Source organism: Cnephaeus nilssonii (assembly GCF_951640355.1).
Source record: "Cnephaeus nilssonii genome assembly, chromosome: 9".
Lineage (NCBI taxonomy): Eukaryota > Metazoa > Chordata > Mammalia > Chiroptera > Vespertilionidae > Cnephaeus > Cnephaeus nilssonii.
The window spans coordinates 41,155,166-41,299,344 of NC_137080.1; positions in this window are offsets into that span (position 1 = coordinate 41,155,166).

Sequence of the window (144,179 nt, forward strand, 5' to 3'; positions counted from 1 at the left end):
CACTAGGTGTTGCTCTAAGACAGCGTCCTATAGACAAACCAGCCAACTGCTTTATGGCCTTGAGATTTCATGGGTCATTATAATTTTCCTTAAAAATGCTAAGATTAAATCTGAGGCTTAGAAAATTAGCTTTAAATAGTATCAAGATCATCTATTTAAATCTGTACTGCTTACACACATATTCCCCTCACCTCTGAAATGCCTTGTAAATGAAAATCAAATGTAAAATCCTATGTAATATCAATGGTTGTGTTCATTTAATACCGAAATAAACAGTTTAAGTGTGACAAACACAGCTACCCTTTTTGCACACTTAAGTAGTCCCCAGAAGTTGATTTGGTTGTTAATTACTGACATTTCTGAACTGAGGAATTGTTCAGGGGAATGGAACCTTTGTTTTAGCCGAGGCTTTTCACCTTACCAAGCAGCTTCCTCAAAGGAACTTTTGGATCTGGGTAGTGTGAGATCTCTCTCTCTCTCTCTCTCTCTCTCTCTCTCTCTCTCTCTCTCTCTCTCTCTCTCTCTCTCTCTCTCAATCTCTCAGTGAATAATCCAGTAGCCTGTCTGGTATGCTGTGACATTTGGCGCACACATGAAATGAGATTTTTTTTTGGTTTATTGATGTTTCTCCATAGTTGAAAACTACTCTATACTCTAGCTTAGCAAATTTAGACTGAACATTACAAAAGCCAGGACTAGAATATTAAAAATGTTGCAATACGATAGGGGGGTGAACTAGAAGAACTCCAGGGAAGATACTGAATAGCATGTGGTATCTGCACAGGAGTTTCCGTGGCCTGCATTTTACAGGCCTCTGTTTTTGTGAAGGAGAAAAGGACAGAAACATTATCTGGTGAACAGAACATGGATGTAGCATACAAAATGAACTGTAGCTGTCTCTTTCAGCCCAAATCATTCATGGTTTCTTATCTTTTAATTAATTAGAAGGAATAGAAACAATTAAACTATAGTAAATTATAATTTTCTTTCCATTCCATTTTTTAAAAATAAAGACCATGGTTGGCTGCTTTGTAAAGGACATAGTAAAAATTCTCCTGATAGAATTTTTGATTCTGCATCTTTGCCTGAGATCAACCATTGAATCAATGCATCAAAGACTTAACTTTGTTCTTGCCAAAGAAATAGGCCTATTGATTTAATATCTCATCAATGATTCTGATATATTATCTATTAATACAGTTTTCCCAAAGAATTATAAAAAATAGAAAGTTTGCAACTTCAAAAATATCAAAGCTGAAAACAATGTCATATTTTTTTGTCATTTTGAATATACAGTTACCTCTAATAAAATATTTAGATTGAATTTGTGTATACCAACCTTATTAATATATTTGGGATGAAAACATTAACAGAAAATGTACAAGTTCTTATTTATCTTAGAATTTGCCTATGATGGACACTTTTAATTTTTATCTATCATCTATCTATCTATCTATCTATCATCTATCTATCATCTAATTTATTTTTTATGATGGATACTTAAGTACCAGGAAGATTTTCATAGTAATGTAATGATTAAGGAAACAGCTTTTAAAACAAGGGGGCTTTGGTTTGAATCCTGACTTTGCCATTTTCAAGCAGATTAACTCCTTTAGAGCTTCCATTTCTCAACCATTAAATTGGGAAAACTACAGTACTCATGATGCTGTCGTAAGAATTACAAAAAATATGTTAGCTATTAAGGATCAGGCTGAGTGCCTGTGTGATGGAAAAATGTTCAATAAACATTGTATTGCACTTTTTCTTTCTGTCTTATCTTTGTATTTTGTCTCAAAGAGAATCACGGTGTTCCCCAATCCTTTAAAATGCCAAACACTTTTTCTGTTTTACTCTTTAATGTGGAAACCTTTTAAAATATAGTGCATACTTTCAAGATTTGCTGACCTGAGTGCACTCAGCATGGTTTAGCCATTTCTAGATAGCTTAGAACCAACAAGTTATAATAATCTTGCTATAGTAATATTATCTTTCAGACATTACTGTTCAATAAGGGATCTTTGCCTTTTTATTAGACCATACCATGTTGGTATACTTTTTGGGTTCCTATATTTGCTTTGCAATATTTTTCTCTCTTTTCTCTTATGTGAATGGTAATTGGAAATCATACTGAGGAGAAAAGTGAGACAATGTTTATAGCACATACTATAGAAGGGGAAATCATTCCTTTGTTTAGAAGAAGGAGCTGAGATCTGGTGAAGGGGATGAGGTTGGTGCATAAATTCTCATGTATTTTCACTGCTGCTCATAGACATTTTTGCTCACCTTCTGGATGTTGGCTGAATTCCAGGTGATGGAGGCTTGATAGGTGCTACCTCTGAGTCAATGAAGTGTCACATCTTCTTTTCTTGCTGGACCAAGTGTGAGATTTGACACGCCACTAAATGAGAGGGTATTGCCATTGCCTAGAAATGCTACCCCTCCACTTTAAACTCCAGTATTCCATTCTTTGAACCCGACTTTCATCATTCAACCATCTCACGTCAGTTCCTCCTCTCTGCCTCTTCTCAAACTTCTTTGAACTCCAGGGCCTCAATCCTTCAATTTTCCTTCATCAGCAGCTTCTTTTGTTTTTACTATCTTCCCTAGCCAGAGCAGATGACATGATCCCATTGCTATAATTGCATTATTAAAAAAAAAAAAACAACACAAAAAACTTTACTCTCTTATTTATTCCCTCCGTACTTTTATTTCCCTCACCTAAATTATTAGAACTGTGTATCAGTGCGATTGTTGTACAACTTGGCTGTGGGAGGCAGAGGTACGGGAGACAGATTTAACAGAGCTGCCAAACTCTACAGCTTGGGGGCAGTAAGATCTCTACAAGGACCATCACTCTCTGTGTTGCTATTCCTCAGCACTGTCACTACTTTTATTTGGCATCACATTCTCCCACAACCTCTTGTCTCCTAGCAAACCATTTCACCTGCTACCTCACAGAGAATATAGAAATGATCACAAACTTCTCAATTTCCCAATCACCCATCCATTTTTTTTTGTTCTTTCCTTTCTGTGAGCCCAGTGGATCAGCTCTCTCTTTTCCTGCCTGAAACTGTTCTTCATACCATTTCCTTTTGCTCTCTTAAGCTCCTCAGCTCATCAGTATTGTACTCTCTCACCTCTTTTCAGCCTTCATACTGGATCCCTTAGAAAACACTTATTTCTCTTGGCTCCCACTGGCCAAATGTGGATATATTTGAGCATCAAAATAAGTAACGAGGGTAGCCTGTAGAATAAGAGATCAATGAGTCCAAACTGATCTAAATAAATACTTGAAAAAATGAATAAATGGTGGAGAAAAAGCTATTTCTTACATACCAACAAATAGGAGACAAAGTTGAATTAGAAAATCACAATTTGGTAGTCACATTATTAATTGTTTCAGGTAAGGATCATCTATGGGTGCAAAAAGTAGTGAGTGAATGTTTTAGGAGTAACAGGATATTTACATAGTCTTAAAGAGTTTTCCCACAAGATACTAATTAATTACAAAGAGATAATTAGTAACTTTACAAAGGAGAAAACTGGCAGACACTGCCTTAATTAAATGATCACAATTAACAGGTTCAGCAATGGGATAGATAGATATCTGTGCTTCCTATTATGATGCAGTGAGGACACAACCTCATTTTTGTGCTCTTTATGTAAAAAATGCATAAAATGAACCTTATCATGAAGCAACCCTAGACAAACCTAAATTAAAGGACAGTCTACAAAAATAATTGTCTCTAGTTTTCAAAACTGTCAAGGTCATGAAAGAAAAATAATACGAAGTTTTTAGAGTAAAGGAGAAGAATAAGGGAATATGGCAACTAAGTAAAATTGCCATGTGATTCCAGATTGGAGCATGGAATAATTTTTTTTTCTTCTAAAAGATCATTAGTAGGACAACTGGGAGAAAATTTGCTTGAGGCCTGTTGATTAGATAATACTACTGTATTGGTGGGTTTATTTCTCCAGCTTTATTGAGATACTATTGACATATAACATACATAAGTTTGGGGTGTAAAGTATGATTATTTGTTACAAATTGTGAAATGATTAGCACAATAAGATTAATTAACATTTCCATACCCTCATTTAATTTCCTTTTTTTTAACTCTATTAACAGTTTTAATTATATAATATAGAATTGTTAATTATAATCACTATGCTACACATTATATCCCCAGAATTTGTTCATCTTATGTCTGGAAGTCTATACTCTTTCCCCAACTTCTCTTCCTTTTCTCCATCCCCCAGCCACTGGCAACTACCATTCTATACTCTGTTTCCATGACTTCAGCTTCATGAAATTCTACATATAAGTGAAAATATAGTGTTTGTCTTTCTCTGTCTGACTTTATTTAGCATAATGCTCTCCAAGTTCAAAGTTCATCCATGTGGTCACAATGGCAGGATTTCCTTCTTTTAAAGGTGGAATAATTTGCACTTGTGTATGCATATGTATGTTACCACATATATATACATCACTTTTTTTATATCCATTCATCTGTCAGTGGATATTTAAGTCTTGGCTGTTGTGAATAGTGCTGCAATGAACATGGCATACAGATAACTCATCAAGATAGTGATTTCATTTTCTTTGGATATACAGGGTGTTCCAAAAAATGTATACACACTAACAGCTGATAGCTCAATTTTGAAAATGAAATTTGTTTTAATAAGCACTGCATTTATAATAATTCAAAGCGTGTGTATACATTGTTTGGTACACCCTATACCTACAGAAGTGGGACTGCTGGACCATATGGTAGTTTTATTTTTAATTTTTGAGGCCTCTCCAAACCGTTTTCCACAGTTTAGATTCCCGCCAACAGTGCACAAAGGTTTCCTTTTTTCCACTTCCTTGTCAACACTTGTCATCTCTTGATTTTTGATGATGGCCATTCTAACAGGTGTGAGGTTATATATCCTTGTGGTTTTGGTTTATAATTTCCTGCTTAGTAATGTTGAGTATATTTTCATGTACCTGTTGGCAATTTTAGTTTTCTTTGGAGAAATATATATTCAGGTCCTTTGCCCATTTATAAAATGGATTATTATTACTTTTGCTATTGAGTTGATGAGTTATTATATATTTAGGATATTAACCTCCTATTATATATATGGTTTGCAACCATAGCTTTCATTTCATAGGTTGCCTTTTCATTTTATTGAGGGTTTCCTTTGCTGTGAAGAAGCTTTTAAGTTGGATGTAGTCCCATTTCCTTACTTTTGCTCTTTTTACTTGTGCTTTAGGAGTAATGTCCAAAAAAAAAACTCACTGCCAAGACCCATTATAGAAGCTTTTCCCCTGTTTACTTCTAGTAGTTTTATAGTGCTGGGTCTTACGTTTAAGCCTTTAACCCATCTTGAGTTAATTATTGTGTGGTATAAGAAAATTTTATTCATTTGCATGTGAAAATTCGGTTTCCCCAGCACCATATTTTGAACAGACTATCCTTTTCTCATTGAGTATTCTTCACTCCCTTGTCAGCTATTAGTTGACTGCATATGTGTTGGTTTATTTCTGGACTCTCTATTCTGTTCTATTGTTTTAAGTGTCTGTTTTTATTTTTGTGACTACTGTTTTGACTACTGAGGCTTTGTACTGTATTTCGAAATCAGGAACTTGGATGCCTCCAGCTTTGTTGTTCTTTTTCAAGACTGCTTTGATGATGTGGGGTCTTTTGTAATTCCATATGAACAACTCTAGAGGTTTTTTTTCTGTTTCTGTAAAAAATAGCATTGGAATTTTGGAAGGGGTTACACTGAATCTATAGATAGCTTTGGGTAGTGTGAACATTTTAACAATACTAATTTTTCTGATCCATGAACTATAGATATCTTTCCATTTATGTATGTCCTCTTTGGTTTTTTGGTTGTGTATATTTTATAATTATATTCTCTTGATGATTTGACCACTTTAGCATTGTATAATGACTTTCTTTGTCATTAGCTTTTGACTTAAAATCTATTTTTTATGATATACTTACAGTTATCTCTGCTTTTCTTTTGGTTTTCATTTGCCTGGAATACCCTTTCCATCCCTTCACTTTGAGTGTATATGTCTTTAAATCTGGAGTGAGTTTCTTCTAGATAGCATATAGTTGAGTCTTGCTTTATAATCCATTCAGCCACCATATGCATTTTGATTGGGGAATGTAACCCATTTGCATTTAAAATAATTATTGCTAGATAAACTAATGTCATCTTACTGTTTTCTGGCTGGTTTGTAGTTCCCTTGTTACTTTCTTCATCTTTTACTCTCTTTCTTTGTGAATTGAGACTTTCTATAATAGTATGCTTTGATTCCTTTCTTGTTATCTTTAGTCTATCTACTGTAGGTTTTTGCTTTTTGGGTATTATGAGGCTTACATAAAATATCTTATAGATATAACAGTATATTAGAAGCATGATTGCATATGATTGCATGCACAAACTCTACCCTTTTACTCCTCCTCCTTATAATTTATGTTTTTGGTGTCACATTTACTTCTTTTTATTGTGTATCCACTAACAAATTATTGTAGGTATAGTTATTTTAAATCCTTTTGTCCTTTAAAACTTTTATACTAGAGTTAAGTGATTAACACACCACTATGTTATATTATTAGGGTATTCTGAATTTGACTATTACCTGTATCAGTATGTTTTATATTTTATTGTTTTCATGTTACTAATTAGCATTTTGTTTTTTCATTTCAGCTTGTAGAGCTTTTTTAAAAGCATTTTTTGCAAAGTAGGTCCAGTGGTGATGAATTCCCTCAGCTTTTGTTTATTTGGACAGTTTTTATCTCTCATTCATTCCTAAAAGACAACTTTGCTGTGCACAGTGTCTTGTTTGGAAGTTTGGGTTTTTGTTTGTTTGTTTTACTTTTAGCACCTTGAATATATCACCTGACTCTCTCCTGGTCTGCAAGGTTTCTGCAAGTCTGGCTGGTGCTGGGGTGGATTGGCTCTGAGGTCCGAGGTGAGGTCAGATGCTCACTATCTCCTTCTCCCACAGAGGGCGTTTCTCTCTTTGCACTGGGTGCCTGAGTTGGGGAGAGAAGTTATGAGATATTGTGGATCTGTTTCCTAACCTCTTCAGTTCATCTTTTCCTATTTCTGTGCTTTACCCAGGTGCTGTAATTTCTCACCAGGAATCCTTGTCTATTTTGAAGGTATTTTTGTGCATGGGTAATTGTCCAAATTGATGTTTCTGGAGGAGTATTAGTGCCACCATTTTGTTGATGTCGTTCTCGTCATCAGAGCTGTGTTGGTGTTAATGTCCTAATTTTGATAATTGTGCTGTTATGTCCTGCAGTGTTACTGTTTTTTTTTGTAAACACGTATTGGAATATTGAGAATGTTAGTATTAAAGGGCATCATGTCTGCAACTTAATCTCATATGGTTCAAAAACTTAAATACACACATAAAAGCAAATATAATGTTAACATTTGCAGAATCTAGGTGATTTTTACAGCTTTTTTGGATGTCTTTGTTTTGAAATAATAATTAAAAAAACAACCATTATTTTAACCCTACAGTTCTTTCTTGATATTACATATTCAGTATGTTTTCTCTTTATAGACAAAATTGCTGGAAAATTAATCTGCCATCCTGGTACCCACCTCTTCATTTTGCTACAATCTGGATTGTACCTCTAAATTAGTGACATTGTTTTCTTCAAGGTAACCAGTTATCTTCTAGTTGCAACAATGAAAACCTTTTAATTAAAATTTTACTTCACTAGTTGACAGCAATTTAAATTGTTGACCTTCTTCTTGATAACTTTTGTGTGAGCTAGACTGCTATATGTAAATCTGTTCACACGTATCACATAGCAGGAGCATCCTGTATCCAACTGTTCCAATCTAAATGTGCCACTTTCTCCCTCCCTTCCTCCCTCCTTCCTTCCTCCCTTCCCCCTCCCCCTCTCTCCTCCCTGCCTGTTTAAGTGTGCCCTTTCTTCCTCTCTATTCTGGAACATTACATTGCAGTCTGTCTGTATACCTGGGTCAGAAAACACTCTCCCTTACTCTACCTTAAATTCCTACATTCTAAAAATCCCTCTCAACAGCATCCCTTTATCTTTATTTTCATTTCTATGTCTATTGTTTTAGTGCAGGCCTGTTGACTTTCTTGTGTGGGCTACTTAACTATATTACAGATTTGGGCCTCAGAGTGTTGACTTGGGCTTCCTGGCTGTGTAATATCAAGCGGGTTATCACTCCTTGAGACAAATTCCTCATTTGAAAAATAGGTCTAATAATGTGGACATAAGGATTGTTTTTGCTAGCGTCAGATGAGGTAACGTATCAGGCAGCTTTTGTTAGCTGTGGAGGTTTATACCAATGCTAGTTGCTTTATTCCCTAAGCTCATCTAATTTTCTAGAAGTACACTTACTATTCTGGCTTTGCTTTCACAAAGTGCATGCTGCCAGTGTGGTCAGGAGAGAGTGAGAGCACGTACAGAAGGGAGGGAGGGGTGAGAAGAGCCTGCTGGGTCAGATAAAATGCCTTTTTCTGAGCACAGAGATCCACAAAAATGCTCATGTCTGTCTCTTGGCATTAACAGTCAATATCCATGTCAACTATACTTTTATTTACAATGATATGTAGCATAAAACAGGACTTCCACAACCCCTTTCTTGTATTTTACAAAAGTAGCTCCTTTGTTTTTTTCATTAGCTTACTAAGGAACAAATGTGCCTTGGTAGAGATTCAATAAAATCAATTAATTAGGCAACCCTTTTAAGCAAAAGTAGAAATAGGAGTCAGGAGTTGTGTTAATGTCTTGTCTTGGGCAGACAATGCTCAGCACTTGCTCATGTACTAAAAGCACAGTCACACAGGTCAGTATTATGTGCTGAAAGACTGAATGGTTATTTTACTGAATGGATGCTGCAGCTCTTGTGTTGGCTTTATATAGCTAATTTAACTGTTGCCAGTGGCAACAGAGGGTTCATGTCAGCTACTGATGTCATTTATGCTGCTGAAGCAAGGTCTGCGCCAGCATTTCCATTAGAAATCTCTGTGTTTAAAAGAATACTGATTGATTAAAGAAACAGATGGAAAGAGGGATGCTTCAAGAATTTTGAAGAGATGTAAAGTGGGCCCCTCCTGGCCAAAAACATGGAAGACTATACAGTAATTTGTTCATTTATTTATTCAACAATTATCTACTGGACAGCTACTATGCCCTAGCCAGTATACATGCTATAAAAAGTTGACAAATTATAGTCATAGGTCCTCTGGAACTCACAGTGTATAGTGGAAGATAAATGATCCTATATAATAAAAGCCTAATATGCTAAGTGTCCAGTTGTCCAGTCGTCCGTTCAACCAATCAAATATTAATATGCTAATGATATGCTAAGGCCACTCAACCACTTGCTAGGATGTGCACTGACCACCAGAGAGCAGATGCTCTGACTGATAGGTTAGCTTCTGCTAGGGTCCTGCTGATTGGGACTGAGTGAGACGGGCCAGACACATCCTGAGCCCTCCTGCGGTCCCTCCCCAGCCTGATCATACACCAGTGGGGTCCCTCGGCCTGGCCTGCACCCTCTCACAATCTGGGACCCCTTGGGGGATGCTGGAGAGCCAGTTTCAGCCCGATTCCCCAAGCCAGGCCGAGGGACCCCACTGGTGCACGAATTCGTACATTGGGCCTCTAGTAAGTGGATAACAAATAACTAAATATATAATTACTAATTGTGATTAAGTATGAGGCATATAAACAGATGTTATTAAAGATTTTAACTGAACAGGGAGTGGAGGGTATATACATATGGTCAGAGAAACCCTCTTTCTGGTGGTGTTATTCAAACTGAAACTTGAAAGGTGAAAAGAAGTTGTGAATGGTGGGTGAGTCCTAAGCAGAGAGAAGTGCATATCTCAATTTCCTGATACTAGAGGTGGGTTTGGAGTGTTCAGAGAAGCAGCAGGCTGGTTGGCTTGGCAGGGTTGATTATTTATTTTGGTCATCATAAATTTATAGTAAAGCTAACATGTTCTTTTTTTTCTTTCTCTCACATTGTCCAGCTGCACAGGTATAGGACAAATAAGACAGCTGGGTTCATTCAAAGTTGGTGTTTTAATTTTTTAATTTTTATATTTTTTTAGTGTGATGATGAGATATATGAAGAGCTGAGAGAAGTGCAGAGGGTATAGTCCTTTTTAAATTAATCTTAAGATCTAATGTGAAGAAGAATGGAAGCATAGACAGGAGGGATTGCATGGAAATGCAGGGTAAATGAATGAACTGACTGTAGCTGGAGAGGCAAAAACAACACCCAATGGGATGGCTGTGAGAATGGCTGTCTGAGGCAGAGGAAGAAATATTTTGGCAATGAAAAGTTATCTATTTGTTTTTAAAATAAAGACTTTCCACATAGAGGGATTAAAGGATGTAGTGACTTCAGCAAAAGTCTGCTTATATTAGTAGTTTTATTTTCTCTAGATTTGACTTCATCATCCCATGTGCCCGTCCATATATTTTACTGTTGAGGATATTGGCCACTCCTCTCTCCTTCATACATAGCTTCTTCTGAGTCTGTTCTTCCAAACCTTAAAACCCTTTTGGAAAGAAATTCATTAAAAACTTGTTTCCTTACCCAGTTTTTTGGATCCTTACCAGCTGATATGTTAATTAACAAGATAAACAAATTTAGTTAAATATTAATTTGGGATGATAGTTTAATTTGTTATTCCAGATAGCACATTTGCATTTTAGCAGAAGCTTTTAATAATAAGTAGAAAAAAGAATTTCAAGCCAGAGTGACACAGATTTTGGTGCACATTTTTTTTTTTTTTGCCTCTATGTCAAATCCTGGGATAGTTATTTATAATTTAATCCTATCTAATAAAGAGGGAATATGGTAATTGACACGCTGTCGCAAAGATGGCGGCACCCACAGCCAATAAGGAGGGACTATGCTAATTGACTACCCCACCCTCAAAGATGGTGATGCCCACAGCCAATAAGGAGGGAATATGCTAATTGACTGTCCCACCCTCAAAGATGGTGGCGCCCACAGCCACAAGATGGCGGCACCCAGTCCCCTCAGCCCCACCGGAGTGGCAGGTGTGTGGCAAGGCTGTGCGCCTGTCTCCAGAGTCCCCCAGTTCCCTCAGCCCCCCCGCCGCCCAGGGCCAGCCCAAGGCACAGGCAAGCCACAGATGGTGGCTGCCCAGCCACTCAGGGCCGCCTGAGGCTCAGGTAACCAGGGCCGGCCGAGGCTTGTGCTGCCGGCAGTGGCAGCAGCAGAGGTGTGATGGGGCATCACTTTCCCCTGATTGCGGGGTCGCCTGCCGCACCTGAGGGCTCCCGGGCTGTGATAGGGGGCAGGCCGAGCTGAGGGACCCCCTCCAGTGCATGAATTTTCATGCACTGGGCCTATAGTTTACTTATAAGTAAGGTCAGTCCTGAAGATGACAAGATATGAGAGTCATTGTTTTAAAGCTGTAACAGAATTGGAGACATATTACTTGCTATAGTTTAAAGTGAGCTTAAAACTTAGTCTTATTTCCAACTTTTTGTAGTAAGAAAGCTAGGCCTAGAAAAAAAAATTAGTTGCCTCATCTTATTAATTACTCCACTAGACAGCTACTAAAATCCTGGTCTATACCACACCACATGCACTGTACTTCTTACCTACAGATAAGAAAGTAAAATTAAACCTCCTCAAATAGGTGAAAAAAATGTCCTATTAAGATCCTACAGCCTTCCAAAGTACTCTGTTCAATGTTTAGTAACTTTAACTCCAGAAAATTATCTATGACAGTTCAGCACAGGGTAGTGAAAAGAACAGGTTTAAAATGAAACCTGTAGGCAGCCTCTAAGGTGGCCTCAACAATCCTCACTTCCTCACATTCATGCCTTTGTGCAATCCCGTCCCCTTGAGTGTGGGCTGGACGTAGTGACTTGCTTCTCCTGAAGAGAATACAGCAAATGTGGAGAAATATCACTTTTAATATTAGGTTATAGAAAGACTGTGTCTCGCATCTTGGGAACTCCATTTTCTCTCTCTTGGATCTCTTCCTCTGGGTGAGGCAGCATGTAGACAGCCATGAATGACAAGGAATCAAAGCCTGCCAGCAACTAACTGAGTGAATTTGGAAGTGAATTGCTCTCTCTCTACTCATCCCCCTCCCCAACTTCCTGCCCAATTGAGTCTTCAATGAGATTGCAGCCCTGGCTAACAGCCTAGCTAGGACTGCAATTCTATCTAATTCTAAGCCAATTCTATTTTCAACAGTGATGAAGAACAGCATAATTCTTCTAAAAATAACCCTTAAATATGAACACAATAAGAAAGCCTGTTGCCTTCCTTCTGATCCAAATATGTGAAAATAATATAAAATCTTAGATATTCAAGGATTTGGCTTTCTCTTCTTATTCTCTAATGCTAATTTTACTTATTTTTTTAAATAATAGAAATACAGTGTTAAATCCTATATTATCTAAATATTATTCTTTATAAAATCCTGCAAGAAAAGATGCATAGGTACATTTTTGTCAATGTAATTTGACAATGACTTTATAAAGCTTTAATTTCAAAGAAGTAAATACTGGTTCTTATTTGACAAAACACTCACAAGGACTCAAACTAGTAACCCTAGGTAAATTGAGAATCATGAAGATTATATCAGAAATATGTTTCATTATCTATTTGAACATGTCATTTTTGACATGGGGATGACCACGTAGTCAGAAAACATTTCTCTAAACATGCAGCAGATGTCTTTCTGCTGGGCACCCGTTAGTCAGTATGTTCTTATTGATACAAGGACCTAGGTAGATCCCAGCATATGTTTTCCAAACAGAACGGAAAGGACTCTGTTGGCATGCTGGAGGAATGAAGCCAATTAGCCTTCAGGGAATCCCGGGCTCCAGTGAGTTGTGGTGGTGCTATACAGCAACTCATTAAAAATAATACAAGTGCTATGCAAAGCCTTCTCCGGGTATTGATTTCTGCTTCTCAATATGTTTGTTTGAATCAGAGCCCTGATTTTCTCCACATTGTGGTTGTGGGCTATTACCTCTCCTGTGAAGCCAAAGAAATGCATTTGTTTGGTTTGCTTTGGTGTGCGTGTGCGTTGTGTGTGTGTGTGTGTGTGTATCATGTGTCATGCTGGCTAATTTCCAAAGGAATATTTGTGCCGTCTCGTATTAACTTTGCTACTTCTTTGTGTTATTAAGCTACAGAAGTTAGTCGGGGATTGAACCCACATTGTAAACAAATGTTCATAATCTTTAACACCAAAATGGTCTAAAAACAGATTTTTAGAAGCCAAAAGTACAAAAGCAGTCTGTTTCAAAGTAGCATATACACTCACTGTTCTTTATTTTCTGTCTCGTGAGTTGTCCTCATTTTCTTTTTTTCTGAAATTTTGGTAAAGATGCTGGATCTTAGCCAGTAAGGTCCCAAACCTCTTCAGTTTTCAAGAATGTGATGCAGACTAATCAGTGAGGGGGATGCTGGCAGGGGCTGCCAGCCACTCCCACTCCAATGCCTCTTTCGTCCTTGACAGAGGCCATATAACTAGACCACTCACTGCGTGCTGTGATAGCCGGGCCAGTGATGAGATGACCTGTGGCTCAAGGCTCAGGGAAGACCACCAACTGCTTTCCGCTAGGTCAGTGACCATCTGTCAGATGGGAAGAGTCTCCTGTCAGTGTCAGCCTGGGGGAGACTCAAAGTGCTGACCTGTAGGGGAAAGAGCGGAGCTTTTCAAGAACTCACCCTATTTGCATTGTAAAGACAGAGAATGAGGTGACTAGGCAGGTGGCCTGGTCCCAGACCCCCCACAGAGAAGCAGATGCATTTAAAGGGGTAGGAGCAGAGGGCAAGACAGGATTCTTCTCTTGATTCACTGATTTTCCTACTGCTTTAAATGCAGCAGCTTTCTTTATGAGGAAACATGCTTTAGACTTGCTTTGATTTTATTTTTATTTGGTCTCATGAATCCTTCAACCTGATGTTAGGTAATTTGAAATAAGAAACTAAATAACTTAGGTTTCTTTGCAGAGATAGAAAGTGCCTTTTAATCCCATAATGTTTTCCTCAGTCATCACCAAGCTTAGTGAAGAGAACAGCCTTGAAAACAGAAAGCTTTGCAAGGATTTGGAGCAGGCAGAGTGTGTGCTGGGGAGAGAGTGTGCAGGAGAGCATCATGGAAACAGGGCGAGGTGTGGGTCGTTATTTATTACAAAATAAATTATGTATTGACATGAGAAATTACACCATAATTTTCTGTTTGAGATGGTACCAAAGTAAATCAGTTTGTATCTAAAAGGTCACAGGGAATGTTGGCTTTGTGTTCCTGTCATGACATTTGCCTTATTGGCATTCAAGAGCATTCCCTCTGCTTCATGCAATCACTGTCTCCTTTCACTGTGTTTACAGATAATCCAGCAACTTTGCAGGCCAAATGGCTTTCTGAATGTGAGCCCACAAAGCAATGAATCAGACAGCCTCCTGCTTAGAGAGTTTGCAGCACAGTTCAGCGATAAGGCAAACATCAATAATTGCTTTAGAAGAGGAAGTGACAGGAAATTGTTCATAATTTGCCATCACAATAATTAAGAGTGGCCAGGACTATTGAAACCACTATTTAATTTCCCCTTCTTTAAAATTAGCTCTGTTATTGTCACCAACTGCTCTGCGGTGATACCGATTAACACTGTTTGTCTGAGGGCTTCTATTTGGAGGAACAAATCACTTGCTCATCTCCATGTGAAACTACCCATGCATTTTGATCCAAGGTATTTTACATTAACAGTGAGGACAGGCATGAGCCTTTAAAAAAGTAGCCCAGTTGCTAAGCTGTTGATGAGCTGTGCTCCACAGGCCTCTCCTGAAGCATGTTGTACTGCATATGGTTTGGAACCAATAATCAAATGCCTTAAAGTTGGGGAAAATAAAAATTGACTTAGCAATTGTTTAGTTGTTTTCATGCCTGATTTGGTAGGTAAAGGTTATCAGCAAAGTCAGTTCAAGTGTGTTTAGTAAGCTCAATTTTCCTTGCTGGGCATTTCATGAAGGGAAGCAGGTTATTAGAGGCCAAAATTAGAAACCCCATCTTTGGTAAATGAAATGATTAGTGTCATTCAGTGTCTGAGGTGCCCAAGGCTAGAAAGGCTATAGTTTCTGTCCTGGGTGTCATATTTCACAAACCTTCAAAGGACTCCAAAGTCTCCCTGCTGTCTGCACTCTTCTTCTGGTTCAGTACATCTTGCCTCTTATTGCGCTAATTTGTGTGTTGACCTCATCTCTTTTATCATGAGTTAAGCCTTTTGAGGTCAGAATTTTGATGCTCACAGTCCCTAGCATGTAGCATAAAATAGTTGCTGAAGAACTATTTGGTGACCAATGGACTGAATGATGGATGATTAACTTCATAGAAGTTGAAGAAAAAAGTCTGTCCACTGTAGGTCCAGGGGGCAATTATTAACGGTCCCAATCTAGAATCACACTGGCTACAGAATAACAACTTAGATTCTATTAAAAGACAAAGGAAGCCAACTACTCTCAGGTGAGTTTTGCAAAACTCCTCATTTATTAGTTCAACATAATGTGCTCAGTGCCCAGCATATGCCAGACACTGTTTCAGGAATTTGAGATTTATCGATGGGAAAAACAATCTGTGCAGTTGTGGAGTTTATATTCAGGTGCAGGAAGTCAGAAATAATAAGCAAAATAAGTAAGTCATGTATTATGCTAGAATGTGACACATGCAATGAAAAGAATGAAGCAGGGTAAATGGGTTGGAGCACTAGGGTTGGGGGTTAGGAGTGTGTGGGTCTCAATTTTAAATAGGATCAGCAAGGTAGGCCTCAATAAAATGAAGAATTTGGGAAAATATTTCAAGTCAATTAGGAGCATATTCAAAGCATAGGAATTGCCTGAGCAAAGGCCCTAAGTTGGGAGCGAGCCTGAAGTGTTCTGGTAACACTGAGGACAGTGAGGTGGGATTGGAATAAACGATGAGGTCAGAGAGGTAATGGAGCACCTGACCAAGGGCTTGGAAGACCATTGTAAGGCCTTTGGCTTTTATTCTGAATGACAGCTAATTTAATTCACTCCTTCCTTTGTACTTAGAACTCCCATTTCACATTGGTACTTAATATCTATTTCAGCAAGTAACACGTCATGTTAAACTGTGTCTTTTTTACCTTTCTAGACTTTCAGGCTCTGAATTCTATTTTTTAATCTTATTCTTCTCTATATATGGACCAGAAGAATGAATGCACATTAATTATAAACACCTTATTATTGTTTGTTGAATTGAATTAGGACAACAAACAAATGTCAGGATCAGGGATGGTACAATATTGTAAAAGGAACACAGATCACAGATAGTTTCTGGGGCAAAGGAGTTGAATGAACTGTACACTTCTTAGCTGTAGGCTAGTATTTTTTTGCTAAAGTCCACTGTTCTTTCCCTTTTGTGCAGTTTCCTGATCACCCTCTGATGGCTGCTCCCAAAAAATCTGCTGTAATGCTAAAGCTGACACTATCCTCTCTAGAGAACCTCTGTGGTTAAGCTACTAGTCTCACAGCCTAGGGCTCTGGATTTCAACAATGATGCACATTGGAGCCACAGGGGAGCTTTTATAAACTATATGTGCCTCAACTTCATCACAGAGCTGTTGTACCAGAGGTTCTGTAGACGGGCTTAGGCATGGGTATATTTTCAAATATACCCAGGTGGCCCTAATATCCAGGTGGTTCAAGATTTCCATGAACATTTGAGCTACAACAAAGGAAATATGGAAAGTTTCTACCCATTAATTCTTGGCAATGACATGGCTTTTGCATTATGGTGGCAGCTCAGCGGTATCTTGTTACCTCTGCATCTTTGTATGGGTACATGTGTGGTGGTGAGAGAGGAGAGAGTTGAGGAAGGTTGCCTGTTCCTTAGGATAGCTGACCTGTTTGTAAATCAACCCATATGAGATAGTCACAGAAGCTAAGTCAGGAGTTAGTCCCTGGGTCTTCTCTCAGAAGAACACATGTCTAGTCCCATCAAGGTGAACTTCTATTCTAAGAAGCAGTGGTACCAGCCATGTATCCCAATGAACTAATGAAACACCTTGCACCCCAAATTGGTGCCTACCATAGCTTGAGTACTCATCCCTAGTGGCTTAGCACATACTACTCTAAGGGTTGGAAAAGCATGCCTGTGACCCCGATTTAGGCAACCTGTACATCATCTGATCACCTTGGGCTTGGTTGTCAAATGCCAGCCACCCAGGGTAGCTTGTCCTCAGTAGCCCTGTGGGCCCACTTTTCTTTAACTCAGATATGACCACTGGTGGTGTTCACTGCCAACCATGGTCATGAGTATATTTCCTCCTCAAAAACTGTTAAAGCAGGTCTTTGACAAACTTGGGAAGAGACCTTGCCTTCTTAATATACTCATTGGTCAGACATTCTTAGTGCCAGAGTAGAGCAGTGTGCTGTCGGGCTGTATGAATATGTGATGAATTTAATTCTTTTATATCATCTTGTTTTTCTTTACTTACATGTCATTAAGTACTTTTAGAGTATCTACTATGTACTGTGCTACATCCTGGGAGCACAAGGTGAGTATGACACTCTTCCTTCGGCTAAAGTTCTAGACAAGAAAATGGACATAGAAACAGAAAATCAGAATATAATACTGGAGCTCACCAGGCATGGAGGGAGACAGGAGGTAGAGGTTGGGACCTCCAGGCTATGGGCACTATAAATCAAAAGGCAAGGAGTGAGAAAAGGAGTCAGGATTTGCAGAGTAAGAATATTCCCTGAAATAGAGATAGTGGTGTGGTGGTGGTGATGGAGGGAGGCTTCAGTCAGATATTGGGATCTGATTATAAAGTGATTTCATGCTAAGTTAGAGAATTTGGACTTTACTTTTAAAAGGCAAAATGGTGCAAATGAAAAAAGGGAAAAATATCCTTAAATGCTGTAGTCAGAAAAAAAACAAAACACTACTCCTGATTAAATTCTGGTTCTGCCATTTATTAGTTATACTAGAGGCCCTGTGCATGAAATTTGTGCACTGACAGGGAGGTGTACCTCAGCCCAGCCTGAACCCTCTCCAATCTGGGACCCCTCGGGGGATGTCCAACTGATGGTTTAGGCCCAATTCCTAAACCGGCAGTGGGACATCCCTCTCACAATCCGGGACTGCTGGCTCTTAACCACTTGCCTGCCTGCCAGCCTGATTGCCCCCTAACTGCTCCCCTGCTGGCTTGATTGATGCCTAACTGCTCCCCTTCTGGCCCAGTTGCCCCCAACTGCCCTCCCTTGCCGGCCCGATGGCCCCCAACTTCCCTCCCCTGCTGGCCATCTTGTGGTGGCCATCTTGTGATGGACTTCTTGTGGTGGCCATCTTGTGATGACGTGGGGGCGGCCATCTTGTGACGATGTGGGGGCATTGCGCGAGGGCGCGAGGGTTACGTAGGCTTTTATTAGTATAGATAATATTGCGCTGATGATTGGAAATAGCTCAGTCTCTATTTCCTCATCTCTACAAATAAACATGATAACACCTAGTTTGAGGGCTACATGAGACAATGCCCATGAAAGGAAGGACAGCAGCTTAGTGGGTTCTAGAGTGATGCCATCCAGGTAGGAGCCACCAGTTGCATGGGGCCACTTAATTAACATTAGATTAAATAAAAGGATTTATTTTTGAGATGCACTAGCCATCTTTCAAGTGCACAATAGACTTATGTGGTTAGTGACTATCCTATTGGAAAGCCCTAATATAGAACATTTGCATCATTGGAGAGCATTTTATTGGTTAGTGCTTACCTAGAGAAGTTTCTCTGACCTACTGGAGGCATCAGGCTCCTAACTGATAAAGTTAATGTGTTGCTAGTATGTGCTATGCTGTATTATTAAAAAGTTTTTCTTTAAAATAAAGCTTGGCAATGGGTTGAGATCAAGATAGGGTTTCCTTCTGAGATGTCAGTCCTGTGCTGACTGCAGCGGCCGCCCCAGCTCCCTTTTGCAGCTATGGGAGCGGCCTGCCTGTAGGCTTGGAATTACACTTAGTTCTCCTGGAAATGGCCAGAGTGACAAGCAAACTGCTGGAGCTGAGGCACAAGTTTCCCTGGGGACTTACTTCAGGATCTAAACTATATTCTCTAGGGGTTCGTCTGTAGGCTTGACTCATGCCATTTCAAATAACAGCTTAATTCATCCTGTTCTCTTTACTAAGGTTTCGTAGCCCAGAACACCAGGGATGATGGACATTTCTACTGACAGGTAGACACCTGCACTGAACTCTCAATTCACTTCAACCTAGACCACTTGCCCAGGAAGAGTTTATTAACTTCCAGTTTCTACTTAACTTTGATTTTGCTCAGAGAGTTAGCTAAAGTTATAAGCACAGGTCCTTTTTCCACAGGGAAAGTTACTTTTAGCATTAAAATAAAATTAAAGGGATCATTGAGAGAAGGGAATGTATAAAACGTAGCTGGTAAATTAAGTACAACAATAACAACAACAACACAAAACAAATCTAAAGCTTTCCTTAACCTTGGGAAAAAAAGGATTCTTGCTGACAATTGTATCATGGTACTATATTATCGCATAATTTATTTTGTACACATAATTGGCTTTTACTTGGGAAGCAAGAAAGCCCAGGTGGAAATATTAAAAAGAAGTCAAGTGAGAGACCAACTGGGAGAAATTAAATCTATCAGTGTGTAAATATAAGAAGGTGAAAGGAACCTGGCGTTTATTGAGGTCCATATGCAGATGTGGAGGGTTGCTGGAGGAGAAGTTCTCCGTGGCCTGCAATGACTTGGTGGAAATTGAAGAATTGGCGGAGATTCAGCTGGCAATGAGAGGTGGTTGGGGTTATGAGGAGAAATGGGGCAGGATTTCAGACAGGGGGAATATGTGCTCAGTTGTAGGGATGGAATAGTCCCCATCCTCTTTAGTAAGAAGTGAATAGACTGTTTACCAACAACAAAGTGATCTGTATATTGTCTGGATGAGAAGTAAGTTTTGATGTTGTTCAGCCCAGACTGGGTGGGAATGAACAGACCTTGAATAATATAGCAATAATTAAGTAAGTTTGTTTACTGTACACTTTGAGTCAGGCAATGAGCTAAAATATTTTTAACACACTATTTAATTTAACCTTCACAACAGTCCAATGTGGCAGATACCCATATTCATATTTTATAGATGAGTCCACTTGAATTTAGAGAGGTTAAATGGTCTCCCCAAGGCTTAAGTGGTAGGAGACCATTCTCCATGGGTCTCTTGCATCTCTGTTCATGGATGTTTGTATAACTAATCATTTTGACAGACAGAGCTAGTATTTCCTTTTGGGGCAAAGGGAAGGCTTATTTACTTTCTAGTGCAATAAAAATAATGTTTTCCTCTGGATCAAATGTCGATCAGGCTTGACTGCCTCTTCTAAGAATATGGATTTTCTAAGCTCAGAAATGCATGTATAGGAGTCACTTGATTCTTTCTGTCCTTTCCCTGTGGGAACTGAGGTTCAGGACCGTGAAGTAAATGGTAATATCTTGGATACTTCATGCTATTACTCTGAGTAGGTTTTTTTTAATTAAATAAACTGACTTATTTTTAATTACATTCATTAATTATTTGTTTAATGTACTTGTCCCTAACCCGGGAGCTTTGTGTCTTCTTCCAGCATCGATGAAACTGAATCAGACTTGTTAGCGTGCAATTAGGGTAAATTCTCAGAGCACTCACAGGTATGACCTAAACATCTGGTAAGTAGGGCAATGACCTTAGAAGGCTTTAGAAGTCAACTATTAGGTGATAAGGGCCTGTGCTAGAGTCCTTTGAATGGACGAAATAGATGCTAGAAACAGAAAGGAAGACACAAGATTAGGAGAGAATATTTTGGGATGGAGTGTGGAGCAGGGGTAGCCAGAAAGTAGAAAAAGGTCGAAGCGATATTAAAATTCTAAGCTTGAGCAGATGAATGCAGAAATTAATAAATTGAGTAACTACAACTAGTTCTTGGAGGAGCAGTGGCAGCTTCTTTTATGCTTTTAGAGTTTTATTTCTCTGAGGAAAAGAGCTGAATATTTTAAAAAATTCTCTGCATAAGCTCTAGCAGAAAAAGCATGCATAAAACATGTAAGCTCGAGTTCTTCTCGCCTCTCAAATTAGTAGAGTTGTGGAGAGGACCTGGAGGTAGCTGCATACTGTTGGTGTGTGTGTGTGTGTGTGTGTGTGTGTGTGTGTGTGTGTGTGTGTGTGTTTATATACCTTTTTCTTTTGTTGCCTATATAATTTCTTGGGTTTCCTAAGAAGCAATGAAAGACAAGGGAAATGGCAAATAACTGGCATCTGTTTGTATCATCTCCTGGGCCCCTCTGTTTAACCAATTGTCAGTTCAGAAAAATCATACCAGGTTGTATTTTTAAAATAAGGAGAAACCCTCCCAGAAGATCCAAGTCCATGGAACCCGAGGGGCACAGTTACAGTGTTCCCTGTATTGCATTCCTTATGGGAAAAGAAAATTGCTATTTCTGAATCAGTTTGGTGAACTTTATCTACTGTTACACATTCCCTTAGTGAGTGGCAAATTAGGTAATGACAAGAGTATGTTGCTGTCTTCCCCCACCCCCACACCCAACCAGGAAGTCTGAGGAGGCAATACTTCATGCCTCTCTGACAGGAGCCCAGGTGACTTGGGAACAGAGTAGCACCACATAGTAGTAAAAATGTTTTAATCTTTAAAAAAGGAGGCATGGTCTTTATTAGATGATTTTAGGTGTTGTAGATTAGTCAGCCATAAATGTACCTGCGTACATAGGCATGACCTGCGTTTTTTTCCTTCTTCTTCTTCTTTCTTTCTTTCTTCTTCTTCTTTTTTTTTTTTTGTAGCTATGCTATCATTTTGAACATCTCCTGTATCTATGGATAACAGGTTCTCAGGTGAAGCGCTGAGTATGTCACTGAAAGCCCAGTGGAGTTAAGTGTGTAAAATCAGTCCGAACATATGCTGTAATGGATTTGACCTCGAAGAGCACTACAAAGAGAAATTGCAGATAACCAACTGAACTGACTTCTGAAGCTTGTAGTTCTGACAGCTGAGATACAGAGAGAACAGTGAGACCAAACACATAGAAACGAACAACTCAGAGACAGCACAATATATGAGTCTGATTTTTAAAAGGAAGTGAAGCTAAATAAAAAATAACTTATTCTCTAGCACTTTAAAAAATATTCTTTCGTCGGTTCCCCCCAGATGTCCTTGGAGTATAGTAAATAATTTGTAGCACATACTATACTTTTCCAGATCACATTGGTACCTGTTAAAATAAATACTTGATCAATAAGTAAGCATATGTATAAAATGCAAAATAACTTAAGACTTAGACTCTAAGCAGGTGACAGCACCACAGAGGTGACTACCTTACTTACTCTCTTGGGCAAAAATAACCTTAACAACAGTGATTTAGACTAAGATTTCAGTGCTTCTGTGATGAGTATCTCAGTAATTTATGGTTTATTTTTTACTCCAACAGAGATAACATGTTGAGAAGCATAAAATTTCAGACATTATGATGTGTCATAGCAAGCATAATTTTTGCCATTTTTATCTTGGACACTCCTTTTATAGCAAACATACTTTTTTCCCACTATCGAGATCAGTCTTTATGTTTCCAGTCCTTGTTTTACCAGAACCTAATCAGTCACTAGTATTTCTTGTACAGCTAACTGGGCTTAGGGCTAAAGCATGTGGCTAGGAAACAACCCCAAACCAAATGGTTTACTTACAGTTAGTTTATAGCTGCGATCTTGATCTGCTACCCAGACCCAAAACAACATGCTCCAATCAGCTGGGCCATAGGAATTTTGTATAGAGCCTCAAATATACAAACACAAACATGTACACAAAGGCTTCCATAATTGAACTGTTATTCAAATGATGCTAGAAAATAGATTGTGGAAATTGTATGGACTATATGATTTCAGATATTTCTGTTGTCACAGGTAAACATACTGTATAATGAGAGACAATGGAAATATCAGAGTGAAAAGTCCAGGTACCACAGAAAACAGAGTTGTGCCAAACAAGGCAGAGATACATGAATTAGATTGATTGACCTTGAGGTTACAGTGACCTGTGACTTTTTACATTCGTTTAGAATTGTTTTCCTTTTTTGTAGTGGAATAGATAGATTTCCATGTGAAACATTTTTTGAGAGCATTTGCTACCCAGCGAAATGTTGCAGCAGTACATTCTTATAAGTGTGAGATGATGTGCTAGTGATTGTGGCTGCTATACTGAATAGTTATTTCTAAACAATGCTTGCAAAATACTCCACTGTGTACTTTGTTGGTGTTGTTACCGCTCACTGATGGCACACCTTAGGAAAATGTTTCTATGCAATTCTCTCATGGTGGAGATGGAGCAAGATGACTTCCAAGTTGTCTTTCCTATATTGTGCTTCTTCCTCTCTTCTGCTTCTTGGCGTTTTCCATCCTGTTGTGTGGAGTCCGAGGCCAGTGCAAATATAGGATCATGTCAGAAGTATGATAACTCTCATGTAGCACAGTTGCACATATGCAGAATGTCGAGCTGAAAGCCACCAAGTTTGCATTTTGGCTCATGATGAATGTAGAGCCAAAATTCTGATGTGTATGTCTGCACTTGCTCTTACTAAAGGAAACAGATAAAATGAGTGGTAGGCCAGAATGCAGGGAATATTTAATATAACTGCCAAGAGAAATATTCAAGGCTATAAAATAACCAATGTGAAGGCAAACATAATTACCACTAACATTATTTGGATAGTGTTTTTTTGTTTGTTTGTTTCTCCCTCTGGTTTTAGAGACTCAGAGCAATGAAGACAGTATGTAAAGCGGTTTGTGTTTCTTCCTTTTTGCATGTCGGAGAATGAAGCACCTCAGCTTCAATCATCATTTTGCTGGTTTTTAAAAGTGTTTTCCCTTGTTTTATGGAACAAACCACGCTGAGCACAGCATCCCGCGTGACACCATGCTGTGGGGTGTGAAGTTGAAGCCATTGAACACGCTGGATTTCCCCAGTGTGTCTCAGTGGCAGAACCCCTTGTGCTAAATGTGTGCGTGCTGTTCCACTGAGAAAATTCGATGTTCAGTGGCTCTCCGAGTTTCTCATTTCATACCTATGGAGAAGAGGCTCAGTGGCTGCCTATTGAGTTTTCATTGTGAAGTAATACAGATGGTCTAGTTCAAGGTTCTTTAAAAGGCATACAGGGAAAGATGTTATGTTTCTGCTTATTTTTCCTATTTTATGTGCATTTCTTCCCTTTTAAAGTGTATATTTTATATAATTAGTCAAATATGATATTGCTCTAATTTTGATATAGGAAGAATACATGAAAACTAACAATTCTTCTGATGAGGGCTGCCCTATGCCAGTGTATGACAATGACTTGTGACACTTTTGCTAGTCTCTTCTGGGTAAATGCTGAATTTGGTTCATATCTAAGCCTATAATCAGAACATTAGGCAGTCAGAAAATTGTCAGTTGCATTGTAGCTTTTCCTAAATGTTGCTACATTTCTCTAAACTGACTTACTTTACCTTCTTGAAGACAATGTTAGTGAGTGCCTCAGTCTGTGAAATCTAAAATGGAGGAATTAACCGAAACAGAACTATATTTAACTATTATGCATAGTATTTTTAAATCCTTCAAAACATCAGGAAAAGCATTTTGTGTAATTTGGTAGTTTACATTTTACAGCACATCTGTTAAATGAATAATAATTTAATGGAAAAATGTCCCTGCTACTTCCTAGGCAGTTTTTGGCAAATGATTTGTTTCCCCATAATTATACCTGTGTCTAGGCCGATAATTATCAAGACATTGTTTCCAATGGGTTTGTAGCTAGTAGCTGTTTTCAATGGTTTGTTAGCTAGTAGGGTAAAATGCATTTCCTTTGTCATTAGGTGGAAAAATGTTTTCTGCTGGAAGCAGAGCAATTGTAGGCAGATGCATATCTATTTACATGCTTTCTTATAAAAATGTGTAAATAGATATGCATTATAGAATATGCAAGTGGAATTTGGAGATTCACTTGTGAATGTAAACTATGAATACTACTTGAATCACTTCCATTTGCTTGGAAAAAAATGATCTAGATAGCTAAGACTGAGAGTAGAAGAGGAAAGTGAATGTGCCAACAATGTAAGAGAGAGTACAGACTTAAATGGAGAACTATTAATTTCAGCAATACAAAGTAACTTCACTGAGCCCATTCCTAAGTTCCTATTTTACATGTAATTATTAAAAATTTAAAAATAGAGCAAGAAAGGGCGGAAAAGATAGTTTAGGCTTTTACCATATACATCAACTAAACACAAAGTAAAACAAAGACACACTTCTTAGCTTAGATTATGATAACTAGTTTGATGGATAGTTTTGAGTACCACAAAGTGATGTTTTTGTGTTGTTCAGATAATTCATATATTTAAATGGGAAGTATAGGCAAGTTGTTATGTTGCAAAAGACTGGAGAAGAATCAAGCAACACTTAGAGAGATGGAGTTACACATTATTATTATTATTACGCACGGGCCGAGAGAAAACTGTATTTCAAATTCTGGGTATCAGCACGGAGGAAGTTTCTCTATTTATATCTTTTCACCCTCTTTGTCTCCCAAATATGGGGTTTTCTAGTCCCCTTTGCAAGTTCTTAAAGAGCCCTATGTGCTGGGGCTTTGAGACCTCAACCAAAGGCTTGTCCTGCTGCCAGCACTGATAACTTCTTCATCGGGGGAAGGTTTATGGCCTCACTGTAATGGGGGTAGTCTTATTTTCCTTTTTATTTAAGCAAGCAAGCATTTACAGAAGCCAAAATATCAGGGTTAAAATTTCAAACAGAAGATGGATGCTTCAGTTATGCAAAGTACTTGTCAGTATTTTGAAAATATATAACAAATATATTATTCTCTCCTCCTACATTTTAAAAATAGTGTTCCAAAATACAAAGTTGACGAGAATGAGATTCTTCCACGGAGAAGAAATTTAACTTGAGAGAAATCTCTTCTTAATTAAAGTTGAGATTTGGATATATTCCAATAGAATTTTTCTTTGAAGCCAGTTGCAGAGTTTTTAACCACCATATCATTTATCAGTTATGAAATGAATGAAAATAGGTTAGTCATTGGTTTGTAAGAGTTATACATGTTAAGAAGGAAAGACAGAAATAGCACTTCAAATGATGTTGATACTGGAAAAATGTCCCTACAAGGAATGAATGACATTTGCTTTAAAAAAAAAAGCAGAAGGAAAAAAATGCATAATTAAAATACAGAATGTGTGCTAAGAATGAGTACTACAGAAAAAGAATTGTGTGTTATAGTTGACCAAAAATATGTTGAGGTGTATAAATGTGTTTGACTCCTTTTGGTTGACCTAATCATTAAGTCAACTAGTTAAATAGATTTGTGAATATAAATACAAATTATAGTCATCATTGTGATGCTGTTGTCAGAGAAAAATTGCCAGTATATTTCTAGGTTATGTTAAGAATAGATGTGAAAAAGATGAGCCAAAAAAAAAAAAACCTTTCTCAACATTAGACAGTTACTAGGATATTATGGTACATCTTGTTTCTTGTGCTTTTAAAGTTCTGCAGACAAAGAAGATTAAGTTTTTACAAAGAATTTCATTATTTTAAGGTTGAGAAAGGGTCAAATGAATTTGAATCATTAAGTGATGTAAAGTTTTTATGAGGCAAATGAATGGCAATTGCTTCTGACATTTCATAAACTGAATGATTCATTAGTCAATGATACATTTATGGAAATCTAACACACTGGTAATTTGCCAGGGAGTGTATGAAATCCAGAAATGTCTTAGCATTCCCTGTTATACCCGGAGTTTGTAATATGGTACTGGAAGACCAGTACAACAATTGAGTTCCAGAGAAGGGGTGTCAGTGTGGTTTGCCAAAGGGTGCTCCCTGGGGACTATGATTTTACTTGGACTTCCAAAATGAGTGAGATTTGGAAAGAACAACGAGACAAGAGAACTATTTTAGCAAGAGCTGCAAGGTGGGGGAGAGAACTAGTAAAGACAAAGGAACAAAGAAGGATGGCAGGAGTTCAAAATGTTTGTTTTGGTTTGAACCTGATATAGACACAGTTCTTAATTCGAGAATGTCATGTTTGTTTTTTTGGAGACCAACACATCATTGTGCAGTCATCAAATATAAATGTTTAGTGATGCCGAAGTTTAAGTAAAGCAAATCTTGCCCTTAGTATTTCAGAATTAGAAATGATCTTAAATACCATGAATCAGTTTCTCATTTTACATATGAGAGAATTACTTTAGTTGATGAATTCTTATTAATTCACCTTGTTAATTCTAGGGTGAGGAATAAAAGCCAGATCTGATATAGGTTAGTGTTCTTTCTGCTAACTTCTGCTGACTTTCTGTATAAAATGAAAAGACAACTTTGATCTTGTTATTTAAGGCTTCTTTGATAATATTTTTAAAAACACAAAAGTGAGGTTTGATGGTTAAACCTTGGGAAAAGATTGTGCTGAAATTTGCAAGCAATTGCTCATCATAGCTGTTCATGCATTTGATCCATTGAAATTGCTCAGGGGTGAAAAGTTCCTGTGTTGTTTGTAATAATCTTAATCAAGCAGTCTGAAGGCTGTCATTAGAACAAAGAAAAATGTGTTTTAGATTTTCTTTATTGACATACATTGACCTTTTAACCTTAGGGATTGATAAATCCACCACAGATACATTCTTTCCCACGCGGCTCCCGGTCCTGGCTGCGTTCCATAATTGTGTTAAAGGTACATTACATTCTGCTGCAGGTGCCTTTTTTTTTCTTCCCCAACTGGTGATGTACTTGTCTGTCCATTGATGTTTTGGAAAATGACTAATAAGCTCCTCACTTCACACTGAAAAAAGTGGATGTCCATATCATCCATAACTACAGAGGGATGCACTGTGGAGTGATCTCTTCTGAATCAGTAGCCCCATAGGCACCCACTCCCAGCTGAACTGTGGAATGAGTTGTTCTTGTGACAGTGTGAAAACCTTGCAAGTGTAAAAGAAAATGTCACCTATAATGTGTGCACTTACAATTTTAGTGCTATTTTTTACAATTCAAATCAAGGCTAAGAGATTACCTCCTACAGATTTTAAGTGGGTTCAGTTTCAGCTTATGATAAAAATGTCAAGCATTATTCTAGGATGTACTCCCATTTGAGCCTCTGCATCTGTTGTATGACCATAATGACCATCCTTGTTTTTTATTCATTTGTATAATTTTTCCCTTGATTGAATTAAAAATAGAAGAAGAAAAGAGCCTTTTGTCTACTTTCACTTGAAGTGCTTAATGGACAGCTTTAATTATATATATATATATATATATATATGTGTGTGTGTGTGTGTGTGTGTGTGTGTGTGTGTGTGTATGAAGTAAAATATGTATTATGATTCTTCCCACAACATATACCCATATACTTAATTGATATAGGTCACTAGGGCATTAATAAGTATGAAAAGAGCTAAAAATGAAAGGTAATTATTATGAGAAGATATCACCGAGCTACTGAGTGAATGGATTCTGGAATAATTTAAAAAATATTTAAAACTTTAAGAGATCAGTGTAGTCATATATTTTAAATGTCCACAAGATATTCTTTTCTTTTTAATGAGATTATATAGTTTTAAATCTTTTACTACTGAACAACTTACAGAATTGATATTTTTTATTTGATTTACTTCAGTTGGCTAAATCACTTGGCTGTCTTGTATTCCCTAAAGATGCAATAATAGTCATCAGTTGTTTCAGTAAAAAACAAAACCCATAAAATAGTTAAGATGGGGGCATGTACAAATTACAGTTAAATGGCTGAATATTTTCTCCTTTTAATTGATTAATTTGGTATTTTAATTCAATTTTGGGTTTCTTTGGAAAGAGTCAGAATAATCTAGAGTGAAAGAAATACTAGTCTAGCCCTGCCCGTGTTGCTCAGTGCTTGAGCATCAACCTATGACCCAGATTCTTCCCACAGCATATGATTCTTCCCACAACATATTCCATATAGTTAATTGATATAGGTCAACTAGGGCATTAATAACTGTTTGATTCCTGTTCAGGGCACACACCTGGGTTTCGGGCTCAATACCTGGTGGGGGTCAAGCAGGAGACAGTTGATAAATGATTCTCTCTCATCAATGATTTTTCCATTTCTCTCTCCCTCTCCCTTCCTCTCTGAAATAGGTAAAAATATATTTTAAAAAAGAAATATTAGGTTAAATATTTGGGGTTTTCTCCTGACACTTTCATTAGTTTTCTGGGAGATCTTGCCCAGATTTCCAGTACCTCAAGATTCCTATCTGGAAAGCAGGAACAGAAAAGAGTTGCTATAAAGATAAAATTATTTGCATAAAAGAGTTTTTGAAATTTAAAATATTGTATGCATGTATCTTAGATTCAGTTTCAGGACATTTTTCTAATAATTATTTTCCCCCTCAGATTTTCAAGATCACACTATGATAATGATTTTTTGTAATGGCTGGAGTTTTTTATTGTTTTCTTTCATCAGCTTTGCTTTCTGTCTCTTGCATTATTTTTACCTTTTGAAGGTATGAGGATTCATTTCCTATGAATGTTCTACCTCCTATGTGATCTTTTCCCTCTTTATCAATTAAGCATAACCATGATAATCCTAAGGACAATTTTTAATCTCCTTTGACTACGTTTTAACTTTATTATATACGATGTGTTTGGACTTTTTTGTGGATATGCATCAAATCTAACTATAGTGTATGGGTGCAGCTGAAGAAGGGGAGTAGTTTTTGTGACTTTGAACATCTCAAAATTATACTAAATAGTATGGATTTAAAAAATGTAAGTCAGAGTTTACAGACCAGAACTGACTTTTAGTAAAGCTGTGAATTTATGATACTCTAGTTAGTCTAGAGATCAGAGGCAAATCTAGAGCTCTGGATCTTTTGTAACCCATGGACAGTAGGCACAATGACTATTTATAATGCAAACTCAGTACTTATTGTCTGTCTCCCTCATTTAGGCTTGGCCTTCGATTTATTCTGTAATGGAATTAAAGATGAGTGTGCTTTCTGACCTATCTAGGAAAGGCAAAGAGGAGCAATGGGAGATTAAAATAGAGACTTATCCTCATGTTAACTCTTTGCTAACCTTGTGGCTATACTGATTATATTTAGCATTTTCATTTGTGAAGAGCTTTTAGAGAGACATTCTTTCATGTATTCTTCTATTTGTTTATTAACGCAAAAATGTTTGTTGGAGACTTTCTATAAATAAGCGCTGCTCAAGGTACTAGAAATACACTAATGAAAAGGGAGGCATGGTTAACAGCCTGACAGGATTAACCTTTCTCTTGTTTGTTTGGGTTTAGTTCCTGGGGGTTCAGGAGATGATAGAAACATTAGTTACAGGGGGTCATTTTTATCCAAAGCTGTGACAGGTCCTATGGAAATACTCATTTAATATATTTTATCCATTCCTATAACTTGGGGAATTAAAAATTTACATTATCTTCTTGTTTGATCACATTATCAAGTATAGAATCCTGGAGCTCCAAAGATGATAAAATTTGAAATTTTAGTATGTTCTATGGAATCATGTAGAAGATTATTTCTGTCCTGTTCATTTAAGGGAGAAGAAATTGTTTTTCATTGCCATGGAGAATTTGCAAACAGTGATGACAGGTTGGTCGTTTTCTTGATTTCTTTGTTTGCCAGTTTCTTTTGTTCATTAGATTTCACATATAAGAGAGATCATATGATATTTGTCTTTCTCTGGCTTATTTCACTTAGCATAATACTCTCCCGGTCCCTCTATGTTATCTCAAAGGGTAAGAGAGCCTTCTTTTTTATAGCTGCATAGTAATGTAAATGTACCACAGCTTTTTTATCCACTCATCTAATGATAGGCACTTGTACTGTTTCCAGATCTTAGCTATTATAAATAACACTGCTATGAACATAGGGGTGCATATTTTCTTTCTGATTGGTGTTTCAGGCATCTTATGATACACTAGTGGCCCAGTGCATGGATTCGTGCACATTGAAATGAAATTGGGAGCTCGCGCCTGCATGCCTGAAGAGTTTCCATGTCCCATGAGCTGCTGGGAAGTCATGTGGAGAGTCTGTCCTCCTCCCCGCAGCTTCCTGAAAAAGTATTTCCAAATGTCCCTTCTGAGGCCAGGGTCATGCCATGCTGGCTGGGAGGTCCCCAGTGGATGCCTTGGACTGTGCTGGATGCTTTCCACTGCTTGAAGCCAGATAAGAGACACTCCAAGGTGAACAATACAAAGTTGGGGATCTTGGGGGGTGGGGGTGCTCTGTTGCTCCCGCCCCCACCCTTCAGATCCTTCTCTCTTTGACTTTTACCCGATTGTCAGTCGCCACCTTGTGGCCACTGTTATATTGCTGCCTTCCCCTGTAGCTTGGGGCATTTGGTAAGGGATGAGATTTGATCTTGATGCCCGAGGCAGAGTTCCAGGAGCCCGGCGGTGATATCAGGCTGGTCCTGGTTACTCCAAGTGGCCACGTTTCAACCATTCTCCGGAGATTGTAACTGAAGGCTTATGGGGTATGAGGGATGTAGCAATGTACTAAGTGGCAGGCAGCCAGGGAGGAGCCCGGGCTGGGTGCCGCACTGCTCCCGCTCACCCCGGCCCTGCTGCACCTGCAGCCGCTGCCACTGCCACTGGGTAGTGCTGCTGTGGAGGTGGGAGAGGCTCCTGTCACCGCAGCTGTGCTGGCCAGCTGTGAGCCCGGCTTCTGGATGAGCAGCACTCCCAATGTAGGAACACACTGACCACCAGGGAGTAGCTCCTGCATTGAGCGTCTGCCCCCTGGTGGTCAGTGCGCATAGTTGACCGGTCGTTCTGGTCATTCCGGTTGTTTGGTAGTAATGGTCAGTTAGGCTTTTATATATATAGATTGTGAGCCATTTCTTTTTTGTGGTGAGAACATTTAAGATTTACTCTCAGTAGCGTTCAAATACATAATACAATATTGTTAACTATAATCACAATGCCGAGCATTAGATCCTCAGAACTTATTTTTCTAACTGGATGATTTGACTAACATTTCCCCATTACCCATTCCTCCCAGCTTTTGGTAACCACCATTTGATTCTCTATAGTTTGGCTTTTAAAATTCCACATGTAAGTGATATCATACAGTATTTGTCTTTTTCTGTCTGACTTATTTTGCTTAGCATAATGCCCTTAAGGTCCATCCAGGTTGTCTTAAATGGGAGGATTTCCTTCTTTCCTGTAGCTGAATAATATCCAATTGTATATACAGATGCATGCCACATTTTCTTTATTCATTTATTTGTTGATGAACATTTAGGTTGTTTCTATATCTTGGCTATTGTAAATAATGCTGTAGTGAACATGGGAGTGCAACAAATGTGTCTTTGAGGTACTGATTGCAGTTCCTTTGTATAAATACTCTGAAGTAGAATTGTTGCATCCTATGGTAGTTATATTTTTAATTTTTTGAGAAACATGCATACTGTTTCCCATAGTGGCTACACTAATTTACATTTCTACCAATAGTGCACAAGGGTTCCCTTTTCTTCACAGCCCCACCAACACTTGTTATCCCTTGTCTTTTTGATGATAGCCATTCCAACAGGTATGAGATATTACCTCATTGTGGTTTTGATTTGCATTTCCCTGATTATTAGGGATGCTGAGTATCTTTTCGTGTACCTGTTGGCCATTATAATTTTTATTCTATTTAAGATCTATAAAAATATGTAAGAGTTATGTATTAGTACACATAATGATAGAATGAACATCTGTGATAAAACCTACTGGAGCTACTGGTCACTGGGTGTGCACCCTTTGAGTTATTCAGATCATTCCTGGCTTCTTTTGTTCTAATTGATTTGGAATTATATTCTACCATTTGGTAAATATTTTGATATCTCTGTTATCATCAACTAACCTTTGAACAAGAACATTATCAGTGCCATTGAATATATTTCTTTGCTCCCTTACTTCCCTTTCAGAGGTGACTATTATCCTGAATTATGTGTATATCAACTTTTTTTTTTTTTTTAGAAATGATATTTCATTTTGTTGCTCTGAATTTTATAAAAATAGTATTATACTGTATACATTTGTCTGGGACTTGCCAGTTTCACTCAGTGTCCTATTTCTAAGATTCACTGAGATGGTTCTGTGAAGTAGCACATTCGTTTCCACAGTGCTCCGCAATGGCACTCATAAATCATGCTTCCATGCATCTAGAAGTCTGTTTCTGGGCTCTCTTCTGTTCCATTATGTCAAATTTTATTTTGAAATTCCCTGTTTTAATATCACATTGCTCTAATTGTTCTGTATAATAAGTGTTGATCTCTAGAAGGACAAAGCTCCCATTTTGTGCTTAATCCTTAGGAGTATCTTGGCAATTCTTGAGCTTTCGTACTTTTGTAAAATTTTTTTTAGGATAAGTCTTTCAAGTAACTTAAGAAGTGGAATTTGTTTAAAAATGTATTCAATCCAAAAATAATTTAGGGAAAAATCGATGCTTTATAAAATCCAGCCTTCTTTTTTACTAGTCAGCATTCACTCAGAGAAACAGAACCAGCAGGAGATATTTATTAAGGGCTTTATTGCAGGGAATTGACTGACATGATTGTGTGACTGGCGAGGCAAGTGCAATGTCACAGGCAGGCCATGAGGAAGGTCAGGCCGGAGCTCTTGGGACACACTGAAACTGCTGTCCACAGGTGGGATTTCCTCTTCAGGGAAGTCTCAGCATTGCCTGGAAGGCTTTTGAACTGATTGAATCAGGCCCACCCAATTATTCAGGGTAACCTCCATTACTTAAAGTCAGCTGAATATAGACTTAATAAAATACCTTTATAGCAACACCTAGATTAATATTTGACGGAATAACTGAAAACTGTTGAGTAGCATACATATGAAATTGGCCATTACACTTGTCATGGTTGGTTTCTCCATTTATTTATATTAATTTTTCCACATTTAATGCCTTTTTGTATACAAATTTTCCCTATATAATCTTGTTTTTAATTTATATTTTCTAGCAGTGACATCTCTTGGTGTAGAGAAATCCAATTTATTTTTGTATATGGATTTTCTTTTAGTTATCCAACTGGCTAAACTCTTATTATTTCTAACTAGAAGCCCGATGCACGAAGATTCGTGCTAGAATGGGCTTTCCTTTCCCTGGCTGCCGGCACTGCCTTTCCACTCCAGCCCAGCCCCTTTCCGCTCAGGCCCCAGAGCCGCCTCTTTTCCCTCTGGGAGCCGCCTCTTTCCGCTCTGGATCCTCCTTCCCATGCTGCCAGAGGACCTGAGAGACCAGGGGTGGGGCAGAATTCCTGCATCATCGCCATGGTGACGATGCAAGTGTCCTGCCCCCCGTCACTCAGCAGCTGAGTATGCAAATTAACCGCCATCTTTGTTGGGTTAATTTGCATATCACTCCTGATTGGCTGGTGGTGTAGCGGAGGTACAGTTAATTTACATGTTTGTCTATTATTAGGTAGGATAATTTTCTAGAGATTCTTTTTTGGTATTTTATATATGTTATTATATAACATAAAAATAACAATTTTGTTTTTTCCTCTTGAGTGCTTATGTTTTTCTAAATTAATTTTTAAATTGTATATGATAAAATTTACTCTTTGTGGTACATAGTTCAGTTCCTATGACTTTGCACAAATGCATAAAGTTGTCTATTTACCATCATAATCAAAATAAAGAACCATGTCATCATACCCCAACCCTCAAAAAAATTCTTCTGTGCCACGTCTGTAGTTTTTCCTCCCCTTTCCCACACACCCTGACGACCACTCTTCTGTTCTTAATCCCTAAATTCTACCTTTTCTAGAATATTACACAAATGGAATCCCATTATATATGAATAAAAATTATGTTTCTCTTAGGAAATTACCTATGATTGTATGTTTAACTTTATAAGAAACAGCCAAACTATTTTTCAAAGTATCTGTGCCATTTGCATTTTCACCAGAGTTACAGTTATGAGCGCCTGCCTCGCTGACACTGCCTGAGTGGGGATCAAACCCGAAACCTTTTGGAGTATGGGACCACACGCCAACTAACTGAGCCACCAGGCCAGGGCTTGAGTTTTGAGAATTCAACATATTCTAGTTACAAGACTTTTGTCAGATATGTAGTTTAAGAAGTTTTCTCCTATTTTAGCGTTTTTCTTTCTCAATAGTGTCTTTTGCAGAATAAAACATTAAAATTTTTTTAAGTCCAAGTTATTAATACACTCTCTTTTGTTTCATGCTTTTGGGATCAAATTCAATAAATTTTTGCCTAACCTGGTGTCACACAAATATTCTGCTATTTTTCTTCTAAATGCTTTATAGTTTTACGTTTTATATTCAGATCTATGGTATATTTTTAATTAAAATGTCATATAAGATGTGAAGTATGAGTTGAGATTTATTTTCTGATGAATTATTCTAGGACTATATGTGTATGTGTGTTTGTGTGTGCACACATGTGCATTAGAGACATGCAAAATGATAGCACAGAATTGGTGATATACATATTAATTAGTCTAGTGGATAAGAATTAATATCACATATCCATAGTAGAAGAAGAAACTGAAATTCAGCAGCTGAAGAGCTTGCTCACAGTAACACCTGGAGAAAATAGGACCCAAATACAACCTTTATGCTTCCAATGTCCATGAGTGAAATTCAGGAACATTTCTACGCTGTAAATCTTAAGTTCCTGTTTTATAACAACATTCTCATTGTTGCTGACAAATGACCTTTTCTTGTTTTAGAAAGTCCTCAGTATTGAAGTCCTTTTGGCTGAAGTGTGGTGGTTGGCCTAGGTTAAGTCTTCTCTGTACTGTTGCAGTCTGTTCTAACCACCAGAGCTCTGAGAGGCCATGGAGCCATATAGCCGTGACACTGAAGGAATTTAAGAAAAATAATGAAGTCCTGGTCTCCACTGATCAAAAAGGGTCTTATACCTTAGGGAGAGCTACAAAGGAGCATACAAAATCCAATAACTGGAAAATTGTGTTGGTTTACTCTCAGCAAGTAGGATTGATTTTTACTTGTTCTGTTTTCAATTAATTTGCCTAATTTAACCTTTAAAAATGTTACCTTCCCTTCCAACCTCAGTAAAATATACAATTTTTTCTTGATTTAATTTTAGTAGATTTCACACTTATTCTCAGCAGTTGCTGCCCTTTTGGGTTGAACTGGGATAAGGAATGGGAAAAGGGAGACCTGAAAAGAAGGCTTTTAGAACATTTTTACCAGCACGAGCTTCCAGGCTGTGTTGATCTCTTAAATGTGTATAAATATATTCTCCTGGGTTGAGAATAGAATAGTAGCATTGAGGAAGAATGATAAATCAATGATAAGTTAATGAAACCAAACACCTTACAGACTAGCTATTGAGTGAGTGATTTCAGAGACTGTTGCTGAACAAAATGCACCCCTTTTTTACTTTGAATTTGACAAATATTTGTGCCTGTGCCCTACATCTCCACTCAGCTCTCTACCACAGGGCTGTAGATCAGTACTTCTCAAAATTTTATGTGCATTCAAATCACTTGGGATTCTTGTTAAAATGCAGATATGATTCATCAAGCCTGGGTGGGCCTTGAGGCTGTACATTTCTAATGAGCTCACAGGTGAAGCTGCTCTTGCTGCTGCTCGTCTGCATGTTGAGTAGCAGGGCTATAAAAAATTTGGCCCCTGAAAATATCTTAAGGACTCTACATGGGAACATAGCCTGTGTCTATATGTACTATACACATATAAGGAGAATAATTTAGTTATTATTTTTTGTTGTTGGAAGTTTTATACTAAGTACAGTTGACCCTTGAACCATGTGGGAGTTAGGGATGCCAACTTGCCACACAGTTAAAAATCTGCATATGCTTTTTTCTTATTTTTATTTTTTTATTGATTTGAGAGATACATATTTTTGTTGTTCTACTTATTTATGCATTCATTGGTTGATTCTTGCATGTGCCCTGATCAGGGATAGAACCCACAGCCTTGGGGTATCAGGATGACCCTCTAACGAACTGAACAACCTGGCCAGGGCTGAATATCACTTTTGACTCTGCCAAAACTTAACTACAAACAGCCTACTATTAACAGGAAGCCTTGCTGATAACATAAACAATGAATTAACACATATTTTGCATAGTTATATATTATATACTGTATTTTTGCAATGAAGTAAGCTAGAGGAAAGAAAATGTTATTAAGAAAATCATAAGATAAAATACTGAAAAAAAGTCTAAATATAAGTGGACCTGTACAATTCAAACCTGTGTTGTTTGAGGGTGAACTGAATTTCTATGTAAGGAAGACAAATGAATAACAACTACAGTTCATGACTTCATCCATGCTACGCACAGTGCTGAGGACTTTACATATGTTACGTTCTTTGGTTCTCACATGCTCAATGAGACATCTAAATTATCATTTATATTTATAGATAAGTAAACCAAGGCGGAATGCAATGGTTACATAACTCCATGAGGCCATGCAACTTGTCAGATGGTAACTAGCAAAGTGGCTGCATTCACAGATTTCAGGCATTTAGAGGTTGCTTGCCTCTAAAACCTGTGTTGTTAATCACCACTCTATTATAAAATACTAGTGGCCAGGTGCACAAAATTCATGCATGGGGGGTGGGGTGGGGAGGGGTTCCCTCAGCCCAGCCTGCACCCACTCCAATTGGGGACCCCTTGGGGGAATGTCTGACCTCTGGTTTAGGCCTGATCCTATTAGTATATTACCCTTTAAGTAGTATATATAGATTATATAGGATAGGATTGCTTAATTCAGGGGGGGAAAGCATTTTTAAGCAGGAGGAGATGCTCTTGGCAGACAAAAATACATAATCCCTATATCTGGATTGATAGCCAGCCATATGCACTATACTGCCAAACTGATCATTAAAAAATTGAACCGCTTTCTTACACCTTATACCAAACAGCTGTTGCCCTTAAAACCTCTCCTCAGCCCCCATCTTAGGTTCTGCCTTCACAGTTCACCCAGATTAGATTCTGATTGGTCAGTTTCTATGCCAGTCAGTGTCAAAAGCTCCACCTCCTAGGCAGCCATTGGCTCCTTGCACTTCACCCAGATTTGGTTCTGATTGGTCAGTTTCTCTGTCAGTCAGCGTCTCTGGGCCTATCAATGGGCCTGATCAGAGAGGCAGGGCTGATCAGCAGCCCCAGCAGAGGCCTGAGAGAAAGAGAGTCTTGGCTGCTGGCCAGGCCCAGAGCGAAAGAGAGAGGTAAGTGCTGATCAAGAGCTGCCACAGAGGCTACAGATTAGACTCTGCTTCTCTCTCCAGGACTCTCTTCTGGCCTGATCCGCAGCCCCCTTGGCAGTCAATGCTGGGTCAGGGCACCCTCAGCAGTGGCAGTCAGTGCTGGGTCACCATGGCAACCTAGCACTGACTTCCGGTCGGTTGAGCCTTCAGTTGTTTTGGATGTTACGGACCCTGGGTTTTTATATATTAGGATTGGGTAGTAATTTAAAAACCCTTCTATGAAAATTAAAAGGTTAAGGGCATGGATTTTATGGTCAGAAGTGGATTTGAGACTGGAATCTTCCATTTACTGCCTGTAGGACCCTGAGAAAATCTTGCAGCTCCAATTTCCTCATTTGAAAGTGGAGACAGTGCGTGCTCTACTCTCCCTCAAGATCATTTGAAAGGTGTGAAAGTCAAATGAGATTGTGATGTGATGTGTTTTGTGAAGTGTAAGATGGCACATGTTCATTGTAGTTTCCTTTTCTCCCCAAACATTCACTGTTCATTGCGTATCAAAGATAGGCACAGTGGCTTTAAAAAGAACTAAATATTTGGCCTGGTCTCATTTGATACTTGCAGGTAGGAGAAGCTCCATGCACATAGGGAGCTTGCTGCATTTGGGTCACAGCACAGTTAAAATATGTATAATTCAGGATGCTCCATACTGTTCTGTCCAACGTGGGGCCTGATTCTTTATCTTCAAGTTGCAAAAGGTGGAGCCGATGGTTCCCCAATTCCTTCCCAAATGGAAGAGCTGAGTTTTTATTTTCATATTCAATTGATGTATAACCGCTGACTGGTTAGGTCTGCAGAGTTTGGATGATGATGATGATGATGATGATTTTGCAACTTTGCCTCTATTTCTTTTGTTCAGAACTTATTGAATTCTAGTAAATGAATTTATCATATTATGAGCTGCAACTGACTTCCATTGTGAATAAATTCAAAAGTAGAAAGACTTACAGAGATGATAAAATAAGGTACAATTTGCAGGCTGAGTGTTAAGGTGATTACTGGTCACTCTACAATAATTTAGGTAGAGGGCTGTTTTAGGGAAATGTAACCCAGCTTTAGTAGAGATGACAAATCTCAGAGCCAAGGAGAAGCAACAGGAGCAAAGTTATATGCTTTGCTCCTATGGACTCAGAGAAAACCATGAACAGAATAAATTCCTGAGCTCCATGGGGAGAATGAGGAAGTAAATTTGGCCACAACTGAGAGGAGATGTGAAGGCCAGACAAGTGCTACAGAAGAAAAGTGAATGGGCTCAGCTGCCTATGACACAGCAGAGGAAACATGAGCAAGGAGGCTGTTTTTTAGAACTAGTAACAACTACCACTTAATGCTTTTCAATTTAGATATCACCTTTAAGTATAATGCCACATTGTATCTGACTACATTTCTTTGTGATGGAAATTGGTACTTCCACTTTAAAAAAAAAAAAAAAGAAGAAATTAAGCCTCAGAGAGGCTAATTCACTTACCCCTGGAGACACTGGAAACTCTAAATTCCTCATACTTTGTACTGTGCTCTGTAGCTTCTTTTTAGCCAAAGCATATTAGAAAGCATTTATTTCACAGAGCCGTAAAACTTCACATTAAAAATTGTTTAAAAAATTGTTTTATATATATACTAGAGGCCTGGTGCATGAAATTCCTGCATGGGGGGTGGTCCCTCAGCCCAGCCTGCACCTCCCCAATCCGGGAACCCTCGAGGGATGTCTGACTGCCAGTTTAGGCCTGATCCCTCGGGTCTAAACCGGCAGTCGGATATCCCTCTCGCAATCTGGGCCACTGGCTCTTAACTGCTCACCTGCCTGCTTGCCTGATCACCCCTAACCACTCTATGTGCCTACCTGATCGACCCTAACCACTCTGCCTGCCTGCCTGATCGTCTCTAACCACCTCTGCCTGCCTGCCTGATAGCCCCTAACCGCTCCCCCCTGCTGGCCTGATCACCACTAACTGCCTCTGCCTGCCTGCCTGATCACCCCTAACCCCTCTGCCTGCCTGCCTGATGTCCCTAACTGCTCCCCTGGCAGTCTGATTGCCCCTAACCGCTCTGCCTCAGCCCCCGCCACTGTGACTTTGTCCGGAAGGACGTCTGGAAGACATCTGGTCTATCTGGTCTAATTAACATATTATCCTTTTATTAGTATAGATTATTCTTATTCCAAAAATGAATTCTCACATCCTAGATTCAGGTTCAATTCTCAAGTCTGCTCTAGGAGAATTTAAAATCCCTCCCTGCCTGCATCTGTGGTGCTATCCCAGGAAATCCCACATATAGTCAGCTTCTTATAGGGCTGGAAAGAACTCTGTCTTCTTGATGGAGGCGGGCGAGGGGGTGGGGGGGCGGGGAAGGATCATATCTTCAATGTCCTTGTAGATATTCATAGAATATTTTCTACAATGTCTACAGTGTCTGTCTAGAGGATGATACTGGTAAAAATGAAGGTTCTGTGAATTAACTAAATTGGTAAATTTTATAAAATAATATTTGCAAAGGTAATAAAAAGTAACATTCCAGAAGTACCATATAGGAGATGCTTACTTGGATGATATGTCTACTTATACCCAAGGCTGCTCTCTTTTTCCTAAATACTAGCTCTACTTTTACAAGTTATTCAAATCTATAGGTTATTTTTGTGTTTATATTGCTTACTTGACACCTTAGCTTAAATCTGCTGAAAAGCACTAGATGATTTTTTTTTTTCCGGGAGAGATTTAAGAGTTATTGTGTCTCATAGTGATCATCTCTCTACTCAAAGTGCTGACATTGAATTGCTCAAATCCACACACAGGCTTGGCCTGTCCAGACCCTGGGCTGCCTCTGCTACCCTGGGAGGAGGAATGTAGTGCCCTGGTCTGAGGCTGGCCTGGTCCAGGAAGCAGGTTTACAGTTGTAACCTTTGATTGCTGACCTTTTGATAGAAACTCTCATGGTGCAAGGTTGTTTTGCTGTATATGGTTAAAAAGTCAATGTTATTTATAATCCACACATTTAAAAAGTGTTTTATTGATTTTTTTTTAGAGAAAGAGAAGGAGAGGAAGAGTGAGAGAAACATCAATGTAAGAGTGAAGTGTTGATCAGCTGCTGCCTACCTGCCCTCTACCGGGGATTCAGCTTGCAACCCGGGCTTGTGCCCTCACTGGGAATCAAACTGGCAACGTTTTCCAAGCCTGTCCTCAGGTGAGGATTATAACAAATTAGTAGAGACAATTTTAAAATGTAATGTTATTAAAAAGGCTATATTTTATAGCTCCCACATTTTAAATAATTGAAAGAAATACACTTTTCAGAAACAAAGTACTTTGTAGTCTAACTACAACTAGACTTCTTGAGATTGGGTACCATTTCTTAAAGTTTGTGTCCAGTTATATATATTAGTTTGATATACCTGAGTTTAACATTTTTCTATTATAGATTTTATTTTATATTTTATTACAGTTGTGAGCTTTCTATAACTTTTCAGAAATCCAAAAGTTGAAGGTTAGATGGCCAGTTTCTCCTGAGTTACTGGACTCAGGTATTATTCTATTTCTGCATTTTAATAAGATACCATAATTTGCCATCCAACAAGAAACCTTATAAAATAAGACCTCTCAATGCTGAATGCTTCTGTGAATTCTAAAAATAAGACATTGGAATGATACACATGTCATGCAAACAATTCCAGAAGTGGAACAACTTCATGGTGAGCATATCCAGGGAAATACATGTAACCTGGAACCCTCAGGTCCAGGAATAGTAGATATTGGCAATAAACCTGTACTTACAACATATTTGTTGTCTTCTCGTCCTCGTTCCTGAACTACTCAACTCTGCATTTCCCAGAACATAGGCCCAGCTTGTTCTCTCTGCCTGTCAATCCTTTTCCCGAGTGCCCACCAGTTGAACTAATCCTTTACAAGTCTGCTTAAATACCTGATACTTGTCTGGAGGTTTCCAGAACCCCTCTGCCCGGAATTGGGCACTCCTGCCACAGCCCTTTGCACCTACCTTCTCCACAAAGTGCTGTCATTATTTGCATACAAGACTTTGGACGGGAACCGTGTGCTATTAGTAGACAATGTCATGTGTTCTTCAAACACAGATACTTTTATTTCCAGTGCCTGGAGTCTGAATAATTAATGCATATTTATGGATGGGTGCTAATAATTACAATCACATGGGGAAGCAGTGTGGCAAAACAGAAAGAACCTTAAAACGATGAGACAGACTGGATGCATATGTTGGTAAATGAGAGAACAGATGTGAAACATTGGAGTTCCCAGCACATAATGGACATTGCTTCTCTTTGCTTCCCTCTTCCTTTTCAAGTTCAGAAGGCTTTGAGATCATGTTATTTAATTGGCACGAATCTCTCTGCAAGGGTAAGGAGTAGGTACATGTCTGATATGCTGTCCTGTGGGTACATGTACACACACATAAAGAAAAGCACTTTTATATATACTCTTTGTTATAGGGACTATTTCTACCTTGGATCCTTCTAATAAAATTTAGAAGGGGATTAATCATTAACTTTTTGAAAAAATTAGTAATTTTTTTGTCCCATTTGGACAAAGTGATTTTTTGAGGTCTTCAATAATTATTTTAAAAATCTAGATTCTTTCAATATTTGCTCCACATATGCCATTCTTAACATGTTGTTAATAATGCTTTTGCCAATAAGCCATTCTTCATTTTAGCATTTTCATTATAATATGAATTTTTAACCTTGAAGATTTTTAATGGGGCTATATAAATTTGTCTCAAGATGACATGAAATATTACTAGATCTTTTTCTATATAAGCCCTTATCACCTAATCAGATATTATTTTTGGTGAATTCTAGTTAAATTGTTACCCAAGTTAAGTCAACTCAATGCTTATACTGGTATAAGATTTTTTTAATAGTTCTATTTCTGCATTTTAATTATACTGAGTGGGACAATTTATTATTTGTTGCTAAGAGTTTAGCTACTAAAAATGATGACTGTTATGCTGAAACTTCATGTACTTTTGACATGGTAAAATAAGTAAATTTATTAAAAATTTTCTCAATCTCATCAGCTTATTATAAAGTATCTTTCAGCCAGGTCTCAACACTGCTTTCAGGTGGGACTTCTTTGTTTTCAAGATCTTGTGTACAGAAATACAGCTCTTTCTGATTAAAAATTCTATTTCCCCAAATATCTCTTTCATACCACACTCAAACTGCATTTTATTTTTATTGCAATCTTTAATCTCTTATCTCCCCTCACTTTACTTGCCTTTCCTCTCTACCTGGACTCCATGAGCAGACACTTCCCACGCGTTCACTCTTACATCCCTGTCTTTCTCTTTGTTCTCCTCTCATTTCTGCCATTGATTCTCCAACTCTGATTCAAATTGCCACTGACGACTGTCCCTGAGAAAGAACTACTCATTCTTTCATTCATCCGGTACATATTTATTCAGTTCTTCTATGTGCCAGTCATGGTGTTAGATGTCAAACACAGCATCAAATAATTTCTGCATTCTTTTAAAAAATTGATTTTAGAGATTTGAGAGAGAGAAAAAAAAGGAAGAGAGAAAGAGAGAGAGAGAGAGAAATACATTGACTTGTTGTTCCACTTATTCATGCACTCATTGGTTGATATGTGCCCTGACCAGTAAACATCATCTCCTTTTGTATGACTTCTGAATCTTCAATGAAAACCTTTGCCTACATCATGGATTTTAGAATTTTATTTAAGGCCTTGTGATTGATATCTCTTCATGGGCTGCTTAATTGCAATTTACTTCCAAAATAGACTTCTATCTAATGTCCTTACTTTTCGTAATGGTACCTAATTCTTTCAGTTATTCAGACAGAGTAAGATCTCTTTGCTTACTAGGTTGACTTGATTTTTAAGCTCTACATGTTTTTTCATCCTCTAACATCCATCCCTTTCTTTTCCATTCTTTGTGCCATAAACTGATTTCAGGTTTCTTTGAAACTTTTCTTTCTACACTTCTAATCATTCTCTTCACAGTTGTCATGTTTATTTTAAAATATACTTTTATTGATTTCAGAGAAGGGAGAGGGAGAAAGAGATAGAAACATCAATGATGAGAGAGAATCATTGATCGGCTGCCTCCTACATGCCCACAGTTGGGATCTAGCCCACAACCCAGGCATGTGCCCTGGCCAGGAATCAAACTGTGACCTCCTGGAGCATAGGACAGTGCTCAACCACTGAGCCATGCCAGCTGGGCGCATGTTTATTTTACTAAGGCACAGATTTCATATTTTATATCACTGCACAAGAACCTCCTAGTCCTTCCCTTTGTCTTCTAGAGCAAGTCTTAGTAGTGAGTACCAATGACTGAGTAACTTCTGCATGTCGGATATATTATATTTATAACTAGTGGCCTGGTGCATGAAATTTGTGCACGGGTATGTGTGTGTGTCCCTCAGCCCAGCCTGCACCCTGTCCAACCTGGGACCCCTCGAGGGACGCCTTGATCACCCCCAACTTCCCTCCCTTGCAGGCCTAGTCCCCCCTAACTGCTCTTTCCTGAAAGCCTGGGTCACCCCCAACTGCCCTTCCCTGCAGGTCCGGTTGCCCCCAACTTCCCTCCTCTGCCGGCCTGGTCACCCCTAACTGCCCTCCCTTGCAGGCTTGATTGCCCCCAACTGCCCTCCCCTGCTGGCCTGATCGCCGACAACTACCCTCCCTTGCAGACCTAGTCCCTCCCAACTGCCCTCCCCTGCTGGCCATCTTGTGGTGGCCATCTTGTGTCCACATGGGGGCAACCATCTTTGACCACATAGGGACAGCCATCTTGTGTGTTGGAGTGACTTTCAATTTGCATATTACTCTTTTATTAGATAGGCTGTGTGGCTACAAATCTTGTTCAGCTGTGGCAACACATTGTGTTTGTGAAAAGACTATAAAGCAGACATGCTAGGTGATCCTCAGCTTGCCCCTTAGTTTTGACCCTCGCCTTATTTCTGCTTCCCTATTAGGTTGTGGTCTCCCCTGCTTCAGGAACCCCAAGTAACCTATAAACTACAGGCCTCACAAAAGCAGAAAACTTCTATTATGACAGTTATTGGATTGGATTGTATCAGTGATCCTGAGCATGAGACGTGAAAACCAGAAAACATCCAACTGTAAGTTTTGCAGCTGTGAGAGACAAACACTTCTATGTGAACTATACCACAAGGGCCCATAGCCTCTCTTCTCTCCGTCCTATGAACTCTGCTTGCACTGGTGAGTTATCTGGTCTTTAGGTGCTCCCTGATGTACAGAAACTGAATAGGCTCTTTAACTTCTGTTTGAAACATTTGATCATTTTCTATTGAAAGGCCAATTTTTTTTCCTTGGTAACATGATTAGAAAAGGCAGAATGTCGGTGACTTTTGGCTGCTTGTAGATCTTTTTAGAAACTACTACACGAGAAAAATGACTTCAGGCAAGGATTGGGCACTTTACAGGTAGAGATGAGAGGTAATAAAAGTTTGCTAAGGGAGTCTCCCTTTGCCTATGGCATACACACTAATGTGGGAGTTTAGAGGTTTAGGATCTCATCAGATTGAACAAGCCAACTTCTTCTGTGCACTAAATGGCAAGAAAGATTGCTGTCCAGGAATTTCTACCTGTGAAGATCGGTTAAGAGTCCTGCCCAGCACATAGTCTCATTTCGTGCACCGGGCTTCTAGTAATAACATAAAAGTATCAACTATCTAGAAACAAATGTAAGAAAAGATGTGCAAGTATTCTACAGAAAACTCTTAAAACTATTAAAAAATAAAGAGATAGTAAATAAAAACAAAACAAAAGAAACCTCACTGCTTTCCTACACTGTATTTGGAAGTCTCTGTGTTACAGAAGTTCAGTCTATACCCTCACTAATACAATGCTGAAATCTAGTTAATCTTGACTATTATCCATGAGCTTTTGTAATTCTCTCAACTTAAAGTAATCTCTGTCTTTCAAACTCCAAATAACACTTTGCTCCTTTCTCACAGAACTTTTTATATGTTATTTTATGGTCATTTTTCTAGCCTTTCTCAGTAACTAGATGCTAAGCTCTTTTTTTGGGGGGTGGGGAGAAGTAGGAGAGAGAAAGCAATAACTAACTTATATACTAGATGTTTAGATTCACACACAGGGCTTGAAATATAAAAGTTGATAAATAAATATTTGCTTAATTGAATTAATTTTTATCATTTTCTAGGCAATATATACTCACTAGTTGGATGTATATGGGTAATAATGAGATGATGAACCCAACCAGAAATCTTTTCTATAAGAATATATGAATAGTAATGTATGATATATATATCATACAAACTTTTGTCCCCTTGGCAATATCATCAGTCATAGATGATTGATATATTTGGTGAATAGTTTGCCTTCTTAATAAATTATATTCCCTTGAGTGTCTTTTTGTAGAAGGGCATGATATCAAATTGTAATTGTGAGCTGCTGAATAAAAATCTCCTTCTACAACAAAGGAATTTTTTATTTTTGGGGTTGTGTTAAAGCAGATAGTTTGTCTTTGTGGTTGTGAACATGGGGTTTGGTATCAAATAGTTCTCAGGTTGGATTCTGATTTTGTCAGTTGTTAGCTGTGTGACTGGGCAAGAAACTCAACCTTTCTAAACCCATTTTTTCATCTGTAAAATGAGCAGAACAGCATCTACTTTACATAATTTTGTTATAATAATTAAACTAGTGTACATATAGCACTTTTTATCACTTCAAAAAGTCAAGGATTCTTGATAAAATACAACTATAATACCATTATCACATTCTCTCCAAATTGACCAAAAAAAATCATAAAATATTGAAGTATATTCTTGGAGTTCAAATTTCCTATTGTCTCATAAAATAGCATTTTAATATTCTGTTTTGAAAAGAGTTACAAATTATGTGTAATGAAAAATGGCCAGATAATTTACAAAAATAAAACCCATTAGCTTGTTAAAATTTAATTCCCATGAAGTGAACACATTCTTTGTATTTGTGCAATGAAATATTCTCCAACTTATTCTCTGAGTAACTTGGGTTATGACAGTTTATCAAGATGTGTGGTAAGTTTCCCGTCATAGATCACAACAGAGATTCAGTGCTGAAATTTCTCCACATGGCGTCTTTCTGTTTAAATAATTTAGCTGTTGCCTGCTGCATGTGTGGCTCCCATCATTTCTCATCCTCTTTAAAGATGACATTGTAGGGTATTGTTAGTTCCTCATGGCATATACTTTCACTGTTGATAAAATGAAGTTTTAAAATGATTATCAGAAGAAGGGATTATATTTTGCACTTTCTGCCTTTACCCAAGTATATCCTTTCCCTCTGGGGACATGTCCTGGGCATCTACTTCAGGGTTAGTTCAGATTTAGGTCCTGGCTAGGAGTAGGGGCATATACAAGAAACAGAAGATATGACCCTTTCTCTCTAGGAGCTTTCCCCTAGCAGGGGAGAAAACATACACATAGAAAATGACACTAAACCAATGCAGGCATCACATTCACAAAAGCGAAGGACAAACAGAGTTCATAAGTTCTGATAGGCTTTAGCCCTCCAGAGAGATCAGGATCAGGTGTGTTTAATTGAAGAAGGCTTTTGGAATAGGTAATCTTGAATTCAGTTTGGAAGGAGCTCATAGACATAAATTTGAGTTGAATGAAAAAGGCATTCTAGTGAGAGGACAGAAACAGAAGTAGAAACAAGGAGTCACCAATAATGATTGAGTTTAAAATGAGTGGGGCTTGGATTAATGCTTTGTGTTGGCTTGATGCTAGTATAGCATGTATATTAAGGAAAACATGAGCCATGAATTGATATGACTTATGCAAATTTTAAAAGCCATCATTTCACTATTATAGCATTTTTCAAATGTCTCTGACTGCAGGAATTATTACCATGTAGGCATAGATGTTCTGGAAGCAAAAACGAGGCAGTCATAATAGCTTCCAAAATGAAACAGGCACAACATCTGGAGTAGCATATGGGTGCAGCATGGAAGAAGCTGACTTAGGCGTCAGTTTAAAAAACAAATTCCAATCTATGTGTGCCAATTGATAGCTGAGAATGTCTTTACTCATCCTGGAAGTACACAGCAGTAATGGAGCCACAGATATGTTGGGCTCTGGATGTGACTGCCATTCAAATGGAGGCAAAGAAAAATTAAATCACTCTGTGTGTCAAGAATTAATGATTATGATTCTCATTTATATTTATTACTAGAGACCCGATGCACTAAATTCATGCAAGGGGCTCAGCCCTCGCAGCCAGAGTGGCTGCCTCGGCCCTCGTAGCCCTCGCTTCATCCAGAAGGTCATCAGGAAGGACATCTGGAAGGGTGTCCGGCCTAATTAGCATATTACACTTTTATTGTTATAGATTATTTATATCTTTCCTTTTCTTAGTCAACTGATGTGCCCAAGTACCTATTGGGCTTCGCCAGCCAGTTGTGCTCATGTCATATTTAATTCTGAGCAATATGGGGGGAAGAAGTTGGTGTGTACCCATATTTCTGGGAAAGGAGGAAGCAAAAGCATTGGGGTTTTGGGGACCGTGGTGGTGGCAGGATTTAGCCTCTGGTCAGATGTGGCATTGGTGTTGGCAATATGTCCCTGCAGTAGAGTTGAGTGCTTGGCAGGAATCCAAGCTGTGGCAGGTGGTGCTCAGCAGGGGCAGTGGCAGGAGCAGCAGTTGCCCCAGGCTGTCCTTAAAGGCTGGTGTGGCTGCTGTTTCTGGAAGCTTCGGCCTCAAGTCTTGGTCCTTCAGCACTTCCAGTGATTCTGTCAATCACTCAGTAGCCTTTTAATAAATCCCTTTCTGCCTTAATCACCAGAGTTAAATACCCGTGTGTGCCACCAGGAATTCTGACATAGAAGAAGAGGGAAGAGAGTTTCTGCCAGAAGGAGGTACAGTCCTTTGGGTTTTTGTTAAAGATGGGTAAAAGTGTTCTTACTGGTATGGAGGCAGAGCCCAGATAGTCAAGTTTTGAAGAGCAAAATGTTTTGAAGAAAAGAAGCTAGAGGCAAGACAGAAGTTTGTGGAAGAAGGAAATTAAAGAAAACTTGAATAGTTAAGGAAGCAGGGGTATGAGATACAAGGTCTGTGGAGGAGGCCCAAGGGTAAATGCATGGAAGGAGTAACTCCTCTCTCCCTTTCTTCCTCCCTCCCTCCTTTTTCCCCCAGCAAAAGATGGCCAGATAAGAGAAAAAATTGAGCGAAGATGCTGAGAAATGTTAAAGTCCCCAGAAAGGGAAGTTGAGAAAGCACAGTAATAGGGGAGTAAGGGATCTGCAGAATGGGTGACTTTGAGGGCTTATGGAGAGAGAAATTTTAGGAACTTGTAGTATGGGAAAGGTAATAGAAAGTTAAATAATAATGAATGAAACATTGCTGAGTGGTAACGCATTGTAGTCAAGGTTCTAGAGTCTGAATGTGAAGTGTCATAAGCTAGCCAAGCCTTAAAATGGTCTAACATCCCCGGGAAGTCTGGGGCAGGTGGCAGTTGGGCAGGAAGTGTTGTCCTATGGGGTTCACTTGAGGCTTGAAAATGTGGCAGTGCTGGTTTAGGGGAAGGTAAGGAAGTAAAAGCGATGTTGTTGAATGTTTTCTAATTCTCAGAGGTTATTTATTTCTCTTTCTCCCCCACCCTCTCCTCTTGAATTTATTTACCTATGACATCTTAATATTCCCTCGGCTCATTTATCCAGGCTTTACCTTTTTTTCTTTCCCCCACAGTCTCCTCCTGTTCATCTGCTATCATTTCTCTTTGTCATTTCATGATATATGTGCCTCAGGCTCCTGTTGTTTTTGTTTCTCATACTGTTGGGATACCTAATTCCTTTGTCTTCTCTCCAAAGTTTATTTTTCTCTTCTACTTTCAGAGTTTTCTTTTTTCTTTTTATCAGTTTATACACTTCATATCTTATTTTTCAAGCTTCCTAATCCTTCTAGTCTTTACCTTCTGATCTTTAATTTTCCCTTCCTCCCTCCCTCCCTCCCTCCCTCCCTCCCTCCCTCCCTCCCTCCCTCCCTCCCTCCCTCCCTCCCTCCCTGTCTCTCTCTCTCTCTTTCTTTCTCCTTCCCTTCCTTCCTTCCTTCCTTCCTTCCTTCCTTCCTTCCTTCCTTCCTTCCTTCCTTCCTTCCTTCCTTCCTTCCCTCCCTCCCTCCCTCCCTCCCTCCCTTCCCTCCTCCCTCCCTCCCTTCCTCCCTCCCTCCCTCCCTCCCTCCCTCCCTCCCTCCCTCCCTCCCTCCTTCCTTCCTTCCTTCCTTCCTTCCTTCCTTCCTTCCTTCCTTCCTTCCTTCCTTCCTTCCCTCCCTCCCTCCCTCCCTCCCTCCCTCCCTTCCCTCCTCCCTCCCTCCCTCCCTCCCTCCCTCCCTCCCTCCCTCCCTCCCTCCTTCCTTCCTTCCTTCCTTCCTTCCTTCCTTCCTTCCTTCCTTCCTTCCTTCCTTCCTTCCTTTCCTTCTTTCCTTCTTTCCTTCTTTCTTTCTTTCATCAATGTCTTCCTTTTCTCTCTTCTACACTTCAGCCTCTGAGCCTGTATCCTGGCTGTAGCCCTTCCCTATATCAAGGGACTTTGGGTTTTTGTTTTCCAATTCTCTTGGCCATTTTTCACTAATTTTTTCTAAGCTGATTTTTGGCCTCCAGACTGGTTTTATTTCTAACCCAACTCAGCCTGACACAATATTACACTTAGCCCAGGTAGATGATAAATGAATATATGAATCTTCCCTGCTAATAAGGCTGCTGGGGACACGACAATAAAACTATAAGCCATCGCTACACAGCATTCAATCCTCTGCAGGCTTGGAAGTTTTTCCATGCTTGGACCATGTTCCTTATCTCTGGCAGTCCTTTATTATCAAGCCTCCTGTGGTCAAATGGGTACTTTCACTATCCCATGCATTTGTAACCTGAGTTTCTAAGTTCTTGCTGTTGTTCGTATTGTTTCATTGCATGCAACATTTATTTGTCTCTTCTCTTTCAAAGCTTTAAGACCTTGCCTCCCTTGACTATGCTAGTTTTTTCCCCTTTGATTTCCCCTAGCATTGGATATATGAAGCAATTTAACCCTAATTACATGGTGACCTGAGTATTTGCCTGTGTGTTAGTTTACTTTGATCAATTGTGGAGGAAAACTCTGAGAGTAGAGCTTATATCATTTCATTTTGTATCACCCACAGCATCTAGAATGGTCCTGAGTACATAGTAGGCATTTAATGTGGTTGCTTTTTTGAATTATTACCCTTATACAGCATAATTCACGTTACATTTTTAAAGCCTACTTAAAATATAAATTTTGCTTGAGATTAAATGACCAAGGGGCCTGCTATCATTTATTCCATGCACCAATGATCTGTGCAACATTTCCTCTGGTGTCTTCCTGAGCTGCAAGAACCAGCCATTCATTTAAATTGGCAACAGACATGGAAATGAATTTGTGTGCTGTCTTACTTGGTAATAAAACTTAAAGTGCAGTGTAATTTGTGATGGTTTGAAGCCGTAATGCAATTTTGGCAAGTCTCTGCAAGACTTACTGCTTGAAGATTTTCAAGCCAGGAGGTTATAGACTCTGCTCCTAAAAACAATTGATTAAAACTACCTCCTTCTGGACTTGATCCAGTCCTTATTGGCAATAACTAAAGCACAGATTACATTTTTTGGTTGAAGTTTTCAGGATCAGACCAACCTGGCCTTTTTATACAGTGCTTTTTCTGGTCTATTTTTATCACCAGGTATAGTACTTCCTCTCCTAATTTAAGAGATACAAGATAATAAAAAGTCTGCCCAATTCAAGTTGAATTTGGAACTGAAGCAGCAAAGGAAATAACCTGTGACTCAAGTTAAAAAAAACCTGATGGGAAATAAGAGCATGAAGTCATTTCAGCTATCCAACTTTATTTGCAGAAATCATCCTCACATTCTTGGATATGTAAATGAAAAGCAGTTGGATGTCAGCATGCTAGATTTGAGAGGTTTGCAATAGCTAGCTCTAGCTGGAAATTTTAAGCCAAGGAAGTAAATATTCCTAGGTGTAATGTCCCACAATCCAGAATTTATTATAAAATTAGATTCTAAAAATTAATTCTGAATTTATATTTGTTTCTTGGTTCTAATAAAGATTTTTCTTAAACGATTCCCAGGCTTTCTATTATGTTGGTGTCTTTAATCCTAATGATTATTCTTAAAGTGATTTATGTCTTCAGAATTGCAAACTAAGTTTGCTAGAATCCATCTTTTCTTGCTGGATAAATATATTAGGCTCCAAGGACATATTCATGTGTTCATCAAAGGGGTAGATTTATTAGCCTCCTGCATAGTAGTAACTCCCAGTGACAGAGTAGTTCTGCTAGAAGTCTCTTGGAAGGTTTACCAAAGAGAACATGCAAATCTTACTTGATTTAATTGTACTTCTACAAACAGCTGTTGTATCTCCAAGGCATTTGCTTTATCAGGGAATATAAACAGTCCTCATTTTCATTGGGAAAAAGAACTTGGTCAACACTTTCTTTCCTCCCAGTTGATGAGCTACTTTCCTGGTTTAGCTCCTCAGCCTCTTTCCTGCCAATGCCCTTAACACTCGGCCTCTTAACTGTCTGTTGCAACAGCAAAGCGCCAAACATGGAATAATCCAAGCATCTTGGGCCATCCTTTCCCGCTGGTGAAAATTAAACAATCATCCAATTTGGTGCAATTTCAAACATACCTAATGAAAACACCTAACTCTTGCTGTGACCCCAAGATTCCTCATGTAATCCTTCACCTCCCATTTGCTAGAGTAATAATTCTGAACCTGCATCAAATTTCTCAGTACCCTAATTCTAACCCTTGCACTCTCATATCCAGTCATTGATTTTGCCTCCTGTTTCACATAAAACAAAAACAGATGTCATCAAATATGAACTGCACATCCCATCTCCATTTATGGCCAGCCTCACTTCTTTCTTGTCCATCTCTAATAACAGGTAGCCCTTGTACAAAAGCTATCACCTCCTGCTCTACCTTTCCCTCTCCTCTTCTTTCTAAAACCATGTTCTTTCAATTAATCTCTCTCTAGTCTGTCTTCAGTCTCACCTTCTCCCTTTCACTTGGTTGGTACGGGCAAGTCACTCTTGCCCATAGTAGTCAATAAAACTATTCAAAAATAGTGATATTTTCTATCCATTCATGCTACATAGTTGTATTTTCCTGTTCCCTTTGAAGTCATATATGACCATGTGATGTGCTTGGGCCAATAATAGGTGATGACTTCCACTGATGGCTGAAAGTTCTAAGAGTCAAAGTGATAGAACTTCCGCTTTCCTGGGCTCCTGAGGGACTGTGATGAACATAATAGACCCTTGACAACCTTCACTGGACATGGAAAAATGTAACTTCAGAGTTTTGGGGATATACTGCAGTTTATCTTTTAACCTGTGTTAACAGACACAGTTCCCCTTCTTAAAAATAACCTTCCTAAGACTGCAGACATTCTCTTATATTACATTTATTCTTCCCTTATCAACTAGTTTTCTTTTCTTTTTCTTTTTTTTAATAGAGAGAGTGAAACATTCATTTGCTGTTCCACTCATTCAGGCATTCATTGGTTGATTCCTGCATGTACCCTGACTGGGGATTGAACCCAAAACTTTGGTGTATAGGGATGATGCTCCAACCTACTGAGCTACCTGGTCAGGACTCAACTAGTTTTCTTAAAAGAAATTTACTTCTTAAACTTTTTCACTTCTCTTTGATTCCTTAGCTTTTCTAAGTATTTTCTGACTGTACCACTTCATCAGAACTATTCTTGCTAAACCTGTCCATGACCTCTTAATGTTCTATTGCAGTGGACTGATTTTATTACCTTACTGGACCTTGGGTAGCATGTATCACTGTTGACCTTTAGAAACTTTACATGCCATTCACTTCCAATTCTTTTTCTTCTTCCCTTTCCCTCAACCTTTTGCTTTTTCCTTGGCTTCTCTTCTACCAATTTGTTGTTTAAATGTTGGTGTTTCATAGTATTTGGGTTTCTTAATCTCTATGCTCTTTCATCTCTCTTTTCTTACAGGTTCCATCAATTACTTCTTATTCAGTCATGATTCCAAATTTACATACAATAAAGATAATATTGTGCAGCATTAAACTAAGGCATTTTGATTTTCACCATTAAGTCATGAATTTTGCTGTGCCATTCTGATTATGCTGAAGCCACTTCTTTGATAATGGGAGAATTGCTCTTACATTGACAGCAATCTTCTCCAAACATTTCCAGTTGTGAGTGGGGTCACAGATTACTGGCCAGTGGCCTATTGGAGAAAAAGTGCTGGAACTTGATGTGTTTGGATGAAAATGGGCTTGAAAGCCAAGTTATATGTAGAAAGGGTGGATTTGCTAAATTTCTTTATTTGCCCATTTAACACATAAAGGATTAAACCTAAAGGACTCATATCATTAAATTTCACCCCTGGTCTAACAAATATACTGCATCTGTACTTAAGGCATAGGCAGGAGGTTGAGCCAGATCACACAGAGGAAGTTTCCCTTTGTTTTTAAAAGTTCCCCCTCTGTTCATGGAGGCTTGTTAAGCAAAGATGAGCAAAAGGGAGGATGTAAGCAAGGTGGTCAGATGTGGGTTCTGATCTCCCCAGCACAGACTTCAAACATAAGAGGAGATCAGGACAGATAGACATCCCCTCATCCCTGTTGGGAACGTTAAGAGAAGACTGCTATGTAAGGTAGAACTCCAGCAAAAGTCAGTGGCCTCAGCATAGGCAGGTAGAACCCAGTGATCGAGCAGAAAGAGGAGTCTATTTAGCCCAGCTAAACCGCCCATGGTATAGACACTGAATGGAGGGCTTGGGCCTGCTCTGTGGCCTGCTGATGGTCCATAGCAGAGGCCGGGAGCAGATCACTCTAGGCATGAAGGGACAGAAGTTTTAGAGGGTTAGAAAGGGTTAGATCTGCCTAAGGTGCATGCCATGAAGAATAGGAAAAAAAATGGATCTTTAGAGATACAAATGTAATAAAAGTATGAAAACTCTATGTATGCAAATCATATACACCAACATCTAGGTAGTGGCTAACTCCTCAAGATTCTGGTTCTTAAGTGAAAAAATTGATGTGACACAATATTTGCCTATATTAAATCTGGGTGGTGGCATGGTCATCTATTATATTAGTTAATGTGTAATTCATTATGCCAGAATATTTCATAAATAAAAATATTAAAATTGTAATTTTGAATAATGGTAGCTATAAAGATAATTACCTATAATTATTGTTAAACAGTGGTTCCAATACATAACATTTGGCTGATAGGCTCTAAATAAAACTTTGTGGTATGAATAAAGAAACAAGATCATCACAGGATGGGAGTAGTGTGGGCTTCAAGCAGGGGAGCTGCCTTTCCTAAGGCAATTTGATGTGTTAGAGTATTAGAAAGAGCAAGGATTTCAGTGTCAGGCAGATCTGTATTGAAACTCAGTTGGACTCATTACCACCTGTGCGACTCCAGAGAAATGCTTTAAACTCTATAAGTCTTGCTTGTAAATGTTATATTAACTATCTTTATTATATAGTATTCCCATTTTTCCCATCACTTTTAAGAGGTTTGACAATTCCCTAACCAAAAAATGTTGAGTATTCTGCTAGAATAACTACTCTGGCAAGGAGTGTTTATGTGTATATATACTTTACTTAAGAATATATGTATATATATGCACACCTTTATACTTGGGAATAGGGCTATGAGAAGTCCCACGGCCTGGATTTAATTTTCTCTCTTGTTCATACACTGAACTAAGAATATAAATACTTAATTGTTTCCCAACAATTTTCTCATCTGAAGCATCCAAGTGGCCAGAAAGACCTTGACCACCCCCTAGAGAAGAGATTCTGGATTTTATTGTCATGTATTTATTTTAATGCTGAAGTTAATTTTACAGATAATTAGGTAGAACTTTCATTATATATGGCTCCAACTAATCTAAATCAAACTCTGTTTCCTAAGTAGAATTTTTGTAAATATTGACATAGATGTTTGGTCCAGGTGGACCCAAATGAGAATTCTATTAGTTTTGACTTCCAAAGAGAGTCAATTAGGTAGGTAGCCTTCATTGTATAACCAAGCCTGAATAGGGAAAGTTCCTGTCTGGGTATCCCAGAGGTTGCACAAGTATTTCAGAATTCACATACTCTTTCAATCCTAAGGATGCAATGACCATAGGTGTGAGCTTACTTGCTTTTCTTATCTCCTCAACAATTTAATGAGTCAATTAAAATTTAGATAAATTCCTGAAATCAAATAAAGAAATTCACCAATCCTTAAAACCAGACTAAGGCCCTAATTCTTCAACCTTGTTTAAATTGGAAACTCTGCTGAAATGCGGGAGAGCCAAGTGATGTTGATTCTTATTTAGGTTGATAGTCTTGGTGCCAAGCAAAAGGCTTGACTGGGTTTTATACATAGTGGTTTAAGTGAGTGAATGAATGCAGAGACAGAGCAGAAACAGTGTGAGTAGGAATATACCAACACCAGAACACACAGAGAGACTGAAAGAGAAACAGGCAACTTCATTTTTGTAAATGAGTGCAGTAACAGAGTTGCTATTATTGGACCAATAAGCAAGTATATATGTTCAAGGGTGCAGGGGAAAGTAGACTTCGGTAAGATTTAGGTAGTAGTTGAAAATATTTGCAGAATTCTTTCTCATTCATGGCTTACAGCCAATGACCTCTAAATAATCACCTAGCATTCATTAATCTCCTGGTCATCATAATTAATGCATAATGGTTATACACGGAGAAAATTTCCTAAACACCTCCAAATTATTTTATCTTGTTTATTAAAATGAACCTACTGTTATAGCTTCATACTTCCATTGAAAATAGAATACCATAGGAATATGATATCTTAGTGCTCCTGGAGAATGAACAACTGTGTGAGATATTTCTAATATAAGTAGAAAAAAAAAATACTTGAAAGCAAACACCCAAAGACTAACAGTAATTATGAGTTAGAATCATATGCATTTTCCCCCTCCTGGATAATGTATTAAAGTAATATTACTTTAATAATACAAAAATATATTTTAAAATCCTCCAACATGGTCCTAATCAGGGCTCCTAAATGCCACTCTTCTTGCATACTTTTTGCAGCTGTGCAGCCTGCTCCAGGGAGAAGTCCACTGAGTGTCCTCCAGATGGGGGCATAAATGTGTTTTTGAAAGCAGAGAGCACCTGATGAACTGGTTCCCGTCACAGAGAACCACCAGCTAGTCCACATCTTTCTGCTCTGTCATGTGCCAAGAAGTTTATTATTGGAACTTGCTTTTTTAGGAAAGCATTTATTTACAGGCTGGATCTCACTAACTCTACTGTAACTGTGCAACCACAGGCCCTTTTCCAGTTTATCAATAAACTCTTCCCCCCAGCTTGGCCTCTTCTCGCCCTGCTGACAGCACAGTTGTTCATGGTAAGAGTAGAAAGATGTAGATCTTGAGACGTCAGCCAACCATCTTGGTAGCCATTACAATTTTCAAAATAAGAGAATTTTATTAATATAATTTATTTATGATAAAATTAATGGATTTTTATGGTTTTTTCATTACAAAAGTTAACATTATTGGTACGCATCCCTACTGAGAACTCTCAAATACGGCCCTTCATGTCAATTGTGTCCATTAACTTCATCAGAATGTCAGTAGAAAATGATCATTCATGTTAGAAAAGTTCCCACCTTCATTTCAGACAAGGGATCACAGGTTCACCCAGTGAAATAGCCTGTGCAGCTGGTACTGAAATCATAATGTTTCATAAGCATCCTTTTTACAGACAGAAGAAATCTTTAATGTGGCAACATGAATCAGAACTGTGCCCTTGACGTGTTTTAAAAAGACGGGCATTTGAGAATAGCAATGCTGAGAAATCCACGACTAACTACTTAATATATGAGTTATGTTCTCTCTTATGTCCCCTGTGTAAGGACCGCCTCCTCATGTGAATGAGCTGGTGATACAGTAAGAAACAGCAGTGCCCTTTCAAAGCCACAGGTGGGAGTGGCAAGCTGATTTGTGACGTTAGGCTTGTCTTACTCTGTTATCAGCATCTCTTGACAAGCTTCTCCTCCTTCCCCACTTCCTCCCTTGCCTCCCTTGTTTCCTAACTAAAGCCGAGGCTGGTGGGACTTTGCTCTATCCAGACGGCACCATTTGCTGCTTTGTAAAGCGATGGCCCCGGCCCAGTGATCCAGAAGTTGAGCTCAGTCATTCTGCACAAGGAAGATAACAGCCCCTGGCCCGGTCCTATGTCAGAGCGTTCTGACCCAACTGTAAAGGGCTGAGCTTCAGACTCTTCATTCAGCCGCCTAGCGCACTTGTTCAGCAGGCGGACAAACATTGAACAGTAGGTACTTCGATGGCCAAACAGAACAGCTTGTGTTTTTTGACGGAACCTACATCGCTGTGGCTTTTTATTCTTTTAGAAACGTACAAACATTGATGCCTCCTCATATATCCATCAGGCTGATATCTGTAGCCACAATATCACTTAGAAGCTGAGGGCAGGAGGCCGGAGGGGAGTCCACACAGGAGCCCCTTTTCATCTCCTTTGTTCTCTTTCAGGAGGGAATTTTCAAAAGACTGACACAGCACTCAGTCTCACCTGGTCTGTGTGCTCTCCAGCTCCACAGGCCCAGTTTGGCTTTGGCATTACAGCGTTTGGATTAACTCAGAATCTAAGGTGTAGCTCCAAACCACACCTCATGGCCCTTCCTTGATTAGTTTAGAGCGAGCTCTGCCTCCTCAGCGGGAGGTGAAGTCAGCAGCCCTGGCTAGGGACCTAAGGCTCAGGCCGGCTCCACTTGCTCCCCGCCCGGCTCTCATTTATATTCCAGCGCCATCCGAGGTCGGGATGCTACAAAGCAGCTCTGTCCATCCACTGGTAAATAAACCCGAAATGAAATCTTCCAGCACAGATGCAACAAGGTTTATTATCAGCTGCATTTTAGGCAGATAACAACGGCGCTTTGTTAAAAGATGCACTCCCTGAAATCCTTAATGTTCTGCTGAAAAAAAATGTGTCACTTCCTGATGGCCCAATACTGCCGGGTTTTATGATTACCTTTAGATGGAGCGCTGAGTGGGTGGCGGGAAGGTGGCTTCTGCATGATAACAGGAGTGTTTTATCCTGTCCTGAGGCAGAACTGGTCCAGAGCGGCATCTGCGGTTTTGAGTGGGGAGCGGGGGAGGGAGTAAGGGGATAGGGGTATGAGAGTGTAATTCTACAGACTTCTTTGGTTATTTGTTTGATGGAATTCCTCTTCAGAGTAAGTAGAAAATTAGCTAAAGACTGAGAAGAAATCAGGTGGACAAAATGAGAAAAAAACAGTAACATTGTCCTTTTTCACTCCTCTGATGTTTTTTTGTTTTAGTCTCATAACTCCTAGGGCAACTTAGAGTGTTTGCTGATAGCCAAGGCTATCAATGAGAACAACTGATTATCCACAAAGGCATTGGGTCCCAAAGTATCCCCTTACCCCCACTGATTTCAAACTTTCTTTTTATTTTTTTTTGAGATTTCAAGTTTCTTACTTAGCACATTGAACTACAGTTTTGAATATTTACTTGTGACTAATTAAAAACAATATAAACCACTTAAAATATGACTGATCTAAAAAGCTGTACATATTTAATGTATACAACACTATGAGTTTGGGGATAAGTGTATACACCTGAAACCAGCAGCCCCATCAAGACCACAGACAGATCCGTCATTGCCTGAAGTTCTGCCCCCCCATTTTTATTATTGCTATTATTGTTATTACTAGTGGCCCAGCACGTGGTATCGCGTGCAGTAGGCGGCCTGCCGCATCTGTGGGAGCCGGCGGGAGCCGCAGTGTGCCCGCGGGATTTGGCAGGAGTCGTGTTGCTTCCGTGGGAGCTGGTGGGAGGGAGCCGCACCACTTCCGCAGGAGGTGGGTGCCTTGAGGGCGCTGACAGGTCATTGCATCTGGTCAGCCTCCCTGTCCCCCCGGGAGTGCGGGGGCTGGGGTAGGGTGTCTTTGCAGGGCGATTGGAAGAGCTCCCCGTGGCCGCTTCCTCTTCCTTCTTTGCAGTCGGGGCTCCTGTCAGGCGCTCTCCTCAGACCCCCGGGAACTTGGCTCTGGCTGCCCCGCCCCTCCGTGGCTCCCTGCAGCCCCGCCCCACTCTGCTCTCCTTGACGCCTGCCTGTCAGGAGGTTGCCGGGGCACGATGCTGCGGGCAGCGCGGTCCTGGGGCAGGGGGTGGGGGTGTGGGGAGCAGCTCCAGTAAAGTTTAGTAAACCCCAGGTAGGCATCAGGATTTGGCTGCAGGGCCCCAGGGGAGTCTGCCTGGGCGGGATGGAATCGCAGCCCCACAGCCCTGCCCACCCTGTGAACGGTTGTGATGTGACGGTGTCCCGGATAATTTGCATATTCCTCTGTTTTATTTATATACTAGAGGCCCGGTGCACGAAATTCGTGCACGGGGGGGGGGGCGCGTTGTCCCTCAGCCCAGCCTGCAGTCTCTCCAATCTGGGACCCCTCAAGGGACCTTCATTTTTTCCTCCAGGAGTGTGGTGGAAAAACCCTAGATCACCTTCTTGGATTCTTATAATCCAAATTACCAAGAACACTGCAATTGGTGGCCTACAGGGAGCTTAGCCAATGAGTGGTCAGAAAAGGTATTTACTCTCAAACTGGTTTGGCTCAGTGGATAGACCGTGGGCCTGCAGACTGAAGGGTCCTAGGTTTGATTCCTGTTAAGGGCATGTACCTTGGTTGGAGGCACATCCCCAGTGGGGAGGGTGCAGGAGGCAGCTAATCGATGTTTCTCTCTCATTGATATTTCAGACTGTCTATCCCTCTCCCCTCTTCTCTGTAAAAAAAAAATAAATAAAAAATTTTTTTAAAAAGGTGTATCCTCTGCAGCTCATGCAGCCCCTGGGTTGTGTCCACTGGGCTAGGGGCGTGTCCCTGCCACCTGGTGGTGGCTGCTGGGGTCTCGGCACACCCCAGAGGTCAGCAGCCTTCCCCCTGTGGAGGGTGCTAGGCTGGGGGCATGGACACAAACCGCCACTTGGTGCTGGAGCTTGGAAAGCCTCTGGGGCGGGGTGGGAACATCCCCGTCTCCAAACGCCCCAAGGCCAGCAGCCAGCCCCACCATGGGCTCCAGGCTGGGGGCATGCAGGGACCCTGGGCAGCACGCAGCGGTGGCCGCCAGGGTCTCAGCACACCCCAGAGGCCAGCAGCCAGCCCCCAGTCCTGGGTGCCTGGCTGGGGGCGTGGCCCCAAACCACCGCTTCATTCGCGAGCCTTTGCAAGCCGCTGGGGGCGGGGATGTTCCCGCCTGCCAGGTGGCTTGGGGCCTGCACCCATAGGCTTTGAGTGGCCAGGGGGTGTTCTGGGACCCCTGCCGCTCAGGACCTACGCGCAGGCCTACAGGCTAGGAGAGGCCTGGGTCTGGAGGATGTTTCCTGGACGCAGGCCGCTCAGCGCCCACATATGCAAATTAACCGCCATCTTGTTCGCTCTGATTGGCTGTGGGCATAGCGAAGGTACGGTCAATTTGCATGTTTCTCTTTTATTAGGTAGGATATATAATTTTCTGAGTATGTGAGAAGACTTAACATAAGATTTACCGTCTTAGTAAATTTTAGTACAATATAGTATTGCTTAATTGTTGACACTATGTTGTATAGTAGATCTCTAGAAATTTTTTATTTCGTGTAACTGAAACTTTATGCCCTTTGTCCATCACCTCCTTATTTTCTCCTCCCCCCAACCCCTGGCAACCACTATTATACTCTCTGCTTCTGTGAGTGAGATTATTTTAGATCCCACATGTGGGATTTTACCATATCTTGGCTTTTGTGAATAATGCTGCAATGGACATGGGACTAAAAATATTTCTTTAAGATCCTGATAGAATATCCTTTGTATAAATATTTAGAAGTGGGATTGCTGGATAATTTGGTATTTACGATTTTGAGTTTTTGAGAAATCTTCATATTGTTTTCCATCATGGTTGTATCAACTTCCATTCCCTTCAACAGTGTGCCAGAGTTCCCTTTTCTCTACATTCTTGCCAACACTTGTAATTTATTTATTTATTTGTTTTTGTTTTGAGAAAGGTCATCCTAACAGGTCTGAGGAGATATCTCATTGTAGTTTTGATTTTCATTTCCCTGATGATTAGTGATGTTGAGTACCTTTTAATATACTTATTGGTCATTTGTATGCTTTTTTTTGAAGAAAGTGACTGAACTAAATCTTAATCATTTCTAATTTCTCTAACAACCCTGCAGGTGTAAAATTGGTTAAAGGAGGGGATGTTTATCTACATCCTATAAAATTAACATTTCAATTTTGACTTTTTAAGAACAACTGCAAAAGTCCATAACCTATAGTATTAATTCAGCAATTTAAAAAGCAATTTAGCAGTGATCAAATTTCTTTTCTGCACCAGCCCCTAATCTGGAAGCTGGGGATACAATAGTAAATAAAGTAGAGGAGGTTCCCATTCTTGTGGAACTTATCGTTTTAGTAAAAACACATTCTGATGAAGCAGGAATTTGAGTGAAGCTCTCTGCAAGGCTTTTGTGTGAGGTGACGCATTTAGCAGATGCGAAGCAGAGCTCATTGCTAGGACATCTGTCCTCCCAAGATTTTGCTCTTTTCTTTTAATTATTATTAAATGAGCAGTTCTGTTGAAGAGTTATGTAGGACAATCTGAAGATTCTTGAAAGTGTCCAGATGTATTTTTTGTGAATGTACTGAATTTGGGTCCACACTTGACTCTTCTTTTTAAGGATAAAGTTATTTGGGAAAAATGTTAATCCAGTATTTTATGATAAATATTATTTTTAGTGCTTTGAATGTCTTCATTGCCCCAGCGCCTCCTTCAAAATTCAGGGCTTTAAATAGGCTGAGTTTTCTAGTACTAAGAAGGATCTGATTCAGAGTTTTTGATAGTCAAAACTCTCTGGTTGATTATCTGTATTTTGTAGCAAACCTTACCTTCCATTTTATTATAGCTGAACCTATTTTAGATAAGTGTTAGTTTAATAGACTTTATAAACTTGATGTTTTTTTATATACATTGAAGTAATTTACTACCCAAATATTTCTTTTGAATTCTTATCTGTCCCCTCTTCCCATCCTGTTCCTACACCTTTCATCTCAATCTTACCAGAAGTTCTAAAGTAGAAACGAGATAGCGTAAAAGAGTGCTACTGCAAGAGAAAGGAGAATATATCAGCACATTGTGGTTTACAAGAAATAACAGTGGTAAGGCAGGGAAGAAGTATATTTCAGAGAGAATCAAGGTGAAGAAACCAGATCATTTCCTTGTGTTTTCAAAACCAAATTTTTTCACAATGTGGCACCATTTGTTGTTGTTTTAGTTATTGTTTTTTGGTTGAGTTAGTAGAATATCAAATCAATATTCACATGCAACACATCCAAAGTATAACAATTATTTTAGCATTATCTCACCTTTGGATCACTCATTCTTTGGCCTTCCCTATAAATGTGAAAAATGAATTCACTCAACGTTACTATAACCATGAATAGGCAGCTGCCCATTAAGTCCATCAAATAATGCATCTGTGGAAACTGAGCCACAGAGAGCTTAAGTAACATGTTCAAGTCACAGAAATAGTGGCACAAGAGAGGTTTGAACCTAGGTATCGTGGCTTCAGTGACTATGCTTTTGAGGTCTACTATATACTGCCCCTTAAGTACTATGAACTTTTAAATATGTATTTATGAGTGTTTTGGAAACACCTGGAAAGTTTGTAAAAATGCAGATTTCTGGGTCCTATTCCCATGGATTCTGACTCATTTGGTCTGAGAGGGGGTATGAAGAATCTATTTTTTAACAATAGTTGTAAGTCATGATGGGCATGGTCCATGGATCATTCTTTGAAAGCAATGGTTTGTAGTAAAGGGAAGTATAGTAAAGCTGGTAAGGGCAAAGACTCAGAAATTGAATACCCTTGTCTGGCATCCTAACTCCTCCAGCTCTGAGCTTGGTGCTTAAACTCAGGTTACTAACTGCTACAAGGGAGGGTGAGGATAAGGGTTTTTTGTGAGGATTTCATCCCTCAACCCATTTAAAATTCTATGTCTACTTCTAGCACTAGTAAACTCAATTTATGCTAGCTGTTATTAGTGCAGCAGGGATAAGTCATAATTAATTCCAGTGTTGTGTATGTAGATACCTCAAAAAATATAACAGAAATGTTTTCTTACTTCATCTGGAAAGAAAAACAGATATTCTCACCTTTATTTCTAACATTCCTTTATTTCCCCCCAACTTTAAAATCATTTCCCCCAAGTTTTCAACTTTAGTTCTTAGATTCCTGACTTTCTCCATTTGAAAGAGCAGTAATCTGTTTTTCTGACTTCTGTGTCTCCAGCTGAGTTAACCTGATTGTGTAGCATTAAATTGGGTCAGTTGGGGGAAAAAGCTGGGAGTGGAAGAAGATAAAAGGCTTTTACAGAAATCTGAGATTAAATTCTCACCAACTAGCAGAAGTGTCATCCAGGTTTTTGTTCTCTGTGTCTCCTTTTGTGCTAGTGTGGTTACATGACATGAAGGTGAATTATTTAAGTAATTCTATTTTACTCCTCTTGGTATAATCTCCATTCTTCCACATCTTTCCGGTGATGACAGACAAGCCCTCATAAAATATTCAGAAGCCTTTGTAGTAGAATGGAACAAAAAATGAACCATTGTCTCTTGAAACAAGGAATGCTGACTGAACTACATGGGGAGAGTATGGAGTTTATGTTTATATATTCCAATATCATTTTAATTATCAACTAAGAAAAGAAAATACTATATCATGTAACTGGGCATTTAGTCTCCCACTAAGATGGAAGCCTAAACTCAGCTTCCATTCAAAACAGATCAGAAAACAGAGAGCACTGCCCTGTGGCCCCATTGAGACCCGGTGGGTCCATTGAGTTCTTGACCATATAAGCATGATCCCCCTTGAGCTGAGGAAGAAATACGTGAGGATGAGTTAGGACGTAGAAGGAGGGGACTGTTAATTGTCTCATTCCCTGTACTATTTGGAGCTGCTGAAAACATCTGTGAGTTCCTAACTTAGTTATAGCAACTTTAATTCAGGCTGCTGGGTCCCAAGATACCTAGTTTCTATCTTGTCCTCTTGGCAACATGCTGGAGGGTCAAGATTTTCCTACCTTTTATGGGGTCATTTTGTTTCTCAAACAGTCACTGAAGCCACGATACCTAGTGTGTTATGTAGTTATAGAATGCCTGTCTTAATGTTCTTATGAAGGAAGAAAATGTTGAAAACTCCCTGAGCTTGCCTCACTTCCTATTATCACCATGTCTAGATACTTTTATCAGGTTTTTGCAGAACCAAGAGAAATGCCATCCATTGATTTGCCATATCTGAGCCTTAATCCCTGTTTCTAATCAAATCATAGTTAAATAAAATGTCCTGGAGTTGAACAAACATATGCCATAAGCTATTTAATATCTCAAGAAAAAATGATTTTAAATATGATAATGTTACATGCAGTAAACACCAATTATTCAAGAAAAATGATCTTACATATAATATTACATGCAATAAACATTAATAATTCAAGAATAAAAGGATTTTAAGTATAATAATATTACCAAAACTGTACTAACATAGTATAATATCACAAAAGTTGTAGGAAATATTAAAAATCTGCAAATAACAAGAAAAAAATAAACACAAGAAATATGGCATATAAAAAAAAGGAGACCAAAGAACTAAAGCTAATTATAAGAATTTATATGAATTTACATAGTGTTTACATACATGTTATATGTATAATATGTACCATTCTCCTTTACTAGTACTTTAGACCAACAAACCTTTCTGAGATGATGAAAATATTCTGTATCTGCTGTCCAACAAAGTAGCTAGCTAGTCACATATGACATCAAATTCTTGAGAAGTTGCTAGTGTGATTGAGAAATGTGTTTATACCGGATGGGTCTGCTAATGTATTATCCTTATTAAACCACATGAAGACACAAGTGAATACCTTGAATGACCCAACCCTAGGAGACATAGTACATTAATGGTTCAGCTCATGGTGCACCAGGTGGAAAAAAATTGTTACTTATATTGGGAATTATTATCTTAATCTGTGCTTTCTCTTGTATGTGCCTTGTATAGTGGCATCTTTCTCTATACATCTTTCTCTTGTATAGTGGCATCTTTCTCCAATGTAGCCAGATAGCAACCAAATGAGCCACCTCCATGCTAGTGAAACCCCTTGCTGACCACAGGGCACACTGCAGAATAGAGGGGCTTGTAAGATTGTAAGAACCTGTCACGAAGGGTGGAGTGTTGGGAGAAGTCATTTGAGAGGATGCAACTAGCAGTTGACCAGGAGCCTGGACCCTGGCATTCTGAGGCTCCTCCCCCTCCCCCATCTTTGGAATGTATGCTGTACCCATTGTTCCCACAGTTGGGAGCCATTTTAAAGGATGCAGTCTTGAGAGAGTAAGGTGTTGTTGAGACCATCTGGACTGTATATGTAACTGAATACAGTTAAGGCCTCTATATAAACTTATAAAATTCTAGCACGTGGGTGGGGAGATCTACTCAGCTTGCAGTGGACCCAAGACAAGCCTCATGTAAGTTCCCTTGGTTATTGAACCTACCACTTACCAATCTGGAGTAGTGTGCCTCTGCTCTCTCTCCTTGCCCAACATATATGGAGCCAGTTTCAGATTTCACCCAGGAAGCTCCTGAGGTTTCAGACCAACAGCTGCTGTTCTTATAAGAAGAGACTGCAGAGATTTTTCTCTCCACATGTACCCAAAGAGGAGGTCTGTGAGCATGCAGGGAGGTGGCTGCCATCTGCCAACCACCAACCTCTCACCTGGAACTGAATTGACTGGCACGTTGATCTGGGACTTCTTAATCTCTAAAACTGTGAGATATAAATTTCTGTTATTTAAGACACCCAGTCTGTGGTATTTTGTTACAGCACTCCAAACAGACAAAGACAGTAACTTCGTAATATGTTTAGAAATCAGGAAATGTGAGGCCTCCAAATTTTTTTTTTCTCTCAGAATTGTTTTGGTTATTCAGGTTTGAGCTTCCAGATGAATTTTAGTATACTTTTTCCCATTTCTGTAATAAATGCTAGTGGGGTTTTGATAGCAATAACATTGAAATCTATAGATTGCTGTGGGTAGTATGAACATTTAATATTAAGTTTTCCAATCTTTGAATAAGGACGTCTTTCCTTTTATTTGTGTCTTCTTTAATTTCTTTCAGCAATATTTTGCATTTTAAGTGTGCAAGTATTTTTGTCTCTTTAAGTTTATTTCTAAACTAGGGCCCGGTGCATGAAATTCATGCACAGGTAGGGTCACTAGGCCTGGCCAGCTATCAGGGCTGATTGGGGCCTTCTGGCTGCCAGCCAGGGCCTTCCTTCATTCTGCACTGCCCCCTGGTGGTCAGCACACGTCATAGCGAGCAGTCAAACCCCAGTCGGTCAGACTCCTGAGCAGACAATTTGCATATTAGACTTTTATTATATAGAATATCTTATCCTTTTGATGCTATTATAAATGGTATTGTTTTCTTAATTTTATTTTTGGACTACTTATCCTATCTAATAAAGAGGGAATATGCTAATTGACCCTCATGCTATCACAAAGATGGCGGCGCCCATAGCCACAAGATGGCGGCACCCAGTCCCCTCAGCCCCACCAGAATCCCCAAGTCCCAGGGGGTGGCAGGCGTGCCATGCTGCTTGCCTACCACCAGAGTCTCCCTTCCTTTCACAGAAAATGGGTTGCCTCAAAAGTTGGTTAAGTTTCTTAGGACAAAAAGCATTCAAAATCTTTGAAAAGGGAATTCCAATATTTATAAAAGTTTGGACTAGACAATTCAAGGTGATTTCCACTACAACCGTCTATGATTTTGTGATATTAACATTCTGAATTCACATAGTACCAGCTCTATTGTATGTAAGCAGATATTATTTAAAGGAATGGCCATTATTACTAAAACAACTGATAAAACCACACTGTTTGTATGTCAAGGACATTCTGTGTGATTTTCCTAATGGCTGGAGTTAATACCCCTAAATCAGCAGTCGGACATCCCCCGAGGGGTCCCAGATTGGAGAGGGTGCAGGCTGGGCTGAGGGACACCGCCCTTCCCTGTGCATGAATCGGGCCTCTAGTTAATATATAAAAGTACAACTGTTTTTTTCTGTGTTGATTTTGTATTTTACAGCTTTGCTCAATTTGTTTATTCTTAAATTTTTTCAATGTTTTGAATCTTTATGATTTTCTATATATAAGATCATGTCATCTATGAGCAGAGACAATTTTACTTCTTCCTTTCCGATTTAGATGCCTTTCATTTATTTTTTTCTAGCCTAATTGCCATGGCTAGGACTTCCAGTACTAAGCTAAACAGAGGTGGTGCAAGTGGATATCCTTGCCTTGATTCTGATTTCAGAGGAAAAGCTTTGTTTTTCACTATTGAACATGACCTTTGCTTTTTATATACAACTTTCATTGTATTGAGGAAATTTCTATTCCTAGTTTGATGAGTGATTTTTATCATGAAAGGGTGCAACATTGCTGGTTTTTAGATAGAGCAAGGGGACCAGGGGCCAAGGAATGTGCCTCTAAAAGCTGGTCTAGTTCTCCATAAAGGATGCAGCCCTGGGCTAAAACTTGTATTTCCACTTAGTGCGACCATGCTGAACTTCTAACTTACAGAATTGTATTATTTGTATTTTTATTACTGTATTACTTGTGTTATTTTAAGCCACTAACTTTAGGGTATTTTGTTAAATCAGCAATAGAAAACTAATAGATCATACTATTTCCATACTGGGAGTTTTCGCAAATGGGCAGACTCACATAAAGTACTAATCTCAATACATAGTGCTTTATGTTTGCAAAGCACCGTATGTATCCATCCACCTATCATTCATTCAGCTCAGTGATGTTTAATCTTGCCTACTATGACCTTTCCTATATTTTTGGAAATTAGGTGAATAAGTAATATTTATTATTTACTAGGCACTTTGAGGTGGTTACTTTTCTTTTCTTTCCAAATAAAAAGTAGTGAGATTCTGATAAATTAAGTGACTTGTCCAAGGTAACACAAATAGCCAGGGCTATTTCCACTAGAAACTCTTAAAAGAAAGCAGATTCCATTTAGTTGGATATCTGTTCTGATATAACTTGAAATCTCATTGTTATTTCCTATCTGTTATATGGATCTAAGCAAGCCATTTAGGCTTTTAGCATCTGTGTTTCCTGTGATATGAGAAATGAATGTGCAAGCCAATAGTCCAGGAGTAAGTGAGATCTGAGTAGAGCTCATTGACATGTCTTGGAGAAAATGTTTACAAATAAATGCTATGATTGTGTCTATTATTTTAGACATCAGGATGTTCTGGGCTATATGTGTATCACTTTTTTAATGAGCATGGAATTTAGCAAATACAGTTAACCTTTAGTAGGTAATGGTATTGGTGGTATTAAGTGCAGGAAATAGTCATACCAGCAGATAGGCTATGATCATAAAAATGCTGACCTTAAATATCATCTGCTTATTATCACATTTACTGAAAAGTTATTTTGTGTCATTACAATTCTACAGATGTTTCACAGATGTCTTTAAGGACATATTTCTGCAACTTGTTATTAAGCTAACTTCTGTGCACTGTGTCACATTTCCATAGCATATTAATGAGAACATCATAGAATTGTAAATAAACATGTTTGTAGCAATCAAGATGAAGCAAACTATAAAAATGCTTATAAAATGTAATTAACATTTTAACAGTAAAAAGCTTGATTCCGTAATACCACAGGAGAATGGTTGCAGTCAGTAGATAAAATGAAGAATTCCCAAGTGAACTTGACAGTGGATAAAACACTGCTATCAATATTTAATGGGATATGTCAGATTTTACCACCATTTGAAAGAATGCAAATAGGGGTTACCATAGAAATCACCTTGACAGAAAACTGTACAAAATGCAACACAAACTATCCCTTAAGCAGCCTTGCAGGGATTATTATGATGTCTGACTAAAGTCTTTTCATGTAATATCTTGATAGTAGGGGAAAATGACAGTATATATATGCCCAGTACACCTTGAAAATTATAAGAACAGTATAAAATTCTAGAGGCAGGGGTATTTCTTTTTCTTTATACATAATTACTCTTTGATAAAGCTATAAGTGCCAAAATTATTTATAGCATTAACAAAGCATTCATGATAGCTGTGCTCTACAAAGAAAAGATAACCTCAGAGATGCTCATATTATTTGAATTTAATATGCCATTTTACATTTTAGTGATGATCTTCTTTTGTATCATGGCTCTGATATTTAAGCTTGGCATTTTAGCAGTCTTGTCTTGCACCAATTAGATCAGTTGACTTGCCAGATGCAATCTTTCATTGTTGTTGAAAGAAAGCATTTTTTTTTTAATTTTTGAAAAATATTAGCCAAACACACTCTCCTTTAACCATTCTACAGTTACGACACAGGCTCAAAGCTCAAAAAATTCACACGTGTTTCACAAAATCTTTTAGTAAAAGGAGATACTATTGTAAATTTTCTTGCCTATTAAAAATGGGTGACATAGGAATATAGGGTTATAAAAGGCATTTTTAAAAAGCCATTAGTTGCTGAACCAAAGTGAAGGAAAATAATTATAGACATGTAAATGTTAATAAATTATAATGATTATCTTAAAAGTAAGAAGAAATATTTGTCTGAGATCTTTTTCTTCAAACAATTTATATATGTTTGAACTGGGTTCTACTTTTACCTGTTACTGAAATTGAGAGGATTAAAAATAGAAAATTTTACTTATGAAATTAGATTTGAATACTGAAAATCAAATATTAGTAAAGAAAATCTAGTAATATACTAAAAATAATATGTCAGGATCAGGTAGGCTTTATTCTGGAAGGCAAAGATGTTTCAACATTTGAAAATCTATTAAACAATGTTCAGTTACAAATGGTAAACTGGATACAAATATATATCTCTGCTCCTTTCAAAAATCACACACAAATATTCCACTTATATATAAATATATATAAATCCACCTGGGGATAGTTAATGACAGTAGAGACAACACTGGATGATAGATGTCAGTGAGAGATGACATTTTGGAAGCACATAAACAATGAAAAGATAAAGGAATTGAGCAAAAAATACACAAAACACAAAAAACAAACACAAAACTCAAATACACAGATAACAGTATGGTGATTACCAGAGGGGAAGGGTAACTTGACTTTCATGGTGAACACACAAGACAATATACAGATGATGTTTTATAGAATTGCATACCTGAAACCTGTATAATTTTATTAACCAATGTCACCCCAATAAATTTAATTAACAAACAAACAAATGAATGATTGGTTACTGACCTAACAAATTTGAGATCATAGATATGTAAACCTGACAGGAGAAAATCCAAGAAGAAACAAGCCAATGCAAGAAGCTAGAAATTGGGAGCTTTAGATACCTCTGAAGTCAGGAAGACAGGTTCAAGAATCTATTTAAGGAGCAAAACCACAGGTCACCTCCTCTACCTGACTCAGTGACACAACAAACCCTCCATCACCATAACAGAAGTTAGGAGGTTTGCTTGTGGAGTTGTTGAACTAAGAGGTATTCTCCACTCACAGATACAAGACCTGGCTGGAAATTGGGGACAATTATGAAAACAGAATTGAGTGTGAGGATTTTAACCCCTCTTTTCCTCTTTTGCTTATAGAATGCTATCAGCCAGCTTATATCTCTCCAGGTGGAAGATGGGAAGATTTACTGACTGGGAAAACGATCAGTGTGTGTGTGTGTGTGTGTGTGTGTGTGTGTGTGTGTGTGTATGTTTGTGTGTATTATGTGCTTACTATATGCCATACTCTAAATGTTATATACCTTAATTTTTATCTGAAAAAGATTAGATAGGCTTGTGACAAAATGTAGGAGGTAATCAAAATAATTCTAAATAAGTATGAGGATATTTATTCATTTATTCATTTAACAAATATTGAGCAATGCTACATTCAAGGTCTTTAAAAATATGCCTGATATTTCTTTCTTATAAGATGATTAACATGACCTTAGAGGACAGGAAAAAATAAAGTAATTGCTGACCCTGTTATTATCTCTATTGGAATTGGTAAAAAAAACCAGATTAAATAAATAAAAAACCTCACTATTACCCATGAACCAATATTAGTTGCTTCTATTAAAGGATAGTGTAAAAAAAACCATGAAATTTTATGTAGTTATATGATTTTTAACTAGTGAATTAGAAAGTGACTCATTCTTTACAATGTAACACTATCTTTTTTTAAAAAATACAAAGGATTGTGAGGTTTTTAACATTAATATATTTTATTTATGGTGAAACGAGTCATGGATATATCACTAGCCTTCTCACAACAAGTTAGGACAAGTGGCATTGTCTTTATTTGGAGATATTAAAACAGTTACAATGGAACTTCTGCATTAGACTTGAAATGGAGAAACTCAAGTCAAGGTCTTGCCTCTACCACAACTATTATTGTGAGCTTTGGGCACTATTTATAGTGTCTGGACCTCAGCATTCTTATCTATCAAACTAGAGGCCCGGTGTGTGAATTCGTACACCAGTGGGGTCCCTCAGCCTGGCCTGCAGGATTGGGCCAAAACCAGGTCTCTGACATCCCCCAAGGGGTCCCAGATTGTGAGAGGGTGCAGGCCAGCCTGAGGGACCCCACCAGTGTACGATTGGGGCTGGGCAGGGACATGGGAGGTTGGCCAGCTGGGGAGGGGCTGCAGGAGGGCTCCAGGGCATGTCTGGCCCATCTTGCTCAGTCCTGATCAACTGGACCCCAGCAGCAAGCTAACCTACCATTCGGAGCATCTGCCCCCTGGTAGTCAGTGCACATCATAGCAAGTGCTTGAGTGGCCTTAGTATATCATTAGCATATTATGCTTTGATTGGTTGAACAGACGACTGGACACTTAGTATATTAGGCTTTTATTTTATAGGATAAGAGGTCTAACATTGTGTTTTCCAAGCACTCTTGTGTCTGTAATCTGAGAAAGAAGACTTCACTGGTGAAAAATTGTTCCAGTTGGCCCCAAAACTGTAACTTAAAAATGTTCTTTAAAGTTTTAAAATTCTATACTTAATTTAGTTATTTTTCTCTCCTTCCTTCCCTATCTTCTCCCCAACCTCCCTCTTTCCATTCCTCTCTCCCTCTCTAAGAATTAGATTTAATAAACTATGAAAATGAAGTCCTGAGAGAGCAGCTTCGGGGTTGGTTGGTTCAGCCACTCAAGGATGACATCATTTGGAACTCACAGTCTTGTCAAATTCTCATTCTCCTTTCCTCACTATACTGACTTGTTTTTAGCTAGTCCCCCTCCTGTGTGCAAGATAGCTGTGACAGATCCATGGAAACATGAAAATATGACGATATCAGAAGAAGAGAGACAGCTTTTTCCGTATGTCTCTTTGTGTGAGAAAACCAATACCATAGTCTTTCCCTCCAGACTTCTGGCTCATGCGTAATTGGCCAGAATTGCTTCACAGGTTTACACTTAAGTAATCACTGGCAAGGACAATTGGGATGGATTGGGCCAGTCAAAAACACCCCCACCCTCTGGAGTTGGGCCTAGAGCCTTCCTTTCTTGCTTCATGTGTCTTGAGGAGAACAGTATATTTTCACATGATATTTTCTTTATCCCTTACTCTACTGTATCTGTAGATGCCATCTTTTAGCCTGGAAGTTCCCTTTTCAATGTGTAGGCTAATCACACCATCCTCCATGGTTGCATCTGAGCAGCTGAACAGAGCTGAAGAGAAACACACAACTACAATGAATGGCTTTACTTTATGACCATAAACCTCAGGGGACTTTTCATGCTGCTTAAGAATCCTGATACCTTTCCCTAGGTATTCACTGAAGGGTTTGATACTTCTTTTATTAGCTTTGGAGATCAGGTGCCTTCAGGGTGGTATGGCCTAACATACTAGTGTTGGCTGTATTTCTTGTCTTAAACCTCTAATACCTCCACTATCTTTTGATCTCAGCTGATAACTTTGATTCTTATTTCACTGAGGGAATAGAAGCCATAGCAGAGAAATTCCACATGCATCCTCACAAAATACATCAAATTATCTGTATCAATATATTGTGCATTCTTTGTTTACAACCAGTGGCTTGTCTGAAGCTCCATCCTATCTTTAGCACTGGATCTCATTTGCTCTTGTCAAGGGTTTCACTCCCAAAATGACTTATTAATGTTACTCCCTGTACTGAAACTTTATCAATAGCATACAAATATGTTATAATATCTTCCATTAGGAAATAGCTTATTTTTCTCCACATTTTTTCAAGCTACTGCATCATTTTTCTGTCCCCATTAATAGCAAAACCTTTACTCCTAGAGAGCATTATCTCTTCTTGCTGCCTCCATTTCTTTCTCTTGCTTTTAGACCAGGTTTCTATCCACACCACACCACTGAAAGAGCTCTTGTCAAGGTTACTCCTAACTGCTAAAAAGCATTCTCATTATGTGCAATCTTCCAGCTGCACTTTCCACAACTGATCATCCTTCCTCCTTATAGCACTCTTGGTGCTCGGTTTATGGGGTTCAGCTCTCTCTGCTCTCCTCTGCCCTGACCTATTCAGTGTCCTATGCTGGATCATTCTCTCCCCCAACCTTAGTTGGTGAGAGCACTTCACACTCTGTCCTTGGGCCTCTTGTCTTTTCTAGCAGTAGCCACTCTCTTGGTGCTTTATTCAGATTCATGCCTCCTTTCTTAGTCTGCTTGTGCTTCTGTAACAAAATATCATAGACGGGTGGCTTAAACAGCAGACATTTATTTCTCACAGCTCTGGAGGCTGGGCAGTTCAAGATCAGGGTGCCAGCAGATTTGGTTCCTGGTGAGGGCCCTTTTTCTGTGTTCTCACATTGAAGAGAAGGGGACAGAAAAATCAAGTAATTGTTGAACCTATTATTATCTTTATGGGAATTGGTCAAAAACATATTATATATATATATATATATATATATATATATATATATATATATATATATATATATCCCTCAGTATTATCCTCCTTTTATAAGTGTCCTTTTTTTGTAAGGACACTAATCTCATCTTGGCAGCCCCACCCTCATGATCTCATCTAAACCCATTACCTCCCTAAGGCCCTACTTCTCAATACCTTCACATTAGGTGTTAGAGCTTTAAGTTTCAATTTGGTGTGTGTGTGTGGTGGGGGGTGGGGGTGGGGGAGGGAGAGATCACAAACCTTCAGTCCATAACAGCGATCATATGTATTTATCTGGTCCCTACACATGTATTTACCTGCCTATTTGATCTCTCCACGTGGGTTCCTGTCCTCCTACTTATTCAGCCTCTCCAACCTCCCACATTCTTCATCTGCCCAAGTCCATTAGATCTCCTGTGACTCTTCGAGGATGCCATGCACACCTCTGTGTTTTGTTCATTACTCAGCCCTGTGCACTTTGAAGAGTGCTTAGCACATAATAGGTGCTCAATAAATATTTGTTTAAAGAAAGGAAGAATGAATGAAGCATTGAATGACTATACAACTGATGTAGCAAAGGATTATACATGACGAGAAAGTGGAACATGGCATAGTAGAATCATAGCTTATTGCAGTTGAAAGGGAATCTAAATGGTCAAGTTGAATTTCCATTTATAATACTGAAAACTGAGGCAGTTTAGGAAACTGGTACAAGATTAGATAGATAGAAGCAGAGATATTTCTAATTTATAGGTGCCTAAGAATCTCATTCTAGTATTCTTTCTATACATCATGCTAGGCTTCTGACTATTATATTGGCTGTCAATAGTATTACTTTATTGAAGTTTCTATAATTCAGTTAAAACCCATTAATATACATTTTCATGGAGCTGAAGAGTGTAATGTCCAATAAATATATGATCTTCAGATTGTCTCAAATTTTGTTTTGCTAATAATACCCAGCCTTTCCAGCCTCTACTTTTATCTGATTTACTATACCTAATGTCTCTAGCCCTTTCCTCTTCTCAGTCTACTATTATGTCTATTACCATTTCTTCTGTCATTTTTATTTTGATGACTTCCACGTCTGCATCTTGAATTCAGATCTTCCTTCTGAGCTCCTGGCATGCCTTACAGGCATTTGTGCTCAAATGTCTATCACAAATTGAACATTAATTATTTGCCTCTCTTAGTAGGGTCCCCACCACAACCATCCCTCCCTCTAACAATCCCATTCTTCCTCCTGCATTTCATGGCCAGTGGATGGTGCCACAGCTGATTAAGGCAATAAAGCAGCTCTGTGGGAATCAATCTTGAATCTTTCTTCTTTCCCTTTTCCTATGTTGAATCCATTGCCAAATATGGTGCTCCTCGATCATAAATCTCTCCAATTGCTCTCTTTTTTCTACCCCAACACCACATTCCCTGAATTAGTTTCCCATGTCTCTTCCTTTCATCATGGCATTAATTCTCCATGTAGCACACCTTCCTCTAGCGTTCCACAGTGTTACCACATCTCTCTTGGATTTTGCTTGACTTCCCTCCTTCTTACAATCTGGGAACTGCCCCTTCTCCCCCAGACTGGGTTTGAGGCTGCTCTTTGGTGTTCCTGTCCGGGAATCCATAATAGCATCAATGAACTGTAGAGTAGTTGTTAGTTACCTGCTGAACTCTCATTAGACTGTAAGACCCTTGAGGACGGGGCTGTATCCTTATCTCTTGTTTATTCAGCAATTAGCTGAATGTTGATTACACAAGGGACTGAATGAGAAATCTGCAGAATAGCATTTATGTACTGTCATTCCACATATTTAATGATAATGAGTATTAAAGCACATCATTTTACCTTTGACTTGTCTTAACTTTGGCCTGGCTCCACTCAGAGTGCTTCTCTGGTTTTGATTATAATTGTTATAATAAAATTATAGTTGCCATTTTTATAGCCCTTCACTTTCATATAATACTTAAGAAATATATCTTTAAAACTTCACTCCACTGAAACAAACAAAACTTGTGAAATTACTGAGATCATGTTTCTACAAATGAGAATACTGAGAAAGAGAGAAAAACTGACTTGTTCAAGGTCACACACATGGAAGTCAGGAACCAGGAATCTGAAACTAGTTCTTTTGGGTTTTTCTAAAGAATCTTGCAAGTATCTCTGTTTAGCTATATACATTTTATTTACTGTTTTAAAAGTCTACCAGCCATAGTAGCTCAGTTGGTTGAGCATCATCCTGTGTACAGAAAGGTTGCTGGGCATATATGTAAAGGGGACTAATCACTGTTTCTTTCTCACATCAATGTTTCTCTCTCTCTGTCCCTTCATCTCTCCAAGCATGTCCTCAGGTGAGGATTAGAAAAACGTCTACCTTTTTGCTCTGTTCACTCATCAGTTATCTGGAGAAAGACATTCCAGAGAAAAATCTTGTACTATTTCAGAATGTAAGAGCAGCAGGGAAACAGAATACGTTTACACAAATATGTTTTTATTTAAAGAATAAGGGGAGAAGGAAGAAAAGATGATTAAAAAATGGTGCATAAAAGGAAATTATTTTGGATATTTGGGTATGTGTTTAAGTTTGAGTTGCAAATACAAAATTGTTCTTAACTGAAATTTATAAGTACTAAAATCACCTCACTCTGTCTCTCTCCCCAACCCCGCAATTTGATTTTCTTGTTTATTATTGTATCAGACAAAACAACAAAAATTACTTGAAGATGGCTACGTGGGTGGTATTTTAGAACAACAATAAATTGAATCACATAAGAAAATCTTTTCTTTTTGTGAGACTATTTTTAGAACAGATTTATAGGCTGTAAAAATTATTGAAGCTTCACATCTAAACAAATGTTTGAGCCTTTGATGTGTTTCTAGTTGTTCAAAAGGTTAAATCAACATTGTGTATTATTTTTGCATTTCTTGGTTTTCTTTATGGTTGGTGTTGCCACCAAGGACCCCATTTCTAGCCACAAGGCAGGGCAGAAAGCTTGAGGCCAGAGCTACAATCAATGCTAATGTTGCTCTTTAGCCAGCGAGAACCTGGACCCGGGTATTTCTCTGGAGTCTGAATTCTGCGGGTTATAACACTAACATCTCCCAGTACACAGTGCAATCTTATTTAAGTCTGCTTCTGGGCATTGTACATTTTAAAACTATTTCACTTTCCTGAGCAGGTCTCCAACTGACTTATGTTGTGAGTATGAAGTTACTTTGTAAAAGAAAGTATATTACAAGAAGCAAAAAATAAGTCAGTAGAATGTGGATATACATTGAGATAAACAGCACAGAGACCTTACTTTAATTTGTTAAAGAAGCAAATGGCTAAGTAAAAATTGATTCTATGGCTAATTGAGTTTGAAATGTGTTAATGACTATATTTAATGACTATATAAAACTTCAATATCATATTTTGAAGTTTTTACTTTTAATTGCTGAGAAATCATCATTATTGTAGTGTAAAAATAAATTTATGGAAATCTTTACATATAGGAAAAGCTTCAGTGATCCTCTCCTGAATTTAAAAAGGTGTTTGACTGTCATCTTCAACTGGCTCTAGAAATAGTGTAGGTATTTGTATATTAAATGCAATGATGAATGGCTGATGAGTTTAACAAGTGTGAATCAAATCTTCCCATTGGCTCCTCCCACCAGGATGTTTTATTTTTATCTAGTAGTGATAGTCCTTTTAGTTAACAAAGGAGTTGTATCATTTTTTCCCCAAAAAGGAGTATGTCAATTTGAAAGATCGTTTGGAAATATATTTTCCAGAGTACCTATGTTGCACATGAAGTTCTTCTGAACTTGGCTTCTATGCTTGCTAACATCAGAAATCTCCAAATGTATTAACTGTATTTTGATGAGATTCTTAACTGTTAAAGAGGTCCTGACCGAAGTCCAGCCATTTTGAGGCTTGGAACACCAGTTCCAACACAATATTAATCAGAGATATAATATTGTCCCATGATTGTAGGATGGGAGTGCAAAATAGCATGCCATTTACATGATTTATTAATAAGTGATTTAAATACGGGCTATTTAAATCATTTGTAGTGGGTTCACTTGATCAACATTTGCTCCAGTAGGCTTTCAGTGCGTGGCCCCACTCACTTGACCACATCAGGAGACAGTTGACCCAAATTGAGAGAGTCTCCCTCACACAGGAATTGAGCTCAAAAAGGTACAGAAGGATGGAAGATGGTGAAAACTGCGTCACCAAATGGTAACATTTCCATGCAGTCCTTTCACAGAAGCACCTAGAGCTGCACTGATACTTCCCCTTCTAGAAGCAAAAGAAGCAATGTCTTTCCCTGTGAGAATTTAGAGATAACAGGAGTCTGTTTCTTTTGCCTTAAAACAGAGTCTGAACTGGTTTATACTATTCTATATCTAACTAAGGTATAGAATAAGACCAATTAAGAACCTTAATTTTCACATAATTGTGGAATCTTTTAATTCACAAGAGAGATTAAATTACTAAAAATTTTTGCTCTGAGGGACAATTACTCATAGAATTAATTGTCAACAAACTTGTGAAGTAGGCTGAATATATCCTGGGATTTTCTATCTCATCTTTCTGGGCCTTTTATTATTTTCCTCCTTCTCCTCTTGCCCATGTTCCTCAAAAAGTTTTTATCCTTTAAACCACCAGTGTAGAGTTACCCTACACTCCTAATTTCCTGGCAGTTCAGGTTTATTTCTGTTGTATTGGTATAATTACCAATAGCACCTCACTTCAGTTCGAAAGTCTCTCAGTCTATGGCCACCTATTAAATGTTTTAATGCCCTTGATAACTCAGATAGAGAAAGACAAATATAGGACAAACAGAAGTATGATCTAATATGTGACATATAAAAACAAAAGAAAACACAAAGCTCACAGCAACAAACAGTTTGGTCATTGCCAGAGGTAGGGGTGCGGGATTTGGGGGTAGGGTGGGCAAAATGGGTGAAAGGACTCAAAAGGTATAGACTTCCAGTTATAAAATAAATAATCCATGGAAATGTAATGTTCAGCATGGTGACTATGGTTAATATTAAAGTATTGCATATTTGAAAGTTGCTAAGGGAGATCTTAAGTTCTCATCATCAGAAAAATATTCTGTAACTGTGTATGGTGATGGATGTTAATTAAGACTTATTGTGGTGATTATTTTGCAATATATACAAATATTTAATTTTATGTTGTACATCTGAAACTAATATATTGTATGCCAATTATATTTAATTTTTTTACAAAAAGGAAAATGGCGTACTGTTCAATGGGAATAAATTTTCAGTTACATGAAATGAATTAGTTGTAGAGATGTGTTGTACAACATTGTATCTATAGTTAACAATACTGTATTATGCACGTACAAATTTGTTAAGAGGGTAGATTTCTTCTGACTATTCCTTTTGCCACCTCCACCATTTTTCTTTTAATGATCTCTTTTTGGCTTTACTTATATTTCTAATAACCTAGATTATTATTGTCACATGATTTATGACACAAACAGCTGTTGACTAATAACTGCTTTATTGGCCATGTTAACCTTCTCTTACTTGTACCTTGAAAAACAACAAGCCTAGAAAAGCAAACTATCCTCTTCATCCAGTTTAGACTTCTTGGCTATGGAATACTACCAGCAAAACACCACTTCAGCATGTGCACACCACAGACAGATTAGAGTCCCCTGCTACCACCAGTGGACACTTCCTGTGCACAAAAGAAGCTCCCTCCATAATTTTTTCCACAGGTGTGTCAAACCTTTACCTTCCTCTTCACCCTCCAAATTGCCATCTCTCTCATAGTCTCTTATTTGGCCTCATCAATTCCTTCTTCACTGGGAAGATAGACCATCAGGAACCATGTTTACATCATCATGCACTGAAATAAGGACCCAGTATTGCTATGCCCAAATTCATCCCAATATCCTTTCTTCCCAAGCACATGGGGGGAAAGTAAGTTTATTTTTGAGCTCCATTTCTTTATTTAAGAACTGTGTTCCTTCCAGTATCCTTTCTCTATTATGTCCACCACCTTTCCCTATGGCTTTTTATCTTTAAGATAGTTGTGAGTTTGATTACTCCAAGGGCCCCAAGTTTCAACCATTCCAGAAAAACTCATGATTCTCTAATGCCTTTACATCACATTTCTAAGCTTTCTCAGCAAAGTCCCCCTCCTCCTCTTCCTTTATCCCTAACTTTATCTGTCTTTGAAAGTCATCATTTTGGTCTTCTCTTGCTCCTCTAAGAAGTTTTTTGTCCCTTAACCCTGCCCCAGTCCTCAATGAGTACTGACACTCAGTACTATCCCTCATCATAAGCATACATCAGCCTGTGTGGAAATAGTTTTTTCCATTATAATGGGAATATTTTGAGAATAAAGGCTGCCATTCATCTTTTGTATTTGTATTGTTAATTGATGCTGCTATACTTTGTACTTGATTTCAGACAATTTCTAATGGTCTCCAGAACAGTGTTCTTTACAAATATACAGAATCAGTTTCATGAAATATTTCTCCATGTACTCACCCCAGCAAGACATTTCTATAGGATATTTTAGGCTAAAAGTAATTATTTTTCTTCACCTTCTCCAAGATAAGCCACCCTCAAAAGTGGACCTCTAAAAACATATAACTGTTTATAATAATGGAGATAAAATCTGTGCCAAAGAGGAAGAATGAATGTGGAACAGCAGATGGGTCAAGGAGAGAACAGAGATGGTGGCTGAAACCTTTAAGTATATGGGTTTTATGGAAGGTATGTTATACTTGAAATTATATAGTGCTTCTCATGTACCCAGACCTCCTGTAAACTAAACTCAATCCTTGTCACAACTCCGATGTAGACATTATCATTAACTGATTTTACAAATGAAGAAAAGCAAGAATAATGTTGGTAAGTGAAATGCACAGTGAGTCCCTGCTCTAACTACACAGGACAGTTGCAAAGCAATGAAGTGGTATGATCTGAGAAGCAAATTCAATCATTGAAATAGCTTAAGACATATTTAAAGTGAGCCATTTTCTTTAGTGAAATCTGTGAAGACTATTTTTATCCCATTGCAAATTGGTCTTCTATGCTTTATTTGAACTATTTTGGCGTTAGCTTCAGTTACAAATATGCCAATATTTTTCCAGGGTCCAATAATAGCTTATTAAAAAACATGCCTTCAAAAAACCCAGGTCTAGTTACTCAGACATAGAATTTGGTGTGTAAAAAAAAAAAAAAGCAAGAATTTTCCTTTAAATACAGCATTCCCATATAAAAATGTTAAAAATGTTGCTCTTCTTTGAAAAGCACACGTACTTGCTAATCTGCCAAATAAATCTCCATTTCCACTCTGCTTTAGTGGTTTTTCTGTATTAAAAATAGACAGAAGAACCATAGCACATCCAAAATGCTGCTGCTTAATCCTCCTGTGCAGTTTTCTCTATTGAAGGTGTATACCTTTAAAACGATTTGATGAGCTTTATCAGGTTTTGACGTCAAAGGGGCTTCTTAATTTTTAATCACCTTGTCCAGGAACAATGTTTTCTTGGTTGCCTCCCATTTCTCTTTTATATGGGGAAATTATACACATTTTTACTAAGTCATCAATTCCTACCTGAAGTTCTACTTTCAGTTTCATGCATGCATGGCTTTATAAAAGTGGGATACATTTTATAAAGCAAGATCCAACAGAGATTTGGCTATATCCAACAAATTCCTGCTGTCAGATTTTCCCTCCCCACTCTGTTTGACACGATGGAATCCCTTTACGAACATGTCCATTCAGACCAGCATGCTGCATACTGAGTTATGAAAACAGTATCCATGTGTTAGCATTGAAAAGAGGGGACTCATTATGTGGTATTGTTCTGAAGTGAAACCTCAGTGATGAGACAAGAATAGAAGACTGTCCATGAATTATCTCAATATTTTGAAGGCTGTAGCATCGGGTGGATGTTTGACTATTGCTGTGGGATGGCAGGTTTGCTGTGATGTATGTGGGTCTAATTCTGTGATTTTGTTTTTGATGGCAGATGTTATACTAGTAGGAATAATATTCAAGTTTGTGCTTGTTTTAACCCTTTGCACTCGGATATCGAGTGTGACTTGACACAGTTAGCAGTAGAATAAAGAAATTGAAAAAAGCAAGTGAGTGCAAAGGGTTAATATCCTTGGGGTGAAAAAGAATATATGTAGAATTGAAGGATTTTGTATTTGTATTGTTAATTGATGCTGCTATACTTTGTACTTGATTTCAGAGCATCACACCTGAACAGACAAAGAAGAATAACAATTATTTTTTAGCAAATGTGAGACTGGCTTGCAGTGTTTCCGGCATGTGGGGAGTCTCTAGACACACAGGGAAGGGAAATTGGGGGGTCGCAAGCTAGGTTTTCACTGGTAGGATATTCTTATCATTTCTGGAAACCAATAATGTTTTAAATGTGTTTTGTTCCAACCCTTTATGCACAATCTGCTGGTTTTAAATATGATGGAGTTAAGTAAATTGGACATGTCTGTGACAATAGCAAGATCTGTCATACTCTCATTTTTCTATGAGTCAACAATTTAAACATTTTAAATCTTTATCGTAAGTACAATTGCAGATTCTACTTTCTAGTTCCATATCAGGCTGGAAATCTTTAGAATAAAAAAAAATGCTTCAACATATATTTAGTTGAAGGGTCTCAGTGACATGCACCAACATAGTATGGATAGTCCATGGGCAGTGAATGTTCAGAGCACATGTCCAAGCAACTAAAGCAACCACACTGCTCTCTTAAAGAAATAACTAGCCATGAGAAATGAATTTAGCAAGACTTTCTTCTATCTAAACCACCCCAAAGATTACCACTTCTAGATTAATATTTTAAATATATTTTAATCATGTCAGTGTACTGATAAAATAACATTAATGGACTTCCATTGTCTAAAGGACGATGGCTATGTGTTATACTAATATTAAAGGTCTTTATTAAACAGGCTGGTGAAGATAATTCCCCAGGTAGACTCTCTGGGTCTTAGCTTTGGGTTTCTACTAAAAAGCACCTGCAATTATGGTGTTTAGCCATTGGGAGAATTTCTTAGTTATTGTCAATAATTGCTAACATTTTCGAGTATTTATTATGTGTCAGTTATTGCACTGAGTGTTTTACTTGCATGATCTCATTTATTTATCACAACAACACTGTGCAGCAGGTTTTATTATTTTCCCAAGATGAGACACAAATTTATGAAATTTCCCTAAGGTTGCACCGGTCAATTCAATGCATCCAATCTGACTCTAGAGTTGAGTGATCAAACCTCTAAACTGTACTGCTTCCATTGTGCTTTATTTTTTGTATACACTATCTGTTGGATTCTGACTTAGGGCTAACCTCTTGAGATTGCTACCTTGGTTGGTCTGTCTGTATGACATTCTGATTGGTTTTGCACCTGAGCCCTATCTCACATCAAACTTGGCTTCACATTTTCTAGTTTTTAAACCATTCCACTTCTTCCAGATCCAGTGTGACCTCCACTTCTTGTTGGGGATGCCCTCCCTGACAGTACCTAGAAAAGAATTATATTAAATCACCTCTGAATCATCAACTTTACTGACCTTTTCTTTCACTTGCCCAGAAGTCTAGGAAATATAACCTTAACCTTCAATTGAACAAATTCCACTTTGGTGACATTTAGAAACATATTATTCTGGTTCTTCTCCTTCCTTTCTAAGGGGCATCTTTATCTGTCTGCAGGCTCCTATTTCCTTTGTCCCATCCACTCCCACAACTTGTTATCATTGTTGGATGGATGATTCTGAAATTTGGGCCAACTTCCAGAACCTATCATGCAGTAGCATGCTTTTATTTTGTCAGATGACTATTTCTACCTTGATCCTATATATATATATATTTAATCCTCACCTGAGCATATTTTTCCATTGATTTTTAGAGAGAGTGGAAGGGAGGGGGGGGGAGAGAAATATCAATTCAGTGTTTCTGTATTAAATATAGAGAGACACACATTGATTGGTTACCTCCTACATGCACCCCAACCAGGATGGAGTCTACAACTGAGGTATATGCCCTTAACCTTAATGGAACCTGGGACCCTTCAGGGGAGAATGCTCTATCCACTGAGCCAAACCAGCCAGAGTGACTTCATATTTTGTAACCAATCTTATAGTTTCTGTATGGATGCCTCTTCCATCTGCCCTAAATCTCCTCTTCTTTTTTGACCCCCCCCCCCTTTTTTTTATCAATGCAAATGCAAGTATGTCAGATATCTGGACTGCAGTTTTATTAGGATTTTATTTCTCTGTATTTCTCTTTTATTTAATAACTAGAGGCCCAGTGCACGAAATTTATGCACGGGTGGGAGGGGTGTCCCTCAGCCCAGCCTGCACCCTCTCCAATCTGGGACCCATCGAGGGATGTCCGACTGCCTGTTTAGGCCCCATCCCGGATCGGGCCTAAACGGGCAGTTGGATATCCCTCTCACAATCCAGGACTGCTGGCTCCCAACTGCTCGCCTGCCTGCCTTCCTGATTGCCCCTAACCGCTTCTGCCTGCCAGCCAGATCACCCCCTAACCACTTCCCAGCCAGCCTGATTGATGCCTAACTGTTCCCCTGCCAGCCTATTTGCCCCTAATTGCCCTCCCCTGCAGGCCTGGTCACCCCTAATTGCCCTCCCCTGCAGGCCTGGTCACCCCTAACTGCCCTCCCCTGCAGGCCTGGCCCCCCCCCCCCAACTGCTCTCCCCTGCAGGCCTGGGTTCCCCCAAGAGCCCTTCTTTGCAGGCCTGGTCGCTCCCAACTTCCCTCCTCTGCCAGCCTGGTCACTCCTAACTGCTCTCCCCTGCAGGCTTGATCACCCCAACTGCCCTCCCTTGCAGGCCTTGTCCCTCCCAACTGCCCTCCCCTGCTGGCCTGATCACCCACAACTGCCCTCCCTTGCAGGCCTGGTCCCTCCTAACTGCCCTCCCCTGCTGGCCATCTTGTGGTGGTCATATTGTGTCCACATGGGGGCAGCCATCTTGTGTGTTGGAGTGATGGTCAATTTGCATATTACTCTTTTATTAGATAGGATTATTAGATAGGATAGAGGCCTGGTACATGGGTGAGGGCCAGCTGGTTTGCCCTGAAGTGTGTCCCGGATCAGGGTGGGGGTTCCCTTGGGGTGTGGGGAGGCCTGGGCAAGGGGCCTGTGGTGGTTTGCAGGCCGGCCATGCCCCCTGGCAACCCAAAGGGAGGCCCTGGTATCTGGGATTTATTTATCTTCTATAATTGAAACTTTGTAGCCTTGAGTGGAGGCCTGGGCCTGCCATGGTGTGCGGAAACATTGGCTTCCTCCATTGCTGGGGAAACCCAAGCCTCCTGCTCACTTGTGGCTGCAGCCATCTTGGTTGGGTTAATTTGCATACTCGATCCTGATTGGCTGGTGGGCATGGCTTGTGGGTGTATAATTAATACTTACTGTACTCATAGTATGTACTAGACAGTGTTATAAGTTTTTACATGGATTATTCCATTTAAATTCTTGACTTTATGAAGCAGCTACTCATTGTTTGACCCACTTTAGATATAGAGAACTCATCTGTCATACAGCCCTGTTGATTTCTTAGTCACGAACTTTCCCGTATCCATCCCTTCAGTCCGTGCTATTAACAGCAGTATTTTGTATTGGAATTACCCCAACCATTAACTGGTCCTTCTTCCTCTAGACCAGTGATTTTTAATGCATGTGCAACAAGAAATTTTAAAACATGCAATATCTGACTATTTAGTCAGGGTCACTGACCTCTTCCCTTAGATCAGTGGTTCTCAACCTTTCTAATGCCGCGACCCTTTAATACAGTTCCTCATGTTGTGGTGACCCCCAACCATAAAATTATTTTTGTTGCTACTTCATAACTAATTTTGCTACTGTTATGAATCGTAATGTAAATATCTGTGTTTTCCGATGGTCTTAGGTGACCCTGCTAGCGACCCACAGGTTGAAAACCGCTGCTGTAGAGCAGCGACCTGCTCGGTTCTCAACCTGTGGGTCATGACCCACAGGTTGAAAACCGCTGCTGTAGAGCCTAAGACCATTGGAAAACACAGATATTTACATTACGATTCATTAACAGTAGCAAAATTACAGTTATGAAGTAGCAACGAAAATAATTTTATGGTTGGGGGTCACCACAACGTGAGGAACTGTATTAAAGGGTCATGGCATTAGAAAAGTTGAGAACCACTGCCTTAGATTGTAAATAAGAGAAATGACAAAAGCCAACCCAACAATAGTCATCTTGTGTGAAGCAATCAAAATATTACCTAAATTTTTTTGTCAGATCAGGCAAAATATATGATATATATATAGGTGTGCTGCAGAATTTTAGTAATTAGTTTATATGTGCCATGAGATGAAAACGGTTGAAAATCATTGCTCTAGACCTTCTTCCCCTGAACAAACCATATTGCATATGTTCCAAGGGTTATTCTTCCTAAAATATTGCTTTGACCATGCTTCTTTCTGGTCCCAAGAGCTTTCATGATCTTGCTTATTTTCTGTATTACAGTCTAAAAAATTTCCTCATATTCAAAGCCACCACTTATATTTCCAAACTTATTTTCTATTGCCATGCATGAAAGCTTAGTCAAACTAATTTCTTCTAAGATTTTTAAATTTTCAAATTATTTATTTTCATCCTTCTTTAGTTATTTTATTCTTACAGTGAGAATGCCATTCATCTCCCTCTCCCTCTCCCTCTTGTCTCTGTCTATAACAATCTTATACAATATCAAGGCAGGGTTCAAATGCCACTTTGTACTTTCATAAGTACCCAAACAAAAGAAATGTCCCTTTTCTAAAATTTCATAGGATATTTGTTTGTACAAGTCACATAAAACCTATTTGTTGCCTTGTTTGTGGTCATTTTTTAATATATGTTTTTATTGAGTTCAGAGAGGAAGGGAGAGGGAGAGAGAGATGGAAACATCAATGATGAGAGAATCATTGATCAGCTGCCTCCTGCACACCCCCCACTTGGGATCAAACCGACAACCTGGGCACGTGCCCTGATGGGGAATCAAACCCTGACCTCCTAGTTCATAGGTGGACACTTAACCACTGAGCAACACCAGCCAGGCTGTGGCCATTTTTGTATCACATTCCCCATGTTCTCCTCTTAGGATAAAATATATTTTTTTATGGCAGGAATACTTAGAAAATACTTGACTGTAGGAATGAGTGAAGAATCCCCTTTATGTATATATTCTCTTGGTTCTTAGTTCTTGGGGGGCATAGTTTACATTTAGAACTTGGTAAAACTGAGCATTTTTATCAGAGAAAAAAGTTCCTCATGTTGTGGTGACCCCCAACCATAAAAAGGGGCAGGGGCAGGTTTTGTATAAACTTCAGTGCATTTCCGAATCCCCTAAAGCCAATTCAGGTTAAGAAACATTATGCTAAGAGAAATAATCCAGTCAGAGAAAGACAAGTACCATATGATTTCACTCATATATGGAATCCAATGAACAAAATAGAAACAGAATGACAGCTGTCAGAGGGGATGGGGGTTGAGAAAAAAGGTGAAGGGATTAAAAAAAAAAGGAGGAGGAGGAGGAAGGGGAGGGGGAGGTCCTCATAGACACGGACAACAGTATAGTGATTATTAGAGGAAAAGGAGGTTGGGGAAAGGGATAGAAGAGGGTATGGGGGGAAAATGGTGATGGAAGGAGACTTGAGTTTGGGTGGTAAAAACATAATACAATACACAGATGAATTATTATAGAATTGCATACCTGAAACCTAGGTAATTTTATTAAGCAACTAGAGGCCCTGTGCATGAAATTAGTGCATGGGGGTGGGGTGGGTGTTGTCCGTCAGCCCGGCCTGCACCCTCTCACAATCCTGGACCCCTCAGGTAGGGTCCTTAGGCCTGGCTGGCAATCAGGGCCTATAGGTGCTTCTCCCCCCCACCCGCCCCCCGGGCTGCCAGCAGCTGGCCCCACCCCCCGCTGCTGCCACTGCTTGCCATCTGTGCAGTGCTGCCCCTCTCCCCCGACACTGGTCCTCTCCCTCTGCAGGTGGCAGGCATGGGGTGCGATCGCTTGGCTGGCCTGGGCCTCCCTCTGTGGGTGATTGCTGGTCAGCCCCACCCATCCACTGTAGCGCCACTGGTCCGGTAGCCTGGGCCTCCCTCTTTGAGGTGATTGATGGCGTGGCTCTGTGATTGATCACCGCGCACAGGGAGGCCCTGCCCACCTGGCCCTGGCTCCATGATCAATTGCCAGGCAAAGGGTAGTCTGCACCTCCCTCTGTGGGGCGATGGCAGGGCCCCCCAACCAATTGCATCACACCCGCCTTGGCTGGCCTGGCGCCAGTGCGTGTCATAGCGTGGTCATCCGGAAAGTCATCCGGAAGGTTGTCCAAACAGTTGTTTGGTCGATTTGCATATTATGCTTTTATTATTATAGATGTCACTCCAATAAATTCAATAAAAAAAAGGGAAAAAAAAAAAGAAACTGAATTTCTTTCATCCAAGTATTGTATGGTCTGCAGTTAGGCAGCATAACAATGGGGGTTACCCAGGCTGGGAGTAGTCCTTTCACATTTCTGTGTCCAGGTTTCTAAACTATAAACAACAACACCCTGTGAGCCTCTATGGGATGTGAGGAAATGATAGAGCAATACATCAGCAAGTGTTTGTTGGCACAGAATTCAGGATTCAGGATACATGCCAGGTAGGGTACTATATTAGAGATATGGGAAATTATAAAGACAAAAATATAAATCATTCTTTCCCCAGGAGGTTATAATTTTTATATTCTGAACAGGAAGAGAAGGGAGAACTTCAGCCATGTATGTAAAACACACTTATACTTTGTTATATCCACTCTATAATCTTTTCTAGGATCATTAGTGAAAAGGGGCAATGAGGTCACTAACCTTGTCAGTGACTGTGTCAAAATTATATGTGATGTGCCTTCTTCCTATACCAGTAGTCCTTACCTGTGTTCTTTGGGAAAAAAGCTATAGTGATTTTGAAGTATAGATGTAACCATCAGCCCCACTATCCTATAAATGTAGGGGGATCAGAAGATGGACCAAAATTCAAGATAAGGAAAATAGAAGGTGGAAGAATAATTTGCCTGGCCCTTTGGGACCCTGTGGTGTCATTAGTGGCTGGCTATAGAGCTAAAATCTGTAGTATGGGATTTTTCTGGATCTTGTGCTAGCTTCCTAGTTATAGCCACACCATTAAAACCTTGATGGTGAGCCAAGGGCTCTCTCCTTGCATTGCTTCTTTCAATTGATCCTGATCAAGAGAGTGTATTTGAAGTTACATTTCTAATGCAAATAATAATTTACAAAACTCAAGTGTCTATGTGAATCATCTTAACTTCTCTTTGTAAAGGCTGAAGGAGATAGGTATTATGGGAGGCAACATCCTAGAAGGGCAAATTGAATAAACAACCAGTTATACTAACATGCATTAAGTACAAATGATGGGCTACACACTAGGTGTGGAGATCCAGAAATGAGTAAGACATAATTTGTGTCTTCAAGTAACACATAATTTGTGTTTTCAGAATTCAGAAAAATATGCAGACATATCAACATATAAGACTCTTATAAGAGCAGTGACTGCTACTTTCACTAGCCATTGTGGGAGCACAGAGAGGGAGGATCTCAACCTGTGTGGGTTAGGGAAGATTTCCTTAAAAGAGCCCCCCTTACCATCTCTGTCACCATCAGAATTCATTTGCTAAATACCTAACATTTGTGATGTTATGTTGATGCTTTATAGATAGACATATGTAGCAGGGATTCTGATCCTCTCTAAGACCTCATAATTTAACATAACCAGAGTGACTTAAAATAAAATGTAAGACAACACAAGAACAGATATGTTTATAGTGGTAGCAGTTGCTCAGAGTTGTCTATAAAAGGCAGATAAGTCAGTGTGTGTGCATATTCATTCCTTAGTTTCTTGAATCAGTATACAAATAAAACCCGAATTAATGCAAATTTTTATGATTTAATGGAGCCCATGGAAGGACCCATGGAAGTAGGTTAAACCCATTAATTTATTACACATCGTTCTCTGCAGCTGCATTCATATAGGAATACCTTTGCTCTCTGATGAACTAATATGCATAAGAGAGAGTTAATGTTCCCTCCCTAGTCTCTGTGGCAATCTATCCCACTGTCACATCTTTCTTTTGAACTATAACATTCTGAAAAAGTAATTGTAATTCTTTCTTCTATTATTTCACAAAGGTTGTACTATCAAGCACTTTCCAGGATGTATATGTTTAAGATTTGGCTTCCGTCCTCAGATTGTGAACTATTCAGATGCTATGATAATGGACTTGAGAGTCATCTATGAGCTGGTGATTCTATTAATATGAATAATGGGTGTTCTAATTTCTAGCTATAGTGCTTTTAGTGATTGCGTCTTTCCACACTTCTCCTGGTAGCTGAAACTTTCTAGTTAGAGAATGGACCTTTGACCCATTCCCCAAGGGAAGTAACAAGTACGCTTAGAAACTTTCATTTAAAATGCAAAATATGGGATAATAGAACGGCGATATATGTAATAACCACATGGTTCCAATTAGACTTTAGAAAAAGAACACAAATCAGTGATGAATTTGATTTTATTTTAGAAGAAAGGATTTGTAAACTCACCAACCTGTTGTCTTAATGTCACATTCCATTGTTTATAATTAAGTTGCAGTTTATTATTCTTTTGCCTTAAGAAACATAGTTTGCTTATCTATATCTATCAATCCATCATCTATATATCATCTATTATTTATCTCATTGATTGTCCTATTTGAATACATATATTCAAAATAATAGGTAATAATATATTTATATTTATATTTATATTTATATATTTATATTTATAATATATAATATAATATATTATATATTATATATCTAATAATAGACAAATATGCAAATTGACCGCACCTTCGCTACACCCAAGCCACGCCCACCAGCTAAAGCCACGCCCACCAACCAATCAGGATGAGTATGCAAATTATCCCAACAAAGATGGCGGCTAATTTGCATATCGTGACAGCGTAGAAAGAAGCCAAGAGCTGCAGAAGGGAGCAAAGCTGCAGAGAAGCAAGCAAGCCTGGGGGAGGAGAAGGGAGGAGCGGAGGCGGGGCCGGGGGAGAAGGAAGTTGAGCAGGCGGGGCCTGGGGAGAAGGGGCGGGGCCGGGGGAGAAGGGAGGAGCGGAGGCGGGGCCAGGGGAGAAGGGAGGAGCGGAGGCGGGGCCAGGGGAGAAGGGAGGAGCAGAGGCGGGGCGGGGGAGAAGGGAGGAGCGGAGGCGGGGCCAGGGAAGAAGGAAGGAGAGCGGGCTGGCGGAGAAGTTAGAAAAGCAGGGGGGCTGGTGGAGAACGCGGGGCGGGGACAAGGGAGGAGAGCAGGCAGGGTGGGGTAGAGTGCAGCAGGAAACCCTATTGCAGGATTTTTCCTGCAATGGGAACGCTAGTTATATAATATATAATATATAATATATAATATGTAATATGTAATATGTAATATGTAATATGTAATATATAATATGTAATATGTAATATGTAATATGTAATATGTAATATATTATATATTATATATTATATATTATATATTATATATTATATATTATATATTATATATTATATATTGATATATAATATATATATATATTTAGATACTTATTACAATTTGAACCATGTTACAAAAACGCAAATGCATGTTAGTTATTCCTATTGTCCTTCCCTCTTTTCTGCTAATTTTGGAATTTTGTGTTGAAGCTCATTAGAAATGAATGAAATTACACATTCAATTCTACAGTGTTAAATTACACATTCAACACTCCAACCACCATATGAAGAACATGATGGTAAAAGATTTCTTTCAAACAATATATCCCTTGATATAAACGTGCTAGGTCAGTTTCTTTGCTATATTTTGCAAATGGTCTAATTCAAATGTTTTCTGGAGCAGAACGTTGTTCATTTGACAGTAATTGTGACTGATTTTCATAATGCACTGATGTTAGCGTGTCAAATCTTACGCAGTTAGTTCAATTCTGAAAATAGATTAAAATTGGCAATAATTGGGATTTTTTTCTCCTTGAAGTTAAAGAAGGCTCTCCTTCTTTTATGCTTCATGTGCAATATACACAGTGCTTTCTTTAGCATCACTTAAGGGGACTCTAATTTTTCTCTCAAATTTCAGCCAGCTTATTTTTATCATTTTGTCAGTTTCCATTTCAACCCCCATTTTGTCCTTGAATTACTTGTGAAAACTCAGTGTGGAATTAAATGCAAGAAAAAAATTGTTTCAACTTTTTGCCCTTCCTTTTTTAAGAAAGTGTTTTCTCCTGTCACGAGGACTATGCCTAAAGCATGTTTTTCAGATTAATGAACAATAGGATATAAACATTGCAGTTCCATTAAAAACAAACCTTTTGTTTTCGTCTTCTGAGGGCCAGTTATGTCATGTGTATATTTTCAATAAACTAAGTTTAGAAGATCAAGGTGTTAGTATTTAAACCAAATCCAGAAAACCAAATGTGGATTTGTACATATTGGCTAATAAAATATAACTCCTAAAAATACTCTCTCCCCTGCCCTTAGAAGATCAAGGTGTTAGTATTTAAACCAAATCCAGAAAACCAAATGTAGATTTGTACATATTGGTTAATAAAATACAACTCCTAAAAATACTCTCTCCCCTGCCCTATCACCCAATTTTATGCACTCTTGAGAGGGTATAAGAGTGGACACAGCCCAAGTGGTGGCAGTAGGGCAGGACAAGTTGATGCAATAGAGACACATGACAGGACTCTATTACAGTAAGTAATGCAATTCCAGAAATAACCTATGTGGAACATATTGCCTCTGCTACACATGTCAGCAAATGGACTTTGATTGATGACGTCGCAACACAAGACCACATACTAAAACTTGGTAAAATTATCATGACAGTGTAAAAGTGTACACATACTTGCCAATAGTGTTAGTAGCCTTTGTAATTAACAGTGGGCAAAGCACGTACATTCTATGTAGCTCATGCCGTACAGATGTTTGTAGTTGCTGTCATCAGCATGTAAGCAAGCAGGAAGGCATGACTGATCTGGCAATCATCACTTCTGAGGGGTGGAGGCGTTCTCTGGAGGGTGATTATCTGCAGATAACCACACCACCTGGAGTTGCCATACTGCTACTTTAAAAATTCATTAATGTGGGAGAAAAACGTGTGCATTTGTGCCTGAAGAGGAAGTGAGCAGTTTAGAATACTAAACAGTGATATCTCTGGCTATGGTTTATACACACAAGATCCTATAGAATACTCACCTACAGGGAGTCCCCCCAAAATGTATACTACACGCTCTAATAGCTGATAGCTCAATTTTGAAAAGGAAATGGATTTTAATAAACACTGTCTTTATTCAAAGTCTGTATATATATTTTTGGGATACCCTTTATAAATTGAAATACTCTGTCATTTAAACAACTTCATAAACTTAAGGAAAAAAGACCGAACAAATGTTCACTTCATTTCTGTAGACGCCTTTGCTGACAGTGAAAGGGCAAAGTTGTGAGGTTTCAGACTGTTCAGAGAAGTGGTTTGATCTCATGTAGAAAAAGTTGGCTACAAATTCTTGTATTTGAAGAAGTGAATTTGCAAAATGAAGTTAAAACATATGGGCATTTTTGTTTGCTCACTTTTGTTGCTTGTGAAACTACTTTTTAAAGAAATTTAAAAGAAAGAAAAGCATGGACCATCACAAAACATATACAATTTATTTCCACATTTCTTTTATTTAGCCCGAAAAGAAACAATTATAATAGCAAATGCTTACAAATAATTTATACACTTTCTACAATTTAAAACAGTTTTTCTATAATTAAAGGCCAGTCATCTACATATTCCTGTGTGTGTGTGTGTAAAGTTTTAGATGCATGTAATTACAATAATTTTATATTTAAAAATTATTTACTCAGTCTGTTAGGCTAATGATACTATTATTTGCATTGATAAGATAGACGCCCCCTCCCCCATGAAATTTAGAGGTTGTTAAATATTTGGATCTCTTTTGCAAAAATTGGGAATTAATTCAGAGGTTGGAAAATGATAATGCCTAACATTTTTCTTTTAAAAAAATTATAAGCCACCTGCCTTTTTAAAATTTTCTCTCTATTCCTTTTAGTTTTAAACATAAAGCTAATAGTAATACTTCATTTATTTTAACCTTGAATTTCCAAGTTAAAGTTAGTTAAGCATGCAGAAACATTTAAACTCTGTGAGGCCTAAGACGATGCCTGTCTCATTTACCATTGGTCTCTCATAATACTGGTTTATCTTTAATGAGAGGTTACTTTGTGCCAATGTTGTTTCTAGCACATTCACATACAACATCATGTTTGGTCTTCTTGACCATTGCTTTGTTCTGCCTCAAATAGCAGGATTAAATATTTTAGAGACCCTCAGCACTGAGACAGATTATAGTAGCTCATCTATTCGTTGCTATATGGAATTCATTTAAAAAAAAACACACAAGAGAAGTAAACTAAAGAAGGCACAAATCTTCATAAATACTGAAATTAAGTGTTTCCATATTTAAAAAATTCTAATTTCTCTGATGGCCAAATTCCTCAAAGTTGAGTTTTACTCATTTTAAATTCCCCCTTAGCTAACATGCTCTATATGTGCTTAATTTGCTTCCACAAAATTAATCTGTGACCCTCAGTGCCTAGAACAGTACCGGAGACATAATTTAGTGCCAGCTGATATGGTGACAAAAACAAGTGTATTACCTTGCCTCTGTCTTCACCTAATTGGGAAGACAAGGCATACACATTCTATTGAAAGCTTAAAAATAAAAGAACATTTTAAAGGAATACCAAGAAGAGCTTATTTAAAAAACAGCATCCATTTCTAATTTCACTCATTTGTTCATTCTTTTCTTATTTTTATTTTATTTTCGTTCAGTTTATGTATTGTTCTATGCAGGGAGTTTGGGAAAAGGGCATATAGAGCCCATGCAAGGAATCAAATGATTACAAAATAAATGAAAGAAAATACACACCCCAAGTCCTAATAAAATTCACATTGTCAGCATCAGCAGAGTAGAGTGAAAAGTGCCCCCACAGAGCATTCAGAGCACTGAGTTCCAGTCCTGACACTTAAGCTACTTATCTGTCCTCAGTTTATTTACCTGTAAAATAATACTCTAGGAGCAGGTAATATGATACCAGTGGAGATCCTCGCTTTAGCATTTTTTCAGTCTGTCCCTTTTCCTCTTTTAAGTTATTTCTCTCTTCCAGAGATATATTTCAGAAACACTGGAAATACTGACTTATGAGAAATTGTCCTAGGACGTTATCGGTGGGAGAAGTCAGGGGTGTGCTATAGCTTTGTTACAGTGAGCAAGGTGGGATGGCAGAGTCGACATCCGAACTGGGTCTTTTAATCCATCAATTATCATCACATCTGTATGCAACATTTATCACATTTATAACATTAATTCAGTGCTAGTCAGTGTAGGAAACACAAGCAAGAAGATACAGACCTAGACTTCATTTACACTAAGTGAATTTTCCAGAAAAGTAAAATTTACTTTTAAAATATTGCTTCTGATTTTCTTGGTATCTAGCACTCAGATAAAACCATTAATAACTTCATGATATTTTAAGTAATTTATAATTTATTGGGAAAAATAAAAAGTAATTTCTATTATCTTAATCCAATACAATTTATTTGTCCCTTGGCTTATTGCTTATTCAATAATGTAGTCTAAATTTCATGTTGGAAGAAACATTACTGCATCCTAAATAGCAGAGTTTACTATTCTATATCATTTCCAGAACATGCTTTGCTTCAAACTTTTGGTTTATGGGCTTTTCCTCTCATGAGAGTACTTACCTGAGTGTGTTCTATGAAATGTCACATTGTACAATAACTTTTTCCCCCAGCTTTTGCAAAGGTGATTATATAGTCTATGGTTCCGCCTGGCAAGTTTTTCTTCACAGTTCATCCCTGCTCATGGTGAGCATGATAGGCCATGAACAGCTCTGCTTTTAATGGGCATTACTACATTTCCTCAGTGACTGATTTTTATTAGTTTCTAAAGATAACAGCGTATGCATGCACACACGCTGATGTTCCTGAAGGGCATTGTGATGAAAGATTAGAATGCTTTTTTGTGTTATTTCTGATCAAAAAGCATGTCTTAGAAAGCATGGGTGCATTTAGTTTTTTGTCATCCTAAGAGTAAGATCTGTTGACATTGTTACTTCTCACTCAGCTTCATTCATTCTTAATGCCAGAGTCATCCTGTTTGGTCAGAAAGGTTGAGGTCATGAGGGTTATAGATGGCATAAAATTCAGAATATTCAGGATGTAATGCTAATCTAGAAATTATCAAGTAGCCCATGATTTAATCACAGATGTTTAATGGCCAACCATGGAATTAGGTTCAACTCATAACAATGCAATACTCTACCTGGGGAACTGAAAATTAACACAGTGTATAGGTCTTCACTATATTAATACCAATAGAGAAAAGAACAATTCTGAGGTTTGAACAAAATTAATTCAGCTGCACCTGGAAAATTGTATATCCTAGACTTTCATACACATATTGGCAGCAATGTAGAAGAGAAAAAAAATCATCAGCGCTAGAAAGATTGGAAAATTGAGCCTCCACAGCATCTCTCATGGCTAGTAAAACAGATTTTTCATAAAAAATTCTCTTCTTTCCAGGCAAGATTACCAGAGTTTCATCTTAGACACTGAGACCCGAGGGATGTTTTAAAACCTCAATTTTAGTTTCTATGATGGCTTATTTGTGCACCTACATCAGTCAATCTTAGTATAATGTATGAAAACATTGGCCTCAGTTTTAGTTTCTATGATGGCTTATTTGTGCACCTACATCAGTCAATCTTAGTATAATGTATGAAAACATTGGCCTCAGTCAGATCCATGTGGAGTCTGTCTGCTTCCCTTTGGGGCCTGGAAATCTTACCTTAAATGGATGCTGTGTGCAATACATAAGGAACAACTTCTGCATGTCATGCTCATTACAAACATGTATGTGATTCTACAATAGCTGGATACTGTCCATAATAGACTCAGTGATAACATGAATAAAATGCTCAAACTGTGGGCCTGGTCCTCAAGATGTTCATGGTCTGCTAACATAGGATAACCTTCACCGTCCTCCAGGTGATGGGACACGATCTGTGTAGGGAAGAAAATGGTACCCAAATAGCTCTAGCTCTTAAACTTGTCAGTTTAAAGCAGCATTTCAGTGGGCCAAAAGTCAAAGTCTGGGATTCACAACTTAAAAGTTGATTGAAGAGTTTACTAATGATTATGGAAAAACTATATGACAGAATTTCATATAGTTTCTTTTTCATAGGTTTTATTATTTGATACTTTCAACACCTAGGTAAGAAAGGGTCAGGATTTTCAGATACAAGTGTCAGAAATTCCAATATTATTTTGCTTATATTAAAAAACACACAAACCATGCTCATGACTCTCAAGTCTCCTGCAGTGTTACTGAACCACACACAGACTTAGGTGTCAAACTGCTGACTAGAAATTTTTACTGGATGTCCTAGAGGTACCGAGATATTTGGAGGCTTTGTTTGTATAGACTGCCATCAGCTTCATTCCAAGAGCAGTTTGGAATAGTGTTGTAGGATTTGGAAAACAAGAGTGAGATGAGTTAGAAAATAGTATAACTTTAGCCACATTTGCTTAAGTGTATTTTCCCTTTTGCAAATTATTTATGACTTTTACTCATCTGTTTATTGGAGTTTTAGTGTTTTTCTTTTATATTAGTTCTGAAAATATTAATTATTTTAATCATGTTTGCACTAAATATTATTTCAATTATATTTGTGTAATTATCTTAGAGAATTATAAATTTTATATTTATGTATTATGTCAACCTTTTATTATTTTATTCTATTGGTTTTTGGACAAACATTTAAAAAACTATAAGACATAAATTTATTGTGGTAAAATTTATATACAGTGAAATGACAAAATTTACATACAGTCTGGTTACTTTTGTTTAATGTAATGGTGCAATTTTTTATATTATTGTGTATATTAGAGGCTAGTTATTTTTTACTGACAACTTGTCTTACACTATAAGAGTACACCACAATTTTTTTGTATATCTTTCTACTGATGAACATTTGGGGTTGCTTCCAATTTTTGATTATTGGAACATTGTTATACAAATCTTTGTGCATGTGTCAGCAATAGGTTCACTCAGTGTGTGTGTGTGTGTGTGTGTGTGTGTGTGTTTTCATTTGTTTTGGATATATAACTGAGAGTGAAATTGATGAATCATATTATATGTTTAATATAATAAGAAACTGAAAAGTGGAGAGGAGGCGGCAGACTGACCAGGGACTTCAAATCTAAGGAATGATATTGTGGTACATTCATATTGTGGTACATTCCCTAGGGTTTCATTTTTCCCTTATATATCAAACACTTGGAGTTAAAGAAGCCAGCAAACCAGAAAGTCCTATGGGCATAGACAATAAAGACTTAACAAAATCCCACTTTATAGCTAAAAGACCAGAAAAAGGGCAGCTTATCAAGACAGAATACTTTTAAACAATAACAGCTCTACTACAGCAGAACACCACAAAAGAATCTGTGGCTCTCATCCCTACCCGCTCCAGCAAACACTTGATAAGGAGCCTTGACTTCCATCTTCATCAATGGGTGCAATGCAGCAAACTAATCCACACTCCACCCTCTGCTGGGGTGGTGCCAGAAAGGCCCAGAAAGGAGCCAGCATTTTCCTTTTCTACTGGATAGAAAAGAGCAAACTTCCTCCCCCTCCCCTTGCTTTGTGGGTGGAGACTGCTTTAGGGAGCACCACCCAGCCAAGATGAGGTGCCCCTCCCCCTAACCACTGGAGAGTGTCAGAAGAATCCTAACAATGAGTCAAGACTTTAACCACTTCTTAGCATCAATGAGACTGCCCCTGTGTTGTCTGCAGAGGCCACGTGGAGAGCAGGAAACTCCACTCTGCCTGCAGTAATGATATACTGCCTTGATATATATCTATATCTATATCTATATCTATATCTATATCTATATCTATATCTATATCTATATCTATATCTATATCTATATCTATATCTATATCTATATCTATATCTATATCTATATCTATATCTATATCTATATCTATATATACAGTGTATCTCTCTCTCTCTCTCTCTCTATATATATATATATATATCTCCCAACCATTATAACAGCTATACAAGAGATCTCACAAACACTATAGATAACACAAAATAATATTTAAAAATGTTTAACCTATAGTAAAGCGAAAAAAGAAAACAAGAGAGGTAAGAAACAGAACATCAAAAAACTAAAAATAAAATGGCAGATATAAACTCTATCAATTACTACATTAGATAAATATAGTCTAAATATGTCAACTAAAAGATAAATGTTGTCACAGTTAATTAAAAACCTTGACCCAGCTATATACTGTCTTCAAGAAATTCACTGCAAATATAACAATACAGGGAGGTTGAAAAGAATAAGATGGAAAAAGATATATCATGCAAATTAACCAAAACAAGCAGGTCTGGCTATATTAATATCAGATAAAGTATACTTCAGAACCAAAAATTAAATTTTCAGAGATGGGGTGACATTATACAATGATAAAAGGGTTAATCCATCAAGAAACATAGCAATCCTAATGTGTATAAATCAAATAATAAAGATACACATTTTGTGAAGCAAAATTGACAGAACTGAACAAACAGACGAATCCATAATTATAGTCAGAGACTTCAACACCCCTCTATCAATAGAATGATTAGACACATATTCAGCAAAGATAAATAAGAATTCAACAACATCAACCAACAAGATCTAATTAATACTTACAGAACTCTCTACCCATCAATAGCAGAATACACATTCTTTTCAAGTATCCATGGAAGATATACCAAGATAGACCATATTTTGGACCATTAAACCTCCAGAAATTTTAAAGAATGGCAGTCCTAAAGAGTGTGTTCTCCATCCTTAAGGGACTCAAACTAGAAATCAATAACAGCAGATAAGAGGAAAATCTCCAAACACTTAGAAACTGAAAAACACACTTCTAAATAATCCATGGCTCAAAAAAAAGTCTTTAAAAAAGTGCATTAAGCTGAATGAAAATGTAAATACTTTGAGAGGCATAACTTGAAACTGTGCTGATGAAATCTATGCCACTAAATGCATACATTAGAAAGAATTGTCTCAAACCAATAACTTATGCTTCATATCTAAAGATCCTAGAAAAAGAAGAGCAAAATGAATTGAAGGCAAGCAGAAGGAAGGAAATAAATTTAAGAGAAGAAATTTATGAATTTTTTTAAAGAACAAAACAGGAACATAGACCCTATAGTTATCAAAGACAATATTATGATAACACTATGAATAGCTTTACAAGCATAAATTTGACAAAGTAGATGAAATCAACCAATTTCTTGAAAAACACAAACAACCACAACTCACCCAATATCAATTAGGTAATTTGAATAGCCCTATGATTATAAAGGAAATTGAATTTGCAATATTAAAAAATCATCTAAGAAAGAAATTTTTAGACCCAGATGGTTTCACTGGATAATTCTACTAAATATTTAAAGAAGAATTAACACTAATTATGCATAGTGTCTTTAAGAAAATGGAATAGAGGATACTACTAATGTTATGTATCAAACCAGATAAGTAAGTACAAAAAGAAAGAAAACTACTGACCAATATCCCTTCCGCATACAGATATAAAAATTTTTAACAAAAATATTGGCAAATAGAATTCTGCAATATATAAAAGAATTATTCACCATGACTGTCTTGTGAAAGGGCCAAATAGGCAAAGCAGGCCCCAAATATCAAAGGAACCAAGAAGCCAAAGAACAAGGCAAACAAGTTCAGTTTTTATCAGTTTGAAAGGTTTAATAGAGTTACATACAGAAATGAAGGCTCAGGCAGTAGCAAGACAAAAGGGATCCCAGCATCTTCCACCTCCTAGACCATGTCCTCATATCTCTAAAGCAGTGAGCATGTGTGGGTGATTGAAGGGACCGGTGCCAGGAGACTCTGCAGCCAGAGTGAGTTAAGACGTAGGTAACATCTAGGGTGCCTCATCTGGGAGGGAAATAAGGGGAATCCTGTGATCAGCATAAGTTCTGTGCACATATTCCATAGCTCACCCCTGGGGGAAGGAGACAGGGTGAAGGGTCTGGGTTCACCCAGATTATGAAGATGATAGTTTAGCTGCACAATGGCCAAAGGGGTTTATTCTAGGAATACAAGGGTGGATAGATTTAAAAATCAAACAATGTAATATACATATCCAAAGGCTAATGAAGAAAAACACAGGATCATATCATTGATTTTGCAGGAAAAGCATTCGACAAAATTAAACAGCCATTTAAGACTACAAACTCTCTGAAAAATAAGGAACAGAGGGGATTTTCCTCAAATAAAAAGCATCTACACAAAACCTATAGCTAACTTTATACTTAATAATGAAAGATTGAATGTTTCATACCTAAGGTCAGAAACAAAGCCAAGATTTCCACTCTCACCAACTTTATTATAGTGATGGGAGTTTCAGTTAGTTCAATAAAGATAGAAAAGGAAATAAAAGTCAAACTGTCCTTATTTGCAGGTAATATGTGTACACAGGAAATCCCAAGGAACTTAAAAAAATTCTCTTAGAACAAATAAACGAATTAGCAGAGAAGAGAATACAAAATAAACATACAAATTAATTGTATTTCTATATACCAGTAATGAACACCCACAAAAGATACCCTTGAAGGCAAGATAGCCTTTTGAACAAATGGTGCTGGAACAATTGGATATTCATAGGCAAAAAAGTGAAATGTGACCTGTCTCATATCTTATACAAACATTAACTTTAATGGATCATGGATTTAAATGTAAAATGTAAATTTATAAAAATTTTAGAAAAGACAACATAGGCGAAAATCTTCAGTATTAGGGACATGCAAAGAGTTATTAGACTGGACACTAAAAGCACACTTCATAAAAGGAAAATTAGATAAATCAGGCTTCATCACAATGGGAAATATTTTGCTGTGCAAAAGATTCTGGTAAGAGGATACAAGATAAGCTGCATACCGGGAGAAAATGCTTGCAAATTACATATCTGACAAAAAACTAATATTTAGAATATATCAATAGCTCTCAATAGTAAATAGTAAAACATCAAAAAAATCCAATTAGAAAATAGGTAAAAGATGTGAGGAGACATTTGATGAAAGATGACATATAAATGAAAAATAAGCACAGAAAAAGATTCTAACTTCATTAGCCATTAGAGAAATGCAAATTAAAACCATGAATATCATTACATACTTGTCAGAATTGGGTATATAAATTAGGAAGCCTAATCAACACGTCACATGCCATTCCCCCCCCCCCCACACACACACACACACACACTATTTTTTCTTCTCCTTTTCAGAGGATTAATTTCTGTTGATCTCTCTTTAAGTTCACCAACCTTTTAATATCTTCAATCTTATATTTTGCCCATCCTTTGCATTTTTTATTTCAGAGATGATATTTTCTAGTTCTAGAATTTTCCTTTAAATCTTTTTTATTTCTTTTTTGTGATTATCTATTCACTCTTTATGTCAATTTTAGGTTTTTGAACACAATAGTTGTTTTAATTTTTTTTGCTGCTAATTCTAGCAGCAAATCTTGGTTGCCTGTTTCTGTTTTTACTTACTTTTTTGTTTTTCTTGATCAGGGATTACATTTTCCTACTACTTTGCAGATCTAGTCATTTTGGATCATGTGCTGGACATGTTTGGTAATAGCTATGGAAAGCTGGAATTATGCTGTCTTCCTTTAAAGAGTGCCCAATTTTCTTCTGGCTGGGAGTGAACTCATGGTTGAATCCTTTCTGTGCTGATTTTAATTTTTCTATGCTGGCCCAGATCTTAGCTTTAAGATCTGGGCCAGCATAGAAAAATGAAGAACTGCGCACAGAATTCTGGGAGACAACTTGCCTATCTCCTGCCCATCTGGTAATGTGCCCTGCAAATTATAGCTTCTTCAGAATCTTCAATCTCTCATCTCGGCTTCCTTAGCTCAGAGGATCTGCTGTGCTCTGCCTCAGCTCCACCTCAGTGGTCTGCCCAGAGGCAGAAAGCTGAGACAAATATGAGGCTCATAGCATATGTTTCCTACCATACAGAATCACAGGTTTGAGTTCCTTGTTATCCAATACAAAAAAAAAGTTATCACATATATTTGGCCAAGTTTTAAGCTATTTTATGGTAGGAGGGCATGTCTGATTGATTGATTAATCTGTGATAGCCAGGACTGAAAAGTTGCATAGAAAGATTTTCCCTTCTTCCTCCTCCTTCTCCTCCTCTTCATTTTTCTTACTGGCTAGATTTTATATGTTTTAAATTTTAAGTCATATACAATTTAGAGGGAGCTAATATGAGGTAAATATCTAAACATTTTCCCCTTAATTTATTGAAACAAAAATATCAATATTCTTTCCTTTCCTTACTGAGTTTTGCTGTTTAATTTACTGTGTATTTACCTTTGTATAAATTATATGTTTTGAGGATATATATAACGTGGTGTATTCTCTTATTTCTTTTTGCTCTAATGGTTTTAATGATTGTGGCTTTATGAGAGATTTAAAATCTGTTAAGTGTGCCATTATTACTCAAATTCTAAAATTTCTTAGTTATAGTTATGAACTATTTATTCTCCTAGGTGAAATTTAGAATTATTTTGTAACATTAAAGAAAAATTCTATCCATCTATTTAGAGAGTATTGGTTAATAATTAATATGGGGACACTTGTTCTTGTTAATAACATTTTATGGACAGAATCAGTTTGAGAGAAAAGAAAAAATCATGGTTTATTTCTGAATAGCTTTCCTCTGACAACGAGGGCCTCTTTACCAAAGTTATTTCTATAGACTGTTAGAGATATGCCTATTATTATTATTTTTAAATATGTTTTATTGATTTCAAAGAGGAAGAGAGAGGGAGAAAGAAATAGAAACATCAATGATGAAAGAGAATCATTGATTGGCTGCCTCCTGCATGCTCCACATTGGGGATCAAGCCTGCAACACCGGGCATGTGCCCTCACTGGGAATCAAACTGTGACCTCCTGGTTCATAGGTCGATGCTCAATTACTGAGCCATACTGGTCAGGCATATGCTGTTATTTTTTAGTGGGGATGGCAGTGATTGGGAAAAAGTAAATAAATAGAGGTAGTGATGTAGCTAACCAACCTATTTCTAAAATGTCTGAACATGGAGGTATTCTGTTTATACCATGTCATTTTTTTCATTTTGTCTCAAAAGACTTTCTTATCATAAGAGTAGAATAAACCTCCTGTGATTATGATTACAATTTACACAACTTACCAGGCAATGATGAGGGAATTCTTCAACTATATGTCACAGAATTTGAGTTTCTTATGGTTGTAATATATGTAAAATAACTCTTCATTGAAGCAAATTCCTCACACTGTATTCATATTAATGGAAACTGTGATCAATGCCATGGAAATATTATTACACTGACAACACAAAGCTTTTCCAATTTACTTAAAATTTTTGGACTTTTAAGTGAAAAAGTCAACCTGGATGATTATGATTTCCGTTTGAACATATGTCATTGAAGGCCAACATGGGTTTATAGTGTTGAAATCCTAATAAAGCCTTCAGCTTGAATTAAACATTTTTGAGTCATGATTGATGGAATATTGATTTCCCCTTCTGTGTTTTGAAGATTTATTGTACTTTTTACAGAATTTCTAAATATACATGTCCTTTAGTTCAATTCAATTAAAAGAGAACATGCTTTTCTTTTTTGTATATTTGTGTACATGCTAGAGCTCACAATTTTTTCTTTTTCATATTGAGACTTGAAAATATTCATCTTCTTTTTACCTAGTGGAAAGAACTACAAAACTGTGCTGTCTTTATGCATTTAGCACTGTGTTAAAACTCAGTCTAGAAAATGCTGAAAATGTCAAGACTTCAGAGAAGTTGTTCTGATGATGAGAGAGGGAAGTTGGCTTTCTAAATTACTTTGCCTTATGCACACTTGATGTCTATACAGGCATACCTTGGAGATATTGTGAATTTGGTTTAAGACCACTATGTGGAATAAAGTAAGTCACATGAAATTTTTGGTTTTCTAGTGCATGTAGAATTTATGTTTACCCTATACTGTAATCTATTAAGAGTGTGATAGCATTATGTCTAGGGGAACAAGGCACATACCTTAATAAAAAATACTTCATTGTTGAAAAATGCTAACCATTATCTGAGCCTTTTTTGGGTTGTCATCTTTTTGCTGGTGGAGGATCTTCTTCATCTGCTGCCTGATCAAGGTGGTGGTTGCTGAAAGTTGGGGTGGTTCTGTCCACTTCTTAAAATTAGACAACCATGAAGTTGGTTTGCTGCATTTATGGATCTTCCTTTCACAAACAATTTCTCTACTAGTGTTTAACCCACAGTAGAACCTCTTTCAGAATTGGAGGCTATCCTCTCAAGTCCTGCTGTACCTAAGCTTATGTAATATTTTAAGTCTTCTGTTGTCATTTCAACAATCTCCACAGCACCTTTACCAGGAGTAATTCCATCTCGAGAAACTACTTTCTTTGTTCATCCATAAGTAGCAATTCTTCATCTGCTAAAGTTTTATTATGAGATTGCAGCAATTCAGTCACATCTGCAGGCTCCACTTCTAATTCTAGTTTTCTTAACTATTTCCATCACATCTGCAGTTCCTTCCTTAACTGAAGTCTTGAACCCCTCAAAGTCACCCGTGAGGGCTGGAATCCACTTCTTCCAAACTCCTGTTCATGTTGATATTTTGACCTTTTCCCTTCAATTACAAATATTATTAATGACATTTAGAATGGTGAATCTTTTCCAGAAGGTTTTCAGTGTACTTTGCCCAGATTCATCAGGGGAATCACTGTCTTGGCAGCTATAGACTTACAAATGTATGTACATCTTAAATAAGACTTGAAACTCAAAATTACTCCTTGATCCATGGGCTGCAGAATGGATGCTGTGTTAGCAGGCATAAAAACAACATTAATCTCATTGATTATCTCCATCAGAGCGCTTGGGTGACCAGGTACATTGTCAATGAGCAGCAATATTTTGAAAGCAATCTTTTTTCCAAACAGTAGATCTTAACAACAGACTTAACATATGCAGTAAACCGTGTTGTAAACAGATGTACTGTCACCCAGACTGTGTTTTTCCTTTTATAGAGTGCAGACGGAGTAGATTTAGCATAATTCTTAGGATTTTCAGAATGGTAAGTGAGCATTGGCTTCAGCTTAAAGTCACCAGTTGCATTAGCCCATAAGAAGAGTCAGCCTGTTCTTTGAAGCTTTGAAGCCAGGTATTGACTTCTCTTTAGCTATGAAAGTCCTAGGTGACATCTTCTTCCCAAATAAGACTGTTTCATCTACATTGAAAATCTGTTGTTTAGACTTAGAGTATCCACCTTCATTATTTATCTCAGCTGGATCTTCTGGATAACTTGCTGCAGCTTCTGCAATAGCACTTGCTGCTTCACCTTGCACTTTTATGTTATGAAGGCACCTTCTTTCCTTAAACCTCGTGAACCAACCTCTGCTAGCCCCAAGCTTTTCTTTTGCAGCTTTCTTATCTCTGTCAGCTTTTATAGAATTGAGGAGAGTTAGGGCCTTGTTCTAGATTAGGCTCTGGGTTAAGGGAATGTTGTGCCTATTGGATCTTTTATCCAGACCACTAATAAAACTTGCTCTGTATCAGCAATAAGGCTGCTTTGCTTTCTTACCATTCATGTGTTCCCTGGAATAGCGCTTTTAATTTCCTTCCAGAACTTTTCCTTTGCATCACAACTTGGTAACTACTTGGAGCAAGAGGCAAAGCCTCCCTCCTTCTACTCTTCCTTTATCCCTAACTTTATCTGTATTAATCTCATTTATGGTCACAATGAGTCTGTGAATAGGTACTATGATTAGTCTCATTTTACAGACAAGAAAACGAGGGCACTGTAAAATTATATACCTTCGGAGAATGTCCTCTAAAATATCACTCTTCTTTTCCCAAATTCTGAGCCAGTTGACAAGGAAGCCAAAAATGTCAGATATTGGAAAGTCAAAATACCACATTTATGACTGATACTAGAATGTGGTTTATTTTTTTTAGGCAATTGAACTTGCTAAGAACAAACCTCAGGCATAGCCCTGCTAGCCTGGGCAGACCTTTCCACACGAGGACGGACGGTATTCTGTAAGAGGTGGGGCATGCGCTCAAACTTGCATTCTCACGTTCCCCTAATAAGTTCCCCAACCAGGTATGCCATCCATTCCCAGGGTAAGTGAGGCAATGGAGAGAGGGATGCCCAATGGTTGAAGCTAATGCAGTCTCTCTGGGTGGAAGGAAACAGCAAGAATGCAGGACAGTTGTTTTCCTCAACCAGCTGCTAAGTGGGGAAGCAGATCCACTCCTTGGTATACACTGGCATTCTTTCCAGTATGTCGGTAAGATAATGAACACGAAGGATTTAATACTGGTACTAGCTATTAATATTACAAATAATAGAGTGATCCCCAGTCTTGGAGTCAGGTTTTTCTGCCTCCTGAGCTCAAACACTTCACCATTTTTTTTTGCCTCCCAAGGCGTGCTCATGGGAAGGGAGTGTTTTCTCATTGTATTGGCTACTGATCTTTCAACAGAGTGACTTTGTCTTATGCTCACCCACCTAAGACAGGACAAAGGAGAGGCCGAGGGCTACAGTGGACATCGATATCCTTCAGCAGCTGCACGGGGAGCCTTTGGCCGTCACTCAGTAGGAATGGTCTGTCTTGCAGTGGCTGGCAGCGGCTTTAGAAAGTCAGGCTTTGTTCTTTCTCAATCAGGCTTAGCTAGGTCTTGAGCAAAACAAAAGCAGTTTTTTTTTGGTTTGTTTTTTGTTTTTTTAAAGCAAACTAGTGCTTTGTCCAGGAACACCTTGTCAGCTTCAAAGACTCACTTCTGTGGAAACTAAGCAGCTTGAGCAGAATGCTGCCAATTTACAGAAAGTTTGAAGATTCTTGAAGATTCTTAGTTGGCAGCAACTACTTTTTTTTTTACTAATTTGAAAGGCTCTTTTATGAATAGTCCACAGTTTGAAGAAACAAATAAAAGTGAATGATACTTTCACAGAAGTTCATTTTTTCTTATGAATATCGGGGTTATAGAGTCAGATGTTAAAAATTTTTAGGGTTGTGTGTATACATGCCATATATATATTTCCATATCTATATCTGTCTATCTATCTATCTATCTATCTATCTATCTATCTATCTATCTAGATAAAGAAAAACTGGGATGAACCTCTTCATGCCATTTTGTGACTTCTGCACTCCCCTTTACTGGAAGCTTATTATGTGTTAGGCACTGTGCTTTTTGCCTGCATTACCTCATTTAAGATCTGTCTCTCTTGTTAACTTTTGTACCCCAGTGTCTGGTGCAATGCCTTATACATAGCAGGCATTCAGTAAATATTTGTTGATTGTTGAAACCATGAAATACTAAAAATGAAGCCATCTATACTAATAAAAGAGTAATATGCTAATTAGACTGGGAGACCTTCCGGAGACCTTCTGGACATCCTTCCAGACAAAGCCCGGGGCTTGGCCAGCCTGCAAACCACCCCCAAACGGCCCTCAGCCCCTCACCCAGGCCAGCCACGCCTCCCAGTGGAGACCCTCACCTGATGGGGTCATGGCCAGCCTGCAAACGGCCATCAGCCCCTCACCCAGGCTGGCCACGTACCCCAGCGGAGACCCCTACCCTGAAGGGGGTGTGGCCAGCCTGAAAAGGGCGCTCAGTCCCTTGCCCAGGCTGGCCATGCCCCCAGCAGGGACCCTCACCCTGATGGGGGCCTGGCCAGCCTGAAAATGACCCTCAGCCCCTCACCCACACAGGCACCGCCCCCAGTGGGGACCCCCCACCCCGATGGGGGCATGGCCAGCCTGAAAACCGCCCCAGGCCCCTCACCCAGGCCGGCCCTGCCCCCCCAAGGGAACCCCCACCTTGATCCGGGACCCCCCTTCAGGGCAGACCAGCTGGCCCCCACCCATGCACCAGGCCTCTATCTATACTAATAAAAGGATAATATGCTAATTAGACCAGGAGACCTTCCAGATGTCCTTCTGGACAAAGCCATGATGGCGGGGCTGAGGCAGAGGTGGTTAGGGGCAATCAGGCCAGGAGGGGAGGGCAGTGGGGGTTATTAGGCTGGCAGGAGGGGCAGTTGGGGGTGAGCAAGCTGGCAGTAGGGGACAGTTGGGGGCGATCAGGCCGGCAGGGGGGGCAGTTGGGGGCAAGCAGGCTGGCAGGGGGGGCAGTTGAGGGCAATCAGGCTGGAAAGGGGGGCAGTTGGGGGTGAGCAGGCCAGCAGGGGGGGCAGTTGGGGGCAAGCAGGCTGGCGGGGGGGCGAGTTGGGGGCAATCAGGCTGGAAAGGGGAGCAGTTGGGGGCAAGCAGGCCAGCAGGCAGATTGGTTAGGGGCAATCAAGCAGGCAGGCAGGTGAGCGGTTAGGAGCCAGCAGTCCTGGATTGTGAGAGGGATGTCCAACTGCCGGTTTATGCCCAATCCAAACTGGCACTCGGACATTCCTCAAGGGGGTCCCAGATTGGAGAGGGTGCAGGCTGGGCTGAGGGACACCCCAACCCCCATGCATGAATTTGTGCATGGGGCCACCAGTCCTATATAATAACAGGCTAATATGCAAATAGACCAAATGACAGAACAACCAAACAACTGAACAACCAGTTGCTGTGACATGCACTGGCCACCAGGGGGCATGCATGGAACATGGCAGGTGTCTGCTGCAGCGGGATGGTAGTGCAGATGAGCGGGGGCACCAGACCAAGGCGGAGCACGGGTTTCTGCCATTGGGGTGAGCCTCTGGTGGTTACTGAAAATTCTTTGCTCCCGTGCACTGCGGTCCCACCTGGTGCTCACACCCACTACAGGCTCTGGAGCCGCTGCTTGCACCCACTGCCAGTGCTGGTCCCGTTCGCACCTGCAGCTGGTGCTAGAGCCGCTGCTCACACCGACTGCTGGTACCCGGTGCTGGTCCCGATTGCTCAGCGCCATCAGTGGGTGTGAGTGGCGGCTGCCAAACCTGATCACCCCTGAGGGCTTCTCCATCTCCCCCTGCTCCTGCGGGGTGATCGGGGCAGCAGCTGCTGCTTGCACCTGCTGATGGCACCAGCCGCAATCGCTCCGCACCTTCAGCAGGTGTGAGTGGGGCTGGCTCTGTCAGCACATGGGAGTGGCAGCAGCGGATGTGGGGCTGCTGGCAGACAGGGGATGGTGGTGGGAGGGGCCGGGCAGGGTGCAGAGGATGGACCGAGACCCGCTCCTGTGCCTACCACAGCCTCATGGCTCACAGTTCCTTTTAAGGTGCATGAATTTGTGCACTGGGCCTCTAGTTAGTTAATATGAAGGTATTAAACCAGTGATGTACATGTTTCTGATATTCTATAGTTTTCTTTTTAAAAAATATATTTTATTGATTTTTTACAGAGAGGAAGGGAGAGGGATAGAGAGTTAGAAACATCGACGAGAGGGAAACATCGATCAGCTGCCTCCTACACACCTCCCACTGGGGATGTGCCTGCAACCAAGGCACATGCCCTTGACCAGAATCAAACCTGGGACCCTTCAGTCCACAGGCCGACGCTCTATCCACTGAGCCAAACCGGCTAGGGCTTCTCTAGTTTTCAATTCCTGCTTCTAGCTTATTCAACAATAACATTATTAAGTACTTACATTGTGACAGAAGGTATACATCACTCTGAGGATATAGCTAAACAATTCACATTCCCTAGATTTAATGAAGTAAAATTATTGCCCAGCATATGCCAATATTAACTGGTGAATTTTGAGGCATTATGTTTTATGATTTATTTGAGGCTTTATTAAACAGATTTGGAGGGGTCACACATCATGTTTGAAGTGTTTATAAATACTGATTTCTAATGGTCTGAATTGATGATGTGGTGATGACAACATTCCAAACATTACTTTGTTCTTCTAAGAGTTAATCAAAGTAACATCCTTCTGTCTATTTTTGCATTTAACCAACTAAGTCAAGCAACCAGAATTTAGCTTTACTTTTGCAGAATATAATCTTCAAAGAAGAAGATAATGATAATCGGGACTATTTTTTATTATCCTTTAGTAATCAGCTTCAGTGCCAAGCTTTGTGCGGGCCACTTGACATGTGATTCCTAATCCTTAAAACACCCTGCAAGGTAGGCATTGTTATTCCAGTTTCACAGGTGAGGAAAACCAGTCCCAGAAAGGAGACCTGACTTGGCCAAGATACACCGTTAGTGCCTGGTGCCCAGAGAACTCCAACCAGGTCAGACTTCAAAAGCTTCACCTTCTTCACGATCTATAATCAGAGTATCAAAGAATGTCCTACATAATTGAAACTCCTTTTTATTTCATTCATTTACCAGAAGTCCCAAGATTATATGTTAAAATCCTCATCTTCTTTACAAGAAATGTGAGCTAGGCCAGAGAATCAGAAAAAAAAATTATAGTATATCAAAGAAGTATCTAATTTTCACTAAATCCTAAATCTCTAAGAAAATAGAATTAAGTTAATATTTAAAATGGAACAGGGAATATATAGTGCATAATAAAACATATGCATATTCCAGACAGAGAATAGATAAGAACCTTTCTTTCTTTTTTTCTTTTTCTTTTTTGTTCAGTTTATTCAACTTACATATTTTTGAATAATTTATCTCCAACTTCTAAAAATATGGCCTTTATTCTTTGATCTTAATCCTGTTTTTCATTTATAGGAAAGTGATATTTTTATGGGCCAGTGAAGCTTATATACCATTGAATGACATTTAGATACTATAGTTATTTCCATGTGAGGAGAATTAATCTCTTCCCGGAGGGGGCTCAGTCCTTCTCTCTGATGCTGGTTCCATGGTGAATATCTACAGTTACATTTGCTGCCTGAAAGAGCACAGCCTTCAGTGTGTTTTAAATCTGAAATAGAGAAAAGATTTTACTAAGCTTCCATGTAACAATTTGTTGAACTACCTTTGTGGTATATTTTGTGACAGGTAATTAACAAATACATGCTTTTATGTTTTGATGGCCAATTTTTAATAGAAATTAATCTTACTCATTGTGAAAGAATTGAATGTGATATTGAGTGAGAAAAGTGAGTTAAAATTTTTGCAGTTGTAAACAAAAGAAAAACACACTAGAATATGTTTGTGATAATGGAATTGTAGCTTTTACACTGAATTAAACTTTCTAAAAAGAAGTAACTCAGGTTGATTCTTTTTAAAATATTGACTTGATTTTTATTTTCAGACCTGTCTCAGAGAATCTTCTTTCTTTAGGCAGTAGCACACACGCTGGTTCCATGGGCAATTTTTCTTCCTTTCCTTGCCATTCTCCTTCCCTCCTCACCTTTTTGAAGCCATATGTCCACTAGCGATGGCTAAACTAGGATTGGGAATGCTTTCAGGTTTGCTGTTTTTTGCTGGGCCTTTAGCAAAGGTCCATTGCAGACACTAAATTGCTCTATGAAAAATGTTAGTTTAGTGATTGATTGGTAATTGGGAGTGGATTTGACCCCATGGACTTGTTTTCGAATTTCCATAATGGAACCACTGTTCCCATTGGAATTAAATAGGCACTGAGCTTGGGCCCTCTGCCCTGGAACTGCCTGGAATTGCTTTGTCTGCCTGTTTATCTCTTGGTATCATTTTATAACTGTGGTCACTGAGCTCTGTTGGAAAATGTAATCTAACTAAGGTGGTAAGATTTAAAAAAAAAAAAAAAAGGAGGGGAGAGAGAGAAGAGAAAGATTCAGTTTTGTGGGTGAAAATCCCAAAGGAAACTCAAATTCAGCATGAGCTGTGTTTCCTTGTTAGTGCTCACCTTTTAGATACATGACAGCAGTAGGATGTTAGAAGCAGAGTGGAAGGAGATGATGAAAATAGTTCTAATCATTAAAGCAAGAGACAAAAACAGCAGACTAGGTGACTGTCCTCTGTGTCCGGAGCAGGTACGGCTAATATATCTGTCCTGACAGGCAGATACATCAGGCTGCACAAATTATAGGCTTTTACTGAGAATTTTGCAGCAAGATTAAGGTTTTGATATGAATGCCTTCTGGTGACAATTATCAGTTTGAAGAAACTGTATTATACCTTGCAGAAGGAGGGCACCCATCTCAGGTCACTGAACACTCAGTCTTCTAGTTGTGCTTGAGCCATCCTGTGTAGCAAAATGCATTCCTGACTTAACGACTAAAAGGGAGGCAGGCACTCTTAGAGAAAGAAAGTGGAGGTGTGCACAAGCTCTTCAGATGAATTCTGCATATATACCATGGGGAAAAGTAGCTAGTCCAAAGAAACAAATGCAATCAATACATCCCATTGACATGTGTCCTTTAAAACACAATTATTTTATCTTCAATGATTCTTGAAGCAGGAGAATTTTCACATTGCCACGCCTCCTCCTCCCCAAAAGATGTCAAATATACTTAGCCCTCCCCTCAGTTTTAGTGGTTATGTGGAATTCTTTGGTGTTTAAAATTTTAATTTCTTTGTTGTGCTTATTTTGTAGCTTTTAAAATTACTTTGAAGCATTTTATATCGTATTTTCTAATAGTTTGACAAGGTATCTCTCTCTTATAAGGATATCAATGAAGAGAAAGGTGTTATTTAGATGGGACAAGGAAGAGGGTGGAGAATAGGGGAAGCCATTGCTGGATATTCTTATCACTGGATGTACGAAAAAGAAAGGCTTGCGTGAAAATGGAAAAATAAGAAAATAAAGACCAGGTATGTTTAGAAATGGTGTTGGGTGAATGTAGCCAAGTGTGTGTGTGTCAGAGAGAGAGAGAGAGAGAGAGAGAGAGAGAGAGAGAGAGAGAGGGAAAATATGATATTGTTTGTTTAAACACACATGGTTTCAATGAGCCCAGAATTCCATTCTTCCCCTTAACCTTTTGCACTTGGATGTCGAGTGTGACTCGACACGGTTAGCATAGAGATTAAAATTACTCTTTGAATGTATCAATAACTTGAAATATAAAAAAATCCAAATAAATAAGTTTGTATGAAAAGAAACTCCAGTTTTTTAATTCTACTGCCGCGCTTTGTAAAATCTGGGGTATTTAAAAAATTAAATCCTGAGTAGAATAAAGGAATCGAGAAAAAAGCAAGCGAGTGCAAAGGGTTAAGACTTTGTTCTTCAGATTTTCTTTTTGTCTAGTTGGTTTCTTAATTTTTTTTCTTTTTTAGTTGTTTTTTCATGAACCTTTCACTATTTGTTAGTATTTTTCTGTACATGTACAGGGGAATGTTGTGTGTTTTTTTAATTTTAAATATTGAATTTAAGTTGGAACAAGGGGGCATTTGCTTTCAGTTCTGGTGGATGAGGCCTAAGCTACATTTCCCACAGGGTCACACACATGGTGTCTGTCACAGGAACCACTAGGAGTTCACTTGCATTGGGGACCTTGGACCTTGATGGGAAAAACCTATTTCTCAATAGTCAGTGCCTCAAAGTTTGCTCTAAAAATAATGCTCAGGGCTTGGTAGCGAGGGTAATGTGAAGTCAGTCAGCTACATGCCTTCCCTTACCACTTCTTGGCAACTAAAATATTGGAATCATAAAACTTCTGTTTCAACGTGGCCATAACATAGCACCACACATGGGGGAGAGGACATGATTACACTCATGGGCAGACCTGGCATGGTTCTGTGCATGCAGACACGCTAGAGATCACACACAGCTGCAGCTTATCAATGATCCCACCTCCCAGACGTGATGCTGTCCCCACATGGGCAAGACCAGGTCACTGTAGCAGCCAGTTTCCAGCCCCAGCAGAACAAGCACTGGAGGCACTACCATCTGTGAGGGATGCTGTTGGAACCTTTGGAAGTTGCACAGCATCACCCGTGTACAGCAGTCACAGCCCTCATTGTCAACAGGAGTTGCATGATGCAGTGGCCTTGAGACAAGTCTTGGGGCAAAGTGGTGCCTCAGAGATCCCCTCCCTGTTGGCTTAGTGCCTGTGGGGCTTGGATGCTATGGAGTGCCTTCCGTGTCGGAAATGTCAGACACCAGACTGGGCTACATAGACCTTAGAAACATACTCCCGAAACAGTGGAAGCAGGGAAGGAGAAGTCAGATGTCCCCTTAGTGGTCAGGAAGGCTCATTTCTAACAAATGGGCCTGTTCCTTGGGAATGCCAGGAATCACTGGTAGAGTGGGGTGGTGGTTAGGGAGCTGCACGTCAGGCAGGAATGGATGACACCTAGAGCCAAGCTATATTGTGGTGTGTGTGTGTTTTTTTTTTTTCTGTTTGTTTGTTTTTAGTATAAAATCTCATTTTTTCTTTTTCTTTTTAAATTTATCTTTATTGTTGAAAGTATTATATATGTCTCTATTTTTTCCCCTTTGACTCCCTCTAACCCTCACCTGCCCCTGCCTCAGGCCTTCACCAAACTATATTGTCTGTGTCCATGGGTTATGCATATATGCATACAAATTCTTTGGTTAATCTTTTGATTTTACTCCTGCTTGCCTTTGTTTTGCCCCTCTTATCTGTACCCTCCTCAGACCTGTGAAACGTGAGATCAAATGAAGTGTGCAACACTGATCACCTGGCACTGCTCATATTTTGGGTGGGAACTGGCACAAAATTCCTTGCAATTTGGGCTCCGAATCAAGAGCAAAACAACTGCTTTGAAGTTTCCAAATTCTTACATAGGACTCGTTTTCTACCTTTGATACTACATTCCAATATAAACAAGTGCTGCCCCAAATAGGCAGTTAGATAGATTTTTTGGAAATATTTTGAAAACACATTGCTTTGCAGTTTTAGTCAAATTTAAGTATGATAGAGCAGAAAAGAAAAACTCATTATTTTTTTTGATGTACAACAAATACCCTAATTAATACTTGATGTTAGATTTCTAGAGACCTTCACCTACAGGCAATATTTATAATTTGATCCATATCAAGTATAAAGGCCGTTTCTTATCTTTTCCTTCAGAAGTTATAGGTTTGCTAAAATTAAAAATATTACTGAAATATCCTCCTTTATTTCAAAGAAGTTCTATAAGATAACAAAATTATTACTTAGAATAGTATAACTGCCATAAAGGCATGGTAAGAATGAACCTCTCTGTTTTCTGGAAGCTGTTTCTTATGGCAGAGGACAAACAAATATTAGACAGACAGTTTGACTGTTTGCATTTTTGGCTCAAGAACAAGCGCTGATGTCTCACAGGAGGCTGAGCATGTTCACAAGCATGTTCACGCTATGATTTATTTTTATGACTTACTGACATATGTTATGGGCAGTAGAATGGGATGTCTTCTTTTTTTCCCCATGGCTTGTTAATATTTAAATGAGCAGACAGAACCACGCATCTCTTTCCTCCAGGCCCTGTGGGTCTTGCTTTTTTATCTTTCTTCTTATTGAAATAGACAAGAATGAAAATGTTTGCAAATGGGGCTTTTTTCCTAATTTAGCAAGGTTCAAGAAAATGCTAACTTCTTACAAAGTATTATCTCCAAATGCTCTTTACACAGATTCATTTTCTCACTGCAGTCTTTATGGAGCCATGAGCCAGACCATGGAAGAAGTTGGGAGATCTCCACTTTCTCTATATACAGTCACATAGTGTCATTCGCCTCTCTGATCCATCAAGGTATAAGTTGCTGACTTCCCTGTTCTGGAACTTAAGAATTAGGAAGAAAAAAAAAAATAAAACCACTCAGAAAAAAAAAGTCCTCAAGTGAGTCAGTGTCAATGAAAGGGACTACCTGATACAAATACCACATCAGCATCAATTTTGTCACTTAAGAATTTTGAGATCAGAAGCAATTACATTCAATAGCACCTTGTTTTTATGCGGCTACCCTTCATAGCCTTAGCTAGTAAGTCGGCCTGCACCATAATTTACACTGACATCTAATTTCTGTGGATCTGCAAGCAATCTAACAGAAGATGGAGCTACTAAGAGGAGAGGAGTCCAAACGTATCACTGCAGACATAAAGATTCATTATTTTTGCCAATTTCAAAAGTGAACCTTATAAATATCTATGCCTTCCCCTCTATTTTGCATATCTCTGTACTTGAATTAATTTATGTTTTAGGCAAATTATTTCTACTTAAAACTAGATATTAAACACTACAAAAAAAGCACCTTAGTACAGTAACTACTCTATAGATTTTTCCATCTTAGAAAATTTGCTATAGCAAGAGCAAACACTAAGACCTTTTACAAAAGTACAGTCCCACCAAGGACATTCTATCTGTGGTACACACTATTTGGAATGTCTACCAGTTTGCTCCAATTTCCCCCACACAAGGAAAGGGGTTTTGAGAGATCATCCTGGGTCCTACCTCCCTGGGACCCCTCCCTTCCTGGCTGTAGGCCATTAGCAATTGACTCAAATTTAAGTCTAATTAGAGTCCTCCCAGGGTTTTAAAAACTGACACTAAGGAGACATTTTGGTCCTTCTTTGATGGTGAGACCACCAGATGAGTGGCTTGGAAACTTTATGTTACTGAATATATGGAAGAATTAGATATGGAGGAGCCCAGGCTTTTTCAACTTTGGTTCTATGGATATTTGGGGCCAGAAAAGTTTTTGTTGTGGGGACTGTCCTGTGTATTACAGGATGTTTAACAGCTTCCTTCACACCTAGTAATCAGATTCCATTAGCACTTTCCAGTTGTGGCAACCAGAAATGTTTCCTGACATGCCAAATGTCCTCTGGGGAGCACTATTACCCCACCCCTCTGCAGACATCCAGTAGAATAGAGGAAGCATAGGCAACACACGGAGAGAAGTAGAAACTAGAAAGGGCAAATACGTTCTTGCATTGTCTTAAAGATATTGAAATTCTTGTTTTTAAGTCTCAGGTGTACTTCTGCCCTTTCCACATGAAGCAGTTGGCATAGTTTTCTTTTTCCTTCGTATTTACCCCCTAAAAATTTGAGTTGGGAGTTCTGCGTAGCCACGTAAAATAGTCCTGACTGATATGGCAATAGATTGTGGTAGATTAAGCTTATTTTAAAGGGCTATTTTCAATAGCAAGTGATATACATACTAGAGATGTTCTTACCCCCCAGTCTTCCCCCCAATTTTAGAAACAGAGGTTTTTAATAAACAAGTTAATTTAAGAAGGTAGCGATGGGTGAGTGAGTGGAATGGGGAACACAGAGTTTTAGTTTTGCAAATGAAAGAGTTCTGTGGATGGATGGTGGTGGTGATAGCACAATAATGTGAATGTACTTAATGCTATACAATTGTACACTTAAAAATGGTTAAAATGGTAAAACTTATGTGTATTTTCCTACCAATTTCAAAAAAGAAATGGGGAAGATAAAAGGAGAGAAAAGGAACCTTGTGTCGGGCCAGGTTTGGTTTATGAGTTCGTGATGAGCTTATTGGTTAGTAATTCATCTTGGAGCAGATACACCACCCACAGTTTACCAAATTGACAGCATTTGACTCTGCATGTGATGCTATTATTCCTTCAGCAGTTGCTTTTGAAGAAGATGTATTGAGGCACAGATGAAAACCTTCTGAATTATTCTCTGTCAGTGTCTTTGTGTTTTAAAGCTGCTTCAGGTCACCTTCAGAAACCTCTAGACCTGGTACTGAAACGCAGGGTTCGGGGTGCAGACTTTTCTTCCCGTGGGTTCTTGTCCTACGAAGTTTGAAGAATTAAACTCGCGGACTAAAGACTTCTTTAATAAAAAATGTAGAAGTTTATTGGAAGCAGATACAAACTCCATGTGGGCAGAGGTGTCTCCAAAGGGGACCCCTTAGGGAGGGGCCCCCAAATGGGAAAAGCCTGCTCTCTTTCTTTCTAATGGGGAAAAAAAAAAATCCCACCTTGTGTCCCTTTGTCTCCAGTTTATATATGCTGCAGTTCTTTCTTTGAACTTGACCCTTTCTAATTGGACCTTTCATTAATTTAGGGCCCCCATGCTCTCCTCATTGGTTATTTTGTTACATAGTATCAGTTTCAAAGGCCAAAGCCCACATAGTGAAGCCTCTTTCTATGCCCTTATCTTGCAACATTCCTCTATTCTCTGTGAAAATATATTTCCTTCTTTCCATTATCCTGTGACTTCTTTATCCTCTGTGAATGTATGTCTTCCTCCCCCCTTATCCTGTGGCCTTTTTCTATCCTTTGTACAAGTAAGATAAGCATTTTGGCATCTCCAAGCTGCTCAGGTCAGGGCTGCTTTTGATCTACCTTATAATTGCTTTAATTGCTCAGGCCAGAGATACCTCTGTATTTCACATATGCGTTCCTCCCCCATGGACCCTCTTTATTCCCTAAGACTCTCTAAACCTGCCTGTTTTATTTCTAATTTTCCCCCCCAGTACTACCTACTGCCTATCAGAGAATTGCAAAGCTGTCTTGACCACAAGTGGGCTTACCTCATTCAGAACCCTACATCTTGAGCTTCACACTGTGCAGAGGTGTTTTTGTTGCTTTTTTTCCCCTTCTCCTCAAAAATGGCTTGTCTTCTCAATCCCAGAGGCTGATTAGTTATAGCTAGAGGCATTTAGGGATGTGTTCTTAGAACACTGAAAAAGGGCCATTGCTCATCTGGGGTCATAGATTGTTTCTGATCATGAAGGGAAAAGGGGTCTATGGGCACAGATTGGCAAAGATGACCATGTCAGAGGGACAATAGGACCAAGAGGAAAAAGCATCTCGAAGGAATCATGTGCTTGAAATGAAGGAAATGTTTATTTCATTTTGAATTCTTGCTGAGGTATTTTACTATAATCTCAGCAGATACGATCTTTACAGCTAAAACATAATACAGATTTTTTTTTATTTGAGTGGCTGATTAGAAACTATTTGCATTTAATAGAAATATAACAAAAATATCTAAAAGCTATTTGGGGTGGGGTGGTGATGTGGGGAAGGCAGATTTATTAAACTATAAAAAGTCCCTTAACTCCTTAATCATTTAGACAGATAGTCAATTTTCTCATCAGAGGCCATATTTTGCCCTTAAATTTGGAGGTGGAATTGGTGATAAGGCGGTGAGGCCATAATCCAATTTCCCCAAGAAAGTAAATGAAACCCAAAATTTTAATAAAAGCTAGAAAATGAAGACAAGAAAAACTAGCAAAAAAATAAATAAATAAAAAAGAAAGAAAGAAAAGAAATACCTGTTAGATTTCCTAATCGAGTTAATCTCCCCAGTACACAAGTAAAGAAAAGGCTTTGTGACAACTTAAATATTTCCCATATACTCAGCTTAAATTATAGTTATTAAATACTAGAAATTTATCTTATCAGTCATATTCTATGCAAGGCATGAACACAGCTAAAATGACTGAGATATTATTATAAGTGTCTTTTAACCCATGAGTTCTTATAGTATAGGTATTTTCTAAGAAATATTAGGGTGCACAAAGTGCTCTGTTATCTCACTGAACAGATGAGACACAGTATTACATCTAAGGCAGTGGTTGGCAAACTCATTAGTCAACAGAGCCAAATATCAACAGTACAACGATTGAAATTTCTTTTGAGAGCCAAATTTTTTAAACTTAAACTTCTTCTAACGCCACTTCTTCAAAATAGACTCGCCCAGGCCGTGGTATTTTGTGGAAGAGCCACACTCAAAGGGCCAAAGAGCCGCATGTGGCTCGTGAGCCGCAGTTTGCCGACCACGGATCTAAGGCATTATGGCAAAAATCCGTGTCACCTAGTTGTTTTCATATCCACAGGCATTTCTCATATTTATAATTTGAGGCAGCATGTGTTAATTGGCAGGATCTACCAATTTTGTCTTAATTGTAAATATTCTTCACATGTGGTTTCAAGGGAGAGGATGAATATTCTATGAGGCAAAAGAGATGTCTGTGTAGGTTTAAATATAGTCCTGCAGAGAAGCTTGAAGAGATCGGAGGAGTTTTCACGTTTGTTGGACAGTGGACACCTTTCAGAATCTAGGACAATCATAAAATTTATCATCCAACTATGAACACTTTGAGAGGGTACATGGAGTCCAATGAATAATTATTCTGAGAGAAGAGGCATAAACAAGGATTATCCCAGGAAAACTGGGAGGTTATAGCCATTTTGAAAATTTGATGAAAAGTATGTACCCACTTCTCAGAAAAAAACAAACAAACACGTGTGATGCATGCACATTGCAAGTGTTCCATGCATCACTCAGCAGAGTTCACATCTCCTTTTTAAGAACCCAGATGCATTTGTTCAACATTTACTTGTTGCTTGTCTACTTTGTCCCATGCACTCCTTTTAGATGCTGGAGATATAACGCTGCACAAAACTAAAAATGTCTATGCTTCTGGGATTGATATTCTGTTGGGGAATTCTGACAACATGGGAGGGAGAATTCTAAAGATGGTCCCCAGAATTCCTGTCACCTGGTTATTCAAGCAAACACTACTCTAAATATTGCTGAGATAGGATTTTGCTAATGTGATTAAGTGTAAGGGTTTTCATATAGGGACAGTACCCTGGATTATCCTGGTGGGCCCAGTCCAGTCACTTGAATCTTCAAAAGCGGGAGTCAAAGAGATGATGCGGAAGAAGACAGCAGGAGTGATGAGGCTGAAGGGGTAGTTAATGAAATTTACAGCCTGAGGAGAACTATAGATCTTCCACTGATGGCTTTGAATGTAAAATGTGGGGGCCATGAGCCAAGGAATGCAGGCAGCCCTTAGAAACTGAGAAATACTGCCCACTGACTGCCCCCACCAAAATGTTTTTTTTTTTCTTTTCATTTCTGCACCCACTTAGAACTGAATTCTGCCCAAAACTTGAATTAATTTGGAACTGAAGTCTTCCTAGAATCTTATGCTTGGAGCTGAGCCAGCCTGGACCTTGATTTCAGCCACGTGAAACCTACAGCAAAGAAGCTGGCCAAGCCCACTGGACTGATCTACAGAACCGTGAGATGATAAGTTTACATTGTTTTAAGCTACGTTTGTGGTGATTTGTCACAATGGCCATAGAAAACTAGCACACACAAAAAATTAGCAAAATACTTACTAGTGGGTTATGAATGCTAAGGAGTAAAAAATAAAGTAAGAGAGGCAGATATTAAATTGGGGAAGAAATAGAATTTTATGTAGGATTTCCAGCGAGGGCCTCATTGAGAAAGGTGACTTAAAAAAAAAAAAAGACCTGAAAGTTATGAGGGAGTGAGTCATGAAGGTATAGGGGAGTGTGGGGGCGGAGGAGGAAGGGCTGAGGGGAAAAGCCTTCCTTACAGAGGGAACAGTAAGAGCAAGGCCCTGAGGCGGGAGCAGGTTTGATTGTGTGAAGAGTAGCAGGGAGGCCAGTACAGCTGGGGCAGAGTGAGCTCAGGGAAGTGTAGGAGCTGAAGTAAAAAGAAAAGGGGCCATTTTCTGAAAGCCTTGGAGGCCACAGCAAAGACTTCAGTGCATTCTCTCTGAGTGCCTGGCGGCGTCACGAGACGGTTTTGAGTCAGGGAGGGAGCACATGGGCTGGGTCATTCCGTTATGGGTTGAGATTAGTCTACAGGGAGGCAAGAAGAGAACCAGGAATATCAGCTAAAACATTACTGCACAAATCCAAGGAAGAGATGATGTTGGTTTGGACTTAGTTCTGGGTAGTAGAAGTGAGAAACGGTCACGTTTGGTTTTCTGGCTGACCACTGGTGGAGGAAAAGGAGTCCCTTTCACAACTCGTACAACAGAAAGTCGAGATTGATAGGATGTGGTGATCAAAAAGGGAGAAATGTCCCAATGTTTTGAACGTCTCAAAGTTATTTTATAATACATTTATGGTGGATTAATTTGGTGGATTTAATTGTATGTTCATGCGCCCACAATCTTCCTCCCTCGACCCAGTGCGTGGGATTCTGGGAGGTCCACATTGTGATTCGTTTCCCTGGCAACTGGCCGCAGGCGCTGAAGCACAAAGGTCTGCTGGGTCGCTGCGTGTTCCTTCTGGGGTGCCTGAGCTGTACCCCGCAGACCCGCTGCGCCTTCCTTCTGGGGTGCCTGAGCTGTGCCCCGCAGACCCGCTGCGTGTTCCTTCTGGGGTGCCTGAGCTGTGCCCCGCAGACCCGGAGCTGCCCAGAGGAAAGTCCCCTGGCGTCCCCAAAAGAAGACAGAAAACCTGCGGATATGTGAGTAAACAAATGGTAGACGTTACCAACGCCCACAAAGCTCAGACCAAGTTTTAGGAAGTTTGAAGACTTGAGGGCTGGAACGCGGGAATCTGGTGGGAATGTAACCTCGTGTCACCCTTGCTGACCTGGGCCGGTCACAGCGCGGTTTAGGAAGGTGCCTGTGTAGAACATCACGGCTCAGACACCTTCGCGGTGTCTATAGGGGACAATGCGGGGGTTTAGGTCCGCTGTGAGGAGGGGCTTATTTGGGACAAAGATGATTAAATAATGGGAGGAGTGCCCGCGGAATCTCGGGAGGCACTTTTATTCAAGCACCCGAGGGACAAAATTCTGGCATGATAGTGCTGGATCTCTCCACAAGATGGCAATCATGGGTTGACTCCAGTTTTTGTTTTCTCTTGATAAAAGTATCTATCAAGTTTATACTTTGGCAGGAAAAAGTAAGAACCGTGACTTATGTTTCACTGTCATATTTTGTATTATATTATCTATGGATGAGTTATATCTCCCCAAACCTCCACCTCCACTTACAGGGTTTTTAAATGTATCTTGTAAGGCGGAGGGAGGCATGTTGTAATATTGGGGTGGTAAGGATCTCCTCCCTGCCTTCACATCCCAACACTAGAACACTGCTCTTATGGAAGGCCTGAGAAACCAGAACAAGTGTCATGTGTCTTAGAGATCTAATATGAGGTTCTGCCTAAAACTTGGCATATCGGAAAAAAGTCGGTTAGAAATCTGGATGTTTTCTCAAACATTAAGAAATTATGATTTTAGGTTAAGAAATGTGGAAATAATATGCTTTACAAAATTATTCAAAAAATTATTGTTCCTGTAAGAATCTTTCACCTTTGAAATGGGATGCTTTTGATTTAAAATTCAGAGAAATACATGTTTATTTTTTAAACAAGTTAATTACTTTTCCTCTTATTTAGGGGTTGCAAGTTTCATGTACTTAGTGGTACTTCTTGCAACTTTATCTGTAATAACTTTATTATCTATTCTGTACCTCTATTTTGTCTGTGGCAAACACACACACACACACACACACACACACACACACACACACACACAAATCATGTCCATTACTGGTATAGTCTATCAGTTCAGAATTTTCTTTCCCCTTCTTCATGGGATTAGTTTTGGAGTATAAAAGCTGCATCAGGGAGGGGTCTGGTTCCTGGCATTTGTATCTGTTGTATCGCTAACTTGGACATTGATAGATTTGGGCCTGGGGTGTGGCCCGTCCTCCATGCTGGCATCCACTGAGAAGTCATGGTTCTCGATTCTTTCTTTTATATCTACCTCCTACTTTGCCCCCCCCCCCTCCGCCCTTTACAACCACAAGACCCAGATTTTTGTAAGCCTCTCTCACTCAGCTAACTTCCATGATATTTCATTAGTGTGAAAATTCAGATTCTCTTCCATGCTCCTGGGAGACCTCTGGGTTGCTGGTCTGGTTGGATGTGCTCTGGCTGACCTTGGCTCCCTGCAGGAGCTAGTCTGGCACTGTTTCCCAGTCTGCATAGTTGGGGTGCTATATGTATTGCAGCCGACAGGCATTTGGGTCCTGCCTTTATAACTTCACATGGAGACTGGGGAGTTTTGATCTCAGGAATACAGGTCTTGGTGATGCTTTTTCTTTCCCCTCCATTTCTCTACTTACCTGTACCCTTCACTGCATAGCCCTGCTAGACATCTGTACATTCAGCTATTCAGTTATGAAATCCAGAAGACAGTGTGTGCATGTGTGTGTGTGTGTGTGTGTGTGTGTGTGTGTGTGTGTGTGTGTGTTTGGGGGGGAGTGTGTTAAACTGGTTTGCCTTTAATGTATCTGAAAAATGGTGATTCAGGGCTAGTGCAGGACACATGTTACTGAGTGCAGCTAAGAGCCCTTCAGTTGCTAGTTGTGTTTGCTTAGACAATAAAAAGATGTACATGATACCAATCTGTGGCTGTATGACATGATCTTTTTCCTGTTTAAAATTATGGTGTGTAAGTAAAACCCAAGTTAATACAAAACCTTTCAAAGACTGGGTTTCCTTAGTTCCTCAAGGCAGTTTATACAGAGAAACTCCATGGTTTGAAAGAATACTGTAAAATTTGCTCAGTTTTATTGGCCTGAATATAAAACTTGTGTGTATAAGTGAATATGGCTTTCCCATATTATTCTCCATCTATAATTATATTCATATATTATGTTGAAACATACTTTCAACACATCTGGGCATGTAATTAAATCCTACTTTAATAAGATTGTTAAAAGAATAAAGAGGGAAATATGGATAAATTAGGCAGGATGTGGCAACAAATGTTATCAAAAATACTGAATAAAATTGTTACAAATGGCACTATAGATGTTGAGAGAGTTCTCAATGTAAATATTTAAGTTTACGTGAATTTCACATGGCTAATAATATTCTAGAAGAGTTAAAATTATATGTTTCAAATAGCACTTTTGTGGGTAAACTACCCAGAGTTCTGTTTTACACAGTCTTCAGTACAAAACTCTTTCTTTAGGTTTAAACTAACAACTGAAATCTCATGAAATATGCCGAAGGGGGATTTCACGTGTGCTTGGCAATATGCTGGTTTCACTGCGTCTCCTTCCCGCTGTGCTCATGCATCCAATGTGCACTTGCTCTGTGTGCGTGAAATGGCGCTGCAGCCCAGAGCAGGAGAGGCACCTGCCAGCGTGACACAAGTGGCAGCTCAACAGGCTTCCACTGCAGCGTTTATAAAGTTTTAGAAAGTGGCCACTGCCAGCTCAGAAGATAATTGTAATAAGTGAGTTTTGTCTGGAAGCCAAGGACAGAAAAGCTCTCTGGCGTTGAGATAAAAGACAGCGACTTTATTGTTTTACCAGCCCTTGTATTTGCAGTTGGAGTCTGTGGCAGCAGTAGGGGATGGAAATCATGCCTTTGTGAACCCAGAACAAAGCAATTACATTTTTTAGAAGAAACCATTTAGAGGACAACCAATTTCACTGCAAGCATCCCGGAATCCAACAGCTTAACATGGCTCTGGTTGGAATGATGTCTTTAAAGCTGAGTCTCTGCTGCTGTGTTACTCCCAGTGTTTACTATAATTTGGTGGCAGGAACCATATTACTTAGTGCCTACTGTGTGCGGTCCCCTGTGGGGGCTGTTGCCACCACAGCCCTGTGGCTGCACGATGGTGGGAAGCAGGCCTTGGAGTAGGTTCCTCTGGGAGGGGCGTGGAAGCACAGGGAAGAAATTTCTTCACAACAGCTGGGTCGACAAATGGCTAAGCTCGTTACCCAACTCTTACTGTCCAGTGTGTCACTTTTGAAAAAAGATTCCTCATTCTTTTAGCAAAAGAAAAATTTTAAATTTTACTAGCAAATGAGATTTTCTCTGCTAAGCTATTCTCAAAAATGGCATACAAGTAGCCCTGAAGTAAATTCTTATGGCTTAATTAAAGCTGACGTAATATGCAATTCCAATGCACTGTCAACCTCCGGATGATTGTTGCTTTGTTCTAACTGGCAGTGCAAATCGCTTATGAGGTTACAGGAATAACATGTGATGAAGAAATTCATGTAACAGCAGCTTTTTTATTGATTTGGATGCAAGTATTGTTTTTTGGTTTTGGCTAAGTATAAAACTACATTTTTAAAGGCAGTGGGAATCATTCAGATATCACTGCAGCTAAGAACAGTCATTGGCCTTTTGTGCGTCTGAAAAGTTGGCTGTTGCTTTAATTTATATATATTAAAATTTTTCCACATAGATTTGTTTTATGATCTTGGGTCCTCAGTCTTAATTTTATTGGTTTCAGAATTTAACAAAATTTACAATTAAAAAATAAACTTAAAAATATATTGTTAGCTGTTTCTTTTGGATAGCTCATTTTATGACCAAGAAATCCAAATGTCAGACAGTGAAATCTCTTCATCGGTGACCTTTGATGGGTTATTCTTGCCCTAGTGCCTATTTAGAAGCAAATTGCTTGTCTGCTTCTAATGTGGATGCCGCTTGCTCAATGGTTAGACCATACTATGGCATGTTGGTTCTCATGTTTGTGAGCAGGTTTGGTTTTTGGAATATACTTTAGCCTACTCCATGCCTCATAGATGAATTGAGAATGTCTAAGAATTATATTTCCATTAATCAGTTCAGGAAAACTGTGGTAACATGAGGAAATTATATGACTCACTTTATAAAAACTTTCTCTTGACATTTTACATAGCATAGCGGGGAGTGAAGTAAATGGAATCCTAACAGTGTACTTTTCTGGTGTTGGTAAGGGCTCTGGAACCAAACAGTACTCTTCACAAATATTTAACATGGGAGGACACTTTAATAACACATTTAGAGAAAAGATTTTTGTTTTTTAAAGGGAAGATATAAGCTATCATACTGAGTAATAACGTTTGCTTTGAGAGCAGATTTTGGCAGCAAGAAAGACTCAGACAGGGGTAGGGAAGGACTAAGGAAGAGAGAAGAAATAAATGGCTGGGGTGCAAAGAGCACTTAACTTCCGAAGCTATATCTAACGAGAAATAGGCTCTAACTCCCAGAGAGGCTGTACAGCAAAGAAAAAGTTGTTTGGAACTCGGTTTCGAATGAATATTATATGTGATCAGAGATGACTTCTCCAAAGAGAGATTTCCTCTTGGCCCCAAAGGAAGGCAAGTTCATCTCAGGCAGAGAGAACAGCCTGTGCGAAGGGTGGAAGCAGGAAACATCTTAATGTTCCCAAGAGCTGAAGGAGCTCACTGTGGTTGGGGAGGCAGGTGCTGGGTCATAGAAGAGCTTTGGATTTTATTCTGTGTTCAGTGGGAAGTCATTGATTAAATTTAAGCAGGGGAACAACTGGTCTAAATGTGTTTTTGTGTTTTGATAGATGATTCTTATCTGAGAGAGGTAAAACCAAGGGATCTATTTTAGATACAGAAATTTTGCATTATTTAGGCTCTTGTATTTGTGATCTGGATATGGGCATCTGGGTATCCTATATAATTCCTAAATAATAAAGAGGTAAATGCAAATTGACCCTCATGCTCTCACAAGATGGCTGCCTTCGATCAGGCCGGCAGGGGGGTTAGTGAGGGATGACCAAACAACTGAACAGCAGGCTACGTGGGGCAACCAGGCCAGCAAGGCGGAGGCAGTTGGGGGCGATAATGCTGGCAGGGGGGCAGTGAGGGGTGACTAGACTGGTGGGGGGGCAGTTCGGGGCAATCAGGCAGGCAGGCAGGTGAGTGATTAGGAGCCAGCGGTCCAGGATTGTGAGAAGGATGTCCGACTGCTGGTTTGGGGATTGGGCCTAAACCAGCAGTCGGACATCCCCCAACGTGTTCCGGATTGGAAAGGGTGCAGGCTGGCCTGAGGGGACACCCCTCATGTACGAAGTTTGTGCACCGGACCTCTAGTTATCAACATAAAGATGGAATTTAATGCCTTGAGAATGGATGAGGTCATTTAGGGTGTGAGGATAAGGAGAAGCAAAGAGGAACCAGGGCTACAACCAAGAGGAGCAAGAACAAGAGCCTGGGAACTAGAGTTCAAGGGGGTTAAAATAAATTAGGAGAATGTGGTCACACAATCCCAGAGAGCAGAGACTTTAAAAAAACAACAACAAAAAGTCTAGCTGAGTCCAATTGTGAGAAGTCAAATGATAGGGAGGTACCTCCACTTAATACAACAATATGGAGGCCATAAGTAAGCATCTTACACAGAGCAGTTTCAGTGACATGGGGAGATGGTAGCCAGGTTGGAGTGGATTGAAAAAAATATTCTGAAGTGAGAATATAGTTTTTTAAGAGCTATAGTTAGAAAAGAAAGCAGAAAAGGGATGTTGTTAGCTGGGGGAGGTTTGAAATAAAAATAAATTTTTTTCTTTTCTTTTTTTTAAAATATGTTTTTATTGATTTCAGAGAGGAAGGCAGTGGGAGAGAGAGATATAGAAACATCAGTGATGAGAGGGAATCATTGGTCAGCTGCCTCTTGCATGCTCCCTATTGTGGATTTAGCCCACAACCCAGGCATGTGCCCTTGACTGGAATCGAATCTGGGACCCTTCAGACTGGAGGCCGATGCTCTATCCACTGAACCAAACCAGCTAGGGCTCTTTTATTTTTATTTTTTTGTAGTATAGAAGTGTAGGGAGCGGCTATAGGGTTAAGCCTCGGACTGACCTCTTGGCAAAGCCACAAACAAGTCCCAGCTTAGAGGGCATAGCCCTCTTAGCATAATTAAGCTTGACCTTATGATGCTCCCTAGATCCTTCCTAGGTAGTTAATGGGCTGTGGGAGGTGCAGCAAATGCTGCCAAAACAAGTGAAACTCACAAGAACATTGTAACTATGGTGACCACTACCTTGTTTACCTCTGACTATAAAATAAAGCGTCAGCTTGCCTTCTGGATCTTTTCTCTGTGGCCTTAGCCAGGCACAGGAGATCCACCTAGACTCAGCTTATTCTGTTTGTCTGTTTTTTCTACATCCTTTGCCGCCTTCCCTCAGGCTTGCTGTGAACCCTTGGCTGTGCTGGCAGGGCACATAGAAGGTATAATAACAAATTTGTATGCTGTTATGAATGATCAAATAGAGAAGTAGCATTTTATGATAGCAGAGAGAGGGGATACTAAGGAAGTTGAGAAGCTGAGTATATCGCAAAGGTGCTTCTGTTTCAGTAGAGTCCACTCCTGCCAGATCAGGCAGAAAAATATTTTCTAGCTGGGCATTAGGGACCTCACAGAATCCCCAGGAGAGACCAAGTCAGGCTTGGAGACTGTCCCTCCACACTGAGGAGCTTCTACAGTAAAGACCCCTCTGCTTGATATAGGGGTTGGGCCCGCACAATGAGGTTGGGCTCAAAAAGCTGGAATTACTACCTGTGATGCCCTGAAAGCCAGATAGATGCCTCTGCTGTCATCCTCAACAAAAATGAAACAGGCAGAGTCCTGCTTCCTACCTGCTATCTTCCAAATGGAAGTGAACCTGTTAAACAGACCACCCATGCCTGACAAACCTGGGGTGGCACCATTAGCACATGCCTTCTTTGACCTTGCCTGTAACTACATACTCCTCTTTGAAATGCTCTGGCAACCACACAAGCATAGCATGGTCCTTTGCCAGTGGAACAGGCATTTCTTTTTGAGACAAGCATTGTAAGAGAAGACAGGACTCATATAGCAAAAATCACTGGTACCTCTCAGCTGCAAGTACCATGGCAGGATGTCACATGTTCTCTAGATTGTGTGAACTTTTGGGGAGGATTTTTGTCATTGATAGACCAAAGGGGAAAAGATGCTTATGTTACTTGTTTTGTATAGTTTGCAGATTGTTCTTTCATAAGAGTGAATGAGATACAATTAAAGGACTAAAATAATTAGCTTTTATATGTGGGTATTCTCATTGGAATATCCATTGAACGTTGTCTAAATCATTTCTTTAACTTTTTTCTTAGTGGTGAACTCTGACAATCTTTTAATATTATATAGTGTGTAATAGTCCCACATATAATAAAATTCAACTATGTATGTATCGACATACTTTTTTGAAAGTCTTCATTTGTTATTTAGTAGAAGTTAAATGGGAAACTTAAATGATTTTAAAATATCCTATTGTATAAAAGTTTAATACTATAACTATTTATAGAAACTAGAGGCCTGGTGCACAAAAATTTGTGCACTCGGGGGTCCCTCAGCCCGGCCTGTGCCCTCTCGTAGGCCAGGAGCCCTTGGGGGATGTCCCTGCGGGGAGCGGGCCTAAGCTGCAGTCTGGCCTCCCACTGTGGGAGGCAACCCATGGGCCAATGGGGGACAGCACCGGCCCCGCCCCCCACCGACTGGTTGTTCCACCATTTGGTCAATTTGCATATTAGGCTTTTATTATATAGGATGTTGACTACAATGAAAACCTGTTTTATAGTCATGAATTGTAGTATTAAACAAATCAGTGTAACTTTTATAAGTTTGTCTATCAAAAGGTCATTCTGAATATTAAGGCTAATTTTCTATGGCATACTTTGATAATCTATATAAGATTTTGTGACATTTAATGTGAAGTATTACAAATGGAGCCCCTTTCTTTTTTTTTTTTGGTTCCAAAAAGCTTTGTTTCATTTGGTCTAATGCCTGAGAGAGGGCTCCAGGGTGGTTAAAAGAATGACTAGTAGTTTCGGGAAGAGGCTCAGGTAAAAGCCAGAGACACTAGGGGGATGCAGAGGGGCCTCTGAAAGGCCCCTGGGCTCCAAAGGCTCCTAGTCGTGCTTGAGGGTGAGCCTTTGGAAGACATACTCGCCCAGCCCAGCCTGGAGGGTGGGGGTGGGGGTGGCCAGCCTTCAGATGTTAGTCAGATGGTTGCCCAACTTTTTGATCAGTTTCACCTCCTCATCCAGGAAGTGGTTCTCCAGGAAGTTACAGAGCTGAGGGTCTGCATGGGTAGAACCCAGGGAATGCAGCTCCAAAAGGGCCTGTTCAGGTTCTTCTCCAAGGCCAGGGTGGCTTCCGTGACGTCCTGAGTTTTGCCCCACTCATCTTGGGAGGCTTCAGCACATCTTGGAAGAGAATGCGGCCGCCTCGCTTGTTTTGCAGCTTTAAGAGATGCTCCGTGCCCTCCTGCTGCTTCTCTGCCAACTCCAGGAAGAAGTGGCCCACACCCTCCAGAGCCACATTCTCGCGATCAAAATAGTAGTCCAGAGAAAGGTAGGTGTGGAATCCCTTGTCACGTCCCGCGTGTTTCAGAGATCCCGTTCAGGTCCGGTTTCTAGAGAAGGCCGCAATCAAAATGAAAAGAGACTGGAAAAGAGTTAATTTGGGAAAATGGGGGGCCAGGCGGGAGTCCACCTCTAGTGGGAGGACTGCCACTGCCCTGGCCTTTGCCATCCCTTTTATTGGGGTTCTGAGATACACCCACATCCTTTAGGCAGGAAATTCCAACAATAGACAATCAGCAAGAATTTACATATGATTAACAGGTGCAAGTTGCTTTAACTACCAATGTCTCAACTAAACAATGAGTGACTAGCTCTGACCATTCAGAGCGATTAAGATTGACCAAAGCATTCCAGATTCCCTTTTCACATTTAACTTCCAGTGTCTCAATGTTCAGTTTCCGGCAGGTAGGTGTAGGAGGCCCGCAGATGCAGGTTGGCCAGGCAGTTGACTACAGCCTCCACCTTGGTGGAATAATTCTGACAAATTTGGGAGCTCATGGTTGTTCGGCAATAGGAGTTAAGGTAGAAAAAAACCCAGTGTACTGGCAGGGCCTCCTTATGGGCGGTGACTGGATGAGACGCAGCAGAGTGGTCGGAGGCTGCGAGAAGGGGCATCCCTGGGTCTGTAATGTCCAAACAGTGTTGAAGCAAGAGACAGATCTGGGACCTCTGAGTGCACTGCCTGGAGCCCCTTCCTTTATCAGGAATTTGGAGTGATTTTCCATTTCTAAGAAATATCATGGCTGCATGTTTTGCCATGGTGAGTGTAGGAGAGGTTGTTGGGAAAATCCCTCTTCTTCCAAAAAGCACAGAAAGTACCAGGCAGAAAATGGTGCCTTCAGCAGAAAATACACAGTTGCAAAATGAGTACTCTGAACCATGGGAGTACGGATTAAAGCCAGGGATAGAAGCTGTTGGTGGATAGCTAGCAAAGCAGGCAGCCAAAATATTTCACAACATATTGATGTATCCATCAATCTTAGTTTATTTCTGTATCAATAATAATAAAAGCGTAATATGCAAATCGAATGACTGAACAGCAGAACGACCATCCAGATGACCTTCCAGACAACCTTCTGGACGACCACGCTATCACACGCACTGGCACCAGGCCAGCCAAGGTGGGCACATTGCGATTGGTCATGGGCCCAGGGGCCCCACCATTGCCCCGCAATTGCCCCACAGAGGAAGACCCAGGCCATCCTCTGCCCGGCAATCGATTGTGGAATTGTGGCCAGGTGGGCAGGCCTCCCTCTGTGCTGTGATCAATCACGGAGCCCCAGCAGGGTGAGCAGGGCCTCCCTGTGGGCGGCGATAGATTGTGGAGCCCCACGATCAGTCACCTCAAAGAGAGAGGCCCAGGCTACCTGACTGGTGGTGCTGCGGCGGGTGGGTGGGGCCTCCTTCTGTGGGGAGATTGATCTGGGGTCCCGCTATTGATCCCCCACAGAGGGAGGCCCATACCAGCCTGGTGATTGCACCCCAAGCCTGTCGCCCGCAGAGGGAGGCGACTGGTGGCGAGGGTGGAGGGGGAGCACTGCACAGATGGCAAGCAGTGGCTGGGGCGAGGCCAGCTGTTGGCAGTCAGGGAAAGGAAAGCGCTGATAGGCCCTGATCGCCAGCCATGCCTAGGCACCCTACCCGAGGGGTCCTGGATTTCGAGAGGGTGCAGGCCGGGCTGAAGGACACTCCTACTCCCCCATGCACAAATTTCATGCACCGGCCTCTAGTTTAAAATAAGTGTAAATATTTGCACATACAAAATTATTGATTTTTTGTACAATTAGAAATAAGGGCTCTAATTGGACAAAGCTATATTTCAATAGAGAAAACTAAGGGGTTGGATCTTAAGAGAATTCTAGACGAGATAAGCAGGTACTTGATAGAGCAAATTGAATAAAAACTTTGCCAATTTCTTAAAAGGAGAAACTAGAAATTTATCTTGGAAGACATAGTGTTCTTTAATGTATTTATTTGTTTAACAATAGTTAGTAAACACATCTTTGCAAGGTGAGCAAATATAATATCCTTATAGGTACTATGAGAAACATTGTGAATTTACATTGAGTAACTTTAACAAAGTACAATAGCTTATTCTTTAAGTTCACTCTTTGATTCAATATGTTAAGTGCAGCACTGCGCTAGACCCTCAGTGTACAAAGGTGAGACAAAGATGATTTTTGCCAATTTCATTATGCTGCGTTCACTGAGGAAAAACAAGTTAAATAATTCAGGTAATGAATAATGAACTTTAATGGACCATTATTTCAGAGGCATGGAATATGTATTATTTAAGTCTTTCTAACAGATATTGACCAAGAAATGCAAACATTTACTGGTCTTGTTAGCCACAGAGATGAGAGCAAGAAGAGAGAACACTGTGTACAGAAAATGTCAGCATAGTATCCATGCTGGTCAATCATTAAGCCCATCCCTCACTTTCTCCCTGTAGGTTCTGTATTGCAGTTGGGGGAACTATATAAGCTGTTTCCTTGTCTCCTTGGTCTTCTGGCTTCAAGATGGCTTTGGCCAGTGGGAAGCACTGGAGGGCGAGAGAAGGGGGGAGTGAGGGACAACTCAGTATTTCTTTCCTTCACACTCTACTTTAGGTGGTGGTTCTAGTAGCAGCTGCATCTCTCTGAGGCTCCATTTCCTACAAGGCAGCCCCTTCATGGGCTCAGCTTCTACAGGGTGAATTGCACTGAGGCTCAAGCTTGCTGGATGGCTTTCACTTCTGCATTCTGGTGATGCCATCTCTCCTGTTGAGTCTCCAGCCGTAGGGGAGATAGTCTTTTTGCAATTGCTATTCTTTAGGTTGACTCTTCATCCCATTTTGGCTTCTTACTTCTTATCGCTGGGTGACCAATCCCCTATATTGCATTTCCTCTGTCAAAATGCCTTAAGTAGTAGTTAATAGACTACCAAATGCCTTTTTAATGAGCACAGACAATATTCTAGGTCTGAGAGAATGAACCTTCTAAAGAAACTCTGCCTCTAGCAGAGCATTTTGCTTTGTGAGCAATTTTATTTCTGCATCTATAGAACAGTCTTCTTAGTGCATGTTCATCAACCCCGGCTGCCTTGTTCTCAGAGTGCATTTTGACATTTGGTTTTACTTACTTTTTCTAAAGTACAACTTTATGATTGCATCCCCTACTGACACAGACCTCATATTTATTTCAGCCATTGGTGACCTGCCTCCACCCTTCCTAGTACTGGCTATACTAATCTTTCACCTTTGATATTCTCAGGGGTAGTATCAGTATTTGGCTGAAAATTTTCCTGCCTCTCTACAGATCACAAGTTTTGACACAATAACAACAGAGGACCATTTTGTGACCTCATGAGTGATTCAGTGAAAACCTGCATACCAGAGCTCCATTGCATTGGCTACAGTCTAGTTCAGCAGTCGTCAATCAGTGGACCAGTGGTGGTCCATGAGGTCCGAAAGGTTGGCACCACTGGTCTAGTTTGCAGTAAATCTAATAACTTTATCATACTGTTAAAGCAGAAAGAACCCAGAGCAAGCTGTGGGACAATGCATTGTTTTCCTGACTCTGTTCCTGAACTGACACATGGCACTCACAGAAAAAGAAATAATACCTACCCTCCTACCCAACTGAATTGTTTAGAAGGCCAAAAAAATAGATAAATAATATAATATAATATAATATAATATAATATAATATAATATAAATAGCTGCTTGATTTAAATATGCTCTCCAATTCTTACAATGATTCTGTGAGGTGTTCGTAATTCCAGGTGAGAAAATTCAGGTGGACAAAGGCCAAGTTACTTCTCCAGTTACCCTATTTGTTTATCTTCAATGCCCGTTTTCTTTCCACTCTACCTATATGCCTTTGGATGTGAAAGATTATTAATCAAAATGTTTTAGGGGAAAAATGTATTATGGGCTATACAAATTCTGGAGCATAGCAGTTAGACATTATCATCCTTTGAATTAAGGCTGTCACATACCAGAGAAAATAACTAACAGATTAGTTTTCTCTTGAAACATCTAACATACTTAATTGTTCTCTTTTAACAGCTGACATACTTAACAACTTTTTGAGTTATTTGCTTTCTGAGTGAAAACATTTTATTTTTAAATATATGTTGACCTTACCATCTTTGGCAACACAGCCTTTCTTCTTGGGTCTCTAGCTGTAGATCCCAGTGGGAGCAAGGAGTCCATTTGATCTCTTGAGCCTGTACACAGATCCACAGTGCTGTGAACAAAGAGTGAAGCATGCAATAAATGGTGTTAGGTGACAGCTCTCTGCAAATCAAGGTAATCTAGCTGTAGCTCTTTGCTTGAAGAGTTCAATGAAATGCATTGGCTTAAGTTTTGCCTTTTAGTGTATTTGAAAGTTCTTAAGAAACTAAGGACTTTCAAATACACTAAAACAGTAACTTAAAATCTTTTTTTCATATTTTTACTGTGTCTGAGTGTCCCAAAAATATGTTCTGTTGCTCTTGCATTTTACCACACTTTGACTGTCATTCTGCTTGCTTCACATTATGTTTATTCAAATTATAATTTTAAATGAGTTTATTTTTATTTTTATTGATTTCATTGAGAAAGGGAGAGGGAGAGAGAGAGAAACATCAATGATGAGAGAGAATCTTTGATCGTCTGCCTGCACGCCCCCCACTGGGAATTGAGCCTGCAACCTGGGCATGTGCCCTTGGCTGAAATTGAACCTGGGACACTTCAGTCTGCAGGCTGACACTCTATCCACGGAGCCAAACCAGCTAGGGCCAGATTATAGTTTTAAACTGAAGCACACAACACTGATAATGTGAAGACATTAAGAAAAGGAATATTTTTTCCACTGACTTTCTGACATTGTTGAAAAAATTCTCATTCTGTATATCTTTCATTTTTGAACATGCAAAGAAATTCATAAAGATGACCTTTTAGTACAAAATTATGAAATATAGTTAGTAAGAGGTTATCAATGATTGTGCACTGTCAGCTTAGGCTTAATGAGAGTACTTGGCTTACTTCATTTTTCAGGGAGAGAAAACAGGGCTCCATAATAAAACATTGATTTCAGCGGGATACTTACTAGCCACCAATGACAAAATTACAAGTCTCTTGACCACATATTTCTTTATATTTTTTTGTAATTAGATGAGAAGGGAGGAAACGTAATTATTACCATTGTCCAGGCCTATTATTCATCTTTAGAAATTTCATTAAAGACTTTGCTATTATATGTTTATGAAGTAAAGTTCTTATGAAGCAGTGTAAAATGGGAAGTGAAAGGGAATTATGTGGAAAAGGGCATAGACAATCTATTTTCTAATTCTGTCAAATTGTACAAGATGTTTCACTACTTCACCTAGACATACTTTCCACATTTTGACTTACGTTCACAAAGTAATCATGGTAGCTGCAGTGTCCACTGGCCAATCCAAGCTGACGAAATGGCAGATCTTCTCTGGAACAGTGTAATTCTAGCTGCTGCATTGGAATAGAGAAATGAAAAAAGGCAGTGGTAAGCTAGAGGGGCAGGAAGAAACTAACAAGAAGCTGCCAGGCATTTCTAGAGTGATGGTTCAGAGATTTATAATGAAGACCCCCACTAGGAGCACAGTGTCGTCTAGTGCAGAGGTCAGCAAACTAAAGAGCTAGACAGTATAAATGTTAGGTGTTGTGGGCCATATGGTCTCTGTTGCAACTATTCAACTTTATTGTGATAGTTTGAGAGTAGCTATTGACAATACATCAATTAAATGAATGTATCTTTGGCAGTTAGCAGACTTCAGGTTTATGTTTCTTGCTAACCATTTAAAAGATCTTTTAAATTGATTTTTAGAGAGAGAGGGAGAGAGAGAATCATCAATGTGAGAGCAAAACATCCATTGCTGCCACCTGCACACCTCCTACAGGTGATCGAGTCAGCAACCTGGCCATGGCCCTGACCAGGGGTGAGGGTGGTGGGAGGGTGGGGGTGGGGGAGGAGGACTGAAAAGGCAACCCTGTGGTATATGGGACTGTACCCAACCAACTGATCCACACTGGCCAGAGCTGTTAAACATTAAAAAATAAAATAAACTCATACTAAGACTGCTTGTAAGGTGGTAGGAGTGGAGAGAATGGTGCATGATTAATATAGTTCCCCCAAGTGTTTTAAGTGGAGATTTGGCAGCAATCATACCACCTCCTAAAGTGTGAGTGACCTGGGTCTTTAGGACAGGAGGCATTTGTTTTTATTTTTACTTTATTTTTTAAAATTTCTTTATTGATTAAGGTATGGTAGGCATTTGTTTTTAGAACATCCTATTTATGACACATTTATTAATATGCAATTACTTCCTTCATGACTTTTCTACTTTTAGTTTCTCTTTCTGATGTCTCAAATTTTTATTTCCAAGGGGTTGATACCTGCCCCTATTATATCACTACCCTGCTTTAAACTTTAATAACTCCTTATTGCTTACCAAATAAAATGCAGTTTCTTCATTCAAAGACTTCCACAATTTGAGCCCAACCTGTCTTCCCAGTTTTACCTTTAGCTCTGCCCCGGAGCTTCAGTTCCTGCCATCAAGTGGTTTTTTGCCACCCCCCTGAGCGTAGCCCAACTCCCCACCTCTAGGCTGTTACCAAGCTGATCCCTTGGGGGCTTTCTGCTCTGAAAAGTCTACCTGTATCTCTAAGTCTTCAAAGAAGGGAATGATACCACAGTGTGTTGCATGTAATTATAATTAATTACTAAAAAATTAGGGAGTTATCTTTTCTTTGCAAAATACATAAAAGTTTAGGCTTCTTTTTAATAGTAAAACTGAATAGCTCCAAATTAAAGCAATTTAAAGTGTTATATTTGGCTCATAAGGTATAATAAAGATAGCATATTGATTTTAGCAAATTGCACAGTTTTATCTAACACTTTCCCAGTGTGAAACCATCCTCTTGTGAGTACTATTAGCTCTTCTCCATAAGTTATTGAGACTTTGGAATGATGCAATGTTACTGGCCTGATCGCAATGTTTGCAGTTTAAATAATAGTAAGAATAATTATATCTGAGATATAGCTGCATGGAGTAGCAGTAACACAGGGAGCTGGAAACACATAGGCATGTGTGCAAAATAAATCTGGGTTAATGGTGGAATTCTCCTCTCCCCATTCCTAAATAGCTTAAATATGCAAAGTAATTCTAAAGAACAAAATGTTAGCATTGAACTGGAATGTCTTTTATAACACGTACATTCTTTTCTACTTAGCTAATATATAAATCACTCAATAAAGTCACTACTAAAATCCTTATTACACTAGTGGTCTATTTCTCTGTGGAACATTCCTGCCCACCAAAACCAGCCAACAGAAAGCAAGGCCCATGTTATATTTCAGTTTCTTCCTCCTTTCAGATCTTCCTGGGAAGAACAATGCCTGTTTCCCAATTGTTTTAAGTATTTATTTGAGATAATTTATGTACTAGTATAGTGATTGGCATAATATATGAATACCATCCAAGATATGCTCAGGATAATGTACCAAAAATTTTCAACAAAATATAGGAGCTATAATAAAACAATAAGATAGACTTTTCATTTTCCACATTAATTCCAATCAATACAAGCCCAAGTTTACTTTAGTGTTGTAAGACCCAGAACCTTCGTCTATGCACCTTCATTCTTAGAAATTCCTGTTAGCTTTGGTCAGAGGAGGCATGTTGCTTTGACTCTCAGGGTCTTGGAAATGTTCTTTAAGATCTGTTACCACCCCTCTGCTGCTAACAAATACAGTTGAAGGACCAGGGGAAGCTGCTGCAACTCTCTGAATCTTATAATTGAATACCACCACTCTATTTCATTTTACTGGTAGAACTTAGTTTAGGCAAACAACTTTGTTTAGAATAACTTTTTTTTTTTTTTTTTTTTTGCTCAGACAATCAAATTTTTGAATACAGCATAGTAATGTTACAAAGTACTGGGAAAAGGGATGTATGACCCAGGAATTTTAAGAAGACAAATGGTAGTTCAGCTATAAGCATGATCAGTAAACTTAAATTGAAAGAAGTTGGAGAATATTGTTCCAATTAGTCTTAAAAATCCAGTTGATTATGTATGAATGTATTCCTTTTCTACTCCTTCAGTTATCCAGTGGCTAGAGATCTGTCTTCTTCACAAATTCGTGCATGGGTGGGGTCCCTTGGGGGTGATCTGCGGAGATCAGGCCAAAACCAGCAGTCCAACGCTGCCTGCTGCTCCTACCTGCTACTCCCGCTCATCCTGTCCTCACTGCGCCTGCTGCAGGCTCGTGCCCAGTCAGTCCTGATTGGAAGAGTCTCGAGCCACAGCAGCGGCACTCTCCAGCTGTGACACCTGTGTCTGGCTCCCGACCCGAGGGGTGGGGAGGGCCAGGATACAACTGGCCCTCTGGGCAGGTGGTGGGACTCCCTTGCTGGCCCGGGATCTGGATTCATCCGCTGACATTTGCGCGGGTTGTGGGGATCCACCTGGTGGCTGCTTTTATATCATTTCTTCCTTGGGGAGCATCTACGGAGGGGAAGCAGTGGTGGTGCCCAAGGCTGACTGACTTCCAGGAGTCCTGCAATGCTGTCGGGATCCTGTCAGTGGCACCGGACCGTCAGTGCCTGGCCCGTTCTCTGGAGATTGGACCTACAGGACTACTGAGGGAGTGAGTGGCTGCTGCTAGGCTGATGGGCCACAGGGACAGGTAGGTCAGCTGAGCGGCACTCCCGCTATGGGAGCGCATGGACCACCAGGGGGAAACTCCTGCGTTGAGTGTCTGCCCCATGGTGGTCAGTGCACATCATAGTGACTGGTCAGCTGGTCGTTGGGTCGCTTAGACTTTTATATATATAGACTAGAGGCCTGGTGCACGAAATTTGTGCACTGGGGGGGTGCTCCTCAGCCTAGTCTGCTCCCTCTCCAATCTGGGACCCCTCAGGGAATGTCCAACTTCCAGCAGTCAGACATCCCTCTCACAATCCGGAACCTCTGGCTCCTAACCACTCACCTGCCTGCCTGCCTGATTGCTTCTAACCCCACTGCCTTCCTGATCACCCCTAACCCCTCTGCCTCCCGGCCTGATCACTCCTACCTTGCTCCCCTGCCAGCCTGATCACCCCTACCTTGTCCTCCCCTGCTGGCCTGATAGCCCCCAACTGCCCTCCCCTATTGGCCTGATCACCCCAAACTGCCTGTGCCTTACCCCTCCCCCCCCCAATCTGGCCTCCCTCTGGGGCACCGCCCCCATTATTCCACTGCTGCTGTCACTGCTGGCCTGACCTCAGCCCTTCGCAACTGCCCACGGCTGCCTGAGCCTCGGCCGTTGCAGTTGCTGTGGCTTTGTCTGGAAAGATGTCCAGAAGACAACCACTCTAATTAGCATATTACCCTTTTATTAGTATAGAATTGGGGACCATTATAACACAGTAACACAGGGAGCTGGAAACACATAGGCCTGTGTGCAAAATAAATCTGGGTTAATGGTGGAATTCTCCTCTCCCCATTCCTAAATAGCTTAAATATGCAAAGTAATTCTAAAGAACAAAATGTTAGCAGAACTTAAAGAAAACACATGGCCCTGGCCGGTTTGGCGTAATGGAGAGAGCATTGGCCTGTGGACTGAAGGGTCCCAGGTTTGATTCTGGTCAGGGGCACATGTCTGGGTTGCAGGCTCAATCCCCAGTAGGCGGCCTGTGGGAGGCAGCTGATCAGTGATTCTTATCATTAATGTTTATATCTCTCTCTCCCTCTCCCTTTCTCTCTGAAATAATTAAAAAAAACACACACAAAAAACAAACAACACATGGTCTTCACTTTGGGCTTTGTCATTTTACAATATTCTTTGTGCAGTATTTTAACTTCCCTCAACTTTCCTTTACCCACCCTTAAAATGCAATCTATTTTGGGGAAGATGATCAAGAAAGTGATTCTAGTGGGTAGAAGTTTTTTTTTGGAGGGGATGGGGTCATGAAGATATTTAAAAATTGAGCATGGTGATGGCTGTACCACTCTGAATTTACTTTAAAAAACCAGTTCATGAAATATCATTGCTGTTATGAACACATAAACAACTGTTGGACATAGAAACCGGGACTCAAAAGAACTGTTGGCCCAGAAAGAAACTCACTATAGACTGATTCATTTGCCTCTCAGCATAACTATTATTGCTTGTCTCATTTTCGGTTCCTATAAGTGTATTCCTAGTATCACATGAGCTTACTCATCTAGGGGAAAAGATGAACAACATAGACTGAAGAATAAGAACAGCATTGATCAGACTGTCGGACCTCAGAGGGAAGGTAGGGGAGGGTGGGGACAAGGGATATAGATCAACCAAAGGACTTGTGTGCTTGCATATGAGCCTAACCAGTGATCACGGACAACAGGGGGAGGGGGGCATGCGTGTGGGGGGGTTTGGGAAGGGAACGGGGGGAGGGGGTTGATGACAAATATGTGATACCTTAATCAATAAAGTAATTAAAACAAAAAAACAAAAAACAAACAAAAAAAAAACAAATACATATATATCAACAAGTGAATCTAAAAAAAAAAACACCCAGTTCATTGTACACTTTAGGTGAAATGTACAGTATATGAATTAGATCTCAACAAAGCTGTTCTTTTATTTCTTTTTAAATAAAGACCAGTCTTACCGTCAATTGCAGATGTTTTCAGAGGCCCCCAAGATTTGCTTATCCTGTCCCAAATCACGGCTGTGACTCCCAGTTGCCTCCAGTCTTGGTGGATCTGGATGGTGTGGTTTGCAAAGGAGAAGGTGGCAAGAGGCTTATGGGATTTCTGCAACCTCATTCCCCCGGTCTCCTCATAGGACACCAGGGCCATTTCCACTGTGCCA